Source organism: Macaca fascicularis, chromosome 9 (assembly GCF_037993035.2).
Source record: "Macaca fascicularis isolate 582-1 chromosome 9, T2T-MFA8v1.1".
NCBI lineage: Eukaryota > Metazoa > Chordata > Mammalia > Primates > Cercopithecidae > Macaca > Macaca fascicularis.
In genome coordinates, this window is record NC_088383.1 from 71,236,073 (window position 1) to 71,357,389 (window position 121,317).

General features: G+C 44.8%; 3 protein-coding genes and 1 pseudogene across 34 annotated transcripts; 3 read left to right on the plus strand and 1 right to left on the minus strand.

Moving 5' to 3' along the window:
- Nucleotides 1-9,506: 9,506 nt before the first annotated feature.
- Nucleotides 9,507-82,925, minus strand: SAMD8 (sterile alpha motif domain containing 8). Of its 12 annotated transcripts, none has more exons than XM_065520861.2 (7): nucleotides 80,517-80,622; nucleotides 69,019-69,178; nucleotides 41,191-41,783; nucleotides 27,043-27,138; nucleotides 23,052-23,169; nucleotides 15,426-15,576; nucleotides 13,074-15,252 (listed from the first exon to the last, which is right to left on the minus strand). In XM_065520861.2, exons 3-7 carry the CDS (start codon nucleotides 41,766-41,768, stop codon nucleotides 14,948-14,950), a joined length of 1,248 nt encoding a protein of 415 aa, XP_065376933.1. In that variant the 5' UTR covers nucleotides 41,769-41,783; nucleotides 69,019-69,178; nucleotides 80,517-80,622; the 3' UTR covers nucleotides 13,074-14,947. The 12 variants fall into 12 exon arrangements, 7 of the variants coding, with proteins under 7 accessions (XP_005565473.2, XP_065376933.1, XP_065376934.1 ...); XM_065520862.2 differs by lacking the exon at nucleotides 69,019-69,178 and adding an exon at nucleotides 75,932-76,023; XM_005565416.4 differs by lacking the exon at nucleotides 69,019-69,178 and having other exon boundaries at nucleotides 9,507-15,252.
- LOC135964897 (uncharacterized) lies at nucleotides 47,194-81,259 on the plus strand. The gene is made up of 3 exons (XM_065520028.2): nucleotides 47,194-47,226; nucleotides 80,048-80,911; nucleotides 81,128-81,259. The coding sequence occupies exons 1-3, from the start codon at nucleotides 47,194-47,196 to the stop codon at nucleotides 81,152-81,154; spliced, it is 924 nt and encodes a 307-aa protein (XP_065376100.1). The 3' UTR covers nucleotides 81,155-81,259.
- Nucleotides 82,926-83,072: 147 nt separating the features above from the next.
- DUSP13B (dual specificity phosphatase 13B) lies at nucleotides 83,073-98,213 on the plus strand. 21 transcript variants are annotated; one of them, XR_012417765.1, is made up of 8 exons: nucleotides 83,073-83,249; nucleotides 84,049-84,266; nucleotides 87,071-87,278; nucleotides 88,827-89,030; nucleotides 90,672-90,770; nucleotides 94,773-94,946; nucleotides 96,860-97,080; nucleotides 97,771-98,213. XR_012417765.1 is itself a non-coding variant. In XM_045400034.3 (8 exons), the coding sequence occupies exons 3-8, from the start codon at nucleotides 87,192-87,194 to the stop codon at nucleotides 97,971-97,973; spliced, it is 1,086 nt and encodes a 361-aa protein (XP_045255969.2). In that variant the 5' UTR covers nucleotides 83,073-83,420; nucleotides 84,049-84,266; nucleotides 87,071-87,191; the 3' UTR covers nucleotides 97,974-98,213. The 21 variants fall into 21 exon arrangements, 19 of the variants coding, with proteins under 19 accessions (XP_045255969.2, XP_073857825.1, XP_073857822.1 ...); XM_045400034.3 differs by having other exon boundaries at nucleotides 83,073-83,420; nucleotides 90,672-90,766; nucleotides 94,671-94,946; XM_074001724.1 differs by having other exon boundaries at nucleotides 83,073-83,420; nucleotides 90,672-90,766.
- Nucleotides 98,214-103,075: 4,862 nt separating this feature from the next.
- Nucleotides 103,076-103,867, plus strand: LOC141407685 (peptidyl-prolyl cis-trans isomerase A pseudogene; annotated as a pseudogene).
- Nucleotides 103,868-121,317: the final 17,450 nt, after the last annotated feature.

The following is a 121,317-nucleotide window of genomic DNA, read 5'->3' on the forward strand; positions in this document are numbered from 1 at the left end:
AAAAAAAAAAAAAAATTGTGATTTCTCAATTGAAAAATGTAAAAATTGCCGGGCACGGTGACTCACGCCTGTAATCCCAGCACTTTAGGAGGCCAAGGCAGGCGGATCACAAGATCAGGAGTTTGAGACCATCCTGGCTAACACAGTGAAACCCCGTCTCTACTAAAAATACAAAAAATTAGCCGGGCGTGGTGGCGGGTGCCTGTAGTCCCAGCTACTCGGGAGCCTGAGGCAGGAGAATCACTTGAGCCCGGGAGGTGCAGGTGGCAATGAGCAGAGATCGTGCCACTGCATTCCAGCTGGGTTACAGAGCAAGACTCCGTCTCAAAAAAAAAAAAAAAAAAGTAAAAATCATATAATCATATGCATTGCTCAACTCAATTCCAGGCAAAGCCAAATGACAATGCACCAGTGAGTCACCAGTGAGATTGCATTTAAAATCCAGCAGCCTCAGAGCCAAGACCAGCCTTGTGTAAACAGAGTTCAGGGAGGTGTGAAGACAGTGGAGTGAGGTGTGCCGAGGCCAGCCGGCCTCTGGGCTCAGGGTGGGCTGTCCTCTGGGGGGCCGAGTGCATCTGCTGGACTGAAGGCAGAGTAATTTTTTCATCTCATCCAGGAAAAGAAAGAAGATATGCAGCAGAGGAAAGGAATGGAACATTATCCCTCCCCACCTTACACAGGGGAGTGGTCATCTACACTAAAGCAAAACTTCCTTATCATAGGAAGACCATTTTCCTTGACCTTCAGGCGATTTTATAGTCATCTCGAAAGGAAAATGAAACTCAACTCAGGACTTGATTGAACACAGAGAATCCACTAGGATGCAGTATTCCTGCCCACTTCTCTGGGAAGAAAGAAGCAAATGATGTAGGTCTTTTGGCACTGTTTGCTTAATTATAAAGAAATTATTTTGCAAGCTGGATACTGATGCTTTATTTGAAACAGGTGTTTAGATGGTGGCATTTGTGAATTCTTTATCTTTTGTTCCAAACCAAAAGACTAAATAAATAGCAAGTATGGGTGGAAAAAAAAAGCCTTCGCCGGGCGCGGTGGCTCATGCCTGTAATCCTAGCACCTTGGGAGCCCAAGGAGGGCGTATCACAAAGTCAAGAGATCGAGACCCTCCTGGCCAACATGGTGAAACCCCGTCTGTACTAAATATACAAAAATTAGCTGGGCGTGGTGGCACGTACCTGTAGTCCCAGCTACTTGGGAGGCTGAGGCAGAAGAATCGTTTGAACCCAGGAGGTGGAGGTTGCAGTGAGCCAAGATTGCACCACTGCACTCCAGCCTGGGCGACAGAGCGTCTCAAAAAAAAGACTTCAAAACAGTATAGAACTATGGAACTGGATGCCATCCAAGAATACTGGAAAAATACACTCTGACTTCTTTATGCAGTAGAGCTAGGTTTTTCAAGATACAGGAGACCAATGAGAAGGGTTTTTTAGGCCAGGCGCAGTGGCTCATGCCTATAATCCCAGTATTTGGGAGGCCGAGGCAGGCAGATCACCTGAGGTCAGGAGTTGGAGACCAGCCTGGCCAACATGGTGAAACCCCATCTCTACTAAAAATACAAAAATTAGTAATCCCAGCTACTTGGGAGGCTGAGGCAAGGAGAATCACTTGAACCTGGGAGGCAGAGATTGCAGTGAGCCGAGATTGCGTCCCTGCACTCCAGCCTGGGCGACAGAGAAAGACTCCATCTCTCTCAAAAAAAAAAAAAAGAGAGAAGTGTTTTTTGTTTGTTTGTTTGTTTGTTTGTTTGTTTTGAGATAGAGTTTCGCTCTTGTCACCCAGGCTGGAGTGCAATGGCACGATCTCCGCTCACTGTGACCTCCGCCTCCCAGGTTCAAACAATTCTCCTATCTCAGCCTCCCGAGTAGCTGGGGTTACAGGCACCTGCCACCACACCCAGCTAATTTTTTCATTTTTAATAGAGATGGGGTTTCACCACATTGGCCAGGCTGGTCTCGAACTCCTGACCTCAGATGATCCACCTTCCTCGGCCTCCCAAAGTGCTAGGATTATAGGTATGAGCCACCGCGCCTGGCTTAATTTTTGTATTTTTAGTAGAGATGGGATTTCATCATATTGGTCAGGCTGGTCTCAAACTCCTGATCTCAGGTGATCCGCCCACCTCGGACTCCCAAAGTGCTGGGATTATAGGCGTGAGCCACCATGCCTGGCCTCAAAGTATTTTTATAATATGAACGCAGTAGGTCCTTATAATATCCTTAAAATATGGTAATAATAGCAATGTTTAACATTTGTAATAATAATATTTAACACTTTACATCCTTTGCATGTTATCCTCAGAATAACCCTATGAAGGTAAGTACTATAATCACCTCAAAACTGAGAGAAAGATAGGTTATGTAATTGCCCAAGGTAATTCAGCTAATAAGTGGAGGAGCCAAGATTTGAATACAGGCACTTGGCTTCAGAGTCTGTGTCCTTAAACCACTATGCTATCTGCCTTCCAAATATTATCATGCATTATATCAAAGGAGGAAATTGAGACAGTGCAGTTTGGTGACTTGCCTGACCTCACACACAGTCCCATTACATCATGACTAAGAGACAGAACCCAGGTCTTCCCCTTGAAAGCCAAGCCCCATTAGAGTGTGGCAGTTGAGATTAGCAGCCATTTCTACTTTAGATGGCTTTCCTAATAGGAAGGATTGCAGAGGGTGAGGGGTTGAGTCCAGAGTGGGAGGCCAAAGGCTTGCTGATATTTGCCTTGAGAAGACAATGGCTACCTTTACGTTTAGCAGCAGAGGGTAGATGAAGCTGTGTAAATGGGAGCTGCTTGGTGAGCTGACCCTGGAAGCCAGTCTGCAGGAACAGGGGCTTGGCAAAGGTTGGGCCAAGGGAGGTGATGCTCCCTTTGCCTCTCTATGAAGACACCCAGCAGCATATAGGGAGAGAGGGTGCAAACACATTATGCTGCCACCACCCCCCCAGATGCCATCTGCCCCATTCCACTACTGTCCAGGAAAGGGCAAATTCACTCTCCCTGCTGCCTAGATCAGAAGCGCCGTCTCCTGCCTTCCTTTTGGAGCACTCCAAGAGAGCACAGCTCCCGATTTCCACTGACCTATCAAATGGGCTGAGGGCCACCTCCACCTCTGCCAAGCCCTGTTCCACCCAAGGCTTCGCCTCAGAGTCCCCTCGGATGCCACAACTCAGACACTGGACCGGCTCAGAGAAGCAGGACTGTGCTCAAGGTGAGGCTCAGGCTAGGCACTTCCCCACTGTGGGCTGGTAGGGGTTCCACTCACTAGCTCTGGCCAATGAGAACTAACTATTTCATCAAGGCTAGGTCTCCCTCATTTCAGGGCCAGCGGCCTGATCATTTCAGATGTCTTCCCCTCATTGTCCTTAGTGGTCTTTGCTAGGATTCAGAATACTGTCAAGTTGCTTTGTGAACTGGTGGTATGTTATCTGCCCCTAAATATCATGACAGAATGGGGTTGGCAGATCTAGTTCTGGTCACCAGAGAAACCAGAGTTCAAGATGGAATAGGGGGAAGGATAAAACTGTTGCTATTCAGAAATGATGGGATTGTCTATGACTATGTAAACACACTAACGAATCTATGAAAGAACTCCTACATGACTTTGGCACTGTCACAGGATAAAAGGCCAGCAATTAAAAATCAATTGTATTTTTAGCTGGGCACGGTGGCTCATGACTGTAATCCTAGCATTTTGGGAGGCTAAGGCAGGTGAATCACTTGAAGTCAGAAATTTGAGACCAGCCTGGCCACCGTGGTGAAACCCCGTCTCTACTAAAAATACAAAAAATCAGCCAGGTGTGGTGGTGTGTGCCTGTAGTCCCAGCTACTTGGGAGGCTGAGGCACAAGAATCACTTGAACCCAGGAGGCAGAGGTTGCAGCGAGCCGAGATTGCGCCACTGCAGTGCAGCCTGGTGACAGAGCAAGACTTTGTCTAAAAAAAAAAATTGTATTTCTATACACTAAAAATGCACAATTAGAAACCAAAATGAAAGGATGGGAGGGAGGAATAAAAGCTAAGATGCTGGCAGTGATCATTTGTATGGAGTTTACTAATTTACAGCATTCAGTACTTTCATAACAGCCTAGGGGAGGGAGGAGGGAACTCAGGAGCTTGGGGGAACACCTGCATCCTCACTCCAGCCTGTTCTGAAATGCCTTTTGGGGATGCTGCTTCAAGCTGTGGGTGTTGGTGAAAGGCTCTTCAGGGGGTTCTGATCACTTCCTGAGGAAGAACCAGCCTGACAGGGAGCCTCAGCATCACCTGGGAACCTGTCAGAAATAAAAATTCCTCCCACTTAGGCGGAAGGTAGGGTTTAGCAATGTGTTTTAACAAGCTAGGTGATTCTAATGCACACCTATATGTTGTTCAAACCAGTGACTTCCTGTGACAAAGGCACAAGGGCTGCTGGAGGTTTGTGGCACCCTCTGCTGGTGACCAACTGCAAAGGTTGACTTCTGAACCAAAAAAAGGTTCTCATAACTCTAGTTTGTCAGCCTGTGCATTAAAAAAAAGAAAAAAAAAAAATTTAGGCAAAGAAAAGTTAAAAATTCTGCTGCCATTCTATCCAGGGCTGTCTCATCCCGCTGCAGCACTTCTGAGATCATGCTGTATTTTCCTTTGGCTCTGCTGCAGCTTTCGTCTCCTTGCACATCCTTCAATTCTTCCATGCTCCTAATAAAGCACCCAGAAGCACTTGATGAATCCTTCAAGGATAACATGGTCCAGGGCCAGGCAAATTGGCCTACACAGAAAGAGCTGGGTGGAGGAGGCCTTCTCTGCCTTGGCCTACACATGTCACTCCAGCTACAATGGAGATGTGAGGTGGGAATGTGAGTCACTCCTCTGCACAAAACCCAAATCCACCAATGGCTTCCCATGTCACTTGAAGCAAAACTTAAGTTTTCACCAGGACCTTCAAGGACTGTATGACTAGAGCCTAGTTACTTCTCTAAGTTCACGTTCAGTCACTTTTTTTTCTTTTTGAAATGGAGTTTTTGCTCTGTCGCCCAGACGAGTGCAGTGGCACGACCTCGGCTCACTGCAACCTCCACCTCCCAGGTTCAAGCGATTCTCCTGCCTCAGCCTCGTGAGTAGCTGGGACTACAGGTGCCTGCCACCACACCTGGCTAATTTTTGTATTTTTAGTAGAGACAGGGTTTCACCGTGTTGGCCAGGCGGGTTGCAAACTCTGACCTCAAGTGATCCACCCGCCTCGGCCTCCCAAAGTGCTGGGATTATAGGTGTGAGCCACCGCACCCAGCCAAAGGTAGGTTTTTAATTAAACTTCCTGCAGCGAGAAAGACTAAACACCTGGAGAGGGGAGGGGACTCTCAGTAAGAGAGTGTTAGGTGGGGCTGGTACGGGATTTGGGCTTGTGTTAGGTGTTCTTAAGGAAGGTTTAGGAAAGCAACCAAGTAGGGTGCTGCTCTGGCCTCAGCACTTTCAGAAAGCTGGGGCAATTCGGAATCTTAATTCTTATGAAGGAACAAATAATAGTTGCCCATATTAATCAGGAGAGGGGTGCATGGCTATTTTTGTGGCTGCACGGTGTCTTTATTGCCATTCAGGCATGATTGTGAGTGAAGAGGATCCATTACAGCCAGGCAGGGTTCTCATCTGACGTCGATACTCTATAGAATTGCTTATGTTCATTAGGAGAATGCCACTCTACCCAGGTCAATTACTAGTTGACAACTGCCAGGAACGCTTTTTTTTTTCTCATATATGTGTTTATTGTCTAGAAAGTAAGATTCCTGAAGGCCGGGGCTTTGTTTTGTTTACCACTGAACCACTAGCACTTAAACAGTGCCTGGCATAGAATAGGTACCCAATAAATGTTTAATGAATATTCTTTCAAAACGTCTTCCATAGCTCAGATCCTACACATCTAAAATGAAGCCCTCCACAGGTAAAGCTGGGTCTTTGGAATGTCTTCCAGGTGATGGTAGGGCCAAAAATAGCTACTGCAGGCAGACCAGTATCAACATTACTCTTTATAGAACTTTAAAACAGAGAGCAGCTGAGTCCTTTGGGCTTTCCCTTGGACCAGACAGGACTTAGCCTCCTACAGGTACTCAAGGAAGACAATGATCAGAAAAAATTGTTACTTTTCAATGGCAAGAGATGGCCAAAGTAAAGACTATGTTAAAAATTAAACAGGAGAAACACTCCTCAATCTGCTAAATCATCTTCCTGGCTGGGCACAGTGGCTCATGCCTATAATCCTAGCATTTTGGAAGGCCGAGGTGGGAGGATCGCTTGAGGCCAGGAGTTCAAGATCAGCATGGCCAACATAGTGAGACCCCCATCTCCACACACACAAAAAAAGATGAAAAAGTATAATTTGAAAATCATCTTTCTTTTCCCACTCAACATCTTATAGTCATATAGTCTTTAATCTATAGTCATATAATCTTTAATAAAAGTCATAGTTGGCAGTTTCCAGAAAGTTTTACATACCAACCAAGTTGTCACCACTCCACCAATTCCTTATCATATTACTATTTTAAAAAAACTTTTTTTTTTTTTTTTTTTTTTTGGGAGACAGTCTCACTCTGTCCCCCAGGCTGGAGTATAGTGGTATGATCTCGGTTCACTGCAACCTCCACCTCCTGGGTTCAAGCAATTCTCCTGCCTCAGCCTCCCGAGTAGCTGGGACTACAGGCGCACGCTGCCACCCTGGGTAATTTTTTTATTTTAGTAGAGATGGGGTTTCACTGTGTTGCCCAGGCTGGTCTCAAACTCCTGAACTCAGGCAATCCACCCGCCTCCCAACGTGCTAGGATTACAGGCATGAGCCACTGTGTCCTGCATCTTAAAAACACTTTTGGGCTGGGCATGGTGGCTCACGCCTGTCATCCCAGCACTTTGGGAGGCTGATGTGGGCAGATCATGAGGTCAGGAGATCCAGAACATCCTGGCTAGCACGGTGAAAATCCATCTCTACTAAAAATACAAAAAAATTAGACGGGTGTGGTGGCAGGCGCCTGTGGTCCCAGCTGCTTGGGAGGCTGAGGCAGGAGAATGGCGTGAACCTGGGAAGCAGAGGTTGCAGAGAGCCGAGATCGCGCCACTGCACTCCAGCCTGGACGACAGAGCGAGACTCCATCTCAAAAACAAAAACAAAACAACAACAACAAAAAAACACTTTTGAAGATTACTTTTGTAGCTAGGGAATTAAGATACCATTTTAAAATCTATAAATTTAGGCCAGCGCAGTGGTTCATGCCTATAATCCCAGCACTTTGGGAGGTTGAGGCGGGTGGGTCACCTGAGGTCAGGAGTTTGAGACCAGCCTGGCCAACACAGTGAAACCCTGTCTCTACTAAAAATATAAAAATTAGCAGGGTGTGGTGGCAGGTGCCTATAATCTCAGCTACTTGGGAGGCCGAAGCAGGAGAATCACTTTAACCTGGGAGGCAGAGGTTGCAGTGAGCTGAGACCGCGCCATTGCACTCCAACCTGGGCAACAAGAGTGAAACTCTGTCTCAAAAAACTAAATAAATAAAATAAAATCTATGAAATTGGCAAACATAAAAAAAATTCTGTAATACATTGCTTTGGCAATGGTGTCGATTAAGTAATTCTCCTGCCTCAACCTCCCGAGTAGCTGGGTCTATAGGTGGGCACCACCACGCCCAGTTAATTTTTGTATTTTTAGTAGAGACGGGGTTTCACTGTGTTGGCCAGGCTGGTCTCAAACTCCTGACCTCGTGATCCACCTGCCTCAGCCTCCCAAAGTGCTGGGATTACAGGCGTGAGCCACTGCGCCCAGCCCCTCCTGCCTTGTTAAGATATATTAAGATATTCAATAATAGAAATACCCCCATCTAATCAGAACAGATTCCCACTTCAGTTAAACCTTCCCCAGAAGCTGCGTTAACTCAAGCCTACATCCTATCCTTTCCAACATCTTCCCACTGAGATGCCCCACAACTCCCCATGGTGTGTATTCTCCATTATAACAAACAATAAACCCAACTTATTCAACTAAGGCGAGTCCTTCATCCTTGGCTGGAAGGCACTGGAACATGTTAAGTGAAATAAGGTATGAAACTACGTGCATATGTACATATATATGTATATGCTACAATTGGAGTAAAATAATGTAAACATTTAAAATTTAAAAAATATGTTTGTAGGCCAGGCGCAGTGGCTCACGCCTGTAATCCCAACACTTTGGGAGGCCGAGACAGGCGGATCACCTGAGGCTGGGAGTTCGAGACCCACCTGACCAACATGGAGAAACCCCGTCTCTACTAAAAATACAAAATTAGCTGGGCGTGGTGGCGCATGCCTGTAATCCCAGCTACTTGGGAGGCTGAGGCAGAAGAATCGCTTGAACCTGGGAGGTGGAGGTTGTGGTGAGCTGAGATCACACCACTGCACTCCAGCCTGGGCAACAAAAGCGAAACTCTGTCTCAAAACAAAACAAAAACAACAACAACAAAAAACCATTAGATACAGACATTCACTTCATAATGTGACCCGGGGCTCCTAAAGCTGGAATATGAGCAGGTCGTGGTGGTTCTGTATTTCTGGCTCTCACAGGAGCCCCATGAACTGAGAACATACAGCATTTAAATGTCATGCTACTCTACCAGAAGCCTTAAAACTATCATTTGGGCATCTTCAAAGTTCCAGCTAAAGGTGGCAACTGAGCTCCTCTGAGGCACTCTCTTACCTTAGCACCCTCATCTTAACATCTCCATGAGCAAGGCTACAGTACTTTCATAAATTGGCCCTTAATACAACCTATGTGGTAGGCACTTTTTTCCACTTAAATAAGGTTAAGCGGAGGTTTGAAGAAAAACTTTGTCAGTGTCAGAAACACAACTCATACCCAGGTCCTCAGAGTCTAAACCCAGTGCATTTTGTACTCCACCAAGCTCCTTGTGGTCTCTTCTGGACTATTTTTCCCAGAGTTCTCAAAAAGACTAGCTGGGCCAGCACTACAGAGGCTACATATTAGCAGTGATCAGGAAGACACGTTCAGTTGTGCGTCAAGCAGATATGGTCCTGCACCTGTGACAATGCTTAGCATTTTAACAACTCCACAGTTCTGGACTAAGTACCACAAATTTAAAGTTGCAGAGCTCAGTCATTTGCTTGTTTTTTGGAGACAGGGTCTCACTTTGTCACCCAGGCTGGAGTGCAGTGGCATGGTCTCGGCTCACTACAGCCTTGACTTCCCAGGCTCAAGCGATCCTTCTACCTCAGTCCCCCAAGTAGCTGAGACTACAGATGTGCACCACCACGCTTGGCTAATTTTTATACTTTTTGTAGAGACAGAGTTTCGCCATGTTGCCCAGCCTGGTCTCGAATTCCTAGGCTCAAGTGATCAGCCCACCTTGGCCTCCCAAAGAGCTAGGATTACAGGCCTGAGCCACTGCACCTGGCCAATCATTTGCAAAAACTAAATTCATTATATAAAAAACTGACCAGCTCCATTAATAATGCAAAGACATTTAAATAAGAAACTGCAATCCAACTTTCAAATGTTTTATTTTTAGTGTTTTTAAACATTTTAATACAACAAGGATATAAAATAATATATATTAGTTAAATCTGGATTTAATTTAGAATCAAGATATTTACTTATGTACAAACACTGTGCTTCAAGGTATGGCTACCACAGGAACTTTCACATCTTCAAGTAATACTAGTTTCTCTGTGGATAGAGAGACATTTAGGTAGAATTCACAAAACAAAACATGTCCGTTTTAGTCCAAGCTAATTTTGCTTCTCCCATTAAGTACCAGTTTCCACTTTCTTTGTTCCGTATCAGAAATACTTCATTTTTCTAATAATACATAGATCCTCTGAATAAAACTTAGTAAAACTGAACATTTTTAAGATGACATTACTAACTGATAATATTGCTTGGCTATGTTCAATTCTCCAGACAACCCAGTCCTTCAGATTGAAAGAGACCTGAAGCAACAATGAAATTAACATAGTGTTCTTTCTCTTCCCATATCAGGCACAAACCTTCCTTATGCTGAAATATGAACTACACTGAATAAAAAGTTCTTTGGTTAATTTAGGACAGAATGTATTCTAGAAACCAGAATAGCTGAAATATGGCTTACAGATTTCAGAGATATTTGTACAGAACTTGAAGCAAAGTAATTGGTCACATTTTAGTTATTTGAAATTGGTGGCATTATATCCGGGTAGGGTGAGAAGGGGGGTCCAAAACCTAGTTTCATACTAATTTTAGTCATTCAGAGTTACTCAAAGACAGGGAAAAGAAACAACCTACTCGGTCTCTTTCCATTCTTATTCATCACCTGAAGCATTACGACCTTTGATGTTACTAACAATTTTCCTCTATAGCAGTATGGGGTAATTCAGGCTAAACCGCTTACAAACACAAACGGTTAAACTGTCAAGTTGGCATTAAAATGGACACCTTTGCTGGCTTAGAAACTGTCTAAATGAAACCAGTACTGTTTAAGAAAGCAATTGGACTATTCTACAAGAGAGCTTTCTTGTCTCAAATGCCTGAATACCTTAAAGAACTGGCAAATGACTATATTATCATTACCTTTATTATGAAGAAAACCTAAGTCTATAAAAGACTATCAAATAATTACATTTATTAAATTAGAGCGTTTAAAACAAGAATGTGGTTAACATTCTTAGGCAATTTAGATCTAGAATCCTTTAAAAAAGCTTACTATGAAATTAATGGTGAAACTGCCTTTTGTTGAACATAGTCAAAGCAAATTAGTGTTATAAATATGACTTTGTGAATACATGAGTAATACTTTCCAAACAGATGTTTCTAAAACAGACTGTTTCTTATCAGTTATAAAAGAATCTGGCTTCTCTGTTTCCCATTTACAAATTATAGGATTTCTGGAATTCTTAGTAAAAACACACAGGCAGGGACAGGGCATGAAAGACCACTGCTCACAGACTAAAGAGTTACATTCCCTGCAGGTCTCTTGGTCCAATGGGTTCTGGTCTCTCAGTCACTGACTTTTTCTTCTGAATAGCCCACATTATTATTTAATTTAATTTAATTAATTAATTTATTTATTTGAGACGGAGTCTCGCTCTGTTGCCCAGGCTGGAGTGCAGTGGCACGATCTCAGCTCACTGCAACCTCTGCCTCCTGGGTTCAAGTGATTCTTCTGCCTCAGCCTCCCGAGTAGCTGGAACTACAGGCGTGGGCGCGCACCACCATGCCCGGCTAATTTTTGTATTTTTGGTAGAGATGGAGTTTCACCGTATTGGCCAGGCTGGTCTTGATCTCCTGACCTCGTGATTTGCCCGTCTCAGCCTCCTAAAGTGTTGGGATTATAGGCGTGAGCCACTGCACCCGGCATAGCCTGCATTATTTAACTGACCGGTTCTAAGGCTAAGTTCACTACTTTCTGATTTCAAAGGATACAAATAAATAGAGCTAGAAGTTCTATTTTTGTCCTAGCAATTCTGGTCACAGAACTATGGAGAGGATAGCCACACAAATAATTCTTGCAGCACAGCCACGAAAGGTTCCCCCCAAATTATTTGGTGTCAACAGCAAACCTGTCTCCTTCAAAACCTCTTACTCTCTACCAACTCTTCAATTACCCTTCAATAACACTACCCTGCCTGGTCTTAAAAAAAAAAAAAGGAAAAGGTTAAAAAAGGCAACACTGCTCCCAGGAACATAGAAAATGCATCGAAGACTTGCAACATAACCTCCAATTTGCATCCCCAAACCAAAAACCTTTTGGTTCCTTCTATACTAAAGTCTCTATGATGATGTAAGCCTCTCACAAGTCTGCAACTACAGAACCAAATACAAGGTCAAAAAATATGTAGACCAAAGCCATGTAGCTTCTCTGCCTAGCCACATTCACAGATAAAATGTAAACATAAATACTATCTTCACTGTGGTTTAGATTTTAACCAGAAAAAAATATGAAGAAAAAAATCTGGAAATTTCTGGACAAAACAAAAAGCAACTAAAATATAGGTTTCATGTTTAGGTAAAACTGAAAATAATTTTGTCTCAATGTTTTCCAAGAAAGAGATGATTAATTTATGTAAACACTGCCTTATAATAGTTAAAACAGTAAGTTATAAACCTAACTTACATTTTTCTCACAACATATATGAGCAAGTGCAAGGCTGAACAGTTATTTTACAATCCCCATTGCAGTCTGTTGTTAGGTACTCTCAATGTCAATAGCTCTGCAAAGTTAGTTGCATTTGATTTTTCTATTTGGTCCTAGAATAGAATTTATATGAAAGAAAGAAGACCGAGGTTAATAGCTATTTAACTTTTTGTTATTGATTGACTGAGACAGGGTCTCACTCTGTCACCAAGGCTGGAGTGCAGTGGCATGATTACAGCTCACTGTAGCTTCCTTGGGCTCAAGTGATCCTTCTGCCTTAGCCTCGCATGTAGCTGGGACCACAGGCATGCACCACCATGCCCAGCTAATTTTCTAAAAAACTTTTTGTGGGGACGAGGTCTCACTTTGTTGCCCAGGCTGGTCTCGTTTACCTGAGCTCAAGTGATCCTCCTGCCTCAGCCTCCCAAAGTGCTGGGATTACAGGCATGAGCCACTGCGCCCAGTCTAACTTGTTTTTTTTTTTTGTTTTTTTGAGATGGAGTCTTGCTCTGTCATCCAGGCTGGAGTGCAGTGGAGTGATCTCAGCTCACGGCAACTTCCACCTGGGTTCAAGCGATTCTCATGCCTCAGTCTCCCAAGTAGCTGGGATTACAAGTGCGTGCCACCATGCCTAGCTAATTTTTGTAGTTCTAGTGGAGATGAGGTTTTGTCATATTGGCCAGTCTGGTCTCAAACTCCTGACCTCAAGTGATCTGCCTGCCTTGGTCTTCCAAAGTGCTGGGATTACAGGCGTGAGCCACTGTACCCGGCCATGTTCTTAAGAGAATGGGTCTTGCTGTGTTGCCCAGGCTGGAATGCAGTAGTTAGTCATAGCCTCAACACACTCCAGCCTAACTCCTGGCCTCAAGCAATCCTCCTGCCTCAGCCTCCTCAGAAGCCAGGACACTACAGCCTTGCACCACTGCACTTGGCTTAACATTTTAACATTAATGTTGTCATAGAGTTTTTTGAACCCTTTCCCAAAAGCCAACATCAGTGCCTCCCTAGCTAAATTCAGTCTGTTCTGTCACTAGAAAAATAATAGTAACACATCTTTTGACCTCAAGGGTCAAACCACTCTAACTGGCATAGGAAACGTCCTTTACTTTTCATGATTATGCAACTCCTTTACATGTTGGCATTTTGTTCCTAGCATGTAACAGAATCAGCAATTTAAGATATCAGATTCTGAGGTGTGAGATTTAAAAGCATAAAACTTGAACTGCCTCGCAGCATTTCTCAAGTGAGAAATAAATAATGTTCACAGCAGACACAAATTGGGGTCCTTCAGCACTAGCTGAGACTTGTTTGCATAATTTCCTTTCCTACCCAATTCATTTGGGCTTCTATGTAGCTTATACAGGGGTGGAAATATGACTCAAAGTGCAAAAATAAAATATTTCACCCAGATAACAAAGGAGCAAGCTTCTGATAAGCAGCCTAATTTTAGGCCTCAGAATGCCAGCACCTTTTCTAAGTTTTTGTTTTAAAATGGAATGTAAAACCTAATTATTATTCCCAGCAGCTAAGCTCATTAGTTGGGGTTTAAATTCCAATTCCATAACCATCCTACTGTCATAACTATTGTAAAAAATCATTAAAAATAAAGTAACAAATGTTATCACAGAGGTGAAATTACTTAAAGTACTATATTTCTAGTGTTGTAAATAGCAGCTAAGTTATATCACTTCCTGACTGCCAAATTAAGACTAAATACAAAGAAGGTATATACACCATTATATTTAAAAGTAAAAACACAACTTTTTTCATATCCAAGTATGTCTGAGACTGTTTACTTCCAACGGCCAAGAATGATAAATTTCAAAAACCAAAAAGTTGTATTTTGCGTGCTATAAGTTTCTTTTCAGGAGAAAACAATTCTTTGCATGCATACCTCCCTACTTAACGACAAAAGAACTTTATCTAACATCTGGTAAAACACTCCTATTTGGCTTATTAAATAACACCATTAAAAAAGCATAAAATTGGACTGTCATCTACTATAGCACAGAGTTATTCTGGGTACCTATACTACTAACATTAAGTCCATTTATTTTTATGGATGCAGCCATTTTTCCCTCATGAATACTTACTGATGGTTACACTGAACCCTCAGAACAAAACAGGCACTGCATCTTTTGTTGCATCTTTGGTGAAAAATGCCAGCTCTACATTTGCATTAATGAGGAGACCAATAGCATCCTAGCCAGTACTCTGTCACGTCATCTATGGCCTCTTTCATTCTCCTCTTATTTCAGGCATCCTGGTATGCTCAGTATACATAAAAGATGGTTCAGAAGGTAAAAACTGTCAGTAAAACAGATCATGTCCCAGCGTGGCATAGTTTTAAACTGACACAGAGATTAGTCCAAAGAACAAGTACTGATCACTTGGTAGGGTTTCTTCTTCTAAAGATAGTAAGTAGCTTCAAAACATATTATTTCTTGACTAGAGCCTTACTGGAAATCAATGAAAATTCCTCAATCAGCAAACTGCTCAAGTTGACTTGTTTAAAGTTCAATAAGCAAATACTCAACAGGTAAGGGTACAGCCTAACTTCAATCACAACATTAAGTCTTCCTAAAGAGAAGGGGCAGAAAACATCTACTTAAGCTTTCTGTTCAAACAGCTACATAAGGACTCTTGATTGTTCTTGCTTGCTTTTTATAATCATAACTTTGCTCAGAACAGAAAGCTTTACTTTGTCAACACATAAGCCAGGCATCTAGGAACAACCTAGGGGGAGAATGCAAAGTTACTCATTTTCAACAACTATTATATATTTAGTCACAGATTCATTAGAAAGATAGTCTTCATCCAATTAGTCTTTTCATTATTGCTGGTTTTGAAAATGGCCAACAATATTCATTAGGAACTGTGCCATTAACATTGCATTCAAAAAAAGAGAACATGGGAAACCAAATCCTTGCTCTCCTACTCTGCTGATATGCTCTGGTATTGGCCAGAGTATGGTAGTACAAAAAGAGTCTTGTTGTTATATAAAAAGCAATAAACACATCAATGGAATAATGTTCATGGGCAGCCAAGATGAAGAAGATTCCAAAGAGGTTGAGAACCCAGGATAAAGTGTGCAAGAAATTCCAGCTTCTTGGTGTATCTAGGAAAAGGACAGAAAGATCATTTTAAAGCTACATTCCTTCCAATGCTGCTCAGTCACATGTTTCTCAGGTCAGGCTGTTTTGCCATTCTTCACAGGATCTCACACCCTCCCCACAGCCTTCACTGCAGCTAGTTATCTAATATGCATAGAAGCACTAAAAAGATACTTACATTCAGTGACAAAGAAATTCAGCATAGTTAGGACGACTGTGTGGCCACTAAACATGTAATCTCCACATGTGTGAACGCCAGTCAGGGTCATACCAAAGCCACTCCAAATGGCAAAGGCTCGATGTAATTTCTCCCATACACTGCCATATATCTATAAAGAAAAGTTAAGAATTAGTGCTTCAAATGCTTAGGGAGGTGGGAACTTCCCAACATCCATTCCCATTGAAATTCAAATGCTGAATAACTTAGAAATAAGATCTAAGCCAAAGCAGTTAGGTCCTCAGTCTAATGAATTCCAGGCAGACTTCAAGACTGGGTGGGTAAAGCTTGGCTGTACTCAGAAATATTTTGGTAATTAAATGAAATCAGGCTGGGTGCAGTGGCTCACGCCTGTAATCCCAGCACTTTGGGAGGCTGAGGTGGGCAGATCACCTGAAATCAGGAGTTCAAGATCAGCCTGGCTAACATGGCGAAATCCCATCTCTACTAAAAATACAAAAATTAGCCAGGCGTGGTGGTGCGTGCCTATAATCCCAGCTACTCAGGAGGCCGAGGCAGGAGAATCACTTGAACCTGGGAGGCAGAGGTTGCAGGGAGCCGAGATCGCGCCACTGCACTCCAGCCTGGGTGACAGAGTAAGAGTGTGTCTAAAAAAAATTAATTAATTAAAAATAAGTAAATAAATGAAATCACTGTAACATGAACTCCTTTACTAGGAGTTCCTTTATAATAAAAAGTTCTCTATAACACAAAAACATCTCAAAGTTTTTAATCCAATATCACAGTAGTATTTGCTTGGCTATTCTTGCCAGTAAGACATAGGCTATGACAGACAGAGATCAATGTCTCCCTTTCAACATCCACTCTCCCCTTTTTCACTGGTAACAGAATCCCAAATATATTGAGGCAGCAATGAATTCAGCCACAATATTGCCTTTCCCAACCTCCCTTGTGGCTAGGTGTGGCCACATGACTAAGTTCTGTACAATAAGATCTAAGTAGAAGTGTTAAGGGTTTCTGGGAAGGCTACTTATCAAGGTAAGAGACAACAGTTTTGAGGAAGTCTTTTCTAACTTTCTACCTTCCCTTCTTTTAGTCTACAACTCAGACTCATTCAACTGGAGGTGAAACTCCAGCAACCATCTTGGACCACAAAGTGGCTTTGAGGCTACAAGCCAAGTATTGTGATAGCAGACCAGAAAGACAGAAGAATGATGGGGTTTTTTTGGATGACTTCATAAAATTATCATACCAGACCTGGTGTACCTACCTTCAGACTCTTTTTTGAGAGAGAATAAAGCATTGTGTGTTTACTAAACCATAGCCACTTTGAATTTCCAGTTATCAACAGCCAAACCTAATCCCAACTCCCACATATACGCCTAAAAGAGCAATCCATTTTGAGGAAGACTTTGAGTGATAGCTGCTTTACAAAAGAGGGGCAGTCACTACTTAAAAAAAAAAAAAAAAAAAAAAAAAAGGCATACTGCCGGGCACAGTGGCTCACGCCTATAATCCCAGCACTTTGAGAGGCTGAGGCGGATGGATCACCTGAGGTTGGGAGTTCGAGACCAGCCTGACCAACATGGTGGAACCCGTCTCTACTAAAAGTACAAAAATTAGCCAGGTGTGGTGGCACATGCCTGTAATCCCAGCTACTTAAGACTGAGGCAGGAAAATCTCTTGAACCCGGGAGGGGGAGGTTGTGGTGAGCGGAGATCGTGGCACTGTACTCCAGCCTGGGCAGCAAAAGCAAAACTCCATCTCAAACAAACAAACAAACAAACAAACAAACAAAAAACCCCAGCATACTAATATTATAATAATAATACAATTTAATAATAATATAATAATGGTACAAAAAGGTGCTAAAATTTTATGTGCATTTACTATGTGCAAGGCGTGCTGCTAAGTGCATTATGTGTTATTGCATTTAATTTCCACAGCAATCCTATGAAGTGATTTAATTGTACAGATGAGGAAACTGGCTTAGAAAGGTCACATAGCTAGTAAATAACACAGGCAGGATGTGAACCCAGGGAGCCCAATTCCAAAGCCCTGTCTTCAAGATTCTATCAAATATGACCAAAATAAACAACTTCATAGATACCACAATCTCATTAGGAATCTCACCTGCTGATTATACACTACCCAGCTTTCCCTTTCTGCCTCATTTGAGGGAAAGAGAGGAAGAAGAATTTACTGTTAGAGAGAGAGAAAGAGAATACACATGGGTTTGGTTCTTCCGTGATCGCTATGAACATGGGCTTAGAGATATTACTCTTGAGAAAGTAAAAAATCACGTAGTAAATAAAGAGAAGGGACTGCTACGAAAATGATTCAACCAAGGATAGGAAACTAGTGATGCCAGTCAAAAGGTGCCTCTCCATCCTTTCCCATCTTAAATGTCCCACATATTCTTCCAGAAAAATAAAAACTGAAACACAACAGAGCAGAATGAAGAGGATGTTTTGATAAGAGAAGGTGTAGAAATATGCATTAAGTGTTTCTAAATTTCAAAAATAGACATGTTCTTGGTTCTGTCCTCAAACCCCTTACTTCTGGGAATGCAATTTCAAGCAATTAACTTATTATAATGAAAGTACCTTATGGAATTCACTGTAAGGGATTTGATTTCAAGTTACTATCACTTTAACTTTCTATTTATAACAATTGCTGCAAATAATACGGGTCAGTAAGTAGGTTATATTATAATTCAAAGCAATTAACAGTATTTAGGTCAGATTGGAGGAGAAATATCTATATATAACCAACTGATAAAAACAGTCATTAGAGACAGAAAAAGGGCTGTTTATACCATGGAGGGATGGTATCTAATTTATTTTTGCAGCATATGTTGCAGCCCTATGCACATATATCCCTCTCCTCGGCGGCTGTCCTACAATTAAATCCCTTAGCTATGGAAAATTTTCTCTTTTCAGTGTAATAAGCTTATATTTTTCTTTTTTTCTTTTTTTTCTGATACGGAGTCTCGCTCTGTCACCCAGGCTGGAGTGCAGCGGTGCGATCTCTGCTCACTGCAAGCTCCGCTGCCTCCTACGTTCACGCCATTCCCCTGCCTCAGCCTCCCAAGTAGCTGGGTGCTCGCTACCATGCCCGGCTAATTTTTTGGTATTTTTAGTAGAGATGGGGTTTCACCGTGTTAGCTAGGATGGTCTCGATCTCCTGACCTCGTGATCCACCCGCCTTGGTCTCCCAAAGTGCTGGGATTACAGGCGTAAGCCACTGTGCCCAGCCTATATTTTTATTCTTTAAAATCTGTCCTGGCTGGGCGTGGTGGCTCACGCCTGTAATCCCAGCACTTTGGGAGGCTGAGGTGGGTGGATCATGAGGTCAGGAGTTCAAGACCAGCCTGGCCAAGATGGTAAAACTCTGCCTCTACTGAAAATACAAAAATTAGCCGGGTATGGTGGCGGGCGCCTGTGATCCCAGTTACTTAGGAGGCTGAGACAGGAGAATCCCTTGAACCCGGGAGGCAGAGGTTGCAGTAGGCCGAGATTGTGCCACTGCACTCTAGCCTGGGCGACAGAGAAAGACTCCATCTCAAAAAAAAAAAAAAAAAATTTAGCTGGGGTGTGGTGGTGTATGCCTGTGGTCCCAGCTACTCAGGAGGCTGAGGCAGGAGGATTGCTTGAGACCAGGAATTTGAGGCTGACAGTGAGCTATGATCATGCCACTGTACTCCAGCCTGGGCAACAAAGCGAGAATCTGTCTTAAAAAACCAATGACTAAAATAAAATAAAATCTCCCCTAATCAACTAGAATACTATTTGGGTGAAACTCTTCACACCATGTACACAGCATACTATTTTGGAGAAACTGTGCACACCATGCACAGAAACAAATCCAAAATAATAAAGTTGTAAAATATAAAAAAATAAGACCATAAAAGCATCAGATATTATCTTTCATCAATCAGAATGGCAGTGCTGGCAAGAGGGTAAGAAAGCTGACATGCATACATGTTGGCAGTAGTGAAAAACTCATCTTTTCAAGTGTGTATTTTAGCAATATATATCACTTTTCTTTTTTTTTTTTGAGATGGAGTCTCGCTCTGTCACCCAGGCTGGAGTGCAGTGGTGTGATCTCAGTTCATTGCAACCTCTGCCTCCCAGGTTCAAGCGATTCTCCTGCTTCAGCCTCCCAAGTAGCTGGGATTACAGGTGCCTGCCACCATGCCCAACTAATTATTTGTATTTTTAGTAAAGATGGGGTTTCATCATGTTGGCCAGTCTGGTCTTGAACTCCTGGCCTCAAGTGATCCGCCCACCTCGGACTCCCAAAGTGCTGGGATTACAGGCATGAGCGACCTCGTCCAGCCCATATCATATTTTTCAATGTGCGTGTCCTTTAATTCTGTAATTTTACTTTCAATAATTTATCTTAAGAGATAACTAAGTGCAAAAGCACAATGTACAAGAATGTTTACTATAGCACTGTTTATAAATAGTAAAATTTTGAAACAATAAAAATGTACATCATTTGGAACCTGGTATCCACAATGGACTACTGTTAAAAAGATGTAGTTCCTTTTAGAAAAAAGTAAACAACATACTATTAAATGAAAAATAGGCTACAGAGGCTGGGTGCGGTGGCTCACGCCTGTAATCACAGCACTTTGGGAGGCCAAGGCAGGCAGACCACGAGGTCAGGAGATCGAGACCATCCTGGCTAACACGGTGAAACCCTGTCTCTACTAAAAACACAAAAAAATTAGCCGGGCGTGGTGGCTGGTGCCTGTAGTCCCAGCTACTCAGGAGGCTGAGGCAGGAGAATGGTGTGAACCTGGGAGGCAGAGCTTGCAGTGAGCAGAGATCGCGCCACTGCTCCAGCCTGGGTGACAGAGCAAGACTCCATCTCAAAAAAAGAAAAAGAAAAAGAAAACTAGGCTACAGAACAATGTTTGCAATATAACCCTGTCTTGTTTAAAAAGTATCTATAAAAACTTACATGAAGACCAGGCACTGTGGCTCACACCTATAATTCCAACACTTTGGGAGGCCGAAGTGGGTGTATCACCTGAGGTCAGGGGTTCGAGACCAGCCTGGCCAACATGGAGAAACCCCCTCTCTACTAAAAATACAAAAAACAGTCAGGTGTGGTGGTCCCAGCTACTCGGGAGGCTGAGGCAGGAGAATGGTTTGAACCTGGGAGGTGGAGGTTGCAGTGAGCCAAGATTGCACCACACTACTCCAGCCTGGGCAACTGGGAAAGATTCCACCTCAAAAAACAAACAAACAAACAAACAAACAAACAAAAAACTTATACGAGTGTGTAAGTATGCTTAAAAATGGTCTGTGTGGCTATACACACAACTGTTAACTGTATTATTTATAGGGTGGGGCAAAAAAGAATCAGGTAAATTTTTACTTTTTAATATATACATTTCTATATCATTTGAATTTTTATAATAAAATATAATTTTGTAATTTGCAAAAATTACTTTTCCTTTTTGGAAAAAGAAAAAAAGACCTCAAAACAGTTTTTACCTTAAAAATAAAACATTTCCTTTACATGAAATCCTGTGTCATATCAACCCTTCCCCCTTTCTTACTGGTCAGTCTAAGCCTTCCTAATATCAGGAGAAAGTTTTGTCACCCTTCAGCTCAGGAGTATATTTTTAGCTCTTGATCTCGTTTGGCTGCTTAATCTTCCCTTGTTGGCATTTCAGCTATGATATTGCAGCACAAGAAGTGAACTTGAATGCTGTTACAAACAACATTAAAATAACTACAAAGGTGTTAACACATACATTTATTTGAGTATGTGAAAACACAGAATTAAAGCACAGAGGCCTAGAAAAGTAGGGTTCTTTTGTCCAAATTTGTATATAATTTGGACAAAATTATTTGCAAATTTGTATATAGATTTTACCCAATTTTGTACATAAAGTACAGGCGATTTTCAGAGTCTTATTTTGTCTCCATCTGCATAATTTATTCTGTTTAACCAGGAGATGTCTATAGTAAACCAAAACAAAGCCACAAAGAATAAAATGAAAACCAAAAGTCAGCCATTATTTGTTTATCTCAGAAAGAGTAAAGTTTAGAGTGATGAGTATGTCGTCAAACTGTAACTTTTTTTTCTTTCTTTTTTTTTTTTTTGAGACGGAGTCTGGCTCTGCCGCCCGGGCTGGAGTGCAGTGGCCAGATCTCAGCTCACTGCAAGCTCCGCCTCCCGGGTTTACGCCATTCTCCTGCCTCAGTCTCCCTAGTAGCTGGGACTACAGGCGCCCGCCACCTCGCCCGGCTATTTTTTTTGTATTTTTTAGTAGAGACAGGGTTTCACTGTGTTAGCCAGGATGGTCTCGATCTCCTGACCTCGTGATCCGCCCATCTCGGCCTCCCAAAGTGCTGGGATTACAGGCTTGAGCCACCGCGCCCGGCTTTTTTTTTTTTTTTGACACGCAGATTCACTCTTGTTGCCCAGGCTGGAGTACAATGGTGCCATCTTGGCTCACTGCAACCTCCGCCTCCTGGGTTCAAGTGTTTCTCATGCCTCAGCCTTCCGAGTACCTGGGATTATAGGTGCCTGGCACCACGCCCAGGTAATTTTTGGTGTTTTTAGTAGATTGCACCATGTTGGCCAGGCTGGGTCTTTAACTCCTGACCTCAGGTGATCCACCCACCTCAGCCTCCCAAAGTGCTGGGATTACAGGCGTAGACACAGCGCCTGGCCGGCAACATTTTTAAAGGAGTGAGGAGGACAGTGAAGGAACCAGAGCATGCCATATGAGAAACTTTGAAAATGCTGAGGATGGTGGGAAAAGGAAAATGATAATTGAAAGAAAATTTTCTTTCTTTCCTTTCTTCCTTTCTTTTCTCTCTCTCTCTCTCAATCTCTCTTTCTTTCTTAGACAAAGTCTTGCTATGTTGCCCAGGCTACAGTGCAGTGGCGTGATCTCAGTTCACTACAACCTCCACCTCTCAGGTTCAAGCAATTCTCCTGCCTCAGTCTCCCGAGTAGCTGGGATTACAGGCATCCACCACTGAGCCTGGCTAATTTTTGTATTTTTAGTACAGATGGTGTTTCACCATCTTGGCCAGGCTGTCTCAAAATCCTGACCTCATGATCCACCCGCCTTGGCCTCCCAAAGTGCAGGGATTACAGGCATGAGCCACCAGGAGTACAGTGGCACAATCTCGGCTCACTGCAACCTCCGCCTCCCGGGTTCAAGTAATTCTCTGCCTCAGCCTCCCAAGTAGCTGGGATTACAAGCGCCCACCACCACACCCAGCTAATTTTTGTATTTTTAGTTGAGACGGGGTTTCACCATCTTGGCTAGGCTGGTCTTGAACTCCTGACCTCGTGATCCACCCGCCTCAGCCTCCCAAAGTACTGGGATTACAGGCATGAGTCACCATGCCCAGCAGAAAGAAACTTGTTTTCTATAGCTCCATAACATAGAACAAGTTTCAACAGAAATAACAGGGAGGTAGAATCTGGCTTAAGACTTTTACCAAATTATTTCTATATATTTTTTTTGTAGACATTGCAGATACTAAAAAGCACATTTTAATACTATAAGCAAAATGTTAGCCCTATTGCATATAGTGTGCCATCAACCCACCAAGAACAAGAATGAAAAAGAAGGTAGCAGGCTACCTTTCCAGTACACTGCAGGTGTTGTCCTGGCACGGAGAGGGAGGTCACAAACATGGTAAAGCAGCGAAGCAAGAATACAGTTCCCATCAGACTACAGAGCCTTCGCAGAAGTATTGACCTGTAAACAGATCAACCAAAAACGGGGAAAGATCAGAAGAAAACAAACCAAAAAACCCCAGGTATCAAATATTTACTTCAAGGAAGAGCAAACAGAAAAATCACTAGACTCTTTGAAGAGGACAGAAATCTTAAAGACCATCAAAAGCATCACTGTCCAATAGAATTCTCTACAATGATGGAAATGTTCAATATACTGGCCAAGAAGCTATTTATATACCATGTGGATCTTAAGGACTTGAAATGTGGCCAGTATGACTGAGGAACTGAAGTTTTAAATTTTATTTCATTTTAGTTAATTTAAATTTTGCCATAATGAACAATACAGACCTAAATTAGATTCTAAAAGCATCATTTCAATGATAAGAAAATATGGCTAAGAGTCCAGGCATGGTGGCGCATGCCTGTAATCCCAGCTAGTTGAGAGGCTGAGGCAGGAGAATCACTTGAACTAGGGAGGTGGAGGATGCAATGAGCCAAGATTGCGCCATTGCACTCCAGCCTGGGCAACAACAGCAAAACTCCATCTCAAAAAAGGAAAAAAGAAAATATGGCTAAGAGAAGGTAAAAGAGTTATACAAGACAGAAGACAAGTAAGCCTGGTGTTAGTCCTATTACTGAAAATTGCTCATAAATTATTTATAAGAGATAAAGTTGGCTGGGGGTGGTGGCTCGTGCTTGTAATTGCAGCACTTTGGGAGGCCGAGGTGGGAGGATTGCTTGAGTTCAAAAGTTTGTTTGACAACAGCTTGGGCAACATAGCCAGATCTCATCTCTACAAATAATTTAAAAATGATGTGGTGGTGCACACCTGTGATCCCAGCTACCTGAGAGGCTGAGGCGGGAGAGTTGCTTGGGTCTCGGAGTTGGAGGCTGCAGCGAGCTATGATTGTGCCACTGCACTTTAGCCTGGGTTACAGAATGAGACATGCTTCAAAAAATAAAAATAAAAAACAAAAAAAAGGAGGTAAAGTTAAACACCTGTGATTCTAGGGAATTTTTTGCTCATTAATAACTGAAGGCTAGGTGCAGTGGCTCATGTCTATAATCCCAGAACTTTGGGAGACTAAGGCAGGAAGGAGGATTGCATGAGACCAGCCTGGGCAACACAGTAAGACCTTGTCTACAAAAAATTAGTCAGGCATGTTGGTGTGTACCTGCAGTTCTAGCCTGAGGCAAGAGGACTGATTGAGCTCAGGAGGTCAAGGATGCAGTAAGCCATGATATATCACTGCACTCTATCTAGCCTAGGTGACAGAGCAAGACCCTATCTCCAACAAAACAAAACAAAAAAACCCATTGTAAATTGGTTAATGATAGTAGCTATCGAATACTCATTCTAACTTCTCTTAAGCTATAAAATACTAAGTTAAAAAAATTTTTTTATATCAAGTATATATCAAACAAAAATTCTGAATAACTGTCACTTGGGTAATCATGAACTGTACTGTGACAACACTAGTACTGTTAGACTAAGATTCCTGAGGACAGGGACCATGTATCACATATTTTTGAAATGATCCTTCCACCCTCAGAAAAAGCACTGAACACAAGGCTAGGAATGTTTCAAGCATTATGTGCACCCCTGGGATGGAGCCTAGGAATCTGCATTTTAACAAGCACTCAGGTGATTCTAATGAAAGTGGTACAAACACTTTGAGAAACACTTTCTTTGACTAAGTAAACATTAACACTTGGATTTAACAGGTTACCTCTATGCTTTATTAAACCTACCAAGGTTTCCTGAAGGTAAACTCCAGTTTTGAAGAGTAGATAAATTCAAATTCATGAGATCTTGTGAGGCAAAGTTAACCAGAAAGCAGCAATGATACACACATTTTAAAACCACCTCTGGTTTTAAGCAATCCAGAATTTAAAATATTGCTACAAAACAGGACAAAATGGGAGAGAATGAGGCTCAATGTGGCCTAAAAGTGTGGTAAGAATAGTAACCACCGACCTTTCTTTCCACCTTCAGAACACTGAAATAACTGCTACTTAGGACCTAAAGCTCATCACTGTGGTTTACCTCAAGCACTTCCTGGTGACGAGAAAGGTCAAAACCTCAGGCAACTACCCTTGTTCCTCTCTCCAGTGTTCCAAAAACAATGGACAGCAGAAGCTACAATTTTTTTTCTTTAAACAATCTCAAAAGCTCACATATCTATAATTTTTTTAACCCCCTCAGGAGCTCTTAGGCAGTATCTCCTAATTTTGTCTTTAAATTTTTTGCTTACAATGCCTTGTTTTTTTTACTTAAATCCATTAATTCTTCCTGCCCATTAAACTAGGAAAGGAGCCCCCCAGGCCTCCTTTTTTTAATTAAAAAAATTATTCCTTGCTGACTCTGGGTACACTGCCTGTGAGTTAGCCCTGCTCCACAAGAAGCAGTAAAAATAAATAAAATTAAAGTAAATAAATTCTTTCCTCTATATTTTTTGGCGAAAATACCAAGAAGCACTTTCCCATTTAGCAACTTCCTATACCATCTGAAGTAAACCAGAAGTATATATGTGAAGTATATATGTGAAGAAGAAGTATATATGTACATGTTGTGCAAAATAATCTTTTCTTTTTTTTGGAGACAGGGTCTGGCTCTGTCACCCAGACTGGAGTACAGCGGCACAATCTCAGCTCACTGCAACCCTGACCTCCTGGGCTCAAGCAATCCTCCCACCTCAGCCTCCTGAGAAGCTGGGACTATGGGCATGTGCCACCACACCTGGTTCATCTTTAAATTTTTTGTAGAGACAGGGTCTCCCCATGTTTCCCAGGCTGGTCTCGAACACCTGGGTTCAAGCAATCCTCTTGCCTCAGTCTCTCAAAGTGCTAGGGTTACAGGCATGTGCCACTGTGCTTGACGAATCATTTGTTGTTGTTGTTGAGATGAAGTCTCGCTCTGTCACCCAGGCTGGAGTGCAGTGGAGTGCAAAGCTCCGCCTCCCGGGTTCACGCCATTCTCCAGTCTCAGTCTCCCAAGTAGCTGGGACTACAAGTACCTGCCACCATGCCCGGCTAATTTTGTATTTTTAGTAGAGACAGGGTTTTACCGTGTTAGCCAGGATGGTCTCGATCTCCTGACCTCGTGATCCGACTGCCTTGGACTCCCAAAGTGCTGGGATTACAGGCGTGAGCCACTACACCCAGCCAATAATCTCTTTTTTAATGGGCCTCCTCCAAGCAGAGAAAATTTCTTCCATCTAAACATGTGACCAAAGAATGTCCTTGGAAGAGTTTCTATCCTTCTACAGAAAGTAACATTTCAGTTAGTTTCTAAAGAAAGATAAGGTTTTCTTATCTTTCTTTTTCTTTTTTTTTTTTTGAGATGGAGTTTCACTCTTCTTGCCCAGGCTGGAGTGCAATGGCGGGATCTCAGCTCACTGCAACCTCCGACCCAAGGGTTCAAGCGATTCTCCTGCCTCAGCCTCCTGAGTAGCTGGGATTACAGGCATGCGCTACCACACCCAGCTAATTTTGTATTTTTAGTAGAGATGGGATTTCTCCATGTTGGTCAGGCTTGTCTCAAACTCCTAACCCCAGGTGATCCACCCACCTTGGCCTCCCAAAGTGCTGGGATTACAGGCATGAGCCACCGCGCCAGGCCTCTTACCTTTTTTTAGATCAGAGATGAGCATGATCAGGCACAGGGCATCTCTGATCTTTCCTTGCAAAATGCATTCAGGATTATTACTAAATATGTAGATATTATCTTAGGCTGACTCTTACTGATCAAACTCAAAATCCTTTGTTAATAACTATGTCACAATGACCAGAGAAGGAAATTAACAAGGAAATGCAAAGAGAAAGATAAGATTTTATGGTATTGATACAACAATTAAAATATTTTCAGTATTTTAATGGAGTAATGAGGTACCTGTGCTTGTGAAGAAGAAGAACCAGGAGCCAAATATAGCACAGAATCATGCCACATACTTCCGTCATGGCAAAGGCCCATGGGATTCTAGGAACGCTGCAACAGAAAAAAATGATTTTGAATTGAAGAAGTATATATGTGAATGATGCCACCCTTTTCAGTAAGGTGCTCTTTTAATAATGACCTTAAAATTGGTTTTATATAACTTTTATCCCTTTCAGAAGATGATATTTGGAGAAACTGGAAGAAAAAATCTGTGTCATAAAGTACCCCCACCTATCAGAACCTGTTTCTCGTCCACTGATTCCCAGTCAGGGTTCTCTATAAAGAAGTGACTGACAGCAAATACCAGAGGGGAAAAAAAAAAAAAAGAATTTATTAGCTTCAGAGAATTACAAAAAGTTGTACAAGAAAGGAATTTTTTTTTCTTTGAGATGGACTCTCGCTCTGTGGCCCAGGCTGGAGTGCAGTGGCGTGATCTCGGCTCACTGCAATCTCCACCTCCCGGGTTCAAGCAGTTCTCTGCCTCAGCCTCCTGAGTACCCGGGACTACAGGTGCCCACCACCACGCCCGGCTAATTTTTTTGTATTTTTAATAGAGACAGGTTTTAACCATCTTGGCCAGGCTGGTCTTGAAATCCTGAGCTTGTGATCTACCTGCCTTGGCCTATCAAAGTGCTGGGATTACAGGCGTGAGCCACCGTGCCCGGCCATGTTTTCTTTTTTTTTTTTTTTTTTGAGACGGAGTCTCGCTCTGTCGCCCAGCCTGGAGTGCAGTGGCCGGATCTCGGCTCACTGCAAGCTCCGCCCCCCGGGTTCACGCCATTCTCCTGCCTCAGCCTCCTGAGTAGCTGGGACTACAGGCGCCCGCACCGCACCTGGCTAATTTTTTGTATTTTTAGTAGAAACGGGGTTTCACCGTGTTAGCCAGGATGGTCTCGATCTCCTGACCTTGTGATCCGCCTGCCTCGGCCTCCCAAAGTGCTGGGATTACAGGCGTGAGCCACCGCGCCCGGCCTCTTTTTTTAAATAACTATTTCCCTAGTTATAAAATTAACAGGTCATTGTAGAAAAGTTTTTAGTAGAAATGTCCAAAAAATAAAAAAAAACATCAGTATTCCTGGCACCCAGAGATGACCTATTTGGACTATTTCACTTTGTTTCAGTCTCCTTCCCCTTCCTTTCTTCCTCCCTTCCTTCTTTCCTCCGTCTTTCTTTTTTTCTTTTTTGATACAGGGTCTGGTTCTGTCACCTAGGCTGGAGGCAGTGATGAAACCTCGGCTCACTACAACCTCTGCCTCCCAGGCTCAAGCCATCCTCCCATCTCAGCCTTCCAAGTAGCTGGGACTTCGAGTTGTACAGCACCACGTCTGGCTAATTTTTGTATTTTTTGTAGAGACCCGGGAGTTGGGGGTGTTCATCATGTTGCCCAGGCTGGTCTCCTGAACTCCTGAGTTCAAGTAGTTGGCCCACCTCAGCCTCCCAAAGTACTGGGATTACAGGCGTGATCCACTGTGCCCAGTCTCTTTCTCTCTTTTTCTCTCCCTCTCTCCTTTTTCTTTCTTAAAGTGACCTGTCCTTTATTAGTGGGTAATCATAGGAGCTGTTTTGTGAGGAGGAAAAAGGGACAAATGGAAAACAGATTTAAAAAACAGGGTTCCAAAACAAGGGAGGATAGAGAGAAAGAGATAAAACAAAAAACAAATGAAGGGCCAGGCGCAGTGGCTCATGCCTGTAATCTCAGCACTTTGGAAGGCTGAGACGGGAGGATCACTTGAGCTCAGGAGGTTGAGACCAGCCTGGGAAACAAAGTGAGACCACATACAAAAAATACAAAAAATTAGCCAGGCATAGTTTCACGGGCCTGTAGTCCCAGCTACTTAGGCGGCTGAGGTGGGAGGATCACTTGGGCCCTGGGCGGTCTAGGCTGCAGTAAACCGTGATGGCGCCACTGTACTGCAACCTGGGTGACAGGGCAAGACCCTGTTTCAAAAACAACAACAACAACAAAAAAGCATCGAGTTCAAACCTCGATTGTTTGCACTCTGAAATGAGCACTTCACGTGAGAAATGGGCCTTTCTCTCATTGTCCTTTGTGGGCAGTTCTGCATCCAGAGTCTCGCTTTGTTGCCCAGGCTAGAGTGCAATGATGCAATCTTGGCTCATTGAAACCTCTGCCTCCTGAGTTCAAGCAATTTTTGTGCCTCAGCCTCCCAAGTAGCCAGGATTACAGGTGCCCACCACCATGCGCAGCTAATTTTTGTTAGCAGAGAACGGGTTTCACAATGTTGGCTAGGCTGGTCTCGAACTCCTGACCTCAAGTGATCCACTTGCCTTGGACTAGGATTATAGGTGTGAGCCATGGCACCTGGCCGATCCTGCTGGGTTTTTTTTTTTTTTTTTTTTGAGACGGAGTCTTGCTCTGTTGCCCAGGCTGGACTGTAGTGACGTGATCTTGGCTGACTGCAACTTCTGCCTCCTGGGTTCAAGCAATTCTCCCTGCCTCAGCCTCCCGAGTAGCTGGGATTACAGGCACCTGCCACCACACCTGGCTAATTTTTGCATTTTTAGCAGAGATGGGGTTTTGCCATATTGGCCAGGCTGGTCTCAAATGCCTGACCTCAGATGATCCGGCCAAATCAGCCTCCCAAAGCGCTCCCAAAGGATTACAGGTGTGAGCCACCATGCCCAGCCCCTGCTGGATTTTAAATCTCTTTCATGTTTTTTTTCCCAAAAGCTGTTTTTCTCTGAATTTTCTTTGGGCCTCTCATTACTGTCATAGAATGCAACATCTCTTATTTCTCTTGAAAACACAAAAGTTTTTTTTAAGTGTTCATCTGCTCCCTATTTTGTGTTTTCCAATTTACTTTCTTTTTTCCTGTTTGTGTTAATGTTTTTCTCAGACGTCTGGTTTCTTGACTGACCATTCATATTTGACAGTAAAGTACTGTGACTTTACATTCTGTGAAGTCATTCTGTGACTTCACAGATGATGAGACTTTACATTCTGCACAGATGATGAGACTTTACATTCACAGATGATGAGACATTCTGTGGGCATAGACTGAGCTTTGTCAAGTTTCAGGTTTCTCTGCGCACTCAGAGTGCACAGGGATCTGGTTGATTAGATAAGGATATCCCAACCAGTTATTTACAGTGTTTTTCTCCAGGTTTTCCAAAGAATCTTATCCTTCTTGGAAGACTGGGGTTGGGTGGGAAGGGAGATGGGAAATGTCTGGCTACTTAAGGAAGGGAGCTAGAAGTCTCTATGATTGGTATATAGACTTTTAATGAATCCTCTTTAAAACACTGCAGCTCTGTTCTCATCTGGACATGGTATCCCTAAGTCAACAGTGCTTCACATTCAACTGCTCTAGAGAACAGACCACTAGTCTTCTATCAGAGTAGAGCAGGTCTAAAAGCTTAAGTAGATTTTCTTTTTTTTTTTTTTTTTTTGAGACAGGGTCTCACTCTGTTGCCCAGGCTGCAGTGCAGTGGGGCAATCTCGGCTAACTGCAACCTCCACTAACTGCAACCTCCGCCTCCTGGGATCAAGCCATCCTCCCACCTCAGATTCCCCAGTAGCTGGGACTACAGCACACTCCACCATGCCTGGCTAATTTTTGTACTTTTTGTAGAGAAAGGGTTTCACCATGTTGCCCAGGCTTAAGGAGATTTTTAACCAATTCTCCCCTACTTAGCTCCTATCTATACCTGGGCTTGAGTGATGCTTGGTACTTTCTGTTTTATCGGAGCTCTGAAGTAAAAATAAACTTACCTCTTGGGCAGGGCCACCTTCCACCCCCAACTTCACAACAGGTACTTAGTGTTCCACTTTCCAAACTTTCATTATTAGCACTGTTTTTGCTTTCATGGGATTATACAGTTTCTTCACTCTTTTACTGTCATTTCAGTGGACTGTTGTGAGGAAGCTGTCAAATGTGTATTCAATCCCTCGTATTATTTTTGAGCTAAGCTTTTAAAATGCATTATACATGGATACGCCTTTTTTCTGGATATAATTTAATTTTCTTGGCAGGGCGCGGTGGCTTATGCCTGTAATCCCAGCACTTTGGGAGGCCGAGGTGGGCAGATCACGAGGTCAGGAGATCGAGATCATCCTGGCTAACACAGTGAAACCCTGTCTCTTACTAAAAAACACACAAAAAAATTAGCTGGGCGTGGTGGCGGGCGCCTGTAGTGCCAGCTACTCGGGAGGCTGAGGCAGGAGAATAGTGTCAACCCGGGAGGTGGAGCTTGAGGTGAGCCGAAATTGCACCACTGCACTCCAGCCTGGGCGACAGAGCAAGACTCCGTCTCAAAATAAATAAATAAATTAATTAATTAATTAATTAATTTTCCTTAGTAGAGTCATCACTATGAACACTGATTATTACACTGTATATGGTAATGACCTCGGAGACTACTGAAAAATGAAGGACAGTTAAGCCCCAGATTGATGTAGTTTTTCCATTATTTATGTTTGCTTTTTATAGTGCTTCTGTTTCCTCCCTTGCTACTAAGGTTATCAGCTCTCACTTCTCACTGCCGTAGGTGGGCCTGCCTCTAGAAACATTCCTATTTCCTTCTAATTTTCTGTTTCTATGTGGTGAACATCTTGGATTTGTATAAAGTAAGTTTCAGAAGCAGACCCTGAAACAAACATCAGTATGAAAGTCAATTACAGGGAAATGTTCTCAAAGAAAGCCCACAGGGCAGTGGGTTATGAGATTAGAAGGCAAGGAAGCAAAGCAAGGGTGAGACATCAAGCAAAGCTCCGTGGAGAACTCAGGAAAGGGTAACTTTGGCTTAGGCTTATGGGGAATTTGGGACAGTGTAGGTCCAATCTAAATGTCGTCCCAACCAGGGCAAAGAGAAGTGAGTCACTGGTTAAGGACAGCTGCTGGTGGGAAGTAAATTTCCAAGTACTTTTTGGCTTTCTCTTCAAGCAGGCAAAGTTGCTCCAGCAGCCCAAGAGCAGCCCTCCAACACAGACATATCTGCTGGATGTTGGGAGTATCCATGTGCAAGAAAATGGAAAAGAGATCTGAGGGGATATAGAAGGAACACCGACATCATCTGCTACCATTCTCCTATGAATAAAGTTTAGATGTTTAAGACCATGGAGTTTCAGTGAGTGGCATAGCATGTAAAAAGAGTTAGGCAAAATTTGGTTTGAAATCATCACTGCAAATTGATAATATATGTCCTGCTGGGCGTGGTGGCTCACACGTGTAATCCTAGCACTTTGGGGGGCCGAGGTGGGCAGATGTCTTAAGGTCAGGAGTTCGAGACCAGCCTGGCCAACATGGTGAAACCCCTTTTCTGCTAAAAATACAAAAATTAGCTGGGTGTGATGGTGTGCGCCTGTAATCCTAGCTACTCAGGAGGCTGAGGCATGAGAACCGTTTGACCCAGGAAATGGAGGTTGCAGTGAGTTGAGATCACACCACTGCACTCCAGCCTGGGTAACAGTGAGACTCTGTCTCAAAAAACAAAAACAGGCCGGGCGCGGTGGCTCAAGCCTGTAATCCCAGCACTTTGGGAGGCCGAGACGGGCGGATCACGAGGTCAGGAGATCGAGACCATCCTGGCTAACACGGTGAAACCCCGTCTCTACTAAAAAATACAAAAAACTAGCCGGGCGAGGTGGCGGGCGCCTGTAGTCCCAGCTACTCGGGAGGCTGAGGCAGGAGAATGGCGTAAACCCGGGAGGCGGAGCTTGCAGTGAGCTGAGATCCGGCCACTGCACTCCAGCCTGGGCGGCAGAGCGAGACTCCGTCTCAAAAAAAAAAAAAAAACAAAAAAAAAAAAACAAAAACAAAAAAACTTTGCACATGAATGTTCATAGCAGCATTATTAATAATAGCCAAAAAGTAGAAACAACACAAACACCTATCAACTGATAAATGGATAAACAAAATTGGTACATCCATACAGTGGAATATTATTTGGTATTAAGAAGGAAGGTAGTGCTGATACACGCTACGGTATGGATGAATCTTGAAAATGTTGTGCTGAGTGACACAGAAAGACCCGATATTGTATGGTTCCACTTATATGAAATGTCCAGAATAGACAAATTCATAGAAACAAAGTAGATTAGTGGTTGGTAGGGTCTGAAGAAAGGAAGGAACAGCGTATGACTGCTAATAGGTATGAGTTTCTTCCCAGGAAAGAAAATGTTCTGGAATTAGTGGTGATGGCTGTACAACTTTGTAAATACACTAAAAACCACTTAATTGTATACTTTATTTTATTATTATTATTTTTTTGAGACAGAGTCTTGCTCTGTCACCCAGGCTGGAGTGCAATGGTGTGATCTCGGCTCACTGCAAACTCCACCTCCCAGGTTCAAGCAATTCTTCTGCCTCAGCCTCCAGAGTAGCTGGGATTACAGGCGCATGCCACCACACCCGGCTAATTTTTGTATTTTTAGTACAGACAGGGTTTCGCCATGTTGGCCAAGCTGGTCTTGAATTCCTGACCTCAGGTGATCCACTTGCCTCGGCCTCCCAAAGTGCTGGGATTACAGGCATGAGCCACCGCACCCAACCAGTATACTTCAAAATAATAAAAGCCTCATTGTTCTACTGGACCATTTCCTGCTCTCCTACTATGCTTTGTTTTTTTATTTTTATTTTTTGCTTGTTTTTTGTTTACTATTTTTTCATCTACCGCATATCCTTTACTTTCTTCTTTTTTTCTTTTCTTTTTTTTTTTTTTGAGACAGAGTTTCGCTCTTGTTGCCCATGCTGGAGTACAATGTGATCTCAGCTCACCACAACCTCCGCCTCTCAGATTCAAGCAATTCTCCTGCCTCAGCCTCCCGAGTAGCTGGGATTACAGGTATGCACCACCACGTTGGCTAATTTTGAATTTTTAGTAGAGATGGGGTTTTTTCATGTTAGGCTGGTCTCGAACTCCCAACCTCAGGTGATCCACCTGCCTCAGCCTCCCAAAGTGCTGGGATTATAGGCATGAGACACCGCACCCGGCCTTACTTCTTTCCTCATCCATATCAGTCCATGGTCCCTCATTATAACCACTCCCTTGCCACTTTTCCCTTCATTGTACTGCCTAGCAAAACTCAACCCTGCTTAAATCCAGTTTTCCACCTATTCCATACCTGTATCTGTTGTTGAATGAGGCTGGTAAACACACATAATGCTAATGCGACTACTAACCTCAAGGAGACCATTAAATGCTGCTACTGCATTACACAAGTCTATTCACTCTCCTACTCTCCTAGATGGCTAATTTTATACATCTTATCCTTCCTCCTCAAACCTCCATCCTCCTCTCCATTCTCACTGTCTTTACACAGAGAAAATAAAAACAATCAGGACAGCACTTCCTTGTGCTCCACCATCACATATGGCAACTCTCTACCTGTTTTCCTATTTTCGATCTTCCCCTCTGTTATGAAGGAACAGCCCAAGGGCCTAAGGCCAGCCTCTCCCAGCCACAAGGTCCCATTCCTTTTCATCTACTGAAGGGCACTTTCTAACATTGTACCCTCTCTTTCCTCTGCCATCATTGCCCCCCCACATTGAGTCATTCTTATTATTAATACAACAAACATGCTATTATATAGCCAATCAAAAAAACAAAAACGAACAAACGCCCTCTTGACACTAGATCCTTCCCCACTCCTGCCCAAGCTACAGCTCCATTTCTCTGCTGCCCTTCTAGGAAAACTTGCCCCTACAGGAAAGACTTTTTCTCCAATTTCTCTGTTTCCATTTTCTCTCTCTCTCTCTCATTTCTTTGCCTAATTCTTTTAAGTTGAAAAATTCTGATCCTACAAAAAAAGTTAACAGAATCAACACTGTATTTTTCACCTAAACTCATCATTTACAATAAATAACATTTTGCCACATTTGCCTTCTTTCATTCTTTCTATACATACCTACATACATATACACACATACTCTTTTCGGGGAGGTGAACCTCTCCCCGAAGTAAGTTGCAGACATTATGACACTTCTCCCCTTTGTTTCTCTAGGAACAACGATATCCTCCTCATAACCCAATACACTATCACACCTAGGAAATTGTAACACTGATTTAGTATCATTTAACATGCAGTCCATATTCCAATTTTCCTAATTGTCCCAAAAATGTCCTTTATAGCAGTATTTTTCTTTTCTTGATATAGGATCTAATTAAAGTTCATGTTTCTCTTGGTTGTCTCTTCAATTTCCCTTACATTTCCCCCTGGATTTTGCCTGCCATGACACTGACATTTTAAGAGTCCACATCAGCTGTCTTGTAGAATATTCCATGTTCTGGATTTGTCTGATTGTTTCTTTGTGATTAGATACAGGTTAAAGTTTTTTATTTTTGGACAAGATGATTACAGAGGTGATGCTGTGGACATCACGTCCAATGCACATAATGTCTGCTTGTCCCACTGTGATGCCACATTTGATCATTTGGTTAAGGTGATGCATGTCAGATCTTGCCACTGTAAAGCTACCTCATTCCCTCTGTAATTAAGTAATATGTGAGATGAAACTTTCAGATCATGTGAATAAGCTCCCCCTCAGTGGCCTTTCACCTAATAATAGATTTTATCATCTACTGATGACTTGCCTGAATACACTCGAGGAGGCAGAATAATCATGCCGTCCACATTTATTTGTTCATATTATTCTTGAAGAGCTTCCCCTCTCACCCCACTATTTTTGTTTGTTTGGTCTCAGCCCTGGTCTGGTTCGTTTTAGTGAGGAATGGTATGTATTTATTTATTTACTTACTCACTTACTGAGACAAACAAAAGGTGTCGCTTTGTTGCCCAGGCTGGAGTGCAGTGGCATGATCACAGCTCACTACAGCCTTGATCTCTTGGACTCAAGTGATCCTCCTGCCTCAGCCTCTGAAGTAGCTGGGACTGCAGGCATAAACCATCACACCTAGCTAATTTTTAATTTTTTGTAGAGACTGGATCTCACTATGTTGTCCAGGCTGGGCTAGAACTCCTGGGCTCAAGCAATCCTCCCGCCTGGGCCTCCCCAAATGCTGGGATTACAGGAGTCAGCCACCGTACCTGGCCTGGGAATAGTATTTTAAAACCATGATCTGTGTGCTCATAGTGCTACTGTTGCTGAGTTTTTCCTGCAAATTGTTTTGTATCAGTTCACAGAAATTGTCTTCATTCTTTTCTATGATTAAATAGTATTCCACTGTATAGATGTATGATAGTCTATTCAACCAGCTCCCCATGGGTAAGCATTTAGATTTATAATATTTATAATTATTACAATTAATGTCACAACAAATACTGTTGCACTCATGTTGTTTCATATTTGTGGAGTACTTTCATGTAAATTCCAATACATCTCACATTCTCTCCTGAACCCATTATAACCCATTTTGCCCTTATTAACTCTTGTCATAGTCACTGATGACCAACATGTTGCTAAAGCCAATGGTCAATTATCCTCATCTAACTTGACCTCTCAGCTGCATCTGATACAGCCAATTGTTCCTAACTTCTTTTTTTTTTTCTTGTTTTTTTTGAGATGGAGTCTTGCTCTGTCACCCAGGCTGGAGTACAGTGGCACAATCTCAGCTCACCACAACCTCCGCCTCCCATGTTCAAGCAATTCTCCTGCCTCAGCCTCCCGAATAGCTGGGACTACAGGCGGGCGCCACCATGCCCAGCTAATTTTTGTATTTTTAGTACAGACAGGGTTTCACTATGTTGGCTGGGTTGGTCTCGAACTTCTGACCTTGTGATCCGCCCGCCTCGGCCTCCCAAAGTGCTGGGATTACAGACGTGAGCCACCGCGCCTGGCCTCCTAACTTCTTAAAATACTTTCTTTTTTGGCTTGGCTTCTGGCATACTATTCTCTCTCTCTGCCCATTCCCAAATCTTAGCCTAGATTTCTGTCTCTCTCTGAACTTCTGCTCATATTTCTATCTCTTACTTGACATCTGATTTTGCTATAAAACATATCTCAAACCTGACATGTCGAAAACCAAACCCTTAATTTTCCCTCCAGGTCAGTTCCTTCCACAGTTTTCCCATCTCTGTAAATGGCAACTCCATCTTTACAGATGCTCAGGTTAAAAATCTTGGAATAGGCTGGGGGTGGTAGCTCACGCCTACAGTCCCAGTGCTTTGGGAGGCAGAGAAGGGAGGATCACTTGAGGCTAAAAGTTTGAGACCAGCCTAGGCAACATAGCAAAACCCCATTTCTACCAAAGATTTAAAAATCAGGCAGGTGTGGTGGCACACACCCGTAGTCGTAGTGACTCAGGAGGCTAAGGAAGGAGATCACTTGAGCCTAGGAATTTGAGATTACGGTGATCTATGACTGCACCACTAAACTCCAGCCTGGAGAACACAATGAGACCCTGTCTCAAAAAACAAAAACATCTTGGAAAAATATTTGACTTCTCTCTATTAATTCATCAAATCCATCAGCAAATTCTGTTCTAATTTCAAAATATATATAGAATTTGACTCTTTCATACCACCTCTACCACTGTTCTCATCCAATCTAACATCTTTAACTAGATGAATTTAATAAATTCTTAAATGATCCCTAGATCCCCACCCACACTCCCAGGGTATTCTCAATACAACAACAAGAATGACCTTTTAAAATAGAAGTTAGATCCCTCAACTCTTTTCCTCAGTACTTTCCAGTGGCTTCCCTTTTCATTTAGAATGAAAGCTGAAGTCCTTACAATGGTCCTCAAGTCTTTACACAACCTGGCTTCTTGTCTCCTCTCAGATCTGCTCTTCTCATCTCTCACTGGTTGTTCCTTAAACCTGCCAGGAACACTCCCAGTACAGATTTTTGCACTCGGCTGTTTCCTTTCCCTAAAGTACTATTTTCCCCAGACAGCCACATGATTTCTTCCTTACTTCCTTGGGGTCTTCTGTTTACAGTTGGAAAAACTGTATAAAACAGGAGAGGAGATACAGGGATATAACAACTTCTTAAACAGCTTTCAATAAGTTCTCCTTACTGTAGTATCACCCCTTCACCTCCAGTATCCAGATCCTTGAGAAATCTGCAATATAAACTGGGTTGGTTCTCAGTTTTCCCCATTGCTCAAATTTTATAATTAGGTTAATTTTGGGTTTGCCAATTGCCACTCATCCGTCTTCCAACTTCCAAAAATGTATGGCTGTTTTCTCCTATTTTATCCACTCCATCTTGTGGGCTTACTTAAAAAACAAAAACAAAAAACTCTTTACTATAGTTCGCCAGGCATGGTGGCTCACGCCTGTAATCCCTGTACTTTGGGAGGCCCAGGTGGGTGGATCATTTTAGGTCAGGAGTTCGAGACCAGCCTAGTCAACACAGTGAAACCCTGTCTCTACTAAAAATACCACAAAACTAGCTGGGCATGGTGGCACATGTCTGTAATCCCAGCTACTTGGGAGGCTGAGGCAGGAAAAGAGCTTGAACACGGGAGGCAGAGGTTGCAGTGAGCTGAGATTGCGTCACTGCACTCCAACCTGGACTCTGTCTCAAAACAACAAAAACAAAAAAAACCTAGTTTTAGTTGGGGTTTGACAGGTAGCAAAATGAGATGTATACATTATTCTGGCACGGTAACACAGACATTTTAAATTCATTTCATTTTCAAATACAAATACTACAAGGCAGTTTTATTTTACTTTATGTATGTATGTATGTATTTTTTTTGAGATGGAGTCTCGCTCTGTTGCCCAGGCTGGAGTGCAGTGGCACAATCTCGGCTCACTGCAAGCTCCACCTACTGGGTTCACGCCATTCTCTGGCCTCAGCCTCCCGAGTAGCTGAGACTACAGGCACCCGCCACCATGCCCAGCTAATTTTTTTGTATTTTTAGTAGAGACGGGGTTTCACTGTGTTAGCCAGGATGGTCTCAATCTCCTGACCTCATAATCTGCCCGCCTCGGCCTCCCAAAGTGCTTGGATTACAGGCATGAGCCACCGCGCCCAGCATATGTATTTTTTTTGAGACAGACTCTCGCTCTGACACCAAGGTTGGAGTGCGATGGCGCGATCTTGGCTCACTGCAACCTCTGCCTCCCGGGTTCAAGCAATTCTCCTGCCTCAGCCTCCTGAGTAGCTGAGATTACAGGTGTCCGCCACCACATCCAGCTAGTTTTTGTATTTTTAGTAGAGACAGGGTTTTACCATGTTGGCAAGGCTGGTCTCGAATTCCTGACCTCAGGTGATCCCACATGCCTCATCCTCTCAAAATGCTGGGATCACAGGTGTGAGCCCTAATGCCCAGCAAAAGCACTTTTATAAGGGCAAAATGTTTTATAAAAAACAAACAAGCAGCCAGGCGCGGTGGCTCATGCCTGTAATCCCAGCACTTTGGGAGGCTGAGGTGGGCAGATCATCTGAGGTCAAAAGTTCGAGACCAGCCTGACCAACATTGTGAAACCTCGTCTCTACTAAATATACAAAAATTAGCCAGGTGTGGTGGTGGGTGCCTGTAATCCCAGTTACTTGGGAGGCTGAGGCAGGAGAATCACTTGAACCTGGGAGGCGGAGGTTGCAGTGAGCTGAGATCATGCCATTGTACTCCAGCCTGGGTGACAGAGCAAGACTCCATCTAAAAAACAAAAACAAAACCAAAAATTAACAAACAAGGAAGTAATACCCAAATTTTTAAAAGATTTAAAAATCAAAAATGTGAAAATAGTTCTGAATACTTCTTTACTGTTTTATTATTATTGTTGTTGTTGGAGACAGGCAGGGTCTTGCTGTGCTGCCCAGGCTGGAGTGCAGTGGTGCAACTACAGCTCACTGTAACCTCGACCTCTTAGGCTCAAATGATCCTCCCACCTTGGCCTCCTGAGTAGTTAGGACTACAGGCATGTGCCATCATGCCTGGCTAACTTTTAAGTTTTTGGAGAGATGGGGGTCTTGCTATGTTGCAAGTCTTGAACTTGTAGGCTAGTCTTGAACTCCTGGACTCAAGCAAACCTCCCACCTGGGCCTCCCAACATGCTGGGATTATAGGCATGAGCCACCATGCCCGGCCTACTGTCCTATTCTTATTTTTCATATGTTACACATATACAATATTTTTTATGTATTCAGTATGTAATAAAACAGCACGCTATCACTGAATCCATTTATCCTCTTTGTGATAGTTCCAATTCATTTGGTGATATGACACCACCAATATTTTTGAAAAAAGTAGAACCCTATTCTTCATTATAAAAAAAGGCAACCAAGTTCCACTTATTACAAACATCATTCCAGGATACCCTCTTAAAATCTAAAGTACCTGGCCAACCGCAGTGGCTCACGCCTGTAATCCCAGCACTTCGGGAGGCCGAGGTGGGCGGATTTCCTGAAGTCAAGAGTTCGAGACCAATCTGGCCAACATGGTGAAACCCCGTCTCTACTAAAAATACAAAAAAATTAGCTGGGTATGGTGGCATGTGCCTGTAATCCCAGCTACTCTGGAGGCTGAGACAGGGGAATGGCTTGAATCAGGGAGGTGGAGGTTGCAGTGAGCCAAGACCACACCACTGCACTCCAGCCTGGGTGACACAGCGAGACTCGTCTCAAAAAATCTAAAGTACCCAAGGAGCTATAACTACACAAAAATAAATTAAGCAGTTCAGGCCCTGATGGCTCATGCCTGTAATCCCAACACTTTGAGAGGCCAAGGTGGGAGGATCCTTTAAGCCCAGGAGTTCGCCCAGCCTGGGCAACCCAGTGGGACTCTATCTCTACAAAAAACTTAAAAATTAGCTGGGCGTGGTGGCACATGTCTACAGTCCCAGTTACCTGGGAGGCTGAGGTGGGAGGATTGCTTGAGCCCGGGAGGTTGAGGCTGCAGTGAGCCATGGTCATGCCACTGCATTCCAGCCTGGGTGACAGTGCAGTGTGAGATTGTCTCAAAATAAAAAATTAAATTAAATTAAATTAAAATTAAATTAAATTGAAAAATTAAAAAGTTAAGCAGTGGTTTTTCTCACTCACCTAGGTTAAAGGCCTAATTTAAGTGAAAAAGGTAACTTCAAAGCATATCTTTTTATACCAGCAGATAAAGCAAATGGAAAGTATACATCTACCACAATAAGAAACAATATAATTATCACAAATATAGTATCACTGCTGTTAATTATAGCAACCTCCTACAAACTTAGCAACCAGAAACAAAACTTACCTATCTAAGAATATATCTGGGAGTGGTGGATAGGTCTGCATGTCAGGCACTCGCTCATGGACTATAACCATAATGAAAGATGTAAATCCAAATACTATAAAAACATATATACAACTCAGTATAGTCTTCCAGTATTCTGGGTCCAATCTTCGAACAGAATGTTTGTTTTTACCATTCATGTACTGGTACTGATCAGAATTCAAGTCAGTGATGGGTCCGTCACAGTCATGGGAAAGCTCCCCATTACAGAGCCAGTCTGTACTCTGAAGAGCACTGATGAAAGGGGTCATGGAACCCATGGGACTGTCACTGTTGTAGCCCATCTCTTCTAAAACATCAATATGTATTTTCTGCAATTTTCGGACCGAGAGCATTAACCTTTTAATGTCCCCTAAGACTTTGATTTCCAGAGGAGGAGACCGGAGATCATATTCAGTCAATGTTAGCAATGTGATTCCATCAAGTCGGTGCTTATTGCATAAAATGTCCACATATTCAAAAAAGCCTTCATCCTTCAGCCACACAGCTACATGCTTGGTAGTCCAGCGGCGAATGCAGAGTTGATTATGACCTGCCATTTCCTCCTCCACTGCCTGTCAGGAGAAAACAGGAAAACAAAACAAAAGCTTCAGTGTGTCCTAACAATTTCTTCAAAGACAAACACACATAAATACACCAGAAACAGGCCAGGCACAGTGGCTCATGCCTATAATCCCCAGCACTTTGGGAGGCTGAGTTGGGAGCATCACTTAAGCCCAGGAGTTTGAGACCAGTCCTGGCAACATAGCAAGACCCTATCTCTACCAAAAAAGAAAATTTAGCCTGGGCATGGTGGTACGCCTATAGTCTCAGCTACCTGGTAGGCCGAGGTGGGAGGATTACCTGAGTCTGGGAGGTCAAAGCTGCAGTGCACCATGGTTGTGCCACTGCACTCCAGCCTGGGCAACAGAGGGAGATTGTCTCAAAAACAAAAAATAAGCTATATATATATAAATACACACACCCCCCTCCCCCAGAAACAGTAATTTAGCTACACCATCCTGTTGGCTTCTAGAGTAAAAGAAAAATTATTCAATAATGAATGGTTTTCAATAGATTAACACACTAATAATTTTATGCATATGACTCCAACAGCAGAAGAAAATTTAATAACCAAATATTTCTATAGAAAGACATTTTACAAACGGCTTTTCCACTACATCAGTCATAATTAAAAAGTCTACTCGAGAACTAAGAAAAATCCCATTTTAATACTTTTCATAAAATCAAGAAATATAGGAAGATTTATTATATTTTTGAAAGTCAAAGAAAAGAGAGAAAAAAAATCCAATTTCTGAAATCTCCATGTTCATGGAAAATGTATCTCCCCACCTGGGGGGAAATAAACATAAAAGAAAAGTAGATAACTGTAATTCTAGGAAACGTTTTAGATTAAGCATATTTTTTTGTTTGTTTGTTTGTTTTGAGACGGAGCCTTGCTCTGTCACCCAGGCTGGAGTGCCGTGGTGCTATCTCGGCTCACTGCAAGCTCCGCCTCCCGGGTTCAGGCCATTCTCCTGCCTCAGCCTCTGGAGTAGCTGGGACTACAGGCGCCTGCCACCACGCCCGGAGAATTTTTTGTATTTTCAGTAGAGACAGGGTTTCACCGTGTTAGCGAGGATGGTAGTGATCTCCTGCCCTCGTGATCTGCCTGCCTCGGCCTCCCAAAGTGCAGGGATTACAGGCGTGAGCCACCGCGCCTGGCCAATTAAGCGTATTTCTAACTACTATATACAAAATGATTTCTATAACAGATATGAAGCCTTTAAACTAGACATATATTTGAATCTCAATAATAACTCAGTTCTTTCTACAGCTTTGAATATTACATTATAGAACTGAATAGGGCATTTTATTCTTAAACTATCATGGACTTTAGCAATAAAATTTTTAAATTTTAAAACTGTCATTTCAATGTACTCACAAATTTGATGACCCAGACTTTATACTGCAGAATAAAAGGCCAATAATGTGCTATGTTTTAAAAAGTACCAATAATTTTTACTACCTTGATTTCACACAGCTCTATTTATGTTCTTCTATTGTAAAACATTCAGTTACTTGGGCCTCCTCAGGTTTATAAAGTATATCAGATACACAGGAGACAAAGGTCTACATGGAAAAAAACACTATTTCTCAAAGCACTTTCTCAACTATTAAAGCCTGTAGGTTTTTTGACACTTTCCAGACTTCTGAAGATTGTATTTCCTCCTGAGATAATTTTTTTAAAATGGTAGGCAAACTTTAAAGCATAAAAGAATAAAATGATACAACGAACACCTATGTGCCTACTACCCAGCTTGGAAAAAAAAAAAAACAAACTGTCATAATACAAATGTTCTTTTTTAAAAATCTGGATATTAGTTATATGGGTTTGTTCATTTTGTGAAAATTCATTAAGCTATATAATTGTGATCTATACTTTCTCTATATATGTTAGGTTAAACTTTATTTTCGAAGTCTTGAAAAACCAAATAAAACAGCAATACAAATGAATATCCTTCTATCCTGAAGGATAAATGAATGAGGACAGCATCCTCTTCCTCAATGTAATAATTCTTGATTTAATGATTTAGTGATATAAATGCACTGTGATATAAATGCATTTAGTGATATAAATGCACTGTTAGCTATGAAAAACTTTCTGTGCTTCCTTACAACAAGAAAAGTAAAAAGCTGGTACTACTCTGAATTCTTTACCCACATAAACTCTTGCCACGAAGACTTACAGTTACTTGGCAAAGGCAGACATTTTAACTACATGAGTACCACTTGTATCATCAAAACTATTTAGAAAACAATAAGCTTGATAAAATCCACCCATAGATGAATGTCAGGGAAATGTCAGTTAATCAGTAAGTATTTATTTCTTTATTACTAAAAGCAATCTTAATTTTTGGAAGGCTTAAGTCATATTTTGTTTCACAAAATAACTTTTATTATCGACCCACCTACTTTCCCTGTCTTTGAAAATTACTATCACATCCATTTACAAGGAGTCTATATTTTTTACAAAGTTGTCTAATTCTTATGCATTACGGGATAACAAAAACTCTTAACTCTTTTTAGCTATAGCATATCACCACCACCTCAAATGTCAAAGAATTATGATTTATTCACTTTAACACATGGAACTTACACATTTATGTATTATTTTATATCACTTATTATATCACATATACAATTCCATTAGAAGTATGATTTTGCTGTTTTCGTTCACATGGATAACTAGATGCTTTCACCCTACCTACTATACATACCTTCTTTTACCCAAGGTATGCTCTGACTAAACTACTTCATCCTTGGATATCCAACAAGCACATGCTATAATTCTCTGTAGCAGTTATGACATAGCGAATCTGAGAGACAAGTTTCTTTCACATAAAACAAAGCCAGCCAGGCACAGTGGCTCACGCCTATCCCAGCACTTTCGGAGGCTGAGGCAGGTGGATCATGAGGTCAGGAGTTCAAGATCAACCTGGCCAAGATGGTGAAACCCCGTCTCTATTAAAAATACAAAAAAATTAGCCGGGCGTGGTGGCAGGCGCCTGTAATCTCAGCTACTAGGGAGGCTGAGGCAGAGAACTGCCTCAACCTGGCAGGCGGAGTTTGCAGTGAGCAGAGATCGCACTACCGCACTCTAGCCTGGGCAACAGAGGGAGACTCCGTCTAAAAAAAAAAAAAAAAAAAAGGCCAGATTTCTTTAGTCACATTATTTCTAGTCTGTTAACATTCCCCTTTCTCTAACAGCTTACCACCAATGGGTTCCACGTCACTCCCATTCTTGAAGAATTATTCGTTAGGACAGTTTCCTCTCATACTCTGTTCAGAATGATTCTTCTCTTAGTTTTTTCCCCTGTCTTAGCTCACGAGCTCTTTACAACCTCAATCAGACTAACAGGCTTTGATGCTGACGTTGTAGCTGCTAGAAAATATGAGTTATACATGGAAGTCTCTTGGAGGTCTTTGAGCCTGCTGTGGGAATGCCCTAAAAGCATGACACATTTCACTGTTCTGCTTTATCAGGTCAGTGCATGCCCTTTAATTGTATGCTACTATATAATAGTTAAGAGGCCCATACTAAATCACTACTTAGCTAACACTGTGAAAGCCTACATGAAAGAGGTATATGAAAAGATGATAAAAAGCTTTAGGGCCCATTTAATATTTATGGTATACCAAAGGAATTACAGGGAACAGGAGACTTTGAGTGATAAATACAAATTGAAAAATAAGGAAATTAGATTAGTAAGTGTTTACAGATATTAAGAATTAAGATTTTATCAATAATTAATACAAATAAATGATCTGTTAAAGGACATGTGCTTCTGACCAAGATTTACTAACAAGAACCAGATTTATCCTCTGACCTGAAACAACCAAAAAACAAACAAAATATATGGGGAAAAAAAATTTTCAGCCAGGTGTGGTGGCTCACGTCTGTAACCCCAGCACTTAGGAAGGCTGAGGTGGGTGGATCACCTGAGGTTGAGAGTTCGAGACCAGTCTGGCCAACATGGAGAAACCCTGTCTCTACTAAAAAGTACAAAAAATTAGCTGGGTGTGGTGGCAGATGCCTGTAATCCCAGCTACTTGGGAGGCTGAGGCAGGAGAATTGCTTGAACTCGGGAGGCAGAGGTTGAGGTGAGCTGAGATCGCACCATTGCACTCTAGCCTGGGCAACAAGAGCAAAACTCCGTCTCCAAAAAAAAAAGTTTCAAGACACTGGACATCAGGAAGATCCCTGAGAGCCAGGAAACAAATAAAGTGAACCCTACCGCACCAGGTTATGGCCTTGAGTTTCTCAGCCACAAGAGGCACAGGATGGGAAACTCACATGAGGTCTGGCAGGCTCAATGAGTTGAGGAGATGGAGCTGAGAGTTGGGGGGGATCAAGATGACTAGTGTTTATGGGGCACAATACTAAAGAGGAGATACACAGACGAGAACTCCAGAGATCTGCGGGTCTCTCTTGAATATTTAGCTGAATGCCTATCAGCACATGTATGTAAGGAAACTAACCAAGACCAAGGAAAGACCACCCAAATGAATTCCCAGCACTCACATGAGGCCAAGAAAAGTGCCTATTCCAAATAGCCAGATTGAAAAAAGGTCTCATGAGCAGCTTTGGGTAGAGTACACAGAAAGATCTTGCCATGGTAGTGAGGCAAAACTAACCCTACGGCAGCAACTCTCAACTGGGGGCAATCCTCCCCACTTCCTGGAACATTTGGCAATGTCTGAAGACATTTTTGGTTGTTACAACTTTGGGGGGGAATGCTGTTAAACATTCTATAATGCACAGGACTATCCCCTCCCCCAACAAAGAATTACTTGGCCCCAAATGTCATGGTGCTGCTATTGAGAAACCCTACCCTTGACTAAACATGTCTCTGGGTTCATCCTAACAAATCTTAAAAGGAAGACTCAAAGGGATCAAACTGTGTTCAAGTAGTTGAACAGCATCCCACAAAAAGCTCAAGAATATTAATAGAAATACCAAAGTATCTAGAGTACAACAATGAATTCATAATGTCCAACAATGAATTCATAATGTCTGGCATCTAGTCAAAGATTATCAGGCATGCAAAAAAGCAGAAAAGTATCACTTACAATGAGGAGAACAATCAATCAATCAAGAACTTACACAGATAATAAAATTGGCAGATAAGGACATTAACATAGTTATGATAATTGTGTAATACATTTGTCCAAAAAGTTAAATGAAGAAATAGACACACAATGGGCAGACGGGGGCTCACGCCTGTAATCCCTGCACTTTGGAAAGCAAGGCAGGAAGATCCCTTGTGGCTAGTTCAAGACCAGCCTGAGCAACAAAGGGAGATGCCCCCTGCCCTCGCACCATCTCAACAAAAAAGGAAATAGATACATTAAAAAAAGACTAATGCAACTCATAGAGTTCTAGAGATAAAATGACATTATCTGAGATGAAAAATACCCTGGATGGGACTAACAGCTGATGAGACACTGAAGAAGGTAAGAGCAATAAATGTAACTAAGTAACAATAGAAACAATTCAAAGGCCCTGGTTGCAATCCCAACACTTTGGGAGGCTGAGGTGGAAGGATTGCTTAAGCCTATCAGTTCAAGACCTGCCTGGGCAACACAGTGAGACCTCGTCTCTATAAATAATTTTTAAAAATTAGCCAGGCATGGTTGTCCATGCTTGTAGTCCCAGCTACTCAGAGGTTCAGGTGAGAAGATCACCCAAGTCCGGGAGTTCAAGGCTGCAGTGGGCTGAAAGCGTGCCACTGCACTCCAGCCTGGGCAACAGAACAAGAGCCTGTCTCAAAAAAAGAAAGAAAAGAAACTATTCACAATAAAACACACACACACACACACACACACACACACACACACACACACAAAAGGGAGAGAACTTTAAAAAAGAGAATATTATTCAGCCTTAAAAAGGAAGGAAGTTCTGGCACATGCTATGACATGGATGAACCTTAAAGACATACTAAATGAAATAAGCCAGTCACAAAAGGACAAATACTGTAAGATTCCACTTATATGAGGTAACTAGAGTAGTGAAATTCACAGAGACAGAAAGTAGAATGGTGGCTGTCAGGGACTAGGAGGAGGGAGAATGAGTCATTTTTTAATAGGTATAGAATTTCAGTTTGGGAAGATTTTTTAAAAGTTCTGAAGATGGATGGTGATAATGGTTGCACAACACAGTAAATGTACTTAATGCCTCTGCACTATATAAAAAATGGTTTCGGCTGGGCGCAGTGGCTCACACCTGTAATCCCAGCACTTTGGGAGGCCGAGGTGGGTGGATCATGAGGTCAAGAGATCGAGACCATCCTGGCTAACATCGTGAAACCCCGTCTCCACTAAAAATACAAAAAAAGAGCCAGGCATGGTGGCAGGTGCCTGTAATCCCAGCTACTCCGGAGGCTGAGGCAGGACAATCGCTTGAACCCGGGAGGTGGAGGTTGCAGTGAGCTGAGATCGTACAACTGCACTCCAGCGTGGGTGATAGAGTGAGACTCCAACTCAAAAAAAAAAAAAGTTTAGATTATACATTTGGTTGTATATATTTTACCACGCACACACACACCAAAGAAAGAACGTCAGTGAGAGGTGGAACAACATCAAACAGCCTCCAAAAGACAAGAGAGAACAGAAAAAAATATTTGAAGTAACAATTGCCAAAAATTTTCCAAATCTGGTGAAAACCATAAACATGTGTATCCAAGAAGCTCAACAAACTCCAAAAATAAGAAACAAGAAGAAAGCTATACCAAGGTATATCAAAATCAAATTACTTAAAAACAGTGACAATGAGAAAATCTTAAGAGCAAAAGAGAAAACAGACACATTAGGAACAAAGGTAAGAATAATAAGAGATTTCTTACTGGGCACAAGCCAAGCTAGAACACAGTGAAACAATATCTTTAAAGTACTGAAAGAAAAAAAAAAAATCAACCTGTAATTGTATGCCCAGTGAAATATCCTTCAAAAGCAAAGGCAAATACTTGTTCAGACACACAAAAGCTGATTTCATCACCAGCAGACATACACTACAAAAATTTAAAGTCCTTCAAGCAGAAAGAAAATGTTACCACACCAAAATATGAATCTACACAAAGAAATGAACACCAAAATGGTAGCCACATGCATAAATATATGCATTTTTTCTTATCATTTTTGTTTATTTATTTGAGACAGCGTCTCACTCTATCACCCAGCCTGGAGTGCAGTGGCACGATCTCTGCTCACTGCAACCTCTGTCTCTGGGTTCAAGAGATTTTCCTGCCTCAGCCTCCCCAGTAGCTGGGATTATGGGCCGATGCCACTGCACCAGGCTAATTTTTTTATTTTTAGTAAAGACGAGGTTTCACCATGTTGGCCAGGATGGTCTTGAACTCCTGACCTCAGGTAATCTGCCTGCCTTGGCCTCCCAAAGTGCTGGGAGGCACCGCACCTGGCCTTAAGTTTCTTGAAGAGATAATTTAGGCCGGGCGTGGTGGCTCACGCCTGTAATCCCAACACTTTGGGAAGCCAAGGTGGGCAGATCACATGGTCAAGAGATTGAGACCATCCTGGCCAACATGGTGAAACCCCATCTCTGCTAAAAATAGCAAGACTTCATCTCAAAAAAAAAAAAAAAAAGATAATTTACAGTTTAAACAAAAAGCAATGTACTGTGGGATTTATAACATATGTTAAACATACGTTAACAATAGCACAAAGGTTGGGAGAAATGGAAATCCACTAATATCAGCTAAAATAATGCCACGAAGAAGCTAAAGAGAAAATTAAACTCAAAGCAGAAGGAAATAATAATGATGAGGGCAGAAATCAATAACAAAGGCCGGGCATGTTGGCTCACATCTGTAATCCCAGCACTTTGGGAGGCTGAGATGGGCGGATCACCTCAGATCAGGAGTTCAAGACCAGCCTGGCTAACATGGTGAAACCCCATCTCTACTAAAAATACAAAAATTAGCCAGGTGTGGTGGTGGGTGGCTATAATCCCAGGTACTCGTAAGGCTGAGGCAGGAGAATTGCTTGAACCCAGAAGGCAGAGACTGCAGTGAGCTGAGATCGCGCCACTGTACTCCAGTGTGGGCAACAAAGTGAGACTCTTTCTCAAAAACAAAAACAAAAAAAAACAAAAACAAAAACAAAAACAAAAACAAAACAAAACAAAACAAAAAAGCGAGTATAAGGAAAAAAAAAAGATGCAAGGCAAGATCATCACTCTCACCACTTCTATGAAACATCAGAAGTTCTGGTCAGTGTAATAAGATAAGAAAAAGAAGTAAAAGGCAGGCCGGGCATGGTGGCTCACACCTGTAATTCTAGCACTTTGGGAGGCTGAGGCGGGCAGATCACGAGGTCAGGAGATAGAGACCATCCTGGCTAACACGGTGAAACCCCGTCTCTACTAGAAATACAAAAAATTAGCCGGGCGTGGTGGCAGGCGCCTGTAGTCCCAGCTACTTGGGAGGCTGAGGCTGAGGCACGAGAATGGTGTGAACCCGGGAGGTAGAGCTTGCAGTGAGCCGACATCGTGCCACTGCACTCCAGCCTGGGCAACACAGGGAGACTCTATCTCGAGGAAAAAAAAAAAAAAAAAAAAAGAAGTAAAAGGCATACAGATTTAAAAGGAAGAAATAAAACTCTATTTGCTGACAACTTGATTATTTATGTTGAAAATTCAATAGAATCTACCAAAAACAGTTACTAGAATAAGTCAGTTTAGCAAGATTGCTACGTATAATATCAACGAACAAAAATGAATTGTCTTCCTTTTTTTCTTTTTTTTGAGACAGGGTGTCACTCTGTCACCCAGGTTGGAATGCAGTGGCATGATCTCAGCTCACTGCAACCTCCACCTTCCAGGCTCAAGCCATTCTCCCACTTCAGCCTTCCAAGTAGCTGGGACCACAGGTGCATGCGCACCACACTTGGCTAATTTTTAGTATGTCTGGTAGAAACAGGGTTTCGCTATGTTGCCCAGACCCATCTCAAACTCCTGAGCTCAGGAGATTCACCTGCTTCAGCCTCCCAAAGTGTGGGATTACAAGTGTGAGCTATCACACCCAGCCATCAATTGTATTTCCACATGCTAGCAACAACCAACCAAAAATTAAAATGTACAAAATACCATTTGTAATAGCATAAAAATACGAAATACTCAGGGATAAATCTGACAAAACATGGGCAAGACCTACATGCTGAAAACAACGAAACGCTGCTAAGACAAATACCTAAAAATGAGAAATGAGTAGGTCAGAAGAATCAATACTGTAAGAGGACAATTTTCCCCAAACTTATCTGTCCATTCAACCCAATTCCAATCAAAATCCCAACGGGCCTTTAATTTTGTAGATATTGATACATTTCATAAACAGCTGATTTAAAGGCTCATTATACAACTACCTGTATTTGTTTTCTATTGCTTTGTAACAAATTACCATAAGCTTACATTACTGACCACTCGAATTATTTACTACACGGTTTCCTCTTTTCCCAAAAATCAGCAGCTTCTTCTGTGTTGAATTCCCTCCCCTTGTACTTGGATTAATTCTCCAGGAAAAGCCCAGTCCCTTTTAAGGGTTTGTCTGATTAGATCAGGTCTACTGCGGATAATCTCCCTTTCTTAGTCACCATGGGAGTCATATCCCATGATTAGGTGGGATTACAGGTCCCTCCCATTATACAAGAGCACAGGTCATTAGGGGTCATTTTAGAATTCTGCCTATCTTGGCAGTGGGGGGTGGCTCATGCCTGTAATCCCAGCACTTTGGGAGGCAGAGGTGGGTGGATCACTTGGGGTTAGGAGCTCGAGACCAGCCTGGTCAACATGGCAAAACCCTGTCTCTACTAAAAACACAAAACAGCCCAGCATAGTGGTGCTTGCCTGTAGTCCCAGCTAATCAGGAGGCTGAGGCAGGAGAATTGCTTGAACCCAGGGAATTCTGCCTATCTCAGTACTCAAATCAAGACAAAGTGGTATTAACATAAATCAAGGAAACAGAATATAGAGTCTAGAAACAGACCTATATATATATAGATATCTGATTTTCTACAAATGTGCAAAGGCAATTCAGTGGAGAAAACACACCCTTTTCATTAAATGATGCTGGAACAAATGGATATCCATATGTAAAAACCTCAATTCATACTTCTACCACTTATAAGGATTAACTGAAAATGGATCACAGACCTAACATAAAATCTAAGACTAGAAAATTTCTAGAAGAAAACATAGGAGAAAATCTTTCTGACCTGGGTTAGGTAAAGATCTCTTAGATGTGACACCAAAAACAAAATTCATATAAAAACAAACTGATGAACTGGTCTCTATTTCTCTAGGTTGGGGACTGAGTTTTTAGGATTTTTAGTCTGCAAGTTGCTGCATGGTTTGAATCTTTTATAATTAAGTATCTCTATAATAAAAAGCCAAATATACAGAAGCAATATATACTCATTGAAGAACAGAAAATTTGAAAACTAATTCCTAGAGAATCACTCCTTATAATTTATTATATCTCTCACACGCAAAATTGTCTATAAAGAGAAAACACATCATACATAATTCTGTATCATTTTGCTTAACATTACTGCATGAGTCCTGTCTAATGCTATTACATGTCTTTTGAAAAGATAGTTTTAAAACATTCCATTGTATGACTATACAATAATTTATCCATCTCCCCATTGTTAGCAATTTTTCACTATTTTATTATTATTATAAATGGCATTGCAGTGCCTTAGGTTAAATTTCTAGAAGTGAAATAACTGTATCAACAAATCTGATTTAAATACTAACTCTTGTTACACCATTAAAGCGTGGTCCACCTTAAAAAGCATTTCATGCAAAGCTTGGTACTTGTCCAAAATGTTAACGGGTAGTGATCCACGCCTATAATCCCAGCACGCTGGAAGGCCGAGGCGGGCAGATCACTTGAGGTCAGGAGCTCAAGACCAGCCTGGCCAATGTTGTGAAACCCCTGTCTCTACTAAAAATACAAAAAAAAAAGAAAAAAATTAGTCGGGCATGGTGGCGCATGCCTGTAATCCCAGCTACTCTGGAGGCTGAGGCGGGAGAATTGTTTGAACCTGGGAGGCGGACGTGGCAGTGAGCTGAGCTTGCACCATTGCACTCTAGCCTGGGTATCAACAGTGAAACTCCATCTCAAAAAAAAAAAAAAAAAAGAAAAAATTACTTAAGCATCAAAGGTCAATACCTATCAAGGTGCTGAGAGAACAGTCATTCCTGCAGAATTTGATTATCAACAGGAATTATTCAAACTTAGTTTTAAGTCATAGATAACAGATAAAAACAGCTGACTGTTCTAGACAATATGAAATATCTTTTGGATGACGTCACCTCTGGTTAGAATTTTTGAAAACTGTTTTTAAGAAGTGCAATTTTCAGCAAGTAAATGCTTTACTAGTAAATTTGTTTCTTTTCTCTCCAAACAAATTTAGTTCATACTGATTAGAGATTTCGGCAGCCTAAGAGCAAAAGAACTCAGTATATTTTCTATTATATTCTTATCTCCATACTTGATGAAATGAAAAAAGCTTATCATAAACATAACAACCTTACATTTGGTACTCCTAAACATTAGCTCAGATACTCTTTAGTCAATGAGTCTTTAATGCATACCATTAGAACGACCCAAATCTCTTTACAATAATTTAAATACTCCAAATGTTTTCCACCACATTAAAACTGCAAATACCATAGCACAATCAGCCCATTAACTGCAAAAAGAGATAATGACTTTGTCCCCACCCTACCTCTCCAACTTATCAGCTGCAGGACATTCTCAACACTATTGGAAATGGCGACCTGACTAAAAGGAGTGCTGCCATCTATGAATCGCCTCTGACTCAGTGCCTGTGGCAGATATGACGAGGTAGCACTCAGTATCCTTTCCAGTCTCCCTCTAGTTGTTTCCTCCTACTACGGAGTCTGAAAAGCTAATCATTATTCCTCAGGGTCCCTTGAAACTAGGATTCAAATGTGAATTAGGTTCAGTCAACTAGATGCTCATGAGATGCTCATGAGACAAGATGTGGAAAGCAGATGGTGAATGAGAGTCGTTTTACTGAAGTTTTGGCTATCCACAAGGATTAAGGAAATGTTGGCCATGTGCACATAATTCTCCAGTTTTCAGTCACTAACTCTGTAAGGGTCATGAAGCAGCTGCGGTTGTGGGGCAAGTAGTAGTGGTTTCCTAATACCTGCATAACAGATATATGCTCTTTTCTGTGTGTGTGGTTAACTACACATAATATTTACCATTTTTACCATTTTAAGTGTTATAGTTCTGTTTCCTTAAATACATTCAATGTTGTGCCACAATTACCACTATCCATCTCCAGAACTTCATCATCACTCCAAAAAAAACCCTGCAACTATTAAGCAATAACTCACTATCCCCCTCATGCTCAGCCCCTGGTATCCTCTAACCTACATTCTGTTGCTATGAATTTCCCTATTCTAGATATTTCATATAAGTAGAATCATGCAATATTTGTTCTTTTGTGTCTCACTTATTTCACTTAGGCTTCAAGGTTCATCTTCTGTATTGTTGTGTATGTCAGAATTTTCTTTCCTTTTTTTTTTTTTTTTTTCTTTTGAGACAAGAGTCTTGCTCTGTCGACCAGGCTCAAGTGCAGTGGCACAATCTCGGCTTACAGCAAGCTCCACCTCCCGGGTTCAAGTGATTCTCCTGCCTCAGCCTCCCAAGTAGGTGGGACTACAGGCACCCACCACGACACCCAGCTAATTTTTTGTATTTTTAGTAGAGGAGGGGTTTCACAATGTTGGCCAGGCTGGTCTGGAACTCCTGACCTCAAATGATCCACCCACCTCAGCCTCCCAAAGTGCCGGGATTACAGGCCCAGCCCAGAATTTTCTTTCTAAGGCTGAATAATATCCCCTTTTATGTATATATCACATTTTGTTTACACATTCATCCATCCATGGACACTTAAGCTGCATTCATCTTCTGGCTATTGTGAATAATACTGCTCTTAACATGGGCATACAAATATCTGTTCAAGTCCCTGCTTTTACTTCAGGTATACACCTAGAAGTGGAACTGCTGGCTTGTATGGTAATTCTGTTAAATTTTTTGAGGAGTCACCATATCATTTTCCACAGCAGCTGTACCACTTTACATTCCCACTAGCAATATGCACAAAGTGTTCTAATTTCTCTATATTCTTGCTAACGCTTGTAATTTTCTGTTTTTTTCTTAATAGTAACCATTTTTATGATGTAAAGTAGTATTTCATTGTGATTTTGATTTGATTTCAGTAATGATTAGCCAGGTTGAATATCTTTTCATATGCTTAATGGACATTTGTATATTTTGCTTGGAGAAACACCTATTGAAGTCTTTTGCCTATTTCTTTACTGTTTGTTTTTTTTTTGGTATTGAGACGGCCGTGTTCTCAAACTCAGCAGTTTCACGTTGGCCTCCTAATACCAACCTTCTGACTGTAGCAAAGGTAGCATTTCTCTGACAGGCCAATTTAAATATTGTAGAAGTCATTCCTAGCCCAGACCAGAGAAGTTTCTCTCTCCTGCAAGTGAACCCTGACTGATTACCAAAGGCCCTTTAGTCCTCTGAATTGTCATCTTTCAGAGCAAGCTAAGTACCAAAAGTTCAAGGTTTCAAGCTGTCTCATATAAGGTCCACATTCTGGTCCAATTCTAAGTAAGGCAAAGTAAGTTTATGTTTTTTTCCCTTAGTTTCCTGGGAAACTAAGCAGGATATGTTTTTCAGCTCTCTTCTCATTAACTATATGTACTTTTGCATTCTTTGGAATGAATGACATGTTTTATTTCAAAAAGCTATTCAACTATTTTTTCTCAACCAAGCACTTAGTGACGGGGAAAAAGACTTGACTAGTAAAATAACCTATTAGTAACTTACACAAAACAAAAGCTCTGATCTGGCTACTTCATCTATTAAGTAGGTTCAATAGCAGTAAGAACATGAAAGCAGGTAAGTACCACACTACGAATGAAAGAAAACGAAAAGGGAGGAAAGGCAAAATGAGAGTGTGTCTAGCCAGAAAAAAAAAAAAAAAGAAAAGAAAAGTAGCACATAGTGCAGCAGAAGAGCTTAGTGGGTTTTTATTAGGTTATTTTTGTTTCATTTTTAGGAAAGATGGTCAGAGTAACCAAGATTACTAAGGCCTATATGATTAGCGCATGGTAGGTTCTCAATAAGCATTTATTAAATAAATGTGCAGAAAACAAAAAAGTAGCCATCAAAATATTAATTCATTCAATTCCCCAATGTCCTTCTAAACAAGATCTTTTTTTTTTTTTTTTTTTTTTGAGACGGAGTCTTGCTCTGTCGCCCAGGCTGGAGTGTAGTGGCACGATCTCAGCTCACTGCAAGCTCCGCCTCACGGGTTCACACCATTCTCCTGCCTCAGCCTCCCAAGTAGCTGGGACTACAGGCACCTGCCATCACACCCAGGTAATTTTTTGTAGTTTTAGTAGAGATGGGGTTTCACCATGTTAGCCAGGATGGTCTCTATCTCCTGACCTCGTGATCCACCCACCTCAGCCTCCCAAAGTGCTGGGATTACAGGCGTGAGCCACCACGCCCGGCCATAAGATCATTTTTAAAATTACAACTTTATTTATAATTGACACATAATTGTACATATTTATAGGGTACAGGGTAATTTTTTTTTTTTTTGAGACGGAGTTTTGCTCTTGTTGCCCAGGCTGGAGTGTAGACACATGATCGCGGCTCACTGCAACCTCCACCTCCCCAGTTCAAGCGATTCTCCTGCCTCAGCCTCCTGAGCAGCTGGGATTACAGGCATGCACCACCACCGCCCAGCTAAATTTGTATTTTTAGTAGAGACGAGTTTCTTCATGTTGGTCAGGTTGGTCTTGAACTCCCGACCCCAGGTGATCTGCCCGCCTCAGCCTCCCAAAGTGCTGGGATTATAGGAGTGAGCCATCACGCCCAGCCCAGTGTAATATGTTAATACATGTATATACTGTATAATGATCAAATCAAGATACTTAGCACATGTATCATTTTAAACAGTTATCATTTCTTTCTTTTTTTTTTTTTTTTCCTAGAGACAGGGTCTTGTTCTCTTGCCCAGGCTGGAGAGCACTGACACAATTATAGCTCACTGAAACCTCAAACCCCTGGGCTCATGTGATCCTTCCACCTCAGCCTCCTGAGTAGCTGGGACTACAGGCATGTGCCATCATGCTTGGCTAATTTCTTTTTTACTTTTTTGTAGACACAGGGTCTTGCTATATAGCCCAGGCTGGTCCCAAACTTCTAGGCTCAAGTTATCTTCCTGCCTCGGCCTCCCAAAGTGTTAAGATTACAGGCATAAACCACCACATCAGTCACATCTATCATTTCTTTGTGGTGATAACATTCAAAATCTTCTAGCTACCTTGAAATATACATTATTATTAGTAATAGTCACCCTACTGTACAACAGAAAACCAGTTAACGCTTCTCATCTAACTATAATTTTTGGGGGGTCGGGGGGAATAGTCTCACTCTGCCGCCCAGGCTGGAGTGCAGTGGCGCAATCTCGGCTCACTGAGCCTCCACCTCCTGGATTCAAGCAATTCTCCTGCCTTAGCGTCCCGAGTAGCGGGGATTACAGGCGCCCACCACCAAGCTAGGCTAATTTTTGTATTTTTAGTAGAGACGGGGTTTCACCATGTTGGCCAGGCTGGTCTCGAACTCCTGACCTCAGGTGATCTGCCTACCTCAGCCTCTCAAAGTGCTGGGATTACAGGCATGAGCCACTGTGCCTGGCCTGTTATTTTATTTTAAATTCCAGGATACATGAGCAGGACATGCAGGTTTGTTTACATAGGTAAACGTGTGCCATGATGGTTTGCTGCACCTATCAACCCATCACCTAGGTATTAAGCCCCGCATGCATTAGCTATTTATCCTGATGCTCTCCCTCTCCCGGCACCCCAACTCCCGCGACAGGCCGCAGTGTGTGTTGTTCCCCTCCCTGTGTACATTTGCTCTCACTGTTCAGCTCCTACTAAATGCCTTTTGTCCCAGCAATCCCATTACTGAGTATATACCCAAAGGAATATAAATCATTCTATTATAAAGATACATGCATGCGTATGTTCATTCCAGCACTATTCACAAGAGCAAAGACATGGCATCAACCCAAATGTCCATCAATGATAGACTGCATAAAGAAAATGTGGTACATATACACCACAGAATACTATGCGGCCATAAAAAGGAACGAGATCACGTTCTTTGCAGGGACAAGGAAGGAACTAAGTGTAATTTTGTACTTGCTGACCAACCTCTCTCCATCCTCCTCTCCTATCCTTTCTCTCTAGCCTCTGATAACTACTATCCTACTTTCTACTTCTACAAGATTAACTGTTTTTTTAGATTCCATATTTGAGTGAGATCATGTAGTATTTGTCTTTCTGTGCCTGGCTAATTTCACTTAATATAATGTCTTCCAGATTGATCCATGTTGCTGCAAATAACAGGACTTCATTCTGTTTTATGGCTGAATATGAATATAGAGCACGCCCACAGACACACACACACACACATTTTCTCTATTTACCTGTAGATGGACACTTAGGTTGATTCCTTACCTTGGCTACTGTGAATAGTGCTGCAATAAACACAGAGGTGCAGATAGCTCTTCGACATACTGATTTCATTTCCTTTGGATATACATCTAATAGAGAGATTGCTGGGTCGTACGGTAGTTCTATTTCATTTTATTTTTTGAGACAGGGTCTCACTGTGTAACCCAGGCTGGAGAGAAGTGGTGCAGTCTTGGCCCACTGCAACCACCACTTGCCAGGCTCAAGCAGTCCTCCCACCTCAGCCTCCCAAGTAGCTGGGGCTATAGGCATGCACCACCACGCTTAGCTAATTTTTGTACTTTTTTGTAGAGATGGGGTTTTGCCATGCTGCCCAGGCTGGTCTTGAACTCCTGAGCTCCAGCAATCTGCCTGCCTCAGCCTCCCAAAGTGCTGGGATTACAGGTGGGAGCCACCAGACCCAGCCTCTCTTTTAATTTTTGAGGAACCTTCACAGTGTTTTCCATAATGGCTATATTAATTTACATTTCCACCAACAGTCAATCAGGATCATTATAAACAAAACAAAAACCTGCCTTTTTCTTTCTTTATTGATTGACTGAGACAAACTCTTGCTCTGTTGCTCAGGCTAGAGTACAGTAGTGTGATCACGGTTCACTGTAGCCTTGACCTCCCAGGCCCAAGGGATCTTTCCACTCAGCCTCCTGAGTAGCTGGGACCACAGGGGTGTACCACCAAGCCCAGTTAGTTTTCTTATTTTTTGTAGAGACAGGGTCTTCCTAGGTTGCCCAGGCTGGTCTTGAACTCCTGGGCTCAAGTGATCCTTCTGCTTTGGCCTCTCAAAGTGCTGGGATTACAGCTGCGAGCCACCATAGCTGGCAAAAAAAAATCTGCCTTTAGACAGCTGATTATTTCAATCTTAAGAGTATACAGGAGGCCGGGCGCGGTGGCTCAAGCCTGTAATCCCAGCACTTTGGGAGGCCGAGATGGGCGGATCACGAGGTCAGGAGATCGAGACCATGCTGGCTAACACGGTGAAACCCCATCTCTACTAAAAAATACAAAAAATTAGCTGGGCGAGGTGGTGGGCGCCTGTAGTCCCAGCTACTCGGGAGGCTGAGGCAGGAGAATGGCGTGAACCCAGGAGGCGGAGCTTGCAGTGAGCTGAGATCCGGCCACTGCACTCCAGCCTGGGCGACAGAGCGAAACTCCGTCTCAAAAAAAAAAAAAGAGTATACAGGAAAGATGTTATTACATATTTCTCTTTATTTGTATTGTTATTAAAATACTTTATTACAAATTCTTCATGGCTTCAGGGAGTTTTATATCCATAAATTTAAAATGTCCAGCTGTCAAGAGATAACACAGGGCCACTAATTTGGTAAATTTTCCAGGAATCAGGATCTGGTATTCACCCTTAGAGATCAAAACTTGACCCTGTCAGTTTCCCAGAGTTGGTCAAACCAAGAGAGACTAAAAAGCAAACTCACAAGGTACTAATGGATAAATTAGAGCACCAATTCTAGGCACTCAAGTGTCTAAAAGGAATGCTCAAGCATTATCTCAGGCACATCCTTTTGTAATTCTGAAGTGTCTAGGAGGCTGATTTAATAATCAGAATGCTACTTGTAGAGCAAGTAATCAGGGCAAAGAAAAACAGATCGTCTTGGGCCAAATCTAATCCAACTTCCTGTGAGATGTAACGTAACATCAGTGCCACAGAGCAGAGAGTGCCTGTCTAGAAAAGGTTGTTCTCATCTCCCAGTTTCAGTCTCTCTCTCTCCTAGACAGTGTAGGATATAAAAAGCCAATTCTCTTTGATGACTCCTTTGCGTAGGCTTCTAAGGAAACTACATGTACAAAGGTTTTCAATCCTGGCTATACATTAGAATAATCTGAAATTTCAAAATGTATTTGTATCAATGTCCATGCCTCATCCTAGGACAACTGAATCAGAATCTCGCAGAAGAGACAGAAATTTTGTATCTGCATTTTTAAAAAAGCTCCCCATGTGATTCTAATGCACAGTGAGGCTTGAGGTGCCAAGATGTTTAGAGTATTTAAAGTCATCTAGAGAGTTAATATTGGAGTTGAAATTAAACTCCAAGAATTTGGACAATGAATTCAGTGTTCCTTCCACCACTTCATGCTGCTTTTCCGTGGAGCTAAAGGATGGGTTGAAAATAGTGCTACCAAGTTCTAACAGAGATTTAAAGATTTATTATAGATTTTTAAAAAATATTCTTACCATATTTTGGAGGCTCACTTATTTCTTTATCAGAAATTTATAAATTGCAGATAAATTTGATCGTTTATTTTTAATAATCAAAGTTCTGTTTTCTGGCTATTAGATTTTGATATTACAGACAGATTCTAAGCTTCCAATTAGTATATGTTTTAATATAAAATAACCTACAATTTTTCTTAATATTATATATTTGCAGTCAACCCTAGAGCGTGATTTTTCTTTTCAGACAGTTCTGTGTATATGCTTAAAGTATATTTTATTCAACTGCATTATGTAGTAATTAGGAGAGGTAACAAGTCAACATCAAATCAAGATGTAATAGATGAAATCAGATGTGTGGAAAGGCATCTCAAAGACTCAATGTTATACAAACCAGAAGTAGAGAACAAGCAGAATTACATTGGATGGTCACATAGTGCTCTGCAAGCCTTAGATTAAATAATACTATAAAATGAGGAGGGAAAAAAGGGATAACAGAAGGAAACTAACATTTATGAATACCTACTACAGGTCAGACCCTGCAGGGTGATTTCATGTGTGATCTCATTTCCTAATTATAACAATTCCTACTTGATCTTTGCCTAGTTGTTTTGAGGGTTCTGCCTGCCTGGACTTCTGTTTTATATTTTCTGTCTCTCGAGTCTTCCAAGCGCTCTTTAAAGTAATAGATAATAAAATAAATATAAAACAGTAACAGCAGCAGCAGCTACATTTGTTGAATGCTCAGGCACTATTCTGAGCACTCTATCTTTATAGTATTATTTAATCCTCACAACAGTTTTATGAGATAGATATTACTATTATCTTCATTTTACACATGAGACAATGAAGGCACAGAAAAGTGAAGTGAAGTGACCAAGGTCCTACTTGAAATTGTCTAAGCCAGCATTCAAATTTGGGATTCAAACATTTTGCCACAGTTGCTTTACACAAATTATTTAAATTATTATAATTTAAATTATTTAAAGTCACCTAAAGAGTTAATATTGATGCTAAAATTAAACTCCAACAATTTTGACAACAAATTCAGTACTCTTTCTACCACTTCATGCTGCTTTTCCTTGGAGCTAAAGGATGGGTTGAAAATAAAGTTACTAAATCCTACCAGAGATTTAAAGAATGATCATAGTTTTTTGTTTTTTTTTTTTGAGATGGAGTTTTGCTTTCCTTGGCCAGGGTGAAGTGCAATGGTATGATCTCGGCTCACTGCAACCTCCGCATCCTGGGTTCAAGCAATTCTCCTGCCTCAGCCTCCCAAGTAGCTGGGATTACACGCGTGTGCCATGAAGCCCGGCTATTGTTTTTTTTGTTATTTTTAGTAGAGACGGGGTTTCTTCATGTTGGTCAGGCTGGTCTTGAACTCCCAACTTCAGGTGATTCGCCTGCCTCGGCCTCCCAAAGTGCTGGGATTACAGGCGTGAGCCACCGCGGCTGGCTGATCATAGGTTTTATTTTAAGAATTCTCATCATGTTTTGAAGACATTGCTTAACTGTTTAATATGAAGACATTATGACATTCACCATAAATATTTCAGCATCTAGATGTTATTCATCTTCTAACAATAATGACAACTTCCTATATAAGTACAATACACATTACCACACCTAAGAAAATTAACCATAATATCACCCCAATTGTCCCTCAAATATTATTTTATTTCTGTTTCCCCCCAAAAATAAGGATTCAATTTAGGATCATGCATTACACTTGGTTAGCACATCTTGTTAGTGTCTTTTAGTCTAGAACAGTGCCCTAGCTCTTGTTTCTTTTTGTGGGGAGGAGGCGAGTTCAGGGTAGTTCTTTTGTGGAATAACCTGTATTCTAGATTTACCTAGTTGTTTACTTCCTCTACTCTTAACCACTACACTATGATGTCAAGGTTTAAGATCACAGCTAAACCTAACATAAATCTCCAATAATATGTATTCGTGTAACAACTCAGATGGCTTTGGGGTGTTTCTTAAAACATTAATGGCTTTGTTATGTATCTAAGGCTGTATAAACAAACCATTTTCTACTATCCCTAAGATTATATAACTTATTTTTCCTACATAGATGACACATTCAAATCTGAAGATGCCAAATGAAACTAGCTAATCATTTTAACTTTGAAGAAGTCTAGGCCGGACGTGGTGGCTCACACCTGTAATTCCAGCACTTTGGGAGGCTGAAGTGGGCCGATCAGGAGGATGGAGACCCTCCTGGCCAACATGGTGAAACACTGTCTCTACTAAAAATACAAAAATTATCTGGGCATGGTAGTGCGTGCCTGTAATCCCAGCTACTTGGGAGGCTGAGGCAGGAGAATCACTTGAACCAGGGAGTCGGAGGTTGCAGTGAGCCGAGATCATGCCACTGCACTCCAGCCTGGTGACAGAGTGAGACTCCATCTCAAAACAAACAAACAAACAACCCAGAAGTCCAAAAGAGTCACTTGAGCTGGGGACTTCCAGGCTATAGTGAGTTATTACTGTACCTGGGCAACAGAGCAAGACCTTGGTCTTAAAAAAAAAAAAAAAAAAAAAGAAGAAGAAGAAGAGAAGGAGGAAGTACAAAGAAGATATAACGAATATCTTTAGAATTAGAAGAAAAGCACACTGGAAAAAAGATCCAGTTGAGATGGTTTTTTTTGGTGATTCAGAATACAGAAAGAAGTATGGAGGAAGGTAGGGCTTCTATATTATGAAAGTGTCAACTTTTGTTAAAAGACCCTTTTGCAGAAAAAGTAATACCATTTTCATCAGTATGTGTCTGAAATTTTGCTACTTAGGTACTAAAACCAGGTATATGCATGTATTAACAATGCAATACAAACAGCTGGATAAAAAACCAAATCTTTTCATCTCAGGCTTCCAACTATTCACTTCCTTTACTTTGTAATCACCCCAAGGCACCAGCCCAGTATCACTGTGTACCACTTCTAATCAATAATCCCCTTCCCCACCCCCTGCTGCCCACCTCATGGTAACCACAAACCCATCTTCCTGATAATCCCTTGTTTTTCTTTATAGCTTTACTACCTAAGCATCTATACATAACTATATTGTTATGTATCCATAAACAATATAGTTTAGTTTTCCCTGCATTTGTACTTTATATGAATGGAATAATACCATATGTATTATTTTAATCTTATACAAAAGTAGATTTCAGAATTCACCTGTTATTAAAAATAAGCTGGGCCAGGCACGGTGGCTCAAGCCTGTAATCCCAGCACTTCGGGAGGCCAAGACGGGGGGATCACGAGGTCAGGAGATCGAGACCATCCTGGCTAATACGGTGAAACCCCATCTCTACTAAAAAATACAAAAAACTAGCTGGGCGTGGTGGCGGGCGCCTGTAGTCCCAGCTACTTGGGAGGCTGAGGCAGGAGAATGGCATAAACCTGGGAGGCAGAGCTTGCAGTGAGCTGAGATCCGGCCACTGCACTCCAGCTTGGGCGACAGAGCGAGACTTCATCTCAAAAAAAAAAAAAAAAATCTAAGTTGGGTGTGGTGGCTCACATCTGTAATCTCAACACTTTCACTTTGGGAGGCGAATTCGGGAGGACTGCTTCAGCGAAGTTCAAGACCAGCCTGGGTAACATAGGGAGATCTTGTTTCTATTAAAACTAAAAAAAACAGAAGGGTAGGTGCGGTGGTTCACGCCTGTAATCCAGCACTTTTGGAGGCCGAGGCAGGTAGATCACTTGAGGTCAGGAGTTTCAGACCAGACTGGTCAACATGGTGAAATGCTGTCTCTGCTAAAAATACAAAAATCAGCTGGGCGTAGTAGCAAGCACCTATAATCCCAGCTACTCAGGAGGCTGAGGCAGGAGAATCGCTTGAAACCTGGGAGGTGGAGGTTGCAGTGAGCTGAGATCACGCCACTGCACTTCAGCCCAGGTGTCAGAGCGACTCTGTCTCAAAGAAAAGAAAAATAAAAATAAAAAATTAAAGAAAAAAAAAATCAAAACCAGATTAATTTTAGAGGGCTGTTAAAAGAGTTTTACAGTTCAAAATAATACAGGAGCCGGGCGTGGTGGCTCATGCCTGTAATCCCAGCACTTTGGGAGGCCGAGGCGGGCAGATCACCTGAGGTCAGGAGTTCGAGACCAGCCTGACCAACATGGAGAAACCCTGTCTCTACTAAAAAAATACAAAATTGGCCGGGCATGGTGGTGCATGCCTGTAACCCCAGCTACTTGGGAGGCTGAGGCAGGAGAATCGCTTGAGCTGAGGAAGCGGAGGTTGCTGTGAGCTGAGATCGCGCCATTGCACTCCAGTCTGGGCAACAAGAGTGAAACTCCGTCTCAAAAAAAATAATAATAATAATAATAATACAGGAAACGTTAAATAGCCATTTTAATTTGTCTGTGAAGACCCGTAAAGGGTTTATCACCTAGGAAGAGTTAACTGCACTAAATGGGAAAGTATATTCAACCAGAACAAATAAAGTTTGTTATTGTATCCTTCAATGGAAATACAGTGAACAAAAGTACATGCTGTTCCTTGGTATGAACTAGTTAACCCTTTCTGACTTAAAATGTCTCAAGAGGACTTGTTCATTTAGCTGTTACATGCTGAGTACTGTCTGTGATGTAACTGGGATTATCGGCTATCCATTCAATACCTAGTTAAAATAGTAGGAAGCAGACAGGACGTATAGCTAGAGGATATGTGATGTCAGCAGAGCGCTATTCCTTAAAAAGAATATACACCCTAACTCACAAACTCAAGTTCTGAACCATGTTCAGTGTATTTTCAGGAAGTAACAATAAATTAGCTAACATTTATGGCATTTACAATGTCTGAGGAATTGTTCTAAGTGTTTGATTTATATGTCCAAATAATCCTCACAACTATATAGAGTAGGTACTATTAATTTCCTCATTTTATAGATGTGATAACTAATATAACTGGGTTAAGTTCCCTAAGATCAACTTGTACTAGCAAGTAGTACAGAGAACTGTTCAACCTAGGCAATCTCATTTTAAAGTTCATGTTCTTACCCATGACAGTATACTGCCTCACACGAACTGAGGGCTCTTGTACTTTTTTAAGAACTAAATCTCAAAAATAAAATACTAAATATTTCCTAGTTATCAGCAGAAGAATGTATCAAAGTTACATTACATAATGAAGACTTTTTTTTTTTTTTAAAGACAGAGTCTCGCCCTGTGCCCAGATTGGAGTGCGGTGGCATGATCTTGGCTTATTGCAACCTCTGCCTCCCAGGTTCAAGCGATTCTCCTGTCTCAGCCTCCCGAGTAGCTGCAACTACAGGCACAAGCCACCTCTCTCTGCTAGTTTTTGTAACTTTTAGTAGAGACACGGTTTCACCATGCTGACCAGGCTGGTCTTGAACTGTTGACCTCACGTGATCTACCTGCTTCGGCTTCCCAAAGTGCTGGGATTACAGGTGTGAGCCACCGCGCCTGGCCTAATGAAGACTTTTTGAATCACAATTTTGCACTGTTCAGTCTCAAACATTTACTAAGTGTCTACTATATAGAGATGCCAGACACTAAGGCACTGAGGATATAGTCAGGTCAACCCCGTAGCTCAGGCCTATAATCTCAGCATTTTGGGAAGCCAAGGCCAAAGGATTGCTTGAGCCCAGGAGTTTGAAATCAGCCTGGGCAACATAGGGAGACCTCATCCCCACAAAAAAAAAAAAAAATTAGCCAGCGTGGTGGCATGTGCCTATAGTCCCAGGTCCTCAGGAGGCTAAAGTGGGAAGACCATTTGAGCCTAGGAGGTTATGGCTGCAGTGAGCCATGATCATGCCATTGTACTCCAAAAAAAAAAAAAGCAAAGGCACTCATGTTACATTTATTCATCTATTAAATATATTTATTGTGTACATACTATATGAAGGGTATTACACTAGGCAATGTGGCATTTATCCAAATGAATCTGAATCAGATCCTGTCCTCAATGATACTACAGTCTGGAAAGGGATATTAAAGAGAGTCATACTTAGTTCACTCAATCCTCAAAAGACTAATAAAGTGGATGCTTATCTAATTTGCTAAAAATTAGAAAGTTAAAGGAGTTGGAAAAAGAGAAGTTATTTCCAGTTGGTAAAATCAGAAAACAGTTCTTGGAAGTGACTTTTGAGCTAAGCCTTAAAGGAGGGGTGAAACTATATGGAAAGAGATGAATAAAGTACAATAACAAAAATTTAAAAATCAATAAATAGATCAATAAATAAAAGTACACTAGCAGAGGAAACTGCATGACCAAAATATGAAGGCAGGAAACAGTGGTGAACCATCAGTATGTAAAAGGCACAGGGGAATAATGGATAAAAAGTTGAAAATATAAACTGGGGCCAGATCATGAGAACCTTTTTGTTTTTGTTTTTAGTATAATCTCCATTTTATTTTTTTCCAGAAGATAGTTTTTCTTCAGTCCTTAAGGAGTCAGCTCCTTATATGGGCTTTGGTGGAGGTCACGGGGCAGCACTCAAAAGTCTAAATCAGGTGGACGTTTGGTCTTCGCAGGCTTCACAAGAGCGATTCCTGACTACCTTTCTGTGAATGGCACAACTCATGTAGTTATGCAGCTTCACCTACAGCTTTGGAAGCACATAGGTGCCCAGGGTACTTGTTTCAGAAATATCCCTGATAGCTGTGGGCTCGACTGTATTTCAAATAATGAACTTTTTTTTTTTTTTCCTTTTTTTGAGACAGGGTCTCACTCTGTCATCCAGGCTGGAGCGCAGTGGCACAATCTTGGCTCACTGCAACCTTTGCCTCCTGGGCTCAAGTGATCCTCCCACCTCAGCCTCCCAAGTAGCTGGGACCACAGGTGTGCACCACAATGCTGGGCTAATTTTTGTACTTTATTTTTTTGTAGCAATAGGGTTTTGCCATGTTGTCCAGGCTGGTCACAAACTCCTGGGCTCAAGCGATCCTCCTGTCTCAGCCTCCCAAAGTGCTGGTACAGGCGTGAACCACCGCACCCAGTCTCAAATGATGAATTTCTTAATAGGCTTGTCCTTGGGCATACATTATACACAGTTCATGCAGCAAATAGGCTGCATATGGCAGTAGCCCTTTTAGACGCAACAGTTGTTCCTTCTTGGAAATGAGGACCTGAGAGAGCCATGGAAACCTTTAATTGTCAAGTTAAAAACTTTCTACACACAATGGGATTCTCTGCAGATATCTGAAAAAGAGGATGACATAATCAGAGTGTGCTTTAGAAAGAATAACTGGCCGGGTGTGGTGGCTCATATCTGTAATCCCAGCACTCTGCTAGCTGGAGGCGGGACGATCACTTGAGGCCAGGAGTTTAAGACCAGCCTGGGCAACATAGTGAAACCTCATCTCTGTAAAAAAAAAAAAAAAAAAAAAAAATTAGCTGGGTGGGCTGGCATGTGCTTATACTCCCAGCTACTTAGGAAGCTGAGGTAGGAAGATGGCTTGAGCCTGGGAGGTTGACGCTGCAGTGAGCCATGACCGTGCCACTGCATTCCAGCCTGAGTGACAGAGCGACACCCTATCCTAGGGGGGAAAAAAAAAGGAAAGGAAAAAAAAAAAGAATAATTGTTGTAAGAGTATAAAACAGATTGTGAGGCAGGATGGAATATAATGACAGACATGAAGACAAAATGAAGCAAACAGCTTCTAAAAAGTGGAACAGAAGAAAAGAGCTACTCTTCACTATGTGTACCATTTTACTCTCTAGATTTTTCTCACAGGTACGTTTTTTGTTTGTTTGTTTTTTGAGACGGAGTCTGGCTCAGTCGCCCAGGATGGAGTGTGGTGGTGTGATCTCGGCTCACTGCAAGCTCCGCTCCTGGGTTGAAGCAATTCTCCCACCTCAGCCTCCCGAGCAGCTGGAACTATAGGCATGCGCCATCACGCCCGGCTAATTTTTATATTTTTAGTAGAGATGGGGTTTTACCATGTTGGCCAGACTGCTCTTGAACTCCTGACCTCAAGTGATCTGCCGGTCTTGGCCTCCCAAAGTGCTGGGATTACAGGCATGAGTCACGGTGCCCAGCCACTGACAGGTACATTTTTTAAAATACATGGATTTCTGCTTATAGGAAGATGGAGTAGACATACTTTTTCCTATTACTCCATGGACATTATATACAAAATAAACATAAGACGACTCTGAAAAATGAAAAGGAAGCCTGAATGGCCAGGCACATTGAGACCCACGGAACGACACAGTAGTGAGCTCTTTGGGTGTTTTGTTTGTTTGTTCTGCCACATATATCCCAAAGTAGATACTAGAGAAGATAGCAACCTGGAAGTATCAAAGGTGCAGATAAAAAAAGCTCCAAGAAAAACCAAAGGACTGGCTGGGTGCGGTGGCTCACGCCTGTAACCCCAGCACTTTGGGAGGCTGAGGTGGGTGGATCACCGGAGATGAAAAGTTTGAGACCACCCTGGGCAATACGGTGAAACCCCGTCTCTACTAAAATACAAAAAATTACCTGGGCGTGGTGGTGCGTGCCTGTAGTCCCAGCTACTCTGAGGCTGAGTAGCTACTCTGAGGCTGAGGCTGGAGATTCGCCTGAGCCCTGGAGGCAGAGGTTGCAGTGAACAGAGATCATGCCACTGCACTCCAGCCTGGGAGACAGAGTGAGACTACACCTAAAAAAAAAAAAAAAAACCAAAGAACCAGAAAAAGACACAGCCTAGCAAGACACAAGACTTTTAGACAATAACCCACTCTATTCCAGCCAAACACCACATAAAAAACTAGCCCCATTTCCACTCCCACCCTCACGAGGAAAGGCCAAATGGAGAGCCTTGATTTTTAACCCTGTCAGGTTACAATCCGGCCGTAACTCTCTCCACACCAGGGTGGTATCAGAGAAGGCCAAGTAGGGAGCTGGGATTGGCATCATTGTCTAGCAGTAACAAGTCTCTCCCCTTCTGTTAACATGCTGTCAGAGGAAACCATTTGGGGAACTTGGACTTCAAACCCAAACAGCACTTATGAGGCACCCCTCCTGCTCCTTGCCGAGGTACTACCAGAGGAGAGGAGGCCTGCTGGAGAGTTAGGAGTAACACCACTCAGTGGTAAATCAGAGGTAACAAAGCCACCCACAACCCTCAACTCCTCTACCCCCCAACCTCCTGCACAGGGTGGGGTGGGGTGGGGTGGGGTGGGGTGGGGTGGGAAGCAAGCATGAGGTGTCCATTTCCTTCCCAGCAAGCAAGGTACAAAACCTAACCCTTCTCTACCTGGCACTATGAAGATGGTGCCTGTAGAACACTACAATAGGAGGGGCCAATATCCCTCAAGAATATAGATAACAAAAATACTTAATAAAACATTAGCAAACAGAATGCAGCAATACATAAAATTAATTATATATAAATAGAGGAGGATTTTTTGGGGAAGGGTAAGAGACGGGGTCTCGCTATGTTGCCCAGGCTGGTCTTAAACTCCAGGGCTCAAGCATACATCCGCATCAGCCTCCCAAAGTGCTGAAGTGCTGGGTTTACAGGCAAGAGCCACAGTGCCCAGCCAAGAATTTGTGTTTTTCTTTGGCCTGAGACAGAGTCTCCCTCTATCATTCAGGCTGGAGTGCAGTGGCATAATCACAGCTCACTGCAACCTCTGCCTCCAGGGTTCAAGTGATTCTCATGCCTCAGCCTCCCAAGTAGCTGGGATTACAGGTGCCCCCACCATGCTTGGCTAATTTTTCTATTTTTTTCCTAGAGACAGGGTTTTGCCATGTTGACCAAACTGGTCTCGAATGCCTGATCTCAGGCGATCCACCTGCCTCGGCCTCCCAAAGTGTTGGGATTACAGGCATGAGCCACTGCGCCCGGCCTATAATTACTTCAAAATAAAAACTGAAAAAATTTTAAAAGAAGCACAATATCCTAAAAAATAGCAAATATGCCATATGTATATATTTTTAAATAAATAAATATCAAACTAGTAATATTTACTCCTTGGATGGGCCCTTTCACTGCCTACATTAAAAATTTCTAAAATTTCTATATTCTATACAATAAGAATGTAATACCACCAGAGAGAAAAGGATTTTTTAAGAAAATAATGTGATATGATTTTAAAAAGAAAGAAAATGAAAGCAGTATTATTTTTCACTGTTTGAAGCAAATCTCATTTAAACAGATATAAAGAGAAAATTAAGAAAGTCACCGGGCATGGTGGCTCACTCCTGTAATCCCAGCACTTTGGGAAGCTGAGGAGGGTGGATCACTTGAGGTCAGGAGTTCAAGACCAGCCTGGCCAACATGGTGAAATGCTGTCTCTACCAAAAATACAAAAATTAGCTGGGCATGGTGGTGGATGCCTGTAATTCCAGGTTGAGGCAGGAGAATCGCTTGAACCTGGGAGGCAGAGGTTGCAGTGAGCCAAGATCCCACCACTGCACTCCAGCCTGGGCGACAAAGTAAGACTCTGCCACAAAAAAAAAAAAGAAAAAAAAGAAAATGAAGAAAGTCAATTAAATTCAATTATTAATCCAAAATTTATGCATATACACTCTAAGTAAAAGTAAAATCATGAGGCAACCAGCAAAACCAAGACGTCCAAGAAAAGATCTGATCCAGTTCCACGACCCATTAACAGTGTGATGTTGGAAACAGCTTAACCTTTATCTCATAAGGGATCCAGAGATTATAAACAGAAAGTAATTTGAAACATTAAACACGATGTGTTTTGTAAACCAGGATGACACAGTTCTTAGGTTAGAAATGGAAGTGACCTGAGAGATCTAGTACAATTCTTCAATTTACAGCTGAAGAAACTAAGACTAGAGAGTTAAGTAAGTTTCAGATAAATAAGCTATTCGCCAACAGCGTCTGATACAAAGCCCAGAAAGAAAGAGTGCTGGCTCTAGAATTAAACTGCCTAGGTTCAAATTGTGGATTTACCACTCACAGTTATGTGACCCTGCAGAAGTTACATAACCTTCTTGGGCCTCACTGTCTTTATCTGTAAAATGAGGAGAATTCCTACTTCATAGGCTTGTTGTGAAGATTACATGGAATAATACACATAATGCACTTATAATAATGCTTAGCAAATAGAAACTGCTCAATAGGCCGGGCGTGGTGCCTCCCGCCTATAATCCCAGCACTTTGGGAGGCCAAAGTGGGTATATTACTTGAAGTCAAGAGTTCAAGACAAGCCTGGCCAACGTAAAACCCCACCTCTACTAAAAATATAAAAATTAGCCGGGTGTGGTGGTGCATGCCAGTAGTCCCAGCTACTTGGGAGGCAGAGGCAGGAAAATCACTTGAACCTGGGAGGCGGAGGCTGCAATGAGCTGAGATTGTACCACTGCACTCCAGCTTAGGCAACAGAGTGAGATTTCGTCTCAAAAAAAAAAAAAAGATGGAAATTATTTTTCAGCAGAATAACAATGTAATTAAGCTACATAAACTGAGAAACAATAATACAAAATAGAAGTTCTAGTTACTCAATGCATTGTTCTACACATCAATATGCACTGCTCATATAAAGACTTAACAAAATTAATAAATATTTCCAGAGGAGCATACCACTCACCAACATTTTAAAAAGTATGTCAGTGATGTAACTGATTACTGTTGATACCTAAAAGCATTTCTGTACAGTTTGGGAACTGGGGAAACTTCCTAAAGTGATAGGCACTAAAAACTAGAAAGACACAAGCTATTCCACTGGGCTTAATTATACCAACACACAAGAGACCAAAACGGCCTCTAATCTATCACTGGACAATCTTTACTTTTATTGAGACAGTGTCTCACTCCATCACCCAGGCTAGATTGCAGTGGCACAATCCGGCTCACTGCAACCTCCACCTCCTGGGTTGAACCGATTCCCTTGCCTCGGCTTCCCGAGTAGCTGGAATTAGAGACACACGCCACCACGCCAGGCTAATTTTTTTGTATTTTTAGTAGAGACGGGGTTTCACTATGTTGACCAGGCTGGTCTCGAACCCTGACCTCAGACAATCCGCCCACCTCGGCCTCCCAAAGTGCTGGGATTACAGACGTGAGTCACCATGCCCAGCTGGCAATATTTAAAATACAGAGGATATATCAACAAAATGAAAACTTTACAATATGCTTAATTTTACAGAACCAATGTCCATATTCAGATGGTGATTACAGTGACTTAAACATGCTGAATTTTTCTTGTAGTTTCACTTCTCACGCGTGTGCACGTGTTTGTGCGTGTGTAGAAAATAATAAAAAATATTGGAGTATAACCAGCTGAAGCAACTGTCCTCTATTCTAAATTCTGTGATTGTATTTAAAAGCCCTACATTCAAATGCCCCTAAAGGAATTCACAACTGATAAAACTTGATTAATAAATACAGTATGTGCCATTTATATAAATTATTATTGATTCACGCCTGTAATCCCAGCACTTTCGGAAGCCAAGGCAGGCGGATCACCTGAGGTCAGGAGTTTGAGACCAGCCTGACCAACATGGGGAAACCCCGTCTCTACTAAAAATAAAAAAAAATTAGCCCTGGATGGTGGTACATGCCTGTAATCCCAGCTACTCACGAGGTTGAGGCAGGAGAATCACTTGAACCAAGGAGGTGGAGGTTGCAGTGAACCGAGATGGCGCCATTGCACTCCAGCCTCAGCAACAAGAGCAAAACTCCGTCTCAAAAAAAAAAAAAAAAAAATTACTACTGATTTAGTTTACGAAATTTAAAAGTTAAACAGTTTCCAAATGATATAGAAAATGTAAAAAATTAAGATCCATATCCCTAGACAAACACTGAGGAAGAGATTTTTAAAATTATATAAAGTTAGAGTTAATAAATTTTCCTTAGGGCAATTATATATTATAGATGCACTGACGCTAAAATATGGCTAAATCAAATACATTTAGCTTATCTAATATCCACATAATAAAGACTAACGTTTGCAGATCCATAAACCAGAACATAAAAACAATTCTTATGAAAGCAAAAAGCCTAAACTATGATGTAGGAGGGTAAGGTTTAATTTGGGCATTTATGGCCAAACTTTGTGATTAATAACTGTAGTTTACAGTATTTGGGATTATCCAACTTTTTCCATCCCATTTTAAAATTTTTACCATAAATGAAAACATTTTCATTCAGCAAACAAAAACTACTCTTTTCTCTTTATACTTATCGAAAGATATTTTTCTTTTTCTTTTTTGAGACAGAGTCTTGCTCTGTTGCCCAGGCTGGAATGCAGTGACATGATCTCAGCTCACTGCAGCCTCCGCTTCCCAGGTTCAAGTAACTCTCTTGCCTCAGCCTCCCCAGTAGCTGGGACTAAAGGTGTACACCATCACACCTGGCTAATTTTTGTATTTTTAGTAGAGGCAGCATTTCACCATGTTGGCCAGGCTGGTCTCGAACTCCTGATCTCAAGTGATACGCCTGTCTCAGCCTCCCAAAGTGCTGGGATTACAGGTGTGAGCCATTGCGCTGGGCCTATTTTGCATTTTCTTAGTAAGCACAGGGTATTGTTTCCAAAACATCGATAAAATCTGTAATAATTACAAAACAGTCTCAAAGACCTTGCACTAATTCCTACCACCCATTTTGAAACACTTTAGTGGTGATTTTCTGTTTTACTATGTCCCACTTCTAAGCAGTAGAATTAAATGAAAAAGAATTAAATTCCCTCCTCAGTTACATCATAATTCTCTTGGCTGCACTTCAGTTCTGGGACTTTTTTGCTGCCCTAACCATGAACTCTTATAATTTTACTCAAAAAAAGCTATCATATATACCAAATAACACAAACTTTTTCTGACTCCAAATAGCCTTTAAACTAACTTCCACTATCAGGCTGCACCTAATTATCTACACCAAATCCAGAACTGTCTCCCCTCAATGAGTAAGAATCTGACAGATACTACCGTCCATTTTATATCCTCAGTTATACCAAAAGTTTTTACATGATGACAGGAGTTTATTGATAAATTTGGTAAAGGGTTCCTGACCTGGCTGCAATGACACAGCAAACCAGTAAAGAAGCCAAGTATCTAAAATTCTAATTTTTATTCTAACCAGGCTAGCAGTTTAACATATCAATTTGGTAAAATCTTTTTTGTTTGGTTTTCTGAGATAGCGTTTCACTCTTGTCACCCAGGCTGGAGAACAATGGTGTGATCTTGGCTCACTGCAACCTCTGCCTCCCGGGATCAAGCAATTCTCCTACCTCAGCCTCCCAAGTAGCTGGGATTACAGGCACGCGCCACCATGCCTGGCTAATTTTTTTATATTTTTAGTAGAGAAAAGGTTTCACCATGTTGGCCAGGGTGGTCTCGAACTCCTGACCTCAAGTGATCCACCCACCTCGGCCTCCCAAAGTTCTGGGATTACAGGTGTGAGCCATCACGCCCACCCTTTTTTTTTTTTTTTTTTTTTTAAGATAGGGCCTCACTCTTTATCCAGGCTGGAGTGCAGTGGTGCAATCACAGCTTATTGCAGCTTTGACCTCCTGGGCTCAGGTGATCCTCCCACCTCAGCCTCCTGAGTTCTGGGACTATAGGTGCACAACACCACGCCTGGCTAATTTTTTGTATTTTTAGTAGAGACGAGGTCTCACTATGTTGCTCAGGCTGGTCTCGAACTCCTGGGCTCAAGGGATCCACCTACCTCAGCTTCCCACAGTGCCGGGATTACATGCATGAGTCACCCCACCCAGCTGGTAAAATCTTTATTTTTAAATATGCTACACTGCCAGGGCGCGGTGGTTCACGCCTGTAAACCCAACACTTTGGGAGGCCAAGGTGGGCGGATGCCTTAGTGAGACCTCATCTCTACTAAAAATACAAAAAATAAGCTGGGCATGGTGGCACGCGCCTGTAGTCCCAGCTACTGGGGAGGCTGAGGTGGGAGAATTGCTTGAACCCGGGAGGCGAAGGTTGCTATGAATTGACATCGCCCTACTGCATCCGGCCTCGGCAACAGAGGGAAACTCTTATCTCTAAATAAATAAATAAATATGCAACATCCAAAATCTAATCAATTTAATGGAAAATGAGAAACTGGCTCAAGATTTCAAACTCCATTACATACTGTTAAAACTGACTGGATTTGGAGCCAAATTTTAATGTATGGTTTTGGAAATCTCTGGCTTTCAAGCCAATATTGACAGAACTGACATCCATTCCATTTAATCTCAAAGTTCCAAACAAAAACAGATTTGCAAGTATTTCCAAAAACTCAGTGACACCAGTTAACCTACAGGAAGACCCCAAATTAGCAGAATCCATGGTTCTCACCTCCAACTAGAATTTACTTGTCAAGAATTTCAAGACAACAGAACAATTATCAAGATAATAGATACTTATATTACTACCTCTCTTGTCCCCTGCCACAACTCATAAGCTTAACTAAATGCACAACAAAAATTTAAGACACTCACACCTGTAATCCCAGCACTATGGAAGGCTGAGGTAGGAGGATCGGGAGGCCAGGAGTTCTAAACCAGCCTGGTCAACATAGCTGATGCCCCATCTCTACAAAAGAAAAATTTAAAAAATTAGCCAGGTGTAGTGACACACGCCTATAGTCCCAGCTACTCAGAAAGCTGAGGCAGGAGGACTGCTTGAGCCCAGGAGTTCCAGGCTGCATAAGTCACGATCACGCCACTGTACTCCAGCCTGGGAGACAGAGTGAGATCCTATCTTTAAAAAAAAACAAAAAACAAACAAAAAAACCTTTTAGATAAATATAAATATAGTTAACTGCCCTGCCCCACAACACTCTTTTCTGAGGTACATATCATAAAACATTGTTTTATGGTGAAACCCTGTGGTGAAACTATTATAACCAAATTTTTCTTAGTTAATAGTCTTACAGTATGTTACATTCTATAATATTGTGAGGGCCCAATACAGTGAAGGAATAGAACATTTCAATACGGAAACATGAAGTCACTAAACTCAGCTAAAAGGTTAGGCTTCAGATCTGTGATGATGGTGCTAGCATGTAAACACTGATCTGTTTTCCCAGTGTGCCTGGCCCATGCTCTCCTATTTTTAGTTAACATCTTGATTTCTCAAGGCCAAGAAAACCACAAGAACTAAAGTAAGCATCACGGCCCTGTTGATATCTGTTGTAAAATGGCTTTCTCTGTTCTTGCCCTACTATTAACCCCTCAATGTGTTACATCATACCCTTAGAGCAAAACAAAAACAAGAAGTAGAACTGGTTCCAAAAGAATTCCCAAAACCACATGTAAGCAAGTATTAAAGATACAGCATTTTGCAAATAAGTAACACTTTATTTATAAACAAATACAAACACATGAGAGAAGTGAAAATAATCAAGGCTCTCCCCTGTCATCTCTGCAAAAAGGTAAAACACTTAATCCGGGAATGAAATGGTACATTCCTCCTCTATAACCTAAATCCATTAAAAGAATTATGATTAGCTCATACTGTATTTTTTCATCAAATACCACAATCATTCAAAAGAGCTTCATAAGTAATTTAGCAGAATATGGAATTGTATTCATATCTCATATAAATCAGTTTTATGTCCAAAGAGAATCAAAGCTACAGCAGCTTTAAAAGTAAAAAGTGAATTCAATCTTAGTTCACTAATAATCCACTGGCATATGAAAAATGAAGGGGGTAGAATGTGAAGACAGGAAAGACTTCCATCCATAAATTAACGGGCATGTTAGGTACACTCAACAATTAACACCATATATTACATCAGGCCTGGAAGTAAAAATCTCGAAAGAATAGCTCGTTAACATGGCATTCTTTTTTTTTTTTTTTTTTTTTTTTTTTTTTTGAGACGGAGTCTCGCTTTGTCGCCCAGGCTGGAGTGCAGTGGCCGGATCTCAGCTCACTGCAAGCTCCGCCTCCCGGGTTTACGCCATTCTCCTGCCTCAGCCTCCCGAGTAGCTGGGACTACAGGCGCCCACCACCTCGCCCGGCTAGTTTTTTTGTATTTTTTTTAGTAGAGACGGGGTTTCACCATATTAGCCAGGATGGTGTCGATCTCCTGACCTCGTGATCCGCCCGTCTCGGCCTCCCAAAGTGCTGGGATTACAGGCTTGAGCCACCGCGCCCGGCCATGGCATTCTTATAAAACAATAATAATACTATTCATGGAAACGTCTGTGATTTAAGTGTCTCAAAAAAAGTGTTCAAATTTCAATTCTTAGAAAAGCCATGAAAATGTCTTAATCAGTAATAGCAAAATTTTGAAGAAGTATTGAGGATCTAATGATTAACAAAATTTAAAAAAATGTTTACAAGCAACTGTGCAACGTGAATAAGCTTTTGCAGAAGGGGGGGTTATGCTACTGAAATCAAAACTGATTTACCTAAATATGTCTGCATATTCTGCCATCGCAGTCATGATGGCTTCTTCTGCCTTAGAGAAACTGATTTTCTTTTTTTTTTTTTGGAGACATATCACTCTGTCGCCCAGGCTGGAATGCAATGGCGTGATCTCAGCTCACCATAACCTCTGCTTCCCGGGTTGAAGTGATTCTCCTGCTTCAGCATCTTGAGTAGCTGGGACTTCAGGTGTGTGCCACCACACCTGGCTAATTCTTTTTATATTATTAGTAGAGATGGGGTTTTGCCGTGTTGGCCAAGCTGTTCTTGAACTCCTGACCTCAAGTGATCTGCCTGCCTGGGCCTCCCAAAGTGCTGGGATTACAGGAGTAAGCCCAACCTAAAACTGATTTTCTTTACTCAGTGGGTGCGAGAACTGACAAAGGGAAACAAAAATTTTAAAAACTATTAGACATGCTAATATGTTAACTGTACAACTCCATCTAACAGTTTCTCTTTAATTTTGCAATAACATTAAGATGTAATCTGAATAGAGTTCTTATATTGCAATTCAGCAAATTTTTACGTGGCCATGACTTTTATTCAGAACTAAGTATGAAGACAAGGTCTCTAGAGGATCTCACTCTAGAGATAAAACCAACAAACAGTAATATGTAAACTTCAACAGAAGATAATTTGTATTAAGTTAAAGGGAATTAATACTTTTAACAACCACAGCGCTTTTAGCTAAGAATTCGCATTTCCTTTGAAGAAACAATTACTATTCCACTGTGCATCTGAGGGTATGTCACATAGCCCATACACATAAACTAATTTAAAAGCTGTTGCCAATCAATAAATTATCATCTCATGAAGATTAAACAGTAGATATCTATTTAGATTTAATCAAGCATTTAGAAAACGCCTGATGCTAACAAAAATTAGCCAGGCCATGGTGGCGCCCGCCTGCAGTCCCAGCTACTCCCAGCTACCTGGGAAGCTGAGGTGGGAGGATCACTTAAGCCTGGGCAACACAGTGAATCTCTGTCTCAAAAAAAAGAAAGGAAGAAGAGAAAAGAAATGGCCAACAACTTTACAAACCTATAATCACATAAAAAGTTGTAAAACATATGAGATGTGGCTAAAGTCAAAGACTTCATAGAGCCATGTTATGACTTAACAATCACAAAAGGAAGTGAATTTATCTCTACTAAAGTGAATATAAATATTGCAATCATTCTTTTTCTGGCATAATTATGTTTTGGAACTATGTCTTCTATAAAAAGTATCTGTGTACCCACCTGTCCCAGTTGTGTTGAATGCCAACTACAAGCATCCTCTGTCCTTATTTTCCTAAATCACTCTACTAAAAATATTATTCACACAATATCTGCAAAATAGTATTTCAATATTGGTTTTGCAAATCAGTCAAAGGTATCTCTCCAATTTTCAAGAGCTAACTCCAATCCTGGGGTTGTCAGTGAGAGGAAGATTTGGTATTGGCCTAGACTGTGGCAACTTCACTGTGTCCCCTTAACCCAGAAACTTGCACTGACCAAATTTTTACTGTGTGGCAAATACATGTGTCAACTTAAAACTTTGGAAGTGGAACCAGTACGTGTTGAGTATCTGTAAAATCCGAGCGTCCAAATTCTTGTTTCATGTTTAACTTTTAAAATCCGAGTGTCCAAATTCTTGTTTCAAGTTTAATTTTTAAAATCTGAGTATCCAAAGTCTTGTTTCAAGTTTTTAAAACTTAAAGGTAATGTAGTAAATCTTTTTTAGGATCTTAACACGTCTGGTATTTAAACTTATTTACGAAAGAAAAATACGATGAAAAAAAGGAGGACATCATTACTGTCAACAAATCCAAATGATATCATGTTCAGAATCACGTCTTTCACTACCTTCTTCAAACATCACTTCCTCTCCACTACTTCCCCCAGTCCTTTAGGCAAATCAGTGATTCACACCGCCCCTTCCACCCAAGATTCTTAAAAGGATCCACTGTGCACGAACGAGAAAGTCCCACAATCCAAGTACATTGCCCTAGTGATCTTTGATGTTTTAAAAGGCACCTGTAAAAATGCCAAAACCCAAAATTAGATCCCCAAGGGCTCCTTTTCTTTCTTGACCACACTTCTCTTTTTCAATGCCTCCCTCACCCCTAGAGGCCAGACAATTTCCCATCCAATAGCCCTCCTCCTTCTAATCAAACCTAAATCCTGCCCTCCATTACCACCAGCCCCACCCGGGTAAGAGGCTCCAGTCCCTGCCCCGATCGCCCTCCCTCGTCCTGGGAAGGGAACACCGGCCCAGGTCTTGCTCCTCTGACTCTTCACCCCCGCTGCCAAACCCAGAGCATCTCTTCCTCCGGGTCCACATTCCCGCAGGACCCCTTCGATCTTCTTCCCCCACTGCGCAGCTTTCAAAAGCCCCCAAGCTCTGGGCTCTTCAAGCCTCCCCCTCCCGCCCCCTCCCTCTCGTTCCTCGGCCTCCACTTACCCCTCAGCCTCAGGCCCTCGGTTCGACAACCTCCATTTCCTTCAGATTCCATTCCAGAGCTGACTCTCCCGGCTCCCTCAACCGTCTCCCCGGGGCCCCTCCGGGTCGCGGTCCCTCGGCAACCCCCGGCTCCATCCCAGACTCCCTACTCACCCTTGGCAGCAGGCGCCCCCCAAGCTACCCTCTCCTCAGCCTCAGCTCCCGCTCACCTCCGCGGTCCGAGTCGGGCTCCCCGGACCCACCTCCGAGTCGGCGTCCGAGCCGCCGTCGGAGTCCGGGGCCCTGCCCGCCTCGCCGGAGTGCAGCGCCTCAAGCGGCGGGGGCGGAGCCCGGGGCGGGGAGCCGGAGTGGAGGCGGGGGCGGTGGCGGCTGCGCGCAGGCATCGTCCCGGCCGCCGTCACCGCCGCGCCGGCAGCTGCTCACAGCCGAACCGGAACTGCTTCGGGAGGCGAGGCCCTACCGGCCGGGAACGGGGTTCTACCGGCAGGGGGCGGGGCCCACACTGGAAAAGACGCGAGGCTCCAGATGGGCCCGACTGGAGAACCGAGAAGCTGCCGCGGGGGAGCCAGAGGGCGCATGCGTCATGCCGAGGGCCAAAGCGAGAGTAGGAAGCGGGGCTAGCGGAGCGGGGGCGGGGCCTGTGGAATCAGTAAAAGGGGTTAGGGCCTAGAAGGAGGTAATCCTAATTCCTCTGGAGAGAGCCCCCTCTTCTCCAATAGCCAGCCACCAATGATAATTGTTATAATTTATTGCCCACTTCCTCTTTGACAGCGTCTATGCCAAATGCCATATAAACATCTCATTTAATCCTTGTGCTAAGGCCAGGCGCAGAAGCTCACGCCTGTAATCCCAGCACTTTGGGAGGCTGAGGCGGGTGGATCACCTGAAGTCAGAAGTTCGAGACCAGCCTGGCCAGCATGGTGAAACTTCATCTCTACTAAAAATACAAAAATTAGCCGGGCGTGGTGGCGCATACCTGTAGTCCCAGCTACTCGGGAGGCTGAGGCAGGAGAATCGCTTGAACCCGGGAGGTGGAGGTTGCAATGAGCCGAGATCACGCCGTTGCACTCCAGCCTGGGCGACAAGTGTGAAACTCCATTTCAAAAAAAATAAAAATAAAAATCCTTGTGCTAACTCTGCAAGGGGGATCGTATAGCACAGAAAGGTAAAGAAACACATTGCCTGACATATTGCAAACTGATATTCCAACCCAAATCTCTCTAACATCTGATCCTATATTTTCCTCCACCATGCTGCGCCACCCTGAGGGAAGGTCTCCTCCCAAGCCAGGTCTAGCATAGGCATAAACCAAGTCCAGACCCAACTGTAACCTGGACACGAACCCCTCCTTGGCCTTGCCTCCCCACACAGTGCCGGGCTGACTTCAGTGGTTCTGAATGGGATGGACATGAATGTAGACTGCTTCCATGGGATGCCCTGGTGTGGCCTTTCCCTTCAAACTGGTCTTAAGGCCAAGGACAGCTGGGAACCTCCCCACTGCAGCCCATACCCTTCCCAGCTCCATCAGGGCTGCTGAGAAGTCACATGACAGAGGGCGAGACATCTCATCTCTTGCTGATAGCCAGCTCTGGCAGAAGGACAGGTTGACCTTTCTCAGTTTCTATTTTGGGACCCAAAGCCCTTATAGACAGGGGAATCTCCCTCCCACCCTCAAAATGTTTCTGATGACAGTTGGCCCCTTTGGCTCTCAAAGTCTAGGGCAACACTCACCTCCCTTCTCCCCGTTTGACATACAAGGCCCTCTTCAGCCTTCTCTTCTGAGAAGTCAGCTACGTTCATTACAGGACCATTGTTCAAACCTTCCCCCACTGGCCCGGCATGGTGGCTCACACCTGTAATCCCAGTACTTTGGGAGGCCGAGGCAGGCTGATCACTTGAGGTAGGAGTTCAAGACCAGTCAGACCAACACGGCTGACAAACCCCGTCTCTACTAAAAACACAAAAATTAGTGTGGCATGGTGGTACACGCCTGTAATCCCAGCTACTCAGGAGGCTAAAGCAGGAGAATCACTTGAACCCGGGAGGTGGTGGTGGCAGTGAGCCAAGATGTCACTGTACTCCAGCCTGGGTGACAGAGTGAGACCCTGTCTAAAAAAACAAACATACAAAAAACAAACACTTTCCCCCTTCCCCCATGAATCTTGTGGGCACGCTTTAAAAATGAAGCTCTCCATGTCTCTTATCCGTATTTCTCTGACTCTACAACTCAGAAAACTGTCCCTGACCTCCATAATTCAGAGACTCATCCAACAGACATCCAATCCAGCTCCTACCCAATTTGTGGCCCACCTAGACTGTACACTTCTTTCAGTTCTATCATTCATCCTTGGAACCAGCCACCTCCTCTGCACCCTGGATCTCTACTTTAACTCAGTCCTCATAACCTAATAGCCTTAGGCAGGGCTCTACATCTACTAATTCCACAGACGTTTCTAAGTACCTACTATGTATCAGACCCAGCACGTCTTTTGTTTCATTTAATCCTCAAATTCTCTGAGGTAGGTGTGATTATCCTTACTTTACAGATGAAGAAACTGAGGTTCAGGGAGGTAGCTGACTTGCAGAGGTCTCTCTGATTCCATGTTCTCACGGAGTTTGGGGGTGGGGGGAGGCTTAGGGAGGAAAAGGTCTTGTCTGCTCCAGAGGCCCCTTTGACTTGCTGAGTCACTTGCTCCTGTCCCACCTGTCCCTGTCAATCTCTGGGAAGGAGAAATGACACTGGAGAGGCAGAGAGGAGTGACCGCAGAGGCAGAGGGGTGGGCGGGCTGGCCCATGGCTGAGACCTCGCTCCCAGAGCTGGTGGGAGAGGACAAAGCCACGCCTTGCCCCAGCATCCTGGAGCTGGAGGAGCTCCTGAGGGCGGGGAAGTCTTCTTGCAGCCGCGTGGATGAAGTTTGGCCCAACCTTTTCATAGGAGATGCGTGAGTGATAGCTGGCCAAGGGTCATGGGGGTGGGGACAAGGAGAGGCAGTTCTTGGTGGCTTTACCAGACACAGGAGGGTAGAAACAAGGAGAAATAGCTCTGCTCTGACCATCCCAGGCCAGGGACCTTCTCCAGGACCCCAGGCTGCCAAGGACAGTGCAGTGACCAGGTATGGCCACGAGGGGGAGCAGGGACTTCGCCTGCCTGAAAGCAGGGAGTCTCCCAGGAGTCCTGGGAAACATTTCCAGGACAACTGGCAAGTGTAGAGGTACAGGCCTGGGAAATAGTATTTGCAGCATGAGATGAGGTAGACAGAGAGCCCCCTATTTCTGGACCCAGCCTCCCTCCTCTGGATACAGATGGTGGAGAAGCCTGACTGAAGGTGAATCAGAGAAGGTGTTGCCTCTCAACATTTGTAGGCTAGAAGCAGGTATTAGGTGGTAGCCGGTAGAGGACGGATGTGCGTGGGAGGACATGAGGCAAGAAGGGAGGGGCAGCCAGGTTCTAGGGCTGAAGCAATCCCTTCCTTCCTGTCCTGGCCAAGGCAGGAGCAGAGGCCTTGAGGAAGCAGAGAGGGTCTAAAGATCCCCCAACACACGCATACCACCAGTTCTGCCACCAGAAAGTGTGGGGCTCTGGGTATGGGGCTGTGGAGTCAGACCCCACTTGGAGCTTGCTGGGGTTGGATTCTCTTTGGACCCTGATGGCTCGGTCCCTCTGCAGCAGGGGGCCAGGCAAAGCCTCCCTCCTGGTCCCATGGCTTGGCTGTTATCCAGTGCCCTTCCTGCCCTCCCCAGGGCCACAGCAAACAACCGCTTTGAGCTGTGGAAGCTGGGCATCACCCACGTGCTGAACGCCGCCCACGGGGGCCTCTACTGTCAGGGCGGCCCTGACTTCTACGGCAGCAGTGTGAGCTACCTGGGGGTGCCAGCCCACGACCTCCCTGATTTTGACATCAGTGCCTACTTCTCCTCCGCGGCTGACTTCATCCACCGTGCCCTCAACACGCCTGGGGGTAGGACTTGGGGTCTAAGCCCGTATCCCATCTTGCTCATTCCTGGGGAGGATGCCTCATTTCTTCTCAGTCATCAGTGCCCTCCCATCCCTGGTTTTTAAAAATCCTCTGCTTAGGCCGGACACAGTGGCTTATGCTTGTAATCCTAGCACTTTGGGAGGCCAAGGTGGGTGGATCATCTGAGGTCAGGAGTTCAAGACCAGCCTGGCCAACACGGTGAAACCTCATCTCTACTAAAAATACAAATATTAGCTGGGCATGGTGGCACACACCTATAATCTCAACTACTCGGGAGACTGAGGCAGGAGAATTGCTTGAACACGGGGCAGGGGGAGGTTGCAGTGAGCCGATATCATGCCACTTCACTCTAGCCTGGGCAAAAGGGTGAAATCCATCTGCCCTCCCACCCTGAAAAAAAGTTCTTTGCTTAGTGCTCCAGCATTTTATCAAACCCTATTCCTTCCCAGATGGGGAAACTGAGGCCTGGAATACAAGGCCATGCCATGAGTTAGGAGCAACCCTAAGGCTGAAAGCCATTTCTCCCAAACAGCAGAATAGCTCTTTCTCTGCAACACTCAGCTTTGGGAAAGCACCATTTGGTACCTAGATGTCTGCCCCAAAGTACTTCTTTTATTCCTTTTTTTTTTCTGAGACAGAGTCTCAGTGCTACCCAGGCTGGAGTGCAGTGGCACGATCTTGGCCCCTCCATCTCCTGGGTTCAACCTCTGCCTCCCGGCTTCAAGCAATTCTCGTGCCTCAGCCTCCCAAGTAGCTGGGACTACAGGCATCTGCCATCACACCCAGCTAATTTTTGTATTTTAGCAGAGACAGGGTTTCACCATGTTAGCGAGGCTGGTCTTGAACTCCTGACCTCAAGTGATCTGTCTGCCTCGGCCTCCCAAAGTGCTGGGATTACAGGCATGAGCCACCGCACCCGCCCCTCAAAGTACTTTTAACTAGAAAGAAATGTATCTCAAATACTCAGGATACAGCATAGGAGTCCAGGGAGGCTGGTGTCCTGGCTTTGTGACCATCCTAGAAGACAGCTGTGTCCCTCACTATGTGACCCTGGGCAAGCCAGTGTCCCTCTCTGGACTTCAGTTTCCTCATCTATGTGACAAGAATGACAAGATTACAGCTCACATGACTTTTTAGTATCCAAAGCACTTTGACATTCTTTTGTTCTTTGTCCATTCATTCACCAGCTATTTACTGAGTATCCACTATGTGCCTGGCACTGAGCTAAATAAATACTGGGAATCCAGACTTTAAGAAGCAGGGTCCTTGCCCTCTTGGAACTGGTGGAAAGACAGCCAAATTGTGAATAGTATAGTCAGAGCTACGCATAAGAGTGGGCCAGTGTGGAGGGCTCTGGGAGCACACGGCGGGGGTGCTGAGCCTAGAGGATCAGTAAGATGGGGGGACTTCCCTCTACAAAAGTATTCATGGGTCATATGCAAAAAAGATGAGCTGCTCTGTGATTCAAGCAATACTTTGAGCGGTCAAGAAAGCCTGTGGAGGAAGCCATGTCTCAGCCGAAACCTGGTGGATGAGTAGTAGAAGTTAGTCAGACTGAGACCAGGGGAAACAATTTGCAGGTATTTGGAATAGCATGTGGTTAAGGCTGGAGGTCAGAAAACATGGCAGCCTCAAGGAACTGCAAGTTCCTCCATTTTTCCTCGAGCTGAAGGTGGGGGAGGGACAGTCTAAGATGAGGCAACAGGGGCCAGCTCTTGAAGGGTCTTAACAAGCTATGTTAAAAAGGTTAGGAGGCCAGGAGAGGTGGCTCACACCTGTAATCCCAGCACTTTGGGAGGCCAAGGTGGGAGAATCACTTAAGTTCAGGTGTTCAAGACCAGCCTGGGCAACATAGTGAGACCTTGTCTCTACAAAAAAAAAAAAAAAAAAAGGCTGGGCGCAGTGGCTCAAGCCTGTAATCCCAGCACTTTGGGAGGCCAAGACGGGCGGATCACGAGATCAGGAGATCGAGACCATCCTGGCTAACGCGGTGAAACCCTGTGTTTACTAAAACATACAAAAAAATTAGCCAGGCCTGGTGGCAGGTGCCTGTAGTCGCAGCTAGTCGGGAGGCTGAGGCAGGAGAATGGCGTAAACCCGGGAGGCGGAGCTTGCAGTGAGTTGAGATCGCGCCACTGCACTCCAGCCTGGGCGACAGAGTGAGACTCCGTCTCAAAAAAAAAAAAATAAATAAAAATAAAAAATAAATAAAAATAAAAAATAAATTTTTTTTTTTTTTTTTTTTTTTTTGAGACGGAGTCTCGCTCTGTCACCCAGGCTGGAGTGCAGTGGCCGGATCTCAGCTCACTGCAAGCTCCGCCTCCCGGGTTTACGCCATTCTCCTGCCTCAGCCTCCCGAGTAGCTGGGACTACAGGCTCCCGCCACCTCGCCCGGCTAGTTTTTTGTATTTTTAGTAGAGACGGGGTTTCACCGTGTTAGCCAGGATGGTCTCGATTTCCTGACCTTGTGATCCGCCCGTCTTGGCCTCCCAAAGTGCTGGGATTACAGGCTTGAGCCACCGCGCCCGGCCTCTAAAAAATAAATTTAAAAGAAAGGAAAGAAAGAAAAGAAAAAAAAATTCGGACCCTATCCCAAAGGCAGGCAGAACAGGTATTGATCTACCCATTTTACCGATCAGGGAACTGAGGTTCATAAAGGCTGAGTGACTTGCTCAGGATCACAAAGTATACCCAAGGCAGGGTAGGAAAGGAACTTGGGTTCCCATCCCAGCCCGTGGGTGGGCCGGCTGGTGGGAAAGGGTTTTTCACCAGGATGTCTTCCTCAGCCAAGGTCCTGGTGCACTGTGTGGTGGGCGTGAGCCGCTCCGCCACGCTAGTCCTGGCCTACCTCATGCTGCACCAGCGGCTGTCCCTGCGCCAGGCGGTGATCACCGTGAGGCAGCACCGATGGGTCTTCCCCAACCGAGGCTTCCTGCACCAGCTCTGCAGGCTGGACCAGCAACTGCGGGGTGCCGGCCAGAGCTGAGGGGCCAGGTGAGGCCTCGGGGGGCGAAGCTGGATGTGGTTGGCAGGAAGTTGTCTCTGTGGACATAGGATTGGGTTCTTGCAGGATTGGTTGGCAGGGCTGCATGTGGCTGGAAGTGAGGATTAAACGGGGCCTGGCCCTCTCCCCAAACTGCTGGGTTCCCTTCACCTACCCAAGGTCTCACCCAAGGGCCCGGCCGAGGCAGTTCTCCTGTAGGACCCCCAACCCACCTCCCCCACCCTACCTGGATCTTTCAGACCCCAAAGAGAAGAGGAGGACTAGGATGTGAGGGCGTGGAAAGCGTAAAATGGAAGAGGGGAGACTTTCCTACCTGGTCTTGAGGCCAACCTGCCCTGCCTCAGCTGAAAGCTTGTGGGGGCTCCCCTACATCTCACCGAGGCATCTGCATAGCCAGCCTGGACCCTCCTGAACCTCCACATCCCCTTCCCCCTAGGTCTGGACCCCAGGTACAATGCCGCAGAGAAAACCTTCCAGACTTAGCTAATTCTCATCAGTGAGCTAAGGCCCGGCCTCCACGGCGGCTCCCCACCCAGCAGGGCCTGCCTCCACCTCTGCTTCCCCTACAACTCCTTCCCTGTCTCGCCTCAACCCTGTCTTTGGCTGTCCCCACCACCCCACGCCACAGACAGGCTGCCATTTGGGGGTGGGTGACTGGCCTGGGCATGCTTGGGAGCTGGAACAGCAGCAGTTTTTTCCTCCCAGAAGCCTCCCAGGGCAGGGCCTGACTCTCTCCCTGTCTCCCACCCCTAAGAGTGGTTCCTATCTCTGAAGGCATAGCCAGCCCAACCAGAAGGGAGGCCCTTCAGCAGCATTGACCCCTTCCCACGGGCTGGCTGGAGGATGAGCATCTTGGGGAGGAGAATTAGGGAAGGATCAAGGGCTAAGTTTAGAGTTTGGGGGTGAGCGTGATAAGAAACTTTGGGTTATAGCTGGGCTTGAGATTGGCCTGCCGCCAAGCTGTGGCATGGAGCTCTATGGGTAGAAGGTCTGAAGGGGGCATGTTTCCCGTGGAATGGCAAATTCCCAGCTTGCTCTCTCTCCTCTAGACAGGACCCCGGAACCTGGCAGAGCAGCAGATCTCAGACCATGCCCAGTCACCCCTCTCCCTCAGCCTGGGGCCTTAGGCTCCCTGACCTCTGACCTCAGCATCTTTCCCATCAGGCAACTGACTTTGGGGGAGTTGGATAGGCAGGGGTATAGCATTGCACAATTCATGGAGGTGTCATCCACCAAACTGTGCAACTGGAGGCCCCAGGAGTTATGCAGTGTGCAGCCTGTGCAGCCGTACACAGCAGCTCTGGGTCTGGGGACTCTGAAAGATAAGGGGCCGATGGGGAGAGGTCATCTCTGTCCCTAAGCCATGGATATCAAATCTACCTCCTCATCTCTCCCAGCAGCTGCACTCATTGACCTTATGCACAGGGCTTAAGGTAGAAGCAGGTTTAGGTGACAGCTCTTACCCCTGCCTCAACAAGTCCCAGCCAGCCTGGGCCTTGGTTCACCTGCCTGTAACACAGAGCTCATCTCTCTTCCAGAGCTGGTCCTTACTCCCTGCCATGGGGCTCTGCCAATTTGCCACCCTGGCACTGGTCCTTCTGGTGCTGCTGGAGGCTCTGGCCCAGGCGGACACACAGAAGATGGTGGGAGCCCAGCGTGGAGTCCGCCCTAGAGCCTGCTACTCCATCCGGCTCCTCCTGGCGCCTGCACCCCCTCTCCACCACTGTCTTTGGCCTCCACAGGTGGGAGTGGGCTCCCCTCTCAGCTAAGCCCTCAGGCGTCTTGGCCAGGGATCCCAGGTTCCCTGGGAAAGTAGGGAGGGCAGGAGAGAGGAAGGGGGTTTCAGGTATTTGTGATAGCTGTTGGCCACAGCTGCCTCCAGCAGCTCCCCTCAGGGTTCAGGGAGCCCCAGGAGGGGCTGAGCCTTAGCTCCCTGAAGCTCAGACCTCAGAGCCCCAGCGCAGGTGTGGCTGCAGGCATGGGTGTGCCCTGTCCCCATCATCTGGGAGTGCAAGTGGGAGAATAGTATCAAGGTATGGGTGTATGACAAAGGTCTGTGGATGACAGAGAAGGTTCCTAATGGGCCCAATTGAAGGTCCCAGCTGACCACAGTTAGCAGAGGAGAGACCTAAAAGACCATCTCTCTGGCCTCAGGGGACAGCGGGGCCTGGGTATCCCTGCCTTTTGGGTTGGGGGAGGAGCTTGGCAGAGGGTAGGAGTGGCCCTGGACACATTGCTTCTGCCTGCAGCCCAGGGCTGTCTGAAGACCTGCTCTACACCTGTGTCTGTGTGTGGGCCTGCGCCGCTTCCCTCAGCCTGAGTCTTCTAGGTCTTTATCCTGGACCTGTCCCATCAGCCTTGGCCCCTAACTGAGGGCCCCTGGACCTGGGTTCTGCTGTTGGCAATGCCACCAGTTTACATGTGATTTTTGGCTAGTCTCTTCACTGTCCTCCTCCACAGAACATCTTTCCAGCTTGAACTTTCTGCCCTTCTTCCATAATACCCTTGAAGGCCAAGGGAGAGGGTCTCACTCCAGTTGCGTAGCCTGGAGTGCAGTGGCATAGTCAGGGATTAGGGCTCACTGCAGCCTTGACTTCCTGGGCTCAGGTGATTCTCCCACCTGAGCTTCCTGAATAGATGGGACTACAAGCATGTGCCACCACAAGCAGCTAATTTTTTTTATTTTTTATTTTTGAGATGGAGTCTCGCTCTTGTTGCCCAGGCTAAAGTGCAATGGCGTGATCTCACCTCACCGCAACCCCCGCCTCCTGGGTTCAAGTGATTCTCCTGCCTCAGGCTCCCGAGTAGCTGGGATTACAGGCATGCGCCACCATGCCAGCTAATTTTGTTTTTAGTAGAGACAGGTTTTCTCCATGTTGGTCAGACTGTTCTCGAACTCCCAACCTCAGGTGATCCACCCACCTTGGCCTCCCAAAGTGCTGGGATTACAGGCATGAGCCACCGCGACTGGCCCAACTGGCTAATTTTTTGTATTTTTAGTAGAGACAGGGTCTGGCCATATTGCCTAGACTGGTCTCGAACTCCTGGACTCAAGCAATCCTCCCACCTCAGCCTCCCAAAGTGTCGGAATTATAGACGTTAGCCACTTTCGCCGGCCAAGAGACCTTTTAAAATGCTTTATTTGATCTTCCTTCTCCTACTGTCAACATACATGTACACAATATGCCACAGTCAGACCTGGGCTGAGCTGCCTTGATTCTTAGCAGTGCTGGGACAGAGGCCTGGGCCTGGAGGGAAAGGTGCCTGGCTAGGCTTGGCACTGGTCATGCCATGGAACCAGTGGACAAGTTGGGAGTGGCAGGGGAGGCTGGAAGAGGGGAGTAGACAGCATGCTTTATAATTAAACTCAAATCAAAAAATAGAAACAGCATCAAGTGTGCGGAGACAGGCAGCTGAAAGCCGGCAGCACAAACTGCCCGTCAGAGAAGTGCACAGCCTGGGCCAGATATTCCCACAGGTGGGTGAGTGCCCCTAATTTGGGGGGGTAGGGTGTGGTCTCTGAGCATGCTGGGTAATGAGGGCCAGGACACTTGTGCCTGTGTGGGGAAGGGTGGGGGTTGGGTTGGGTAGAGAACTGACTGGGTCAGAGATGAAGGTGCAGACAAAGTATAGTAAAGTCAGAAAGACCTGGGCTTGAATCCTGACTCCCACATCAATTGGCTGTGTGACTCTGGATGTGTTGCTTAACCTCTCTGAGTCTCGGTTTCTTCATCTGTAAAATGGGGATGATAATATTGCCTGTTCCATAAAGGCACTGTGAGGATTCAGTGAGAAAATGTAAGCGCCTAGCTCTGTCTGACACATCCTTGATGAGTGCTAAATAGAACAATTATTGCTGGACAGAGAAAGAAACATTAAGAAATACAGAGACAGAGAAGAAACCTCACTGTCCCGTAGGGAAGTTACCCTCCACCCAGGATATGGCTGGGGCTAGAAAGGGTAAGAGTAATTATAGTAGTGATAATAATAGTAAGATGCACCATTTATTGGGCATCTACCATGAGACAGACCCTGTGGGAGGTGCTTTACATTAATTATTACATGGAATTCTCACAGCATCCTCACTGAAGAAACTGGCTCAGTAAAGACCACATAGATGCAACTACCAGACCTGAGAATTCTGCCCAGGTCTGCCCTCCCCAAGGTCCGCAGGCTGAGTGCAGAGACCCACAGCTCTTCCCCACTGGCGCCACACCCACCACCCTTCTGCAGGCCTTCTTCCCCACACTCCTCACTGGTCCTGCCCTGAGATCTCCAGCCCCACGTGGCCTGTGGCCACACTCCTGTCTGGCCTCCCTGGAGTGGAGTCAGAAAGGATGGGCAGGAAGAAAGTCCAGGGGACCATCTGAAGCTGCAGCTGAGAGGTGGATGGCAAAGAGCTGCCCCCTGCCCCAAGGAAGCCTGTCCCTCTGCCTGATGTCGTGGGCACGCAGAGCAGTGTCATGGGAGGCTGCAAAGGCACATGAGCTTCCTGGGGGGGGATGGGAGACAGAGGCAAATGGGGGAGCTACCCAGGGAGGAGAGATGCAAAGACAGAAAACAAGTGCATGGACTTGCAACCAGCAGCAGCACAGGAGCAGGCCAGGAAAAGCCCTGCCTACAGAGGCAGCTGCTCTGCTGAGCGGGGGAGGCAGGAAGGGGGAGAAGAGGAGCACGAGACCAGGGAGAGAAGGAGGGCTGCAGGGAGTGGGAGGGGAGCCCGGTCAGGCCCTGGCCCTGCTGGACATTGGGCCTGTGCCTCACCTGGCTGGGGCCAAGGAGACATGGAAGGTAATGTCAGGTGGGGCCCTCCGAAGACCGTTTCGGGTCTCAGAAACCGGCGGAGCTGCCACAACCACCGACTTCCCCTCCCTGGGAGGGCCTGGGGCTTAAAGGACGAGTCCCTGGGCGGGTGTCTGGGCCTGACTCTGACAGGGGCTGGGCTGGGTCCCAGTGGGTTAGAGTGGCCAGGCGGGGCAACACCCTGAGCATTGGGAGCGAGGCATTAGGTGGAGCCTGACCAGGAGTAGCGCTAAGTCCAGGGGAGAGCCCCGTTCTTCAGACCTGGGCCTAGGTCCCCTCGGAGGAAGAGGCACGCACTGTGGCCTACCAGCCCCCAAATCCTTCACCCCTCTGGAGCCTCCTGGGGGTGGGGCTTGGCTGCCTGCTCCCTGGCACGGCTGGGCTGCGAGACACCCATTGGCCACAGGGGGGCAGCCTCACCCCATGCCAAGCTCCGCAGGCCTGAGTCTGGTGCCCGTCCCACTTCCCAAAGCCCCATCTCCCTACCTGATGGCTCCAGACCAGTGTGGCTGTTGGACTCCCCTGGGGCCTGAGGGCTTCCCCCACTCCACCACACTACACTGCCCTCTGCCCTGCAGTGACCGCACATCCAGACCCTCCTCTGTCATTCTCGGGTCAGACGCCCAGAGCATCCTGAAAGTTAAGTTCAGTATCCCTAGCAGGGGAAGATAAACTGTGGTCCAGATCAGGGCAAAGACTTGCTTGTGACCACAGAAAGTCATGGCAGAGTCCCGGGGAAGCCAGGCTCTCCTCGCTGCCTCAGAAGTTCTCTTCCCACCTCTTCAGGTAGCCTCCCATCTTCATGGGGGGTTATGGAACCAAGGGTCTTCAATCCCAAAGAGATACCAAGCAGAGAGGAGACCTGGGCGTTTAGAGGGACTGGAGAGCCCACCGCAGTCCACAAGGCCTCAGTCAGCTCTCAGACCCCACCCCCATGGGCGCCCCAGCCAGCACCTGGAATTCTAGCCGCTTCACAGTGTTTGTGTTCTGGGCGGAACCTGCCCAGCCTTGTTCCACTCAGGCAGAGTCCTGCCCCTGCACCCACTCCCCCATTCCTGGCCCCAGACCATGCCCCAGGTAGGTGGCAGGCCACTCAGCCGCCTGGAGAGGTCACAGTGGGGGATGAGGAGGACACCTGGGTCTTCACTTCCGCCTTGCCCGACAGCCTCCCACTGGGTGAGCCTGGCCAAGCCGGAAGCCTCCTGGGTGCCCGTTTCTCTTTCTGGTCCTGGCACTGCCTACCAAAGGGAAAAGATGTTCTTCCCAGTATGCACCTTCCCTAGTCACTGGTCCAGGGGATCAGGGGCAGTTAGCAAAGACAGGTCCCCCTCTCCAACACGGCACCAGGCCCATATTCTGGTGCCGCTGAAAATCCAGCTCCGCAGGGTCCCTGACTCCTTCAGCCAGCAGATGCCTGAAACAAGCCACCTGACCCGGGTGGGGCCTGATATCCAGCGCTGGCCTGAGTCGTGGGGGTAAGGAGGAAAACCCGGGGCCTATAGGCAGGTGTGTGGTTCAGCAGCACCAGGCCCCCTTGAGAAAAAAGGGGGGTTAGTGACCACTCTCTGGAGGCCCCAAAGATGGTAACTGAAAGGCTTGGGGACGGACTAAAACCCCAGCCTTGCTACTTATGAGCCGTATGGCTTTGGGCGTCACTTTTAAAACATTCTGAGCTTTAGCTTCCTCCTGGGTAAAATAGGAACCGACATCCCATGAGTGAGACATCAGGTTTTTTGTCGTTGAGACGGAGTCTCACTCTGTCGCCCAGGCTGGAGTGCAGTGGTGTGATCTCGGCTCACTGCAACCTCTGCCTCACAGGTTCAAGAGGTTCTCCTGCCTTAGCCTCCCGAGTAGCTGGGACTACAGGAGTGGACCACCACACCTGGCTAATTTTTGTATTTGTGGTAGAGACAGGGTTTTGCCACGTTGGCCGGGCTGGTCTTGAACTCCTGACCTCAGGGGTTCTGCCTGCCTCGGCCTCCCAAAATGCAGGGATTACAGGCATGAGCCACTGTGCCCAGCCAGAGGCATCAGGCTTTTAAGAGGCATTAGCTCATTCCATGTGGAGATGCTAACAAATACCAGTTCACAGCCCTGGCCTCTTACCTGGAGATGGGCTCTGATCTCCGAGTCCCTGAAAGTGGGAGGGGACAGGGGTCTGAGGATGAGTACTGGAAGTAGCAGGTGAGGGGGCTTGAGAGGTCACAGTGGGGGATGAGGAGGACACCTGGGTCTTCACTTCCGCCTTGCCTGACAGCTGCCTAGGTTGGTGGGGCGGGGGGTCCCCTGAGAGCCACAGCCATCTGTGCCCTGAAAGCCACAGCTTTCATCCCTACAAAGTCCAAGCTGACTTAGGGGTGAGATCTGCACTGACTAGTGCCACAAATAGGGAACTCCAAGGGCCCCTTGGCCAAAGCTTCATACAGCTGCAGCTCAGCAGAGGGCAGGAGAGAGGTCTGCCCAGCTCCATAGCAGTGACAAAAGATTGATTCCCTTGTTCCCTAGGGAAGGGTTCTAGGCCCAAGCCCCAGCTGAGCTTGTTAATACCTCATGTGAAATAGCTGAGGCCCTTCCCGCAGCATCCCCGTGGCACCTGGGTACTGCACCATGGGCTTCCCCATCAGCTGGATCCACCCTCCAGGAGCCTGCCTCCAGCCACTGCGGTGTCCACTCTGTTCCAGGATGGACTCCCTGCAGAAGCAGGACCTCCGGAGGCCCAAGATCCACGGGGCAGTCCGGGCATCCCCCTACCAGCCGCCCACGTTGGCTTCGCTACAGCGTTTGCTGTGGGTCCGTCAGGCTGCCATGCTGAACCACATCGACGAGGTCTGGCCCAGCCTCTTCCTGGGAGATGCGTGAGTAAGACCCACATTAGGAGTGGGGGTGGCAGAAAGGTGTGAGGTTCACACGGGAATGAGGGCATGAGCCTCTCCCAGAGCCCTCCCGGGCAGAGGTGGCACCCTTACCTCCCACCGTATCTTTCCCTATTTTTCTTTCCTTTTATATTATTACTGCTTTTAACTGTGGAACTAGAATGCACATAAGAAAAGGGCACAGGGCCGGGTGCGGTGGCTCATGCCTGTAATCCCAGCACTTTGGGAGGCCGAGACAGGTGGATCACTTGAGGTCAGGAGTTCGAGACCAGCCTGGCCAACATTGTGAAACCTCATCTCTACTAAAAATACAAAAAATTAGCCAGGCATGGTGGTGGAGACCTGTAATCGCAGCTACTCAGGAGGCTGAGGCAGGAGAATCACTTGAATCCGAGAGGCGGAGGTTGCAGTGAGCTGAGATCGCACCATTGCATTCCAGCCTGGGCAATAAGAGCGAGACTCTGTGTCAAAAAAGAAAAAAAAAGGAAAAAAGAAATGTGCACAGAGCATGTATGAACAGCTTCATCACCCAGTGAAGAAAAAGGATATTACTTGTCTCCCAGAAGCCCCTACTGAATCTTTCTCATTATAACTTTTCTATTCTCTGTGGTTAATCACTGTCTGTTGAATTAATTATTTCCCTGTTTTTCTTTAAAGTTTTACCACCTATATACCTAAACAGTGTAGTCAGTTTCACCTGCTGTTTAAAATTATATGAGTGGAATCATATTGTGTGTGTTTTGTGCCTGGCATCTTTTGCTCAAATTTGTGAGTCACCCACGTTGTTATGTGTATCTGCAGTTCATTCATATTTTCACTGCTGGAGATTTCATTATATGATTATGCCACAGTTTATCCATTTTACTGAATATGGACATTTGAATTGTTTCCACTTTTTGACTATTATGAACAATGATCCTAGTAATATTTCATCTTAAAATTTTTATTTATTTATTTAGAGACAAGGTCTCTCTTTGTTGCTTAGGCTGGAGTGCAGGGATTATCATCATTCACTGCAACCTCAAATTCCTAGGCTCAGCAGTTCTCCTGCCTCAGCCTCTCAAGTAGCTGGGAATACAGGTGTGCACCACCACACCTAGCGAATTTTTCTTTTTTTTGAGGTGGAGTCTCACTCTGCCACCCAGGCTGGAGTATAGTAGTGCAATCTTCACTCACTGCAGCCTCAACCTCCCAGGCTCAGGTGATTCTCCCACCTCAGCCTCCCAAGTAGCTGGGACTACTGGCATATGCCACCATGCCTGGCTATATTTTTGTATTGTTTGTAGAGAGAAGGTTTTGCCATGTTGCCCAGGCTGGTCTCGAACTCCTGAACTCGATGAATCCTCTTGCCTTGGTCTCCCAAAGTGTTGGGATTATAGGCATGAGCCACAGTGCCTTCCTGAAAAGGAGTCTTTTTTTTTTTTTTTTTTTTTTTTGAGATGGAGTCTAGCTCTGTTGCTCAGGCTGGAGTGCAGTGGCGCAATCTTGGCTCACTGCAATCTCCGCCTCCTGGGTTTAAGTGATTCTCCTGACTCAGCCTTCTGAGCAGCTGGGACTACAGGCGCCCACCACCACGCCTGGCTAATTTTTGTGTTTTTAGTAGAGTTGGGGTGTCACCATGTTGGCCAGGCTGGTCTCAAACTCCTGACCTCAAGTGATCCACCCACCTCAGTCTCCCTAAGTGCTGGATTTATAGGAATGAGCCACTGCACCCAGCATGAAAAGGAGTCTTAAACTCCAACTGGAGGAGCCCCTTCACCCTGGGCCAATTTGCAGGCTCTTGTCTCTTCCCTTGGTGGGTGGTGGGCAGGGGTGTTTGCAGACTTCAACCCAGCCAGAGCTGCCACAGTGAGATCTACCGCCACCCTCCTAACCCCTTGTGCCCTCCCCTCCAGGTACGCAGCCCGGGACAAGAGCAAGCTGACCCAGCTGGGAATCACCCACGTTGTGAATGCTGCTGCGGGCAAGTTCCAGGTGGACACAGGTGCCAAGTTCTACCGTGGAATGTCCCTGGAGTACTATGGCATCGAGGCAGATGACAACCCCTTCTTTGACCTCAGTGTCTACTTTCTGCCTGTTGCTCGATACATCCGAGCTGCCCTCAGTATTCCCCAAGGTGCACTTCTGGGTCTGGCATGGTGGAGGGTGGAGGGTGCGCTTTAGGACTCTCCATTTTTCCAGTAGCCCTGGTAGGTGGGAGTCCAGAGAGACAACCCCTTTCAGCAACCCTCCCACTCCATGGGACAAATAGCTACTACCATTCAGTGAGTGTCGCCTTCAGGGACACCCTCGAGGCTAGCAATCACGGACATAACTAAGATCCAATGTAGTCATCAGCATCACCACATCCCTCCATAAGAGGCCAGGCACTGGACAGAAGGTATAGGACCCAGCGAAGCTCTTGAGCAGGCTCCTCTACGATGAGTCCTTGGCATAGAGCTGCAGGGGCAGGCTAGATGGCAGAACTCAGGGGAGGTAGGTGGACACCCCCTATAATCTGATGCAAACCCAGGGACCTGAGGAATTCAATAAACCCCCTTCCCCTGGCCCAGAGTTGCAAAGAATGCCTGAGGAAGCACCTGGACCTGAAGAAGGAAATCCCAGCTGCTAACCTAAACTCTGCCTCTAACTTGCTACGTGACTTTGAGCCAGCCTTCTCTCTCTGGGCTTCAGTTGCCCCATTTGACAGAGTAGACAGTGTCAGTATTGCAGGATGCTGTAGAGGATGGCCATGGGTGTCTCTTCTTCCCAAAGGGGTGGGTGGTTCAAGGGCAGGTAGCTGATGTTAGCTCGGTTCTCCCCACAGGCCGCGTGCTGGTACACTGTGCCATGGGGATAAGCCGCTCTGCCACGCTTGTCCTGGCCTTCCTCATGATCTACGAGAACATGACGCTGGTAGAGGCCATCCAGACGGTGCAGGCCCACCGCAATATCTGCCCTAACTCAGGCTTCCTCCGGCAGCTCCAGGTTCTGGACAACCGACTGGGGCGGGAGACGGGGCGGCTCTGATCTGGCAGGCGGCCAGGATCCCTGACCCTTGGCCTGACCCCACCAGCCTGGCCCTGGGGACAGCAGGCTCTGCAGTTCCTAGTGACCCTGAGATGTAAACAGCAAGTGGGGGCTGAGGCAGAGGCAGGGATAGCTGGGTGGTGACCTCTTAGCAGGTGAATTTCCCTGACCCAATCCAGAGATTCTTTATGCAAAAGTGAGTTCAGTCCATCTCTATAATAAAATATTCATCATCATAAAGACAGGCGATCTTTTGGTGGTCTGTGGGGCCGTGGCTTACTCTCGGGATGGTCACAAGGTTCCAGATGGCTCGCCAACTCTGATTCAGTGGGATGGCAGCCTTGGGGAGGAGGACAGGTGGGAATAATTTGTGATATCTGCCTTGGGTGCAGGAGGAAGGAGTGGGGGTACAAGTGTGAGGATTAGATGACCTCGTCCTCATCTTGTCCTCCTCATATCCTCACCCAGGAGTTAGGTTGTCTGATGAAGACCCAAGTTCAATGCATCACCATTCTCTCCATGCCCATCCTACCCAAGGCTGAATATCAAAAGTCACTGTGCACAAGTAGCATCTCTTGAAACCAGTCAGTCTTTTCACTGACACTCTGCTTTCAAAAATGGACTGCTTAAAATTAGACACCTAACAAATTAAAGCATTAAACAAGAGGATGATGGGATTGGGAAGGAGACATACCAGAAATACTAGGCAAAGAACAGTTATATGATGGAACAAAACAGCTCTGAGTTTCTTGGTTCTTATCTTAGCACAACATAAAATAAAACAATAAAGAAAGGCCCCCCCCTCCCAGCTTCCTCACATGTAAATACCTCATAAAAACCCAGGGTATTTATAAGGATTAAATAGGCAGCTTTCCTCTACCTCTCTGGCTGCTCTTAGTGAGGTCTTGTCTCCTCTGTTTTTGTGTGTGTGTATTTGGGGTTTCTGGTTGTTTTGAGATAGGATCTCACTCTGTGGCCCAGGCTGGAGTGCAGTGGCACAGTCAGCTCACTGCACTCTTGAATCCTGTACCCTAGCTCGAGCAATCCTTTCATCTCAGCCTCCCAAGTAGCTGGGACCACAGGCGTGAGCCACCACACCCAGTTAATTTTTAAATTTCTTTGTAGAGATGAGGTCTCACTATGTTGTCCAGGCTGCTCTTGAACTCCTGGACTCAAGTGATTTTTCCTGCCTCAGTCTTCCAAAGTGCTGGGATTACAGGTGTGAGCCACTGCACCTGGCCCCTTGCCTTCTTTGGCTGGCCCTTCAATATCAAGTTTTCTCAGGGGTCCATCCTCTGCCTCCTCTCTCCTGCAGTGTTTCTGCTCTCCCAGTTCTCTGCAACACTTGGTCCCAATCCCACGTTGCTGTTGGCTGCCTCAGGTGCTCTCTGAGTCTTTTCCAGAGGGCAGACATATGTCTTAGGTGGAGGATGGCGGGAGGACTGGTGCTGCTGTGTCCAGCTTAGTCACAGGGCCCAGCCCCCACCAGGCAGGTGCAAACACTCCTGGGCTCCCCACCCTAGGAATGGAAGACTGTTCTCAATTCATCCTGGGGTTGATGGAGTCTATGACTCTCTAGAGCAGACAAAGCCCGTCCCAGTTCAGTAGCCCCACCTCCCCACTCCCAACTCCCTTGGGTCCCTCCTCCACCTGACAACTCAGTGCTTGTTGCTGTTTCTTACTCATGCACCATCAGTGGGACCCAAGGTAGTGGCTCCAGAAGCCAGTCATCCTCATCTGAGTACGGGCAGCCTGCCCCTGCTGGCTGGGGTAGATGCACTGCGGCTGCGACAGAGCCAGACTCTGGGCCTGGGGCTTGGGTTCCAGCAAGTCACCTTCTTGGAGCTCTGTGGATTGGGTGCAGAATCTGGGGCTGCAGGGGGAGATTGAAAGAAGCCATGAGGAGGCAGGTGGAGGGAAAGCCAAATATTCCCCAAGTACTGAGGAAATCAAGGCCGAGCTCTAGGCTGGCACCTCCTCTGGGATAACTTCCTGCCTGCCACTCTCACCCAGGGAAGGCTGTAATAACATATCTCCCTCTTGTATAGAGCAGCCTTGTGAAAGAAGTGGTGTATTGTGAGGAGCATGACTTTAGAGCCAGACTCTTTGGGTTCAAATCCTACTTCTTCCCTTTGTCAGATGGATTATCTCAGTTAATCTCTCCATACCTCAGTTTCCCTATCCATAACATGGGATTAATGACAGCCACCACATAGGATGGCTGTAAGGATTAAGTGGGGCATATAGAAAGTGCTTTGCACAATATGTGGTGAGTTCCCAGAAATGGCAGCTGTGGCCAGGTGCAGTGCTTCACGCCTGTAATCCCAGCACTTTGGGAGGCCAAGGCAGGAGGATCACCTGAGCCCAAGAGTTCGAGACCAGCTTGGGCAACACAGCAAGACCTCATCTCATTTATAAAAATAATAAAATACATAGATAAATGATAGCTGTGATCAATCATCATCACAGCACATAGTACTGGCGCGCCAGTCTTGGACTGAAAGCTGGCAGCATTCTCAGTGCATTGAATGAATGGATGAATGAGTAAAAATTAGCTGACTTAAAGGCAAGATGGTGTCCTGGATTGGATCCTGGGGTTTTTTTTTTGTTTGTTTGTTTGCTTTTGTTTTGAGACAGAGTCTCACTCTGTCACCCAGACTGGAGTGCAGTGGCACAATCTCAGCTCACTGCAACTTCCACCTCCCAGTTTCAAGTGATTCTCCTGCCTCAGCCTTCTGAGTATCTGGGATTACAGGTGCCTGCCATCACACCTGGCTGTTTTTTGTATTTTTTTTCTTCTTTTTTTGAGACAGAGTCTCACTCTGTCGCCCAGGCTGGAGTGCAGCGGCCGGATCTCAGCTCACTGCAAGCTCTGCCTTCCAGGTTTACGCCATTCTTCTGCCTCAGCCTCCCGAGTAGCTGGGACTACAGCCGCCCGCCACCTCGCCCGGCTAGTTTTTTGTATTTTTTAGTAGAGACAGGGTTTCACTGTGTTAGCCAGGATGGTCTCGATCTCCTGACCTCGTGATCCACCCATCTCAGCCTCCCAAAGTGCTGGGATTACAGGCTTGAGCCACTGCGCCCAGTTATTTTTTGTATTTTTAATAGGAACAGGGTTTCACCATGTTGGCTGGGCTGGTCTTGAACTCCTGACCTCGGGTGATCTGCCCACCTTGGCCTCCCAAAGTGCTGGGATTACAGGTGTGAGCCACTGTGCCCGGCATATTTTTTATTTATTTATTTATTTATTTATTTATTTATTTATTATTATTTTTTAGTAGAGACAGGGTTTCACCATGTTGGTCAGGCTGGTCTCTAATTCCTGACCTCAAATGAACTGCCTGCCTCAGCCTCCCAAAGTGCTGAGATTACAGGAGTGAGCCACCGCACCTGGCCTTGGATTGGATCCTGGAACAGAAAAAGGACGTAAGTGGAAAAACTGGTGAAATCTGAATAAAGTTTGTGGTTTAGTTAATAGTGTTATAGGAATGTTAATTTCTTTGATAAATGTAGCAAGGTTATGTAAGAAGCTAATATCAGAGAAAGCTGAGTGGACACACAAGAAATGTCTCTTGCTATCTTTGTAAGTCTGCTGTAAATCTAAAATTATTTCAAAAATAAAAAAATTAGCTGACAATTACCAACTGTTTTGCATATGCCAGCACTGTGCCAAGTTCTTTAGAAACAATTTTTTTTCCAAATTTCATCCATAATGTTTTATGTCTTTTGAAAACACACGAATCAGAGCCCAGGAGGTATAGGCTACAGTGAGCCAAGCTGTGATTGCACCACTGCATCCAGCCTGGGTGACAGAGTGGGACCCTGTCTCCAAAAAAGAAAGGAAAAAAAAATCACATATCAAATACAGCAAAATGTTAAGATTTGACCATATTTATGGAGTCATGGGAATATAGGTGTTTATTACATGATTTTTTATATTTTAAAAAATACTTCATTACCTTAAAAATTAAAAATAAATGAATCTACTAACTTCTAAATTAGGAACATCCTACTCTATATTTAGGTTTGGAAACCATCAAGTCAAATGGAGTTTAGGAAGTATTCTGGGCTGGGCGCGGTGGCTCACGCCTGTAATCCCAGCACTTTGGGGAGCCAAGGCAGATGGATCACTTGAGGTCAAGAGTTGGAGACCAGCCTGGCCAACATGGTGAAACCCTCTCTCTACTAAAAATACAAAAATTAGCAGGGCGTGGTGGCGCATATCTGTAGTTCCAGCTACTTGGGAGGCTGAGACACAAGAATTGCTTGAACCTGGGAGGCAGAGGCTGCAGTGAGCCAAGATTGCGCCACTGTATTTCAGCCTGGGTGACAGAGCAAGACTCGGTCTCCAAAAAATAAATAAATAAAAGTAAAACCTTAAAGAGGCTATATTAAAAATAATCTTGCTTAAGAAAAAAGGTAATGATGACTCAGTTGGTAGTATTTAGATAAAATGACCATGTTGAAGAGAAGCTAAGCCAGTGAGTTATACTCTCCATCATTTCTTTCACTCTTCACAATCCTGTAGGGTGGGTCGTGTGAATACCATTTTATGGGTGAGAACACAGGAACAGGGAGATTAGGCCTGAACAGCAGCTAGCAGTGATTGAGAACTTTATTATCTACCCGTGCCTTAGTCAGTCAGCCTAGGCCAATGGCTCGGACAGCCCCAAAACCTCATTGACTTAAATTCAACAATACTTTTATTTATTGATTAATATTTTTATTTTTGAGATAGCGTATCACTCTGGTGCCCAGACTGGGGTGTAGTGGTACGATCACAGCTCATTGCAGCCTCGACTTTCTGGGCTCAGGGGTCCTCCCACCTCAGCCTCCTGAGTAGTTGGGACCACAGGCACATGCCACCATGAGCAGCTGAGTTTTTGTAGAGACAGGGTCTCCCTATGTTACCACACTGGTGCCAAATTCCTGGGCTCAAGCGATCCTCCCGCCTTGGCCTCCCAAAGTGCTGGGATGACAGGCATGAGCCACTGCGCCTGGCCAGGCCGTGCTTTATTTTTTATTCACAACACAGGTTGATGGAGGGCTAGGAGAGTGAGCATGGAGGAATGGAGGCCAGGTCTACCACTCCCCCTCAAGTTCCATGGGCCAGAACCAGTCACATGGCCACACCTAAATGCAGGGGAAGCCGGGAAATAGTCTAGGGTGGTGCCTAAAAAGAAGAGGAAACTGCAGATATTGGTGATCATGAGCTTTCTACAGCGGGCATTAAAAAACACAAAAACAGGCTTTGCAGATGCCACCGCCACTGCCGGGAGCCCTGTACCATCAGCCACGGTCAACCCCACCGTGTTCTTCGACATCGCCGCGAGCCCTTAGGCTGTGTCTCCTTCGAGTTGTTTGCAGACAAATTTCCAAAGACAGCAGAAAACTTTTGTGCTCTGAGCACTGGAAAGAAAGGATTTGGTTGCAAGGGTTCCTGCTTTCACAGAATTATTCCAGGGTTTATGTGCCAGAGTGGTGACTTCATACGCCATAATGGCACTGGTGGCGAGTCCATCTACAGGGAGAAATTTGATGACGAGAATTTCATCCTAAAGCAGACAGGTCCTGGCATCTTGTCCATGGCAAATGCTGGACCCAACATAAACGGTTCCCAGTTTTTCATCTGCACTGCCAAGACTGAGTGGTTGGATGGCGAGTGTGTGGCCCTTGGCAAGGTGAAAGAAGGCATGAATATTGTGGAGGCCATGGAGGGTCCAGGAATGGCAGGACCAGCAAGAGGATCAGCAGTGCTGACTGTGGACAGTTCTAATAAGTTTGACTTGTGCTTTATGTTCACCACCGGACCATTCTTTCCGTAGCTCAGGAGAGCACCCACTACCCCATTTGCTCACAGTATCCTATCGTCTTTGCGCTCTCGCTGCAGTTCCCTTTGGGTTACGTGTTTTCCTTGTTCCCTTCCATGCCTAGCTGGATTGCAGAGTTGGGTTAAGTTTATGATTATGAAATAAAAACTAAATACCAAAAAAACCAAACAAAATATGTACATACACATACACACGTGTAATGTATATGTATTTATAATTTTTACATTTATATTAATTTAGAAATTATATATATGTATATATAATTAAACTCTCATAAACCCTAAGAGGTAGATATTGTTGTTATTCCCTTTCTACAGATAAGAAAACTGAAGCTTAAAGAGCTTAAGTAAACTTCTTGGGTCACTTAGCTAGCAGGGTAGAATCATACGACCAACTCGGTCAGTGAACCTGTGTTCTTAAACACTTCCTGAGCCTCCATTCTAGATCGGCCTTAGTGACTTGCTGGCCGGGTGAATTCAGCGGAAGCGGCATTCTGGGGCTTCTGAGGCTGTCATAAGACACTTTGCATCTTCTGCCTGGGTCACTTGCAATATGCTGTCTGGGTCACCAGACACCCTGTGAGAAGCCGGCCTGTGCCCCACTCTGCCATGCTGGAGTGGTCATGGGTAGGCCAACTGGTTGACAGCCTCACTGAGCCCAGACATTAGACATTTGAGTGACCCTTTCTCGGTCACTCCAGACCAGCACATCTGCCAGTGAAATACCACAGAGTGACCTCTGTCAATGCCACACGGAACAGCAAAATTGTTTACTGAACCCTCCTGAATTACTGACCGAAAATGAGGTATCAGAGAATGCTCTTGTTTGGAGTCACTAAGTTTTGGGGGTAGTCTGTTATACATCAGTGGGTAACCAGCACAGGTGCAGAGCCAGGTCTGACCAGCAGCCCTGGCTTGTAGCCACTACATTAGCCTCCAGAGGAGCACGTGTGTGATGAAGGGACAGGGTGACCACATGCATCTTCCCGTGCTGAGTGCATGCAGATGAGAGGCCCTGTGTCTCCAGAGGAATGAAGATGGCAATAGAGCCCCACTGGAGACCAGGAAAGATGTTAGGGACCCAAGGGGGATATTGGTGGCAAAGGCCTTGAGATGGGGAGGGTGGAGAGGCTACCAGAAATAAAAACTTTCCTTGCTCCTCATCCATACCCCTAGCTCTTTCCTAAGCTCCAGCTACCCTACCTTCCTCCCAGGGCAATAAACTTCTGCTGAGAGTCCCGAGACCTCCTTCCTGCCCTTGGCAAGGCCTCCTGGGGGTTCTGCTGGCCTCTAGCTCAGAGCCAGGCCTTGATGGCTGACTCCTCTGCTTTCTGCCCCGGGGTGGGGAGGCCAGCTGCAGTGTGGACTCTGTAGCCGGGGAGGCCTTAGGGGAAACTTGGTTGCAGAAAACTCAAGGGGAACTGGCCCACCCCATGATGTCCTCCCCAGGTACTGCCCTCCCTACCAAGCAGGAGGAACCGCCACCATTATTCTCCTTTGCCTCAGATCACTCTGCTTTTCTCAGCTCATTCCCCCAGGTGTCTGCATTCATCTCCTCATCTGTGCTTCCTGAGCCTATGATGTCAGGTCAGCCTGGTCTCTCTCCTTGGGAGCTGCTAGCATTTCCCCTCCTCTGAGATTTTCTGCACTCCGGCTGCTACTTCAGAGCCTTCCATCAGCCCATTCTTCCCCCACCCCCACCCTCCCGCTCCCTCCTCAGAGCCCTTCCCCTTTCACACCTGTGCAGGTGTTCGGGCTTTGCCTCCTGGACTCTCTGAGCCTGTGATGGGGCTCCTGGGACCCATGATTAGGACCCCATCAGACTAGGCTTGTGGGCTGCAGCTTAGTGATAGTGATTGCTAGGACCATCCTGACTTTGATAGTGATTGTGAGGGAGGGCCCAGGATAAGGGGCACACTCTAAAAGGAATGCTGGAGAAGGCATCACTTTACTTGAGTGATGAACTTGCAGGCAGCAGTGCTAAGGGGGAAGCTTGGGAGTGGGATGAAGGGACTCTCCGGGTTCCTTCTCAGCCATGCCACATGAATATGAATGAGCACTCTGTCCAGCCTGTGCAAGGCACCCACCGTGACAGCACCCCTTTCTGAGGGATTCCTGGCCTCACAAACTCTTTACAGGGTGGATCTGTTGTCCTAGCCAGAGATGGCTGCATCAGGATGGGCCCTGTTAAAAAAAAAAAAAAATTAGTGATGCTTTTTAAAGCACAGAAAGGAAGACTTCAGGACCAGCGAGATGGGTGTGGGGACCACGGCAGTAGGATTTTGCAGAGGGAAGAAGAGATTGGGCTCAACTCTGAATACAGCATGGGCAAGCGGGAATTTATAGACAATGAGAGGGGTAGAATTAGTGGAAGGAAAATTACCAAGAGGAAATATCAGGACTAAGAGGCTATTGGCTAAACCAGCCTAACAGGATTTTTGCTGAAAACAGGCCAGGATGGCTGGATATCACCTGAAGAAGGGTGGATGAGGAGATATGATCAGATATGCAGGGGGGCAGGGGCAGGGAGGAGTTCCTGATAAACGGACTTAGCGGGGTTGTTGCTAAAACTTGATTTTACCAGGAAGTGCACAGATGGGCCTAGGAGAAGGTTACGGAGCCTGACTGAAGTTGGTCAAGCCAAGAATCTTTGTCTGGAGCTGGGTAACGACTTCTACTTGCCTCCCAATATTCATTCTCCCCTTTACTTTGGCAAAGAGCCTTGAGTGTTAGCTGGGTGGCCGTGAACCCAGCTAAAGTAGAACATCTCCCAGTCTCCTTGCAGGTGTGACCAAGTGACTACATTCTGGCCGATGAGATATAAGCGGAATTCTTGTGTGGAACTTCTGAAAAGTCTCTTTAAAACGGAAAGTCTAGGCCGAGGCGGGTAGATCACCTGAGGTCAGGAGTTCAAGACCAGCCTGGCCAACATGATGAAACCCTGTCTTCACTAAAAGCACAAAAATAAGCCAGCCATGGTAGTGGGTGCCTGTAGTCCCAGCTACTAGGGAGTCTGAGGCAGAAGAATTGTTTGAACCCTGGAGGGGGAGGTTGCAGTAAACTGAGATGGTGCCACTGTACTCCAGCCTGGGCGACAGAGGGAGACTCTGTCTCAAAAAACAAAAACAAACAAAAAAACCCTCCATGGTGCTGTCTGGAGTATGAATGTGAGTGCGGGGCTCCCTGCTCATCCTGGACTGCCTCTGCCCTCCAAGCGAGAGATAAATGATTATCTGGTTTAAGCCACCATTTTTCAAGTCTCCGTTACTTACCCCAAACCTATTCTTAACCATTCTGTCTCCTGACCCACAGGTAGCCAGAGACCTGTGAAGCCCTTTCATGTAAGAGCTGCCATTGACAGGATGGGGGATTGCCCACCCAATGAGGCACTCTCTGGGAGAGTTTGAATGGGAGATGGAGTCAGAGATGGCAGGTTGGGTGGGGAGGGGCCTGCAGAGAGAGATCAGGAAGCAGGAGCCAGGAAGGCAGCAGAAAGAAGTCACCAAGAACCAGAGGCAGGCAGCTGCAGCCACAGGAACCTCAGAGCCAAAGCAGAGGAGAGCCGAGTCCCCGTAACTAGAGTGCTGGGAGGCAGAGCAGTCTGCGCTTGAGAACCCATGCAGAGCCGGCCAGGGAGCCACGGGCCATGCCGGGAGGCACTCCCATTGCCCAGCAGAGTCCTTGCTCTTAAGTGTGTTACTCATGAATCTTTGAGGTCACTTGAGTGGGGGTCCACCTTGTGGCATCTGAAATAACTTCATCATTCACTTATTGAAACTTGATCAGACCATGGGCACCACCTGAAGAGAGGGAGCACCTTTGGAAGGATGGCAGGTCAACGGATCCAGGTCTGTCCCAGAAATGGGCACCACACAGAGGTATGTGGCCCAATCTCACTCACTCTCCATCCAGCGTTGTCCCTCTTGAAAAGCAGAGACATGTCTTCAGCAAGGAGATCATAATACACCCCGCCACCTGCACACCGCCACCACCAAGCTGCACCACTGCCTGGGGGCAGGAACTGAAAGGTAGGAAGAACCAGGCCTTGGACGCGAGTGGACTTGGGTTTTCACTGCGACTCCTCCTGAGACTAGGAGCTGCGACCAGGAGCTGCGACCATCATGTGACCAGCTGTGTGAGCCTGAGGAGATATTGAACTCCTCTGAGCTTCAGGTTCCTCAAGTGTCAAAGTGAGCAGGATTAACAGCCTTGCGCAGCCCTGCTGGGAGGGTGGAAATAACGAAGCAACTCAGTGCCTGGCATATAGTAGGTGCTCAGTACAAGCTTGAGCATCTCTCCTTCTGCTGAGACAACCAAGGGCACAGAAGGAAGACCTGTATCTCCAATTCCCGAGTGGGCGGTGGGAGGGCTCGTCACACAGACCCCAAGAGAGGTTGTCTTTTCCTGCAGCTTCTCAGAACAGCAGTAGGGGAGAGGTGCATGGGTGAGGCAGGAGGACATAACAGGGCCATTACAGTCAGCCAGTTTCTAAAAGACCCTCATCTGGCTTTACTTCACATTCTTTTAAATATATGTATATGATTTACAAACTTTTGCCAAGCAGTTTCACAGAGATAACAGGCTCTGCATTCTATTATAGATTTCCTAACTGTGGTTGTCAACTTCCATTAGGATATTAGGCTGTCATGACCAGTGCAGCCCTCCTACGTAACACTCAGATTCTCCAACTACTACAGTATTTGCTTAATGAAAAGATTCTTGCAGGCTCTCCAGAATCCCTACTGATCTTTATTCTGATCCTTAATTTAGAGAAAAGGAGAGAAAAGTAAAATGCCTTCCATGAAACCTCCTCACTTTTTCAACAAAGACTCTGGTGTGGTCTGGCCAAAGTATATGCATGTTCATACATGCACACACACACACACACACACACACACGCATGTATGCCTGAAGCAGGCTTATGAGAAAAATCTGGAGTGTCTTGGAATTTTTTTTCAATTATAGCTCAATAAAAATGTCCTCATAAAATCCTAGGTAAGCAATTGCTTTGCCTACAGGATGGCGCTACCCACAACCCAGGGAACTCTGCCTGGTGTGATTGGGGGAGGAAGGGCAGAAAGCCAGAGTTGATTCCTCCATCCTCCCCCGAACCCCACCCTCCTCACACACAACAGACATAATGGGCTCCTCTAAGGAACTGAGAATAGCCCATGCTAGGGGGGAAGGTAGGGGGAAATCTCCTTCTTTCTGAAGCCTGTCTAAGTCTGTCCAGCCAAGAGGCCAGAAGGCGGTAAGCCCTGTATCAAGCATAATATTTTGAAAATACTGAATGGCTGTGCTTTTCATTCCTCTCCCTGACAATTAAGTTCTCTAGAAGTAGGGTTGCCAGATAAAATACAGGACACCCAGTTAAATTCGAGTTTCAGATAAGCAACAGATAATTTTTTTAACATAAATATGTCCCAAAGAAGCATGGCACAACTTAACATTAAAAATGCATTTGTAGGCCGGTGCAGTGGCTCATGCCTGCAATCCCAGCACTTTGGGAGACCGAGGTGGGAGGATCACTTGAGACTAGGAGTTCAAGACCAGCCTGGGCAACAAAGTGAGACCCCCATCTTTACAAAAAATAAAGGAAAAAAGTAGCCAGGTGTGGTGGCGCATGCCTGTAGTCCTAGCTACTCAGGAGGCTGAGGTGGGAGGATTGCTTGAGCCTGAGAGGTCGAGGCTGCAGTCAGCTGTGATCATGTGTAGGGTCCAGCCCCACAGGGTTGGTGGGTTTTTCTCCCCGTGTGCAGAGACAAGAGATTGTAGAAATAAAGACGCAAGACAAAGAGATAAAAGAAAAGACAGCTGGGCCCGGGGGACCACAACCACCAAGACGCGGAGACCGGCAGTGGCTCTGAACGCCAGGCTGTGCTGACATTCACTGGACACAAGACAAAGGGGCAGGGTAAGGAGTGTGAGCCATCTCCAGTGATAGGTAAGGTCACGTGGGCCACGCGTCCACTGGACAGAGGGCCCCTCCCTGCCTGGCAGCCGAGGCAGAGAGAAAGAGAGGAGAGAGAGAGAGACAGCTTACGCCATTATTTCTGCATATCAGAGACTTTTAGTACTTTCACTAATTTGCTACTGTTATCTAAAAGGGAGAGCCAGGTGTATAGGATGGAACATGAAGGCAGACTAGGAGCATGACCACTGAAGCACAGCATCACAGGGAGATGGTCAGGCCTCCGGATAACTGCTGGCGGGCCTGATGTCAGGCCTTCCACAAGAGGCGGAGTAGAGTCTTCTCTAAACTCCCCCAGGGAGAGGGAGACTCCCTTTCCTGGTCCGCTAAGTAGCGGGTGTTTTTCCTTGACACTGATGCTACCACTAGACCACGGTCTGCTTGGCAACAGGCGTCCTCCCAGATGCTGGCGTTACCACTAGACCAAGGAGCCCTCTAGTGGCCCTGTCCAGGCGTGACAGAAGGCTCACACTTGTCTTCTGGTCACACTTCTCACTATGTCCCCTCAGCTCCTATCTCTGTATGGCCTGGCCCTTCCTAGGTTACAACTGTAGAGCAAGGATTATTATAATATTGGAATAAAGAGTAATTGCTACAAACTAATGATTAATGTATTCATATATAATCATACCTATTATGGACATCTAGTATAACTATTTTTATTTTATATATTTTATTATACTGGAACAGCTCGTGCCCTCGATCTTTTGCTTCGGCACCTGGGTGACTTGCCGCCCACAATCATGTCACTGCATTCCAGCCTGGGTGACAGAGCAAGACCCTATCTCGAAAAACGAAAAACAAAAACCCATTTATTTGTAAATCTTTCAACCCTACCTGGAACTCATTTTGTCATTATTGTCTCAGAAAAATGGGAAAGGAAGACCACATCCAGTAGGAGGAGGCCAAGAGGAGAAGATATTCTGGTAAGAAAGGAAAAGAAAGAGGATGCTTGAAGAAGATGGGAGATGAGGAGGGGCAGCGACAGAGGTCTATGAAGACCTTCTTCTCTAAGAAGGACCTCCCTTCTCTAAGACAGTGTCCCAAATGTAGGTGGGGGTGCCATATAGAACGAGGAAGACACTGAAAGAGGGGGACTTTGCTCTTTACTCAGGCTTCTAGAAGATCATTTTGCACCAACATAGGTGTGCAACAGTCAGACTCAAGGTGCTCACAGCATCAAGGCCTTCTTACCACCTTGCTTCTTGCAATAAACCTTGATGTCATCCATAATACATCTTGGGCAGGAGAAGGGAATTTGAAGTGCTTGAGGTGTTGTTTGTTTGTTTGTTGCTGTTGTTAAGACAGGGTCTCATTGCTACCCAGGCTGGAGTGCAGTGGTGCGTTCACTGCTCACTGCAACTTCAACCTTCTGGGCTCAAGTGATCCACCCACCTCAGTCTTCTGAGTAGCTGGGACTACAGGCATGCACCACTAGAACTGGCTGGGTTTTTTTGTTTTGTTTTGGTTTTTGAGACGGAGTTTCGATCTGTCACCCAGGTTGGAGTGCAGTGGCGTGATCTCTTCTCACTGCAAGCTCCGCCTCCCGGGTTCATGCCATTCTCCTGCCTCAGCCTCCCGAGTAGCTGGGACTATAGGCGCCCGCCACCAAGCCTGGCTAATTTTTTTTGTATTTTTAGTAGAGATGGGGTTTCACCGTGTTAGCCAGGATGGTCTCGATCTCCTGACCTCGTGATCTTCCCATCTCAGCCTCCCAAAGTGCTGGGATTACAGGTGTGAGCCACTGCGCCCGGCCTGGCTTTTTATATTTGTTTTTTGTTTGTTTGTTTGTTTTTTGTTTTTGTAGAGATGTTGCCCAGATTGGTCTTGAACTCCTGGCCTCAAGTGATCCTCCCACCTTGGCTTCCCAAAGTGTTGAGGTTACAGACATGAGTCACAGCACTCGGCCCCCTTGAGCTTTTAACTGCGAAGGGACGGTGGCATTATCATTTAGCAATTTAAATGTCGTCAGTTCCCAGCAGGGTGGGGCCGGTCATGTGGGGAAAGGTAGAAGAGCCAAAGAAAAATAGACACCTCACATTCTTTGCATATCCCAGTGGAAAGAATAGCAGCAACATGAGGGCAGTGCACAGCATCTCTTGTTGGTACTTTTCACTCAGATTCTAGTGTACTTTTCAGCTCGTGATAGGCAATGGGTCACTATTTGCTGTATAGGAATGGGTAGAGGGAGTGAGTTTTTGACTGGTTTCAAGCCCAACTGCAGCCATGAGGGTCTCTCAGGTTCCTGGGTCATGCCCGCAGACATCCTTCCCTCCTGAAACTGGCCTCAGGGACAGTCCCAGACCTTGTGTCCAGACCCCGAAGTAGTGAGTTGCTTTGCTAACCCAACCCACCAGCATCTTGTGGGAAAAGCTACAGCAGCGGGATTAGAAAGTCTTTCTTAAAACAACAATGGTTATGTGCTAGGGCCTGTGTTAAGCACTGTGTATTATTTCATTTATTCTTGAACATACAAACCCCTCAAAGTCAAAATCATCGGACAATCCTTTATAATCCACCATCAAAACATATCCAGAATCTGATTTACGTCTCACAACCTCTGCTGCTACCACCCTTGACCAAGGCAACTAGCAACTCTTGCCTGGACATCTAGAATAACCTCCTCACTAGTGTCCCAGCCTCTACTTTTGTTCGCTGTATTCCATTCTCCACAAACCAGAATGTTCTTTTTCAAATGCAAATCAGAGCGTGTAAGCATCGCTCCCTAGAATAAATTCCAAACTCTTTACCTTGGCCTACAGGGCCCTATGGGATCTTGGCCCTCATCTGCTAACACTCATACCCTGTCTCACCCTATTCCAGCTGCATTGGCCTTTCAGCGTATAAGGGCACTGGCCAGTTGTTGTAACAGAGACTCCAGAATACAGTGGCTTAAACAGACAGCTGCTTATTTCTCCCTCATGTCACTGTACAGAGGTAGGTGGGCAGTCTAGACTGGTAAGGTGACTTGGCTCCACAAGGTCATGCAGGGACCCAGCTTCCTTCCACCTTGTTGCTCTGCTGTCCCCGAGAATGTTGTCTTTATCTGCTGGATTGAAGCTGGGGCACAGCCACATCTGTATCCCATGGCTTTCCACTGTTGCTACTTCCTGGGTGCTGCAGCATTCCTTGTTTATTCCCTTAACCCTGTTCACACTCCATATGTAGTCCCTTCATTAATATTTTATTGTTTTAAAGAAACCCTGGTGAATTCTGTTCCTTGCTGGTTCCCGACCAGTACAGGATTCTCTGCACAATTTATCAAAATCAACCCCTTCCTAAAACTGAACTCAGTCCAGCCTATACATTATCATCTTTTTTCTCTTCAAGATAAAGCCCCTGAAATTTAACTGGGGTTGGCTCAAGGTACCCGTCATGACGAAACTATCATGGGTTGGCTGGGTGTGGTGGCTCGCACCTGTAATCTCAGGAGGTGTAATGAAAATTACACCTATAATTTTGGGAAGCTGAGAGGGATGATTGCTTGAGGCCGGGAGTCCAAGACTAGCCTGGGCCACAAAGTGAGACCCTGTCTCTACAAAAAATTAAAAAACAAAAAACGAAAAACAAAACAAAACAAAAAAAACCCACTTAGCCAGGCATGGGGTGCACATCAGTAGTCCTAGCTCCTGGGGAGGCTAAGGCAGGAGGATTGTTTGAGCCCAGGAGTTCAGGGCTGCCATGAGCTCTGATCACAGCACTGCACTTTATCCTGGGCAACAGAGCGAGACCCTGTCTCTAAAAACAAACGAACAAAAAACCAAAGAATCACGGACTGGCTAATGTCTATCTCTGAACAAAAGGCCCATGGCAGTTTGGAATACTATCACTCCTGTGCAACAAGTATTTGACTTGTTGAGTGCCCACTGGGTTCATGGATGACCAGCACATTATCACAGGACACTCCCATCCAGTGCCAAACTGGCCACTTCCGAGCAGTCTTTATGGAATCTCCCGGCTCTATGGGACAGCCCTTCCCCATGTGCACCCCCGGCACAGCCCACATCCACTGAGCCACCAGCCTGTGCTCAGGAGTCCATTTCCTCACCAGACTGTGAGTTCACCCTGACGGGTCCCGATTTCCTGCCTCCCTGGCCTGCTGGCTGCTTCTAGAACAGGGCCTGGACACAGAGTAGGGCCTCACATGGGTCAACTGCTGAATCCAGGGGGAGATTTCAGCCCCCATTCGTTTGTCAATTTAATCCTCTTTAGGGATTTCTTAGTCCAATCAGAGCTAAGACAATGAACCAGAGTTGAGGGAAAGGAAGAAAAAGCACAGGAGTGACTGGCACAGATTGGTTGCTTAGGACAAGCCAAGAGCTTTATATGCATTTTCTTATTCAATCTGCACCATAACGCTAGAGGTGGATCCTGTTACTGTTCCTGTTATGCCCAGCGTAAAGAGAGATGAGCTTGGAAAAGTTAAGGAATTTGCAAAAGCTCAGAGGTAAGTGGGAGAGGCAGGATTTGAACCCAATTCCTTACGTTTGAAAGTGCACGTCCTTCACTCCTCTGCTCTCCTGCCTCCCCCACACAAGCAATCACCCTGTCAATCCTCATCAGTGTCACTTTGATGCACTAACAGGCCGTGAAGAGGAAACAGCCATCTATCTGTAAAATAAACAAGTTTTGGCATGCAGACAGAGGTGCTAATAGAGACACAATTGACCGATTTGCTGATATCACTGACAGGCTTGAGTAAAGCATTCATCCCTTGGGAAAGGCAGAATTTGGTGAGGACCCCTACCCATAGCCCCTGCTGTGGGTCCTAAGTGCTTCAGAGCCCCCCAGTAGAAGACTGACAGCAGCTTTCCCAGGTGTTTTGACAGCCAGAGAGAGAAACAGAGGTATCGATTTCAGAGAAATATCCTTGGCCCTTAGGCTTTCTCGCCAAACACAATGTCCTCACATAGCTCAGTCATCAGAGTCAAAAGTGACAGCTTCACAGCAAATGTGGCCAGGCCAGCTGTTGGCAAACTCCTTCGAGAGCCACTGAAACCTCCAAAGGCACCCACACCTAGACTTTAGGAACTGTGGTCAACCCAGGCGGGCAGGAGGGAAGGTTTGTAAACACCTGAGGAAATTGGTCCTCCTGGTGGGAAGAAGGTAGGTCAGGCCTGGGCGGAGGACAAATGGAAGTCCCCACTCCATAGTCCCATAGTCCCGTCACCACACTGACTTGTCCCATTCTCACTGATCTAGACCTGGGCTGTCCAGCATGGGGGCCACCAGCACTGCGGGGCTGCTAAGCTCTTGAAAGATGGCTGGTCCAAACTGAAATGTGCTGTAAGTATAAAATACTTACAGATTTCAAAGACACAGTGTGAAATAAAAAATGATGTCAAATATCTAGTTTTTCATATTGATTACATGTTGAAATAATATTTGGGACAGATTTTGCAAAATGTATTATTTATTTATTTGTTTGTTTTTGAGATGGAGTTTGCCCAGGCTGGAGAGCAATGGCATGATCTCGGCTCACTGCAACCTCTGCCTCCCTGGTTCAGGTGATTCTCCTGCCTCAGCCTCCCGCATAGCAGAGATTACAGGCATGCGCCACCATGCCTGGCTAATTTTTTATTTTTAATAGAGATGGGATTTCTCCATGTTAGTCATGGCTGGTCTCAAACTCCTGATCTCAGGTGATCTGCCCACCTCGGCTTCCCAAAGTGCTGGGATTACAAGCGTAAGCCACCATGCTCAGCCTTGTAAAATGTATTGTTAAAATTAATTTCACCTGTTTAATTTGTATTATTTAAAATTAATTTCACCTGTTTAATTTAGGTTTTCTTTTCTTTCTTTCTTTCTTTTTTTTTTTTTTTTTTTTTTTGGAGATAGAGTCTCACTATGTTGCCCAGGCTGGACTCGAACTCTGGGTTCTAGTGATCCTTCCACCTCAGCCTCACAAGTAGCTGGGATTACAGGCATGTGCCACTATGCCTGGCTCTTTTTACGCTTTTGAATGTGCCTACTAAAAAATTTAAAATTGTATACACGGCTTGCATTATATTTCTATTGGACAGTGCTGCTCTGTAGGATCAAAAATAAAATGACTCATTGAATTCAAAGTGAAAAAAAGAATGAACATATTCTTTATCAGAACCAAATTAGGCCGGGCATGGTGGCTCACGCCTGTAATCCCAGCAGTTGGGTGGATTGCTTGGGCTTAGGAGTTTGAGACCAGCCTGGGCAATATGGTGAAACCCCGTCTCTACATAAAGATGCAAACAAAAATTAGCCGGGCATGGTGCTGAACAGATGTAGTCCTAGCTACTCAGAAGGCTGAGGTGGGAGAATTGCTTAAGCCCAAGTGACGGCAGTTGCAGTGAGCTAAGATTGCGCCACTGCACTCCAGCCTGAGTAATAGAGCAAGACTCTGTCTCAAGAAAACAACAACAACAGCAACAAAAAAAACAACAAATTAAATAAAAACAATAAAAACCGAAAATGATTTTCATATAATTTTCAAGAGTTCTTTTCTTTCTAGGATATTCAATGTTTCTATTAAAAATAAAAAGAAATATAATCATTGACTATCGAAGTTTTAAGATAAAATTATCTAAATGAACCTGAAAATCTTAACTCATTTTTTTGAAAATTTTGTTAAATTTCACAACATTTTGTTATAGGCTGGGTGTGGTGACTCATGCCTGTAATCCCAGCACTTTGGGAGGCCAAGGTGGGAGGGCTGCTTGAGGCCAAGAGTTCAAGGCCAGCCTTAGCTGGGTGTGGTGGTGCACAGATGTGGCCCCAGCTACTTGGGAGGCTCAGGTAGAGGGATCGATTGAACCAGGGAGGTCGAGGCTGCAGTGAGTTATGATCACACCATTGCACTCCAGCCTGGGTGATAAAATAAGACCCTATCTCAACAAATATAAATAAATAAATAAAATATTATAAAAATGAAACTATTTACAAGTCTAGTGGCCAATGTAAAGAATTGTCATTATGTGTTAACACTCATTACATCTAGACCTATGTATATACGCTTTAAAGAACACTGTGGGGCTGGGTGCAGTGGCTCACGCCTGTAATCCCAGCACTTTGGGAGGCCAAGGCGGGTGGATCACTTGAGGTCAGAAGTTCAAGACCAGCTTGGCCAACATGGTGAAACCCCATCTCACAAATTAGCTGCACATGGTGGCGGGTGCCTGTAATCCCAGCTATTTGGGAGGTTGAGGCAGGAGAATCATTTGAACCCAGGAGGCGGAGGTTGCAGTGAGCCAAGATTGTGCCACCATTGCACTCCAGCCTGGGTGACAGGAGCCAAACTCTGTCTCACCAAAACAACAACAACAACAACAACAACAACAAACGAACAACAACAACAAAAACACTATGAACTGTGTAATATACCAAAATATTTCTCAGCTATTGCAACTGTCAGAATACCATGCTAATTCTGGAGGCCCCCAGAACTGTGACATTATGACATTATGTTTCTGGAGGCCCCCAGAAACAGACATTATGACGCTTAGCGCTACCAGGTCCTTTATACTATCTGAGTAGATGTACTTGACAAGTAGAATAAGCTCCCTTTCTTCACCGGGAAGCCGTTCCACAGCTCAAATCCTCCTAGTACTCCAAAGCAGTGTCCACCTCCAAGGTCAGTGGCAGCACGGCCCAGCAACCTTCATGCAATTCAGGTTTAGTTACCTTTGGTTTTGAGGACACAGAGCAAGACAAAGGGAAAAGCATTCTCTGTGGCCTGTGGATGGTTTTAGTTACAAAAGTGGGTAGAGTTACAGTCACGCTTTGCCAGTGCTGAAAGCCAGATCCCAAGAGAACAAAGCACCTACATATTCTTCTTCTTCTTCTTTTTTTTTTTTTTTTGAGACGGAGTCTCTCTCTGTCTCCCAGGCTGGAGTGCAATGGCGCAATCTTGGCTCACTGCAACCTCTGCCTCCCGGGTTCAAGCAATTATCTTGCCTCAGCCTCTCAAATAGCTGGAATTATAGGCACGTGCAACCATGCCCAGATAATTTTTGTATTTTTTAGTAGAGATGAGGTTTCACCATGTTGGCCAAGCTGGTCTCGAACTCCTGACCTCAGGTGACCCACCTGCCTCAGCCTCTCAAAGTGCTGTGATTACAGGCATAAGCCACCACGCTCAGCCACATATTCTTATTTTAAATGTGTATACAACAAAATCTACTCTTCTTGGTAAGCAGGTTTATTGACAAATGCATATAGTTCTGTATATACCTTCATGAGCAAGATTACAGAACAGTTCCAGCACATCCAGAATTTTTGTTTGTTTGTTTGTTTTGTTTTGTTTTGGTAGGGACAGGGTTTGCTATATTGCCCAGGCTGGTCTCAAACTCCTGGCCTTAAGTGATCCTCCCACCTCAACCTCCCAAAGACCTTGGGATTACAGGTGTGAGCCACCATGCCCTGCCCTGAAATTATTACCAGCACTGGGTATTGCCAGTTTCCTGTTTGTTTGTTTGTTTGTTTTTAGCCACTCTAATAGGTGTGTAGCAGTATCTCAGTGTGTTTGTGTTTGTAACCTGTGGGTTGTCTAAAAAAACACAAGGACAGGGGTTCTTATTTCTAGGGTCTAATGATGGTACTGTTTAGAAGAGTTAAAAAAATTCCCCTCTTGGCCTGGCGCGGTGGCTCACACCTGTAATCCCAGCATTTTGGGAGGCCAAGGTGGGTGGATCACTTGAGGTCAGGAGCTCGAGACCAGCCTGGCCAACATGGTGAAACCCCATCTCTATTAAAAATATAAAAAATTAGCTGGGCATGGTGGCACATGCTGGTAATCCCAGCTACTTGGGAGGCCGAGGTGGGAGGAGGATGGCTTGAACCCAATAGGTCAAGACTGCAGTGAGCCGAGATTGCGCCACTGCACTTCAGCCTGAGTGACAAAGACTCTGTCTCAAAAAACTAAAAAAAACTCCCTTCTTGAATAGGGGACTTCTCCAGGACAATGCCTGGGTCAGCTTGTTGGATAAGAATGGAGGCACCCTAGGCTTAGTCTGCCTGGGAGGTTGAGACCAAGAGGGAGCTGAGCTGCTCTGCATGGCAATAGGAGGACTCTCGAACCTGTTGAGGCTCTCGGCTCTTGAGAGGAGGTGAGAGATGACAAATGAAGAAAAAGGAAGGCTGTGACAATCGCATGTACAGAGAGGAGCTTCATGAACACAGTAGTACACAGGACGTCCTTGGAGATGCGGCCCAGCCAATACTTTTCAAAGAATGGGGAGGCTGAACCTTGAATGTGGAGTTGTCTCCTGTTCTGTGCTGCAATCCCTCTGCCCCACATAATCCCTTGGGCGAGTGATGGAGGAATGATAGAAGACAGTGGTGTCAAGCTCAGAATGAGGTTGCAGGAGTGAGAGGCCAGAGGGTGCCAGCGAGGGTGGAGGGGCCACAGCAGAACTGACTATGGAGAAATGAGAGCCATCCTACTATTCCTTTCCTAGGGGAAAACAGTCCTCTGAGATGTTGGAGAGGGCTTTGGACTTCCTGCAGAACATGGGCCTCAGTTTCTCTTGCTTTGATTTGTTTTTTTAATATGAAGGAAGAGAGAGCCCTCTGGGAGAGCGGCAGACTTACAGCCATTGGATCTGGCTTCTGGGTGGGCAGGGAGGCCTCTCCCCTGGGCTCCATCCAGCTGGACTCGGCCTCCATACATATTCAAGTATCCACAGGGCACTAAGAGCCTCTGGATCTTCTGAACCCAGAAAAGTTTGGGTTCAGGATGGCAAACTTCATATGTTAGTATCCCCTGTCGGCTGCTGGTTTCAAACTCTTGACCTCAAGTGATCTGCCCGCCTCGGACTCCCAAAGTGCTGGGATTACAGGTGTGAACCACTGCACCCAACCAGTAACAGTTTTTTCTGCAGGATTATACTTGACCTGCACAAGTGGAGCTTGCTTTTTCACAGAATCCTGGGAAATCTCCTTGGAGTTGGGAACAACTGGACACATCTCTCAGTCCAGCTGATGCTTACCTGGCTCGCTCCCATCTCGATGGGATGGTGTGTTTGCTTCATCTACATGAGGCAGCTCTTGGGGTATCTGCCAAGGTCCAGGTTCTGCCCTTGGGGTTGTGCAGAGAATGTTGGTGTTTCCCCTTAGCTCCTCAAAGACTGATCAGGTGTCCTCTACCACCACCACCACTCTTTTCTGAGAAAACCTTCCCAGGGCTTCCTTCAGTTCCCCATAATAAATGATGAATTATTTTTTTAACCCTTCTCTATCCTTGTCACCCTCTTTTGGCCTATTTTAGTGTGTGAAGGATTAGAGGATGGGCCATCAGTCTTCTGGTTAACCACATTTAGGGTCTACTCTACTGGAGGTGATAATCCAACAACCCACCAAATTCTCTTCTTGACTTCATGTAAATTAAGTCATTGAAGGTTTCCTAGATGGTGTGAAATAGTCTTTCTCTCTCTCAGTCATCTAGCTAGCTCAGATGTCTTTAGATATTTTATTTTTGCCCCCTGCTGAACCTACATCTTCAGAGCTCCCTCTTGCTTCCTCAGCCCTTGACTGGGGCTGGGGCTGGGGCTGCCCCCCAGGCTTTCAGCTAAGAAGAAATCTTTCTTCTCTACCTTGGCAATTCCAGCATCTCTGACTCCCTTAGTTCTTGGGGTAAGTGCAGAAGGGCCTTTCGACCTTGCTGTTTTGACTCCAGCACTTGACAGCAGGGACATTTGGACTCTGACATTCTGACTTCATTGTACACTCAGATTCTGTGTATTTGCCTTGGGAATTTTCCTCACACCAAGAAATCAATAAAAGCTAAGTCACTTAGCAATGAATAGTACTAGTAGAAATAATCGCTATAAATAAAACTGGCAGTAGCTAATGTAGCAAATTGTGAGGAAGATATTTGGTTTGCTGAATAAAGTTCTAGAGGACAATATAATGACCTCAGTGCAAGAAGATCGTGTTAAATGAAAGATGTGGGAGCCTGGTGCCTCCTTCCCTACTTCTCTCAGTCCTTCACATACTAAAGCATGCCCCAGAGAGGGTGACAAGGATGGGTATGAATGGAGAACCACGTTATTTATTATAAGGAACTGTAGCAAGCCCTGGGAAGATTTTACTAGAAAATTAGAGGAGACTGGGCAGGATTTTGCCCCTAAGTATTAAAAAGGGGGGCTACATTGGTAGGGCTTGGTGGGAGGGATCCCATTCAGGAATCCCAAAGAATGCTGGAGCCGTTGAGGAGGGAGGTTGACAGAAGAAAGGGCCAAGAAGAGAGACCTGGGAATGACTGTTAACATTATATATATATATATATATATGTGTGTGTGTGTGTGTGTGTGTGTGTGTATATATATGTGTGTGTGTGTGTGTGTGTGTGTGTGTATATATATGTGTGTGTGTGTGTGTGTGTGTGTGTGTGTATATATATGTGTGTGTGTGTGTGTGTGTGTGTGTGTGTATATATATGTGTGTGTGTGTGTGTGTGTGTGTGTGTGTATATATGTGTGTGTGTGTGTGTGTGTGTGTGTGTGTGTGTATATATATATATATATAGAGAGAGAGAGAGAGAGAGAGAGAGAGAGAGGGTCTTGCTTTGT

Excerpts from the sequence above, each read along its gene's own strand:
- SAMD8 (XM_065520860.2), bottom strand. The coding sequence starts at position 45,011 with ATGGGAGTGACGTGGAACCCATTGGTG. Across the intron at positions 27,139-41,190 it reads CCAGATATATTCTTAGATAG|CGTTCCTAGAATCCCATGGG; the intron begins GTAAGTTTTGTT and ends TTTCTGTTGCAG. Across the intron at positions 23,170-27,042 it reads CTTCTTCTTCACAAGCACAG|GTCAATACTTCTGCGAAGGC; the intron begins GTACCTCATTAC and ends ATCTGTTTACAG.
- LOC135964897 (XM_065520028.2), top strand. The coding sequence starts at position 47,194 with ATGGGACTAACAGCTGATGAGACACTGAAGAAG. Across the intron at positions 47,227-80,047 it reads CTGATGAGACACTGAAGAAG|CCCCACCCGGGTAAGAGGCT; the intron begins GTAAGAGCAATA and ends CATTACCACCAG. Across the intron at positions 80,912-81,127 it reads TGCCGAGGGCCAAAGCGAGA|GCCAGGCGCAGAAGCTCACG; the intron begins GTAGGAAGCGGG and ends CCTTGTGCTAAG.
- DUSP13B (XM_045400033.3), top strand. The coding sequence starts at position 83,101 with ATGGCTGAGACCTCGCTCCCAGAGCTGGTGGGAGAGGACAAAGCCACG. Across the intron at positions 87,279-88,826 it reads GGCCAGAGCTGAGGGGCCAG|AGCTGGTCCTTACTCCCTGC; the intron begins GTGAGGCCTCGG and ends TCTCTCTTCCAG. Across the intron at positions 89,031-90,671 it reads ACTGTCTTTGGCCTCCACAG|AAACAGCATCAAGTGTGCGG; the intron begins GTGGGAGTGGGC and ends ATCAAAAAATAG.